Below are 144,179 nucleotides of genomic sequence, written 5' to 3'. Positions count from 1 at the left end.
GTCGTGTGCACAAACCATGGGGTACACACCTGCCATAATGCTGGTGTGAGGAGCACGGCTGCCAGAGGCTTCTGAATCCGCCTGAGATAGACGTCGTGTGCACAAACCATGGGGTACACACCTGCCATAATGCTGGTGTGAGGAGCACGGCTGCCAGAGGCTTCTGAATCCGCCTGAGATAGACGTCGTGTGCACAAACCATGGGGTACACACCTACAATAATCCTGGTGTGAGGAGCACGGCTGCCAGAGGCTTCTGAATCCGCCTGAGATAGACGTCATGTGCACAAACCATGGGGTACACACCTACAATATTGCAGGTGTGAGGAGCACGGCTGTTAGTGGCTTCTGAATTCGCCTGATAAAGACGTCGTGTGCACAAACCATGGGGTACACACCTACAATAATGCTGGTGTGAGGAGCACGGCTGCCAGAGGCTTCTGAATCCGCCTGAGAAAGATGTCGTGTGCACAAACCATGGGATACACACCTGCCATAATGCTGGTGTGAGGAGCACGGCTGCCAGAGGCTTCTGAATCCGCCTGAGAAACACGTTGTGTGCACAAACCATGGGGTACACACCTACAATAATGCAGGTGTGAGGAGCACGGCTGCTAGAGGCTTCTGAATCCGCCTGGGAAAGACGTCGTGTGCACAAACCATGGGGTACACACCTACAATAATGCTTGTGTGAGGAGCACGGCTGCCAGAGGCTTCTGAATCCGCCTGAGAAAGACGTTGTGTGCACAAACCATGGTATACACACCTGCCATAATGCTGGTGTGAGGCGCACGGCTGCCAGAGGCTTCTGAATCCGCCTGAGAAAGACGTCGTGTGCACAAACCATGGGGTACACACCTACAATAATGCTGGTGTGAGGAGCACGGCTGCCAGAGGCTTCTGAATCCACTTGAGAAAGACGTCACGTGCACAAACCATGGGGTACACACCTACAATAATCCTGGTGTGAGGAGCACGGCTGCCAGAGGCTTCTGAATCCACCTGAGAAGGACGTCGTGTGCACAAACCATGGGTTACACACCTACAATAATGCTGGTGTGAGGAGCACGGCTGCCAGAGGCTTCTGAATCTGCCTGAGATAGACGTCGTGTGCACAAACCATGGGGTACACACCTACAATAATGCTGGTGTGAGAAACACGGCTGCCAGAGGCTTCTGAATCCGCCTGAGATAGAGATTGTGCGCACAAACCATGGGGTACACAACTACAATAATGCTGGTGTGAGGAGCACGGCTGCTAGAGGCTTCTGAATCCGCCTGAGAAAGACGTCGTGTGCACAACCCATGGGGCACACACCTGCCATAATGCAGGTGTGAGGAGCACGGCTGCCAGAGGCTTCTGAATCCGCCTGAGATAGACGTCGTGTGCACAAGCCATGGGGCACACACCTACAATAATGCTGGTGTGAGGAGCACGGCTGCCAGAGGCTTCTGAATCCGCCTGAGAAAGATGTCGTGTGCACAAACCATGGGATACACACCTGCCATAATGCTGGTGTGAGGAGCACGGCTGCCAGAGGCTTCTGAATCCGCCTGAGAAACACGTTGTGTGCACAAACCATGGGGTACACACCTACAATAATGCAGGTGTGAGGAGCACGGCTGCTAGAGGCTTCTGAATCCGCCTGGGAAAGACGTCGTGTGCACAAACCATGGGGTACACACCTACAATAATGCTTGTGTGAGGAGCACGGCTGCCAGAGGCTTCTGAATCCGCCTGAGAAAGACGTTGTGTGCACAAACCATGGTATACACACCTGCCATAATGCTGGTGTGAGGCGCACGGCTGCCAGAGGCTTCTGAATCCGCCTGAGAAAGACGTCGTGTGCACAAACCATGGGGTACACACCTGCCATAATGCTGGTGTGAGGAGCACGGCTGCCAGAGGCTTCTGAATCCGCCTGAGATAGACGTCGTGTGCACAAGCCATGGGGCACACACCTACAATAATGCAGGTGTGAGGAGCACGGCTGCCAGAGGCTTCTGAATCCGCCTGAGAAAGACGTTGTGTGCACAAACCATGGGGCACACACCTACAATAATGCTGGTGTGGGGAGCACGGCTGCCAGAGGCTTCTGAATCCGCCTGAAAAAGATGTCGTGTGCACAAACCAAGGGGTACACACCTGCCATAATGCTGGTGTGAGGAGCACGGCTGCCAGAGGCTTCTGAATCCGCCTGAGATAGACGTCGTGTGCACAAACCATGGGGTACACACCTGCCATAATGCTGGTGTGAGGAGCACGGCTGCCAGAGGCTTCTGAATCCGCCTGAGATAGACGTCGTGTGCACAAACCATGGGGTACACACCTACAATAATCCTGGTGTGAGGAGCACGGCTGCCAGAGGCTTCTGAATCCGCCTGAGATAGACGTCATGTGCACAAACCATGGGGAACACACCTGCCATAATGCAGGTGTGAGGAGCACGGCTGTTAGTGGCTTCTGAATTCGCCTGATAAAGACGTCGTGTGCACAAACCATGGGGTACACACCTACAATAATGCTGGTGTGAGGAGCACGGCTGCCAGAGGCTTCTGAATCCGCCTGAGAAAGATGTCGTGTGCACAAACCATGGGATACACACATGCCATAATGCTGGTGTGAGGAGCACGGCTGCCAGAGGCTTCTGAATCCGCCTGAGAAACACGTTGTGTGCACAAACCATGGGGTACACACCTACAATAATGCAGGTGTGAGGAGCACGGCTGCTAGAGGCTTCTGAATCCGCCTGAGAAAGACGTCGTGTTCACAAACCATGGGGTACACACCTACAATAATGCTTGTGTGAGGAGCACGGCTGCCAGAGGCTTCTGAATCCGCCTGAGAAAGACATTGTGTGCACAAACCATGGTATACACACCTGCCATAATGCTGGTGTGAGGCGCACGGCTGCCAGAGGCTTCTGAATCCACCTGAGAAAGACGTCGTGTGCACAAACCATGGGGTACACACATGCCATAATGCTGGTGTGAGGAGTACGGCTGCCAGAGGCTTCTGAATCTGCCTGAGAAAGACATCGTGTGCACAAACCATGGGGTACACACCTACAATAATCCTGGTGTGAGGAGCACGGCTGCCAGAGGCTTCTGAATCCACCTGAGAAAGACGTCGTGTGCACAAACCATGGGGTACACACCTACAATAATGCAGGTGTGAGGAGCACGGCTGCTAGAGGCTTCTCAATCCGCCTGAGAAAGACGTCGTGTGCACAAACCATGGGGTACACACCTACAATAATGCTGGTGTGAGGAGCACGGCTGCCAGAGGCTTCTGAATCCACCTGAGAAAGACGTCGTGTGCACAAACTATGGGGTGCACACCTACAATAATCCTGGTGTGAGGAGCACGGCTGCCAGAGGCTTCTGAATCCGCCTGAGAAAGACGTCGTGTGCACAATCCATGGGTTACACACCTGCCATAATGCTGGTGTGAGGCGCACGGCTGCTAGAGGCTTCTGAATCCGCCTGAGAAAGACGTTGTGTGCACAAACCATGGGTTACACACCTACAATAATGCTGGTGTGAGGAGCACGGCTGCCAGAGGCTTCTGAATCTGCCTGAGATAGACGTCGTGTGCACAAACCATGGGGTACACACCTACAATAATGCTGGTGTGAGAAACACGGCTGCCAGAGGCTTCTGAATCCGCCTGAGATAGACATCGTGCGCACAAACCATGGGGTACACAACTACAATAATGCTGGTGTGAGGAGCACGGCTGCTAGAGGCTTCTGAATCCGCCTGAGAAAGAAGTTGTGTGCACAAGCCATGGGGCACACACCTGCCATAATGCAGGTGTGAGGAGCACGGCTGCCAGAGGCTTCTGAATCCGCCTGAGATAGACGTCGTGTGCACAAGCCATGGGGCACACACCTACAATAATGCAGGTGTGAGGAGCACGGCTGCCAGAGGCTTCTGAATCCGCCTGAGAAAGACGTTGTGTGCACAAACCATGGGGTACACACCTACAATAATGCTGGTGTGGGGAGCACGGCTGCCAGAGGCTTCTGAATCCGCCTGAGAAAGACGTCGTGTGCACAAACCATGGGGTACACACCTGCCATAATGCTGGTGTGAGGAGCACGGCTGCCAGAGGCTTCTGAATCCGCCTGAGATAGACGTCGTGTGCACAAACCATGGGGTACACACCTGCCATAATGCTGGTGTGAGGAGCACGGCTGCCAGAGGCTTCTGAATCCGCCTGAGATAGACGTCGTGTGCACAAACCATGGGGTACACACCTACAATAATCCTGGTGTGAGGAGCACGGCTGCCAGAGGCTTCTGAATCCGCCTGAGATAGACGTCATGTGCACAAACCATGGGGTACACACCTACAATATTGCAGGTGTGAGGAGCACGGCTGTTAGTGGCTTCTGAATTCGCCTGATAAAGACGTCGTGTGCACAAACCATGGGGTACACACCTACAATAATGCTGGTGTGAGGAGCACGGCTGCCAGAGGCTTCTGAATCCGCCTGAGAAAGATGTCGTGTGCACAAACCATGGGATACACACCTGCCATAATGCTGGTGTGAGGAGCACGGCTGCCAGAGGCTTCTGAATCCGCCTGAGAAACACGTTGTGTGCACAAACCATGGGGTACACACCTACAATAATGCAGGTGTGAGGAGCACGGCTGCTAGAGGCTTCTGAATCCGCCTGGGAAAGACGTCGTGTGCACAAACCATGGGGTACACACCTACAATAATGCTTGTGTGAGGAGCACGGCTGCCAGAGGCTTCTGAATCCGCCTGAGAAAGACGTTGTGTGCACAAACCATGGTATACACACCTGCCATAATGCTGGTGTGAGGCGCACGGCTGCCAGAGGCTTCTGAATCCGCCTGAGAAAGACGTCGTGTGCACAAACCATGGGGTACACACCTACAATAATGCTGGTGTGAGGAGCACGGCTGCCAGAGGCTTCTGAATCCACTTGAGAAAGACGTCACGTGCACAAACCATGGGGTACACACCTACAATAATCCTGGTGTGAGGAGCACGGCTGCCAGAGGCTTCTGAATCCACCTGAGAAGGACGTCGTGTGCACAAACCATGGGTTACACACCTACAATAATGCTGGTGTGAGGAGCACGGCTGCCAGAGGCTTCTGAATCTGCCTGAGATAGACGTCGTGTGCACAAACCATGGGGTACACACCTACAATAATGCTGGTGTGAGAAACACGGCTGCCAGAGGCTTCTGAATCCGCCTGAGATAGACATTGTGCGCACAAACCATGGGGTACACAACTACAATAATGCTGGTGTGAGGAGCACGGCTGCTAGAGGCTTCTGAATCCGCCTGAGAAAGAAGTTGTGTGCACAAGCCATGGGGCACACACCTGCCATAATGCAGGTGTGAGGAGCACGGCTGCCAGAGGCTTCTGAATCCGCCTGAGATAGACGTCGTGTGCACAAGCCATGGGGCACACACCTACAATAATGCAGGTGTGAGGAGCACGGCTGCCAGAGGCTTCTGAATCCGCCTGAGAAAGACGTTGTGTGCACAAACCATGGGGTACACACCTACAATAATGCTGGTGTGGGGAGCACGGCTGCCAGAGGCTTCTGAATCCGCCTGAGAAAGACGTCGTGTGCACAAACCAAGGGGTACACACCTGCCATGATGCTGGTGTGAGGAGCACGGCTGCCAGAGGCTTCTGAATCCGCCTGAGATAGACGTCGTGTGCACAAACCATGGGGTACACACCTGCCATAATGCTGGTGTGAGGAGCACGGCTGCCAGAGGCTTCTGAATCCGCCTGAGATAGACGTCGTGTGCACAAACCATGGGGTACACACCTACAATAATCCTGGTGTGAGGAGCACGGCTGCCAGAGGCTTCTGAATCCGCCTGAGATAGACGTCATGTGCACAAACCATGGGGTACACACCTGCCATAATGCAGGTGTGAGGAGCACGGCTGCCAGAGGCTTCTGAATCTGCCTGAGAAAGACGTCGTGTGCACAAACCATGGGGTACACACCTGCCATAATGCTGGTGTGAGGAGCACGGCTGCCAGAGGCTTCTGAATCCGCCTGAGAAAGACGTCGTGTGCACAAACCATGTGGTAGACACCTACAATATTGCAGGTGTGAGGAGCACGGCTGTTAGTGGCTTCTGAATTCGCCTGATAAAGACGTCGTGTGCACAAACCATGGGGTACACACCTACAATAATGCTGGTGTGAGGAGCACGGCTGCCAGAGGCTTCTGAATCCGCCTGAGAAAGATGTCGTGTGCACAAACCATGGGATACACACCTGCCATAATGCTGGTGTGAGGAGCACGGCTGCCAGAGGCTTCTGAATCCGCCTGAGAAACACGTTGTGTGCACAAACCATGGGGTACACACCTACAATAATGCAGGTGTGAGGAGCACGGCTGCTAGAGGCTTCTGAATCCGCCTGGGAAAGACGTCGTGTGCACAAACCATGGGGTACACACCTACAATAATGCTTGTGTGAGGAACACGGCTGCCAGAGGCTTCTGAATCCGCCTGAGAAAGACGTTGTGTGCACAAACCATGGTATACACACCTGCCATAATGCTGGTGTGAGGCGCACGGCTGCCAGAGGCTTCTGAATCCGCCTGAGAAAGACGTCGTGTGCACAAACCATGGGGTACACACCTGCCATAATGCTGGTGTGAGGAGCACGGCTGCCAGAGGCTTCTGAATCCGCCTGAGATAGACGTCGTGTGCACAAGCCATGGGGCACACACCTACAATAATGCAGGTGTGAGGAGCACGGCTGCCAGAGGCTTCTGAATCCGCCTGAGAAAGACGTTGTGTGCACAAACCATGGGGCACACACCTACAATAATGCTGGTGTGGGGAGCACGGCTGAGAGAGGCTTCTGAATCCGCCTGAAAAAGATGTCGTGTGCACAAACCAAGGGGTACACACCTGCCATAATGCTGGTGTGAGGAGCACGGCTGCCAGAGGCTTCTGAATCCGCCTGAGATAGACGTCGTGTGCACAAACCATGGGGTACACACTGTTAAAAATCGTTATTGCGCAAAAATATCTAATCAAGACTTAACCAGGTGCGTTATTCTTAAAAGAAAAATGTCATGATATTCTGACGAAAGTATAGTGGTTTATTGAGTTATCCACCATCGCAGCAAAAGCTGTTGTTCCTCGTGTCTTGTCCCATGTCCATGGAGAATGATGGTGAAGGAAGGGAGGTGACCGTCCCACGTGACAAAAAGCCCCCCACCCCCTCCTAAGAGACGTTTATATATGCTCAACACTGATCACGTGTTCCCTGTATATGGCGTTAACTTATACTCTGAGCTACATACACAGAAATAGCTTTGGATAATGTCAGCAAGAAACCATGTGCTCGGTACAGAATAAAAATAAGAATAATTAATATTTAACAATTCCCCCTTTTGAGGGTGACAGACATTGATTGGAACCCTCAAATTAAAATAATAATAAGATCTTCTTTCTTCTTTGGCAAAATGATGTAATAAATAATATCAATAATAATGTTATATGTTCTCAATAATATAATGATATGTAAATTCATGTTATGGTAATTCATGTTATGGTAATTCATGTTATGGTAAGCCGTGACTAATATTCATATAAAATATATATTATACTTCCCTATATCTACTTAAAGCATCTCAGGTGTGATGTCATCTGATGTCATCTGGTCTTCATCTTGGTTCTTCTTCTTGGTTCTTTCAAACAATCTTTAATATAAGTCTTTTGTAATAGATGATAGCATGTAGATATGTAGAGACCGTGTGTCATGTGTCAATCAAAGTCCATAAATTCAAATGTTGATAAGAAAACAAAGTCCATAGATGAAATGTCGCTTTAATATCTGTGCAGTGTCACTTTTAGAGACCTGGACTTACATTGGCTCGCCTTGGAAATCATCTGGAATCCTTCCATATTGTCCGCACTGGTCTTGGGACAGGTGTGACGTCTTTGGTCAGCACAGCAAGGGTTACATTGACTCTTCCTTGCCAAACATAGCACCATAACCAGTCCTTAGTACACAGGACATATGTCAGGGTTGTAGCGTCCTGACAATTACCTGAGTGTTCACCAGCTTTCATGGAAGTCTTATAGGTGATAGGAAACCACTGGAACGTAATAACACAGTTCATCTTTGATACTGTACTCATAGTCAGTGATGGATGCTGTAGTTGTGAGTGGTGACATGAATTGTATTTGACACAGTCTATTATTTCTCAGAAATCATAGCATTGTTACCTTGTGGAACTTCTGGATAATGGCTTTTCTTCTTGTAACTTTTAAGAATCAATTGAATTTAGAAAAATATAAAATCTTTATTAACATCTTTAGTATCTTGATTGAAGTCTTCATTCCCTATTCTATACCAAATCTGGTAATTTCCCTAACTTATAATATCACAGCGTACCATAGCAATCAATAATATTCATATAATTATTAAATGATATTAAAATGGAGTTTATATTTGGAAAAATAAAATAATAATAATAATAATAAATGATAGTATATTATTAACCATATTCTTCATGTGATTGGACATTTTTATGTCATAGGTGTAATTTCTTTTTGAACCCATAGATGTCAGTGTGTCTTTTATGTAACAAGTGCTGATATTTAGTATTAAAACTTTATTAAATTATGTTCAGTAGACCAATAATATGTAAGCATGTATAGCCATGAACCAAAATAAGTATATATATGAATAAATAAATGAATGAATGAATGAATGAATTGTTGTATTTAACTCAGAATTGAAACATTTCTTATATAATGAAACCATATGATCACTATATTTGATCAAGCAATATTCTTGTATTAGACATTACTTTATGAAATATAGATTTTTTCTTGAGATAAAAAAATAAAAATGAAAAATAGAAAAATAAAAATGAGAATAAAAAATAAAAATAAGAATAAGGCCTTTATATGTTGATGACAAATGCTGAGGTTATGTTTCAGTAACACATTCCCTTAATACTTTCCTCATGTAGATGTTGTCATAACCTTGGATCACCAAAATATTGAAATTATGCAGCTTTGCATATAATACCCTTCATTAGAGGAAAAAATGATATTTATAATATTTATTGTTATTGTACCCAATAATACCTTATTAATATTTCTTCTTTATTAAAATGTGTGAAGAAGAGGTATTGATGAAATGTGATGATGTGATCAGGATCAAAAACACATTTCCCCCTTAATATCAAAAAATATTATTTTATGAAAAAATTAATTTGTAAAAACCCAAGTGAAAAATCATTATTTTTTTTTTTTTTTTTTTAAACACACAGTTGTTGGTTTTTTTTTCTGACATACCATAAATCATGAGGCCTCAGTCAAACTGTGCATCCACATTCCACATTCCACATACCACGCTCTGGTCACTCTTACATCACATCTCATGTCAAATTCACTCAGCAGCTGCTCATATGTTCTCTCACCTGTCACATGTGACTCACATAGACGTTCACAATACATTTCACATACAAAGAATAAAAAACATGTATATTAACCCAAAATATTGTATCCTAATTATCAATCAATGCGCATTGTAATCTATTAAATTTAGTATTCTAATATTCCTTTGAATATTCCCCAAATATTATTTAACAGTATCAGTATGTTTTAAACTATAGAAAGGACTGGACTCATTTACAAGAAACTTGAGTTGAATGTTCTAACGCTATTTTGGTACAAGCCTGTAACTAAGACCCTTTGAATGTAAGGCTGAGGAAAATTCCTAAAATTAAAAAACAAGGCTATATGATATTCCTTAACTCACATATGTCACACCATGCAGTGGGAGGAAAAAAAAACACGTTTTAGATTATTACAGAAAGAAAATTTACATGTAGTACACACATTTTTAGGTTGTTAGATATATTATTTATTTTAAGTGTTAAATATATATATATATCATGCAGTTAATATAGCTTCCTGTGTGAATAAGACATAAATTCATGAAACAGGTATTTTTTGTTCAATCCTCGCTTTGAAAGTAAAATTCTAAGGGAAATGAAAGATAAAGGTTAATTTCATATTTATTTCAAAACAAAATAATTTAAATATCTTATACATATGTATATATTTAATAAATGTATTTAATTGTAATTCTAAATATTTTTTACTGGAGTAAATTTTAATTATTTCACTATATATATAAAAATGCAGTTAATATAATCTCTATTTATACAAATATGCTACAGTATTTACTGTATACTATATTAATATATATAACTGCAGAATTATATTGAATAAAATAATTACATATTAATAAATAATACATTGTATAACTCATCATATAATATAATTACATATTTAGCCAATTCCTATCCCAAAATGTAACTCTCTGTCGATTATCTGAAATGCTGTATTTAGTAAGGTCAGTTTTAACCCTATGGACTCTTTGAAGAGCTGCTGTGATAATGGAGTGTTCAGCTGAGCTCCCCCTGGGATACTCACCTGCTTCCGTCTGTCAGTTTCCGCCATCTTTAGAGACAGATCTGAGCCTTCAGATTTTAAATCTTTCAGAGAAATTTCTTTAATAGACTCCTGAATCTTTTCATACGGTTTGTAACAAATATGTAATTTTCTTCGTACTTCATAGATTTGATTTTGGATCAGATTTGAAGATTTTGATTTTGGCTTTTGATAAGATTGAATTCTGACTGGTTTCAAAAACTTAGTAAAATGTGTTTTCCTTTCAAGATTCTCGTGTTTTCTAGAAAAATCAAGGGATTTTGCGCATTCGTATAAAGAATTTTTCTGTGTAGCAATTATACGAGATACAGGATTTAAGAATTTAAACTTGTTTACAAAACAATTTATCATGGATTGTTGATTCAAATTCGTACAGACCAATTTATAAATCCTTTCAAAAATGGCCATAAAAGTAAACGTACATTCTTCCCGGCCAATCTTCAATTTTAGAAGAATATCAAGATCTGGATAATTTTCTTTTAATCCACAGAAAATCAAAATTCTTAATCTTTCTACATCAGTCATCTTTTCGTGGAACTCATCAGTCTGCATTTTTAGTGAGAGTCTTCTGGAGAAGATTACCGGAAGCCAAATTTTAAACAAATTATTTCTCTGCACATTAGTCAAATCAAACTTATCAGCAAAACTTTCAAATATCTCTGAATTTCTGCACACATGGATTTTGTCATCATATGCAGGAATGATTTTGCATAATTTTAGCAGGATTTTCCTAGATTTAAGTTGGAGTTGGGCCTCTGAGTCGTCTATTTTTAGTGGCCCTTGTACATCTGTCCCTCGTAGATCATCTTTGTCAATTGTCATGTCTCCTTCACTTCCTCCATCTTGTTTTTCATCTTGTGTCACAAAGTCAATGTCACTTTGGGTGGTCATCGTCATTACAGATACGTGCGTCACATCTTTCTCACTCTTCTCATTACAGTCAATCTTGGGAACATCATTCGTTTCCTTAGAGATTCTTTCTACACTGTCTTTTTTGGACTTCTCTGTCACAAACTCGTTAAATACATAAACCATATGTAAAATATTTTTAAGTTGCTCTTTTTCTTTTTTCTTAGACATTAGCTTACAATCTAAATTCAAATTCGCAGTTCTGCATTCTGAAAATAAATTAGACCAAAATATTTCTAAGCTAGATCCGTACAAACTTACAAAGTCTATCTGACTTGATTTAGCATATGAATTTATCAAATCCATTTGTCTTACCTTGAAATCTCAGCTTGTAATCCCTTTGCTTTTACAACGCTGGGCTCCGGACTTCAGCACGGCTATTTTTAGCACGTCCGTTCTTCAGCACTACCAGTGCTTGCTGTCAATCCGTACAACACCTGTTAGTCTCCGTCATTCGTAGGTTCTTGTGAGATCTTTGTGACTTGAAATTTTGAAGTGGAATTCCTGAATACTTGCACAATCTAGCGGAACTCTTCTGTCTTCCCCCGTGTGCAAGAAGAAGGAAATTCACGCAAAAATAGCACAAAAAATCAAAACTGGCTGGCTAGGCCAATGTTAAAAATCGTTATTGCGCAAAAATATCTAATCAAGACTTAACCAGGTGCGTTATTCTTAAAAGAAAAATGTCATGATATTCTGACGAAAGTATAGTGGTTTATTGAGTTATCCACCATCGCAGCAAAAGCTGTTGTTCCTCGTGTCTTGTCCCATGTCCATGGAGAATGATGGTGAAGGAAGGGAGGTGACCGTCCCACGTGACAAAAAGCCCCCCACCCCCTCCTAAGAGACGTTTATATATGCTCAACACTGATCACGTGTTCCCTGTATATGGCGTTAACTTATACTCTGAGCTACATACACAGAAATAGCTTTGGATAATGTCAGCAAGAAACCATGTGCTCGGTACAGAATAAAAATAAGAATAATTAATATTTAACACACACCTGCCATAATGCTGGTGTGAGGAGCACGGCTGCCAGAGGCTTCTGAATCCGCCTGAGATAGACGTCGTGTGCACAAACCATGGGGTACACACCTACAATAATCCTGGTGTGAGGAGCACGGCTGCCAGAGGCTTCTGAATCCGCCTGAGATAGACGTCATGTGCACAAACCATGGGGTACACACCTGCCATAATGCAGGTGTGAGGAGCACGTCTGTTAGTGGCTTCTGAATTCGCCTGATAAAGACGTCGTGTGCACAAACCATGGGGTACACACCTACAATAATGCTGGTGTGAGGAGCACGGCTGCCAGAGGCTTCTGAATCCGCCTGAGAAAGATGTCGTGTGCACAAACCATGGGATACACACATGCCATAATGCTGGTGTGAGGAGCACGGCTGCCAGAGGCTTCTGAATCCGCCTGAGAAACACGTTGTGTGCACAAACCATGGGGTACACACCTACAATAATGCAGGTGTGAGGAGCACGGCTGCTAGAGGCTTCTGAATCCGCCTGAGAAAGACGTCGTGTTCACAAACCATGGGGTACACACCTACAATAATGCTTGTGTGAGGAGCACGGCTGCCAGAGGCTTCTGAATCCGCCTGAGAAAGACGTTGTGTGCACAAACCATGGTATACACACCTGCCATAATGCTGGTGTGAGGCGCACGGCTGCCAGAGGCTTCTGAATCCGCCTGAGAAAGACGTCGTGTGCACAAACCATGGGGTACACACCTGCCATAATGCTGGTGTGAGGAGTACGGCTGCCAGAGGCTTCTGAATCTGCCTGAGAAAGACATCGTGTGCACAAACCATGGGGTACACACCTACAATAATCCTGGTGTGAGGAGCACGGCTGCCAGAGGCTTCTGAATCCACCTGAAAAAGACGTCGTGTGCGCAAACCATGGGGTACACACCTACAATAATGCAGGTGTGAGGAGCACGGCTGCTAGAGGCTTCTCAATCCGCCTGAGAAAGACGTCGTGTGCACAAACCATGGGGTACACACCTACAATAATGCTGGTGTGAGGAGCACGGCTGCCAGAGGCTTCTGAATCCACCTGAGAAAGACGTCGTGTGCACAAACTATGGGGTACACACCTACAATAATCCTGGTGTGAGGAGCACGGCTGCCAGAGGCTTCTGAATCCGCCTGAGAAAGACGTCGTGTGCACAAACCATGGGTTACACACCTGCCATAATGCTGGTGTGAGGACCACGGCTGCCAGAGGCTTCTGAATCTGCATGAAATAGACATCGTGTGCACAAACCATGGGGTACACACCTACAATAATGCTGGTGTGAGAACCACGGCTGCCAGAGGCTTCTGAATCCGCCTGAGATAGACGTCGTGCGCACAAACCATGGGGTACACACCTACAATAATTCTGGTGTGAGGAGCACGGCTGCCAGAGGCTTCTGAATCCGCCTGAGAAAGACGTCGTGTGCACAAACCATGGGGTACACACCTACAATAATGCTGGTGTGAGGAGCACGGCTGGCAGAGGCTTCTGAATCCGCCTGAGAAAGACGTCGTGTGCACAAACCATGGGGTACACACCTACAATAATGCTGGTGTGAGGAGCACGGCTGCCATAGACTTCTGAATCCGCCTGAGAAAGACATTGTGTGCACAAACCATGGGCTACACACCTGCCATAATGCTGGTGTGAGGAGCATGGCTGCCAGAGGCTTCTGAATCCGCCTGAGAAAGATGTCGTGCGCACAGACCATGGCGTACACACCTACAATAATGCTGGTGTGAGGAGCACGGCTGCCAGAGGCTTCTGAATCCGCCTCAGAAAGACGTCGTGTGCACAAACCATGGGGTACACACCTGCCATTATGCTGGTGTGAGGAGCACGGCTGCCAGAGGCTTCTGAATCCGCCTGAGAAAGATGTCGTGTGCACAAACCATGGGATACACACCTGCCATAAAGCTGGTGTGAGGAACACGGCTGCCAGAGGCTTCTGAATCTGCCTGAGAAAAACGTTGTGTGCACAAACCATGGGGTACACACCTGCCATATTGCTGGTGTGAGGAGCACGGCTGCCAGAGGCTTCTGAATCTGCCTGAGAAAGACGTCGTGTGGACAAACCATGGGGTACACACCTGCCATAATGCTGGTGTGAGGAGCACGGCTGCTAGAGGCTTCTGAATCCGCCTGAGAAAGACGTTGTGTGCACAAACCATGGGGTACACACCTACAATAATGCTGGTGTGAGGAGCACGGCTGCCAGAGGCTTCTGAATCCGCCTGAGAAAGACGTCGTGCGCACAGACCATGGAGTACACACCTACAATAATGCTGGTGTGGGGAGCACGGCTGCCAGAGGCTTCTGAATCCGCCTGAGAAAGACGTCGTGTGCACAAACCATGGGGTACACACCTGCCATAATGCTGGTGTGAGGAGCACGGCTGCAAGGGGCTTCTGAATCCGCCTGAAAAAGACGTCATGTGCACAAACCATGGGATACACACCTGCCATAATGCTGGTGTGAGGAGCACGGCTGCCAGAGGATTTTGAATCTGCCTGAGAAAGACGTCGTGTGCACAAACCATGGGGTACACACCTGCCATAATGCTGGTGTGAGGAGCACGGCTGCCAGAGGCTTCTGTATCTGCCTGAGAAGGACGTTATGTGCACAAACCATGGGGTAGACACCTTCCATAATGCTGGTGTGAGGAGCACGGCTGCCAGAGGCTTCTGAATCCGCCTGAGAAAGACGTTGTGTGCACAAACCATGGGGTACACACCTACAATATTGCAGGTGTGAGGAGCACGGCTGTTAGTGACTTCTGAATTCACCTGATAAAGATGTCGTGTGCACAAACCAGGGGGTACACACCTACAATAATGCTGGTGTGAGGAGCACGGCTGCCAGAGGCTTCTGAATCCGCCTGAGAAAGATGTCGTGTGCACAAACCATGGGATACACACCTGCTATAATGCTGGTGTGTGGAGCACGGCTGCCAGAGGCTTCTGAATCCGCCTGAGAAAGACGTTGTGTGCACAAACCATGGGGTACACACCTACAATAATGCAGGTGTGAGGAGCACGGCTGCTAGAGGCTTCTGAATCCGCCTGAGAAAGACGTCGTGTGCACAAACCATGGGGTACACACCTACAATAATGCTGGTGTGAGGAGCACGGCTGCCAGAGGCTTCTGAATCCGCCTGAGAAAGACGTTGTGTGCAGAAACCATGGTATACACACCTGCCATAATGCTGGTGTGAGGAGCACGGCTGCCAGAGGCTTCTGAATCCGCCTGAGAAAGACGTCGTGTGCACAAACCATGGGGTACACACCTGCCATAATGCTGGTGTGAGGAGCACGGCTGCCAGAGGCTTCTGAATCTGCCTGAGAAAGACGTCGTGTGCACAAACCATGGGGTACACACCTACAATAATCCTGGTGTGAGGAGCACGGCTGCCAGAGGCTTCTGAATCCACCTGAGAAAGACGTCGTGTGCACAAACCATGGGGTACACACCTACAATAATGCAGGTGTGAGGAGCACGGCTGCTAGAGGCTTCTCAATCCGCCTGAGAAAGACGTCGTGTGCACAAACCATGGGGTACACACCTACAATAATGCTGGTGTGAGGAGCACGGCTGCCAGAGGCTTCTGAATCCACCTGAGAAAGACGTCGTGTGCACAAACCTTGGGGTACACACCTACAATAATCCTGGTGTGAGGAGCACGGCTGCCAGAGGCTTCTGAATCCGCCTGAGAAAGACGTCGTGTGCACAAACCATGGGTTACACACCTACAATAATGCTGGTGTGAGGAGCACGGCTGCCAGAGGCTTCTGAATCTGCCTGAGATAGACGTCGTGTGAACAAACCATGGGGTACACACCTACAATAATGCTCGTGTGAGAACCACGGCTGCCAGAGGCTTCTGAATCCGCCTGAGATAGACGTCGTGCGCACAAACCATGGGGTACACACCTACAGTAATGCAGGTGTGAGGAGCACGGCTGCTAGAGGCTTCTGAATCCGCCTGAGAAAGAAGTTGTGTGCACTGTTGTGAGTTCTGTTTTTGGGCTCCCTCTGGTGGTTACTGATGGTACTGGGTGACTTGTGTTCTCTGCGGTCTCTGGTGTCCACCTGTTCCATCAGGTTATGGGAGTTTCCTATTTAACCTGGCTTTTTTGTCATTTCCTCGCCGGCTACCAATGTAATCAGCGTGTCTTTTTTCCTCTGCTCCCTGCGTCTGTTATCTTCAGGACAAGCTAAGTTTTGATTTTCCTGTTCCACGTTTTGCTTTATTTTTGTGTTAGTCCAGCTTGCAGATATGTGATTCCTGGCTGCTGGTTGCTCTAGTGGGCTGAAATTACTCCTCATGTTCCATGGGTTGGCACATGAGTTCAAGTAATTTCAGGATGTTTTTTTTGAAGGGTTTTTCGCTGACCGCGCAGTTCACTTTTGTATCCTCTGCTATCTAGCTTTAGAGGGCCTCATTTTTGCTGATTCTATTTTCATAACTACGTATGTGCTTTCCTCTCATTTCACCGTTATTACATGTGGGGGGCTGCTATTTCTGTGGGGTGTTTCTCTGGAGGCAAGTGAGGTCTGTGTTTCTTCTGATAGGGGAAGTTAATCCTTCGGCTGGCGCGAGACGTCTAGGAATCATCGTAGGCACGTTCCCCGGCTACTGCTAGTTGTGTGTTAGGTTCAGGATCGCGGTCAGCTCAGGTTCCATCACCCTAGAGCTTGTTTTGTTTTTGTGTTTGTCCTTTTGTGATCCCCTGCCATTGGGATCATGACAGTATAGCTGGCCTAAAAAAAAAAGATTGGTCATCGTTTTGGCTGAAGTAGGAGGAAAAGTAGTCTGAGGATGTTTTTTTTATTTTTTATTTTTTTCCCCTCCTCAGTGTTTGCTGCCTAGCCTTAATTGCAGCTTGGCTGCTTTTTTTTTTTTTTTTCCTCCTCTTAATCCTTGAATAGCTCTGACCTCAGCTGTTTATCATGGCCGTCCAGAGTTTGGCTTCCAGCCTGAATAATCTTGCTGCTAAGGTTCAAAATATACAAGATTTTGTTGTACATACGCCTATGTCTGAACCTAGAATTCCTATCCCAGAGTTTTTTTCTGGAGATAGATCTAGTTTTCTGAATTTTAGGAACAATTGCAAGTTGTTTCTTTCCTTGAAATCTCGCTCCTCTGGAGACCCTGCTCAGCAGGTCAAGATTGTTATATCTTTCCTGCGGGGTGACCCTCAGAATTGGGCATTTGCATTGGCACCAGGGAATCCTGCGTTGCTCAATGTGGATGCGTTTTTTCTGGCATTGGGTTTGCTCTATGAGGAACCTAACCTAGAGATTCAGGCTGAAAAAGCTTTATTGGCTCTCTCTCAGGGGCAAGATGAAGCAGAAATATATTGTCAGAAATATCGGAAATGGTCGGTGCTTACTCAGTGGAATGAGTGCGCTCTGGCTGCAAAATTCAGAGATGGCCTTTCTGAGGCCATTAAAGATGTTATGGCGGGGTTCCCGGCGCCTACAGGTCTGAATGAGTCCATGACTATGGCTATTCAGATTGATCGGCGTTTACGGAAGCGCAAACCTGTGCACCATTTGGCGGTGTCTTCTGAACAGGCACCTGAGATAATGCAATGTGATAGAATTCAGTCCAGAAGTGAACGGCAAAATTATAGGCGGAAAAATGGATTGTGTTTTTATTGTGGTGATTCAGCTCATGTTATATCAGCATGCTCTAAACGCACAAAAAAGGTTGATAAGTCTGTTGCCATTGGTACTTTACAGTCTAAGTTCATTCTGTCTGTGACGCTGATTTGTTCATTATCATCCATTTCCGTCGATGCCTATGTGGATTCAGGCGCTGCCCTGAGTCTTATGGATTGGTCATTTGCCAATCGCTGTGGGTTTAGTCTGGAACCTCTGGAAGTTCCTATTCCTTTGAAAGGAATTGACTCTACACCTTTGGCTATGAATAAACCTCAGTACTGGACACAAGTGACCATGCGTATGACTCCCGTTCATCAGGAGGTGATTCGCTTCCTGGTACTGTATAATTTACATGATGTCTTAGTGCTTGGTCTGCCATGGTTACAAACTCATAACCCAGTCCTGGACTGGAAAACAATGTCTGTGTTAAGCTGGGGATGTCAGGGGGTTCATGATGATGCATCTCCGATTTCTATCGCTTCATCTATTCCTTCTGAGGTTCCGGTATTTCTGTCTGATTATTGGGAGGTTTTTGAGGAGCCTAAAGCTCAGTTCGCTTCCTCCTCACAGGGATTGCGATTGTGCTATAGATTTGATTCCTGGCAGTAAATTCCCTAAGGGTCGTTTGTTCAATCTGTCAGTGCCAGAGCATACTGCTATGCGGAATCATGTTAAGGAGTCCTTGGAAAAGGGACATATCCGTCCATCTTCGTCCCCTTTGGGAGCAGGCTTTTTTTTTGTGGCCAAAAAAGATGGTTCCTTGAGGCCTTGCATAGATTATCGTCTTTTGAATAAGATTACAGTCAAATATCAGTATCCTTTGCCTTTGTTGACTGATTTGTTCGCTCGCATTAAGGGGGCTAAATGGTTCACTAAGATTGATCTTCGGGGTGCGTATAATCATGTGCGGATAAGGCAGGGTGATGAGTGGAAAACCGCATTTAATACGCCTGAGGGCCATTTCGAGTATTTGGTGATGCCTTTTGGACTTTCTAATGCTCCTTCTGTCTTCCAGTCTTTTATGCACGATATTTTCCGTGAATATCTGGATAAATTTATTATCGTGTATTTGGATGATGTTTTGGTTTTTTCTGATGACTGGGAGTCTCATGTTCAGCAGGTCAGGAAGGTGTTTCAGGTCCTGCGGGCCAATTCTTTGTTTGTAAAAGGTTCTAAATGTCTCTTTGGAGTCCAGAAGATTTCTTTTTTGGGGTATATTTTTTCCCCTTCTACTATTGAGATGGATCCCGTCAAGGTTCAGGCTATTTGTGACTGGACGCAGCCTACATCTCTTAAGAGTCTACAGAAGTTCTTAGGCTTTGCTAATTTTTATCGTCGCTTCATAACTAATTTTTCTAGTGTTGTTAAGCCTTTGACGGATTTGACTAAAAAGGGTGCTGATGTTACTGATTGGTCTCCTGCGGCTGTGGAGGCCTTTCAGGAACTTAAGCGCCGGTTTTCTTCTGCTCCTGTGTTGCGTCAGCCAGATACGTCGCTTCCTTTTCAGGTTGAGGTTGATGCTTCCGAGATCGGAGCGGGGGCGGTTTTGTCACAGAGAAGCTCCGATGGCTCAGTGATGAAGCCATGTGCGTTCTTTTCTAGAAAATTTTCGCCCGCTGAACGGAATTATGATGTTGGTAATCGGGAGCTTTTGGCCATGAAGTGGGCATTTGAGTAGTGGCGTCATTGGCTTGAGGGTGCTAGACATCGTGTGGTGGTCTTGACTGATCACAAAAATCTGATGTACCTTGAGTCTGCCAAGCGTCTGAATCCTAGACAGGCTCGTTGGTCACTGTTTTTCTCCTGTTTCAATTTTGTGGTTTCATACCTGCCAGGTTCAAAGAATGTGAAGGCGGATACTCTTTCTAGGAGTTTTGTGCCTGACTCCCCTGGAAATTCTGAGCCCACTGGTATCCTTAGGGATGGGGTGATTTTGTCGGCTGTCTCCCCAGACTTGCGACGTGCTTTGCAGGAGTTTCAGGCGGATAAACCTGATCGTTGTCCGCCGGAAAGACTGTTTGTTCCGGATAATTGGACCAGTAGAGTCATCTCCGAGGTCCATTCTTCTGTGTTGGCAGGTCATCCTGGAATATTTGGTACTAGAGACTTGGTGGCCAGGTCTTTTTGGTGGCCTTCCTTGTCGAGGGATGTGCGTTCTTTCGTGCAGTCTTGTGGAGTTTGCGCTCGGGCTAAGCCTTGCTGTTCTCGGGCCAGTGGATTGTTGTCACCTTTGCCTATCCCGAAGAGGCCTTGGACGCACATTTCCATGGACTTTATTTCGGATCTCCCTGTCTCTCAAAAAATGTCCGTCATATGGGTTGTGTGTGACCGCTTTTCTAAGATGGTTCATCTGGTGCCCTTGCCTAAATTACCTTCCTCCTCTGAGTTGGTCCCTCTGTTTTTTCAAAACGTGGTCCGTTTGCATGGCATTCTGGAGAACATCGTTTCTGACAGGGGATCCCAGTTTGTGTCTAGATTTTGGCGGACGTTCTGTGCTAAGATGGGCATTGATTTGTCCTTTTCGTCTGCATTCCATCCCCAGACGAATGGCCAGACGGAACGAACTAATCAGACTTTAGAAACTTATTTAAGGTGTTTTGTTTCTGCTGATCAAGATGACTGGGTTTCCTTTTTGCCGCTTGCCGAGTTTGCCCTTAATAATCGGGCTAGTTCTGCTACCTTGGTTTCTCCTTTCTTTTGTAATTCGGGGTTTCATCCTCGTTTTTCCTCTGGTCAGGTGGAGCCTTCTGATTGTCCTGGAGTGAACATGGTGGTGGATAGGTTGCATCGGATTTGGAGTCATGTGGTGGACAATTTGAAGTTGTCCCAGGAGAGGGCTCAGCGGTTTGCTAATCGCCGTCGCCGCGTGGGTCCTCGACTTCTTGTTGGGGACTTGGTGTGGTTGTCTTCTTGTTTTGTTCCTATGAAGGTCTCTTCTCCTAAGTTCAAGCCTCGGTTCATCGGTCCCTATAGGATCTTGGAAATTCTTAACCCTGTGTCGTTTCGTTTGGATCTCCCGGCATCGTTTGCTATTTATAATGTGTTCCATCGGTCGTTGTTGCGGAAGTATGAGGTACCTGTTGTTCCTTCGCTTGAGCCTCCTGCTCCAGTGCTGGTGGAGGGTGAATTGGAGTATGTTGTGGAGAAGATCTTGGATTCTCGTGTTTCCAGACGGAAACTCCAGTATTTGGTCAAGTGGAAGGGTTATGGTCAGGAGGATAATTCTTGGGTGATTGCCTCTGATCTTCATGCTGCCGATTTGGTCCGTGCATTTCATAGGGCTCATCCTGGTCGCCCTGGTGGTTCTCGTGAGGGTTCGGTGACCCCTCCTCAAGGGGGGGTACTGTTGTGAGTTCTGTTTTTGGGCTCCCTCTGGTGGTTACTGATGGTACTGGGTGACTTGTGTTCTCTGCGGTCTCTGGTGTCCACCTGTTCCATCAGGTTATGGGAGTTTCCTATTTAACCTGGCTTTTTTGTCATTTCCTCGCCGGCTACCAATGTAATCAGCGTGTCTTTTTTCCTCTGCTCCCTGCGTCTGTTATCTTCAGGACAAGCTAAGTTTTGATTTTCCTGTTCCACGTTTTGCTTTATTTTTGTCTTAGTCCAGCTTGCAGATATGTGATTCCTGGCTGCTGGTTGCTCTAGTGGGCTGAAATTACTCCTCATGTTCCATGAGTTGGCACATGAGTTCAAGTAATTTCAGGATGGTTTTTTGAAGGGTTTTTCGCTGACCGCGCAGTTCACTTTTGTATCCTCTGCTATCTAGCTTTAGCGGGCCTCATTTTTGCTGATTCTATTTTCATAACTACGTATGTGCTTTCCTCTCATTTCACCGTTATTACATGTGGGGGGCTGCTATTTCTGTGGGGTGTTTCTCTGGAGGCAAGTGAGGTCTGTGTTTCTTCTGATAGGGGAAGTTAATCCTTCGGCTGGCGCGAGACGTCTAGGAATCATCGTAGGCACGTTCCCCGGCTACTGCTAGTTGTGTGTTAGGTTCAGGATCGCGGTCAGCTCAGGTTCCATTACCCTAGAGCTTGTTTTGTTTTTGTGTTTGTCCTTTTGTGATCCCCTGCCATTGGGATCATGACAGTGCACAAACCATGGGGTACACACCTGCCATAATGCAGGTGTGAGGAGCACGGCTGCCAGAGGCTTCTGAATCCGCCTGAGATAGACGTCGTGTGCACAAACCATGGGGCACACACCTACAATAATGCTGGTGTGAGGAGCACGGCTGCTAGAGGCTTCTGAATCCGCCTGAGAAAGACGTTGTGTGCACAAACCATGGGGTACACACCTACAATAATCCGGGTGTGAGGAGCACGGCTGCTAGAGGCTTCTGAATCCGCCTGAGAAAGACGTTGTGTGCACAAACCATGGGGTACACACCTACAATAATGCTGGTGTGAGGAGCACGGCTGCTAGAGGCTTCTGAATCCGCCTGAGAAAGACGTTGTGTGCACAAACCATGGGGTACACACCTACAATAATCCGGGTGTGAGGAGCACGGCTGCTAGAGGCTTCTGAATCCGCCTGAGAAAGACGTTGTGTGCACAAACCATGGGGTACACACCTACAATAATCCGGGTGTGAGGAGCACGGCTGCTAGAGGCTTCTGAATCCGCCTGAGAAAGACGTTGTGTGCACAAACCATGGGGTACACACCTACAATAATGCTGGTGTGAGGAGCACGGCTGCCAGAGGCTTCTGAATCCGCCTCAGAAAGACGTCGTGTGCACAAACCATGGGGTACACACCTGCCATTATGCTGGTGTGAGGAGCACGGCTGCCAGAGGCTTCTGAATCCGCCTGAGAAAGATGTCGTGTGCACAAACCATGGGATACACACCTGCCATAAAGCTGGTGTGAGGAACACGGCTGCCAGAGGCTTCTGAATCTGCCTGAGAAAAACGTTGTGTGCACAAACCATGGGGTACACACCTGCCATATTGCTGGTGTGAGGAGCACGGCTGCCAGAGGCTTCTGAATCTGCCTGAGAAAGACGTCGTGTGGACAAACCATGGGGTACACACCTGCCATAATGCTGGTGTGAGGAGCACGGCTGCTAGAGGCTTCTGAATCCGCCTGAGAAAGACGTTGTGTGCACAAACCATGGGGTACACACCTACAATAATGCTGGTGTGAGGAGCACGGCTGCCAGAGGCTTCTGAATCCGCCTGAGAAAGACGTCGTGCGCACAGACCATGGAGTACACACCTACAATAATGCTGGTGTGGGGAGCACGGCTGCCAGAGGCTTCTGAATCCGCCTGAGAAAGACGTCGTGTGCACAAACCATGGGGTACACACCTGCCATAATGCTGGTGTGAGGAGCACGGCTGCAAGGGGCTTCTGAATCCGCCTGAAAAAGACGTCATGTGCACAAACCATGGGATACACACCTGCCATAATGCTGGTGTGAGGAGCACGGCTGCCAGAGGATTTTGAATCTGCCTGAGAAAGACGTCGTGTGCACAAACCATGGGGTACACACCTGCCATAATGCTGGTGTGAGGAGCACGGCTGCCAGAGGCTTCTGTATCTGCCTGAGAAGGACGTTATGTGCACAAACCATGGGGTAGACACCTTCCATAATGCTGGTGTGAGGAGCACGGCTGCCAGAGGCTTCTGAATCCGCCTGAGAAAGACGTTGTGTGCACAAACCATGGGGTACACACCTACAATATTGCAGGTGTGAGGAGCACGGCTGTTAGTGGCTTCTGAATTCACCTGATAAAGATGTCGTGTGCACAAACCAGGGGGTACACACCTACAATAATGCTGGTGTGAGGAGCACGGCTGCCAGAGGCTTCTGAATCCGCCTGAGAAAGATGTCGTGTGCACAAACCATGGGATACACACCTGCTATAATGCTGGTGTGTGGAGCACGGCTGCCAGAGGCTTCTGAATCCGCCTGAGAAAGACGTTGTGTGCACAAACCATGGGGTACACACCTACAATAATGCAGGTGTGAGGAGCACGGCTGCTAGAGGCTTCTGAATCCGCCTGAGAAAGACGTCGTGTGCACAAACCATGGGGTACACACCTACAATAATGCTGGTGTGAGGAGCACGGCTGCCAGAGGCTTCTGAATCCGCCTGAGAAAGACGTTGTGTGCAGAAACCATGGTATACACACCTGCCATAATGCTGGTGTGAGGAGCACGGCTGCCAGAGGCTTCTGAATCCGCCTGAGAAAGACGTCGTGTGCACAAACCATGGGGTACACACCTGCCATAATGCTGGTGTGAGGAGCACGGCTGCCAGAGGCTTCTGAATCTGCCTGAGAAATACGTCGTGTGCACAAACCATGGGGTACACACCTACAATAATCCTGGTGTGAGGAGCACGGCTGCCAGAGGCTTCTGAATCCACCTGAGAAAGACGTCGTGTGCACAAACCATGGGGTACACACCTACAATAATGCAGGTGTGAGGAGCACGGCTGCTAGAGGCTTCTCAATCCGCCTGAGAAAGACGTCGTGTGCACAAACCATGGGGTACACACCTACAATAATGCTGGTGTGAGGAGCACGGCTGCCAGAGGCTTCTGAATCCACCTGAGAAAGACGTCGTGTGCACAAACCTTGGGGTACACACCTACAATAATCCTGGTGTGAGGAGCACGGCTGCCAGAGGCTTCTGAATCCGCCTGAGAAAGACGTCGTGTGCACAAACCATGGGTTACACACCTACAATAATGCTGGTGTGAGGAGCACGGCTGCCAGAGGCTTCTGAATCTGCCTGAGATAGACGTCGTGTGAACAAACCATGGGGTACACACCTACAATAATGCTCGTGTGAGAACCACGGCTGCCAGAGGCTTCTGAATCCGCCTGAGATAGACGTCGTGCGCACAAACCATGGGGTACACACCTACAGTAATGCAGGTGTGAGGAGCACGGCTGCTAGAGGCTTCTGAATCCGCCTGAGAAAGAAGTTGTGTGCACTGTTGTGAGTTCTGTTTTTGGGCTCCCTCTGGTGGTTACTGATGGTACTGGGTGACTTGTGTTCTCTGCGGTCTCTGGTGTCCACCTGTTCCATCAGGTTATGGGAGTTTCCTATTTAACCTGGCTTTTTTGTCATTTCCTCGCCGGCTACCAATGTAATCAGCGTGTCTTTTTTCCTCTGCTCCCTGCGTCTGTTATCTTCAGGACAAGCTAAGTTTTGATTTTCCTGTTCCACGTTTTGCTTTATTTTTGTGTTAGTCCAGCTTGTAGATATGTGATTCCTGGCTGCTGGTTGCTCTAGTGGGCTGAAATTACTCCTCATGTTCCATGGGTTGGCACATGAGTTCAAGTAATTTCAGGATGTTTTTTTTGAAGGGTTTTTCGCTGACCGCGCAGTTCACTTTTGTATCCTCTGCTATCTAGCTTTAGAGGGCCTCATTTTTGCTGATTCTATTTTCATAACTACGTATGTGCTTTCCTCTCATTTCACCGTTATTACATGTGGGGGGCTGCTATTTCTGTGGGGTGTTTCTCTGGAGGCAAGTGAGGTCTGTGTTTCTTCTGATAGGGGAAGTTAATCCTTCGGCTGGCGCGAGACGTCTAGGAATCATCGTAGGCACGTTCCCCGGCTACTGCTAGTTGTGTGTTAGGTTCAGGATCGCGGTCAGCTCAGGTTCCATCACCCTAGAGCTTGTTTTGTTTTTGTGTTTGTCCTTTTGTGATCCCCTGCCATTGGGATCATGACAGTATAGCTGGCCTAAAAAAAAAAGATTGGTCATCGTTTTGGCTGAAGTAGGAGGAAAAGTAGTCTGAGGATGTTTTTTTTATTTTTTATTTTTTTCCCCTCCTCAGTGTTTGCTGCCTAGCCTTAATTGCAGCTTGGCTGCTTTTTTTTTTTTTTTTCCTCCTCTTAATCCTTGAATAGCTCTGACCTCAGCTGTTTATCATGGCCGTCCAGAGTTTGGCTTCCAGCCTGAATAATCTTGCTGCTAAGGTTCAAAATATACAAGATTTTGTTGTACATACGCCTATGTCTGAACCTAGAATTCCTATCCCAGAGTTTTTTTCTGGAGATAGATCTAGTTTTCTGAATTTTAGGAACAATTGCAAGTTGTTTCTTTCCTTGAAATCTCGCTCCTCTGGAGACCCTGCTCAGCAGGTCAAGATTGTTATATCTTTCCTGCGGGGTGACCCTCAGAATTGGGCATTTGCATTGGCACCAGGGAATCCTGCGTTGCTCAATGTGGATGCGTTTTTTCTGGCATTGGGTTTGCTCTATGAGGAACCTAACCTAGAGATTCAGGCTGAAAAAGCTTTATTGGCTCTCTCTCAGGGGCAAGATGAAGCAGAAATATATTGTCAGAAATATCGGAAATGGTCGGTGCTTACTCAGTGGAATGAGTGCGCTCTGGCTGCAAAATTCAGAGATGGCCTTTCTGAGGCCATTAAAGATGTTATGGCGGGGTTCCCGGCGCCTACAGGTCTGAATGAGTCCATGACTATGGCTATTCAGATTGATCGGCGTTTACGGGAGCGCAAACCTGTGCACCATTTGGCGGTGTCTTCTGAACAGGCACCTGAGATAATGCAATGTGATAGAATTCAGTCCAGAAGTGAACGGCAAAATTATAGGCGGAAAAATGGATTGTGTTTTTATTGTGGTGATTCAGCTCATGTTATATCAGCATGCTCTAAACGCACAAAAAAGGTTGATAAGTCTGTTGCCATTGGTACTTTACAGTCTAAGTTCATTCTGTCTGTGACGCTGATTTGTTCATTATCATCCATTTCCGTCGATGCCTATGTGGATTCAGGCGCTGCCCTGAGTCTTATGGATTGGTCATTTGCCAATCGCTGTGGGTTTAGTCTGGAACCTCTGGAAGTTCCTATTCCTTTGAAAGGAATTGACTCTACACCTTTGGCTATGAATAAACCTCAGTACTGGACACAAGTGACCATGCGTATGACTCCCGTTCATCAGGAGGTGATTCGCTTCCTGGTACTGTATAATTTACATGATGTCTTAGTGCTTGGTCTGCCATGGTTACAAACTCATAACCCAGTCCTGGACTGGAAAACAATGTCTGTGTTAAGCTGGGGATGTCAGGGGGTTCATGATGATGCATCTCCGATTTCTATCGCTTCATCTATTCCTTCTGAGGTTCCGGTATTTCTGTCTGATTATTGGGAGGTTTTTGAGGAGCCTAAAGCTCAGTTCGCTTCCTCCTCACAGGGATTGCGATTGTGCTATAGATTTGATTCCTGGCAGTAAATTCCCTAAGGGTCGTTTGTTCAATCTGTCAGTGCCAGAGCATACTGCTATGCGGAATCATGTTAAGGAGTCCTTGGAAAAGGGACATATCCGTCCATCTTCGTCCCCTTTGGGAGCAGGCTTTTTTTTTGTGGCCAAAAAAGATGGTTCCTTGAGGCCTTGCATAGATTATCGTCTTTTGAATAAGATTACAGTCAAATATCAGTATCCTTTGCCTTTGTTGACTGATTTGTTCGCTCGCATTAAGGGGGCTAAATGGTTCACTAAGATTGATCTTCGGGGTGCGTATAATCATGTGCGGATAAGGCAGGGTGATGAGTGGAAAACCGCATTTAATACGCCTGAGGGCCATTTCGAGTATTTGGTGATGCCTTTTGGACTTTCTAATGCTCCTTCTGTCTTCCAGTCTTTTATGCACGATATTTTCCGTGAATATCTGGATAAATTTATTATCGTGTATTTGGATGATGTTTTGGTTTTTTCTGATGACTGGGAGTCTCATGTTCAGCAGGTCAGGAAGGTGTTTCAGGTCCTGCGGGCCAATTCTTTGTTTGTAAAAGGTTCTAAATGTCTCTTTGGAGTCCAGAAGATTTCTTTTTTGGGGTATATTTTTTCCCCTTCTACTATTGAGATGGATCCCGTCAAGGTTCAGGCTATTTGTGACTGGACGCAGCCTACATCTCTTAAGAGTCTACAGAAGTTCTTAGGCTTTGCTAATTTTTATCGTCGCTTCATAACTAATTTTTCTAGTGTTGTTAAGCCTTTGACGGATTTGACTAAAAAGGGTGCTGATGTTACTGATTGGTCTCCTGCGGCTGTGGAGGCCTTTCAGGAACTTAAGCGCCGGTTTTCTTCTGCTCCTGTGTTGCGTCAGCCAGATACGTCGCTTCCTTTTCAGGTTGAGGTTGATGCTTCCGAGATCGGAGCGGGGGCGGTTTTGTCACAGAGAAGCTCCGATGGCTCAGTGATGAAGCCATGTGCGTTCTTTTCTAGAAAATTTTCGCCCGCTGAACGGAATTATGATGTTGGTAATCGGGAGCTTTTGGCCATGAAGTGGGCATTTGAGTAGTGGCGTCATTGGCTTGAGGGTGCTAGACATCGTGTGGTGGTCTTGACTGATCACAAAAATCTGATGTACCTTGAGTCTGCCAAGCGTCTGAATCCTAGACAGGCTCGTTGGTCACTGTTTTTCTCCTGTTTCAATTTTGTGGTTTCATACCTGCCAGGTTCAAAGAATGTGAAGGCGGATGCTCTTTCTAGGAGTTTTTTGCCTGACTCCCCTGGAAATTCTGAGCCCACTGGTATCCTTAGGGATGGGGTGATTTTGTCGGCTGTCTCCCCAGACTTGCGACGTGCTTTGCAGGAGTTTCAGGCGGATAAACCTGATCGTTGTCCGCCGGAAAGACTGTTTGTTCCGGATAATTGGACCAGTAGAGTCATCTCCGAGGTCCATTCTTCTGTGTTGGCAGGTCATCCTGGAATATTTGGTACTAGAGACTTGGTGGCCAGGTCTTTTTGGTGGCCTTCCTTGTCGAGGGATGTGCGTTCTTTCGTGCAGTCTTGTGGAGTTTGCGCTCGGGCTAAGCCTTGCTGTTCTCGGGCCAGTGGATTGTTGTCACCTTTGCCTATCCCGAAGAGGCCTTGGACGCACATTTCCATGGACTTTATTTCGGATCTCCCTGTCTCTCAAAAAATGTCCGTCATATGGGTTGTGTGTGACCGCTTTTCTAAGATGGTTCATCTGGTGCCCTTGCCTAAATTACCTTCCTCCTCTGAGTTGGTCCCTCTGTTTTTTCAAAACGTGGTCCGTTTGCATGGCATTCTGGAGAACATCGTTTCTGACAGGGGATCCCAGTTTGTGTCTAGATTTTGGCGGACGTTCTGTGCTAAGATGGGCATTGATTTGTCCTTTTCGTCTACATTCCATCCCCAGACGAATGGCCAGACGGAACGAACTAATCAGACTTTAGAAACTTATTTAAGGTGTTTTGTTTCTGCTGATCAAGATGACTGGGTTTCCTTTTTGCCGCTTGCCGAGTTTGCCCTTAATAATCGGGCTAGTTCTGCTACCTTGGTTTCTCCTTTCTTTTGTAATTCGGGGTTTCATCCTCGTTTTTCCTCTGGTCAGGTGGAGCCTTCTGATTGTCCTGGAGTGAACATGGTGGTGGATAGGTTGCATCGGATTTGGAGTCATGTGGTGGACAATTTGAAGTTGTCCCAGGAGAGGGCTCAGCGGTTTGCTAATCACCGTCGCCGCGTGGGTCCTCGACTTCTTGTTGGGGACTTGGTGTGGTTGTCTTCTCGTTTTGTTCCTATGAAGGTCTCTTCTCCTAAGTTCAAGCCTCGGTTCATCGGTCCCTATAGGATCTTGGAAATTCTTAACCCTGTGTCGTTTCGTTTGGATCTCCCGGCATCGTTTGCTATTTATAATGTGTTCCATCGGTCGTTGTTGCGGAAGTATGAGGTACCTGTTGTTCCTTCGCTTGAGCCTCCTGCTCCGGTGCTGGTGGAGGGTGAATTGGAGTATGTTGTGGAGAAGATCTTGGATTCTCGTGTTTCCAGACGGAAACTCCAGTATTTGGTCAAGTGGAAGGGTTATGGTCAGGAGGATAATTCTTGGGTGATTGCCTCTGATCTTCATGCTGCCGATTTGGTCCGTGCATTTCATAGGGCTCATCCTGGTCGCCCTGGTGGTTCTCGTGAGGGTTCGGTGACCCCTCCTCAAGGGGGGGTACTGTTGTGAGTTCTGTTTTTGGGCTCCCTCTGGTGGTTACTGATGGTACTGGGTGACTTGTGTTCTCTGCGGTCTCTGGTGTCCACCTGTTCCATCAGGTTATGGGAGTTTCCTATTTAACCTGGCTTTTTTGTCATTTCCTCGCCGGCTACCAATGTAATCAGCGTGTCTTTTTTCCTCTGCTCCCTGCGTCTGTTATCTTCAGGACAAGCTAAGTTTTGATTTTCCTGTTCCACGTTTTGCTTTATTTTTGTGTTAGTCCAGCTTGCAGATATGTGATTCCTGGCTGCTGGTTGCTCTAGTGGGCTGAAATTACTCCTCATGTTCCATGAGTTGGCACATGAGTTCAAGTAATTTCAGGATGGTTTTTTGAAGGGTTTTTCGCTGACCGCGCAGTTCACTTTTGTATCCTCTGCTATCTAGCTTTAGCGGGCCTCATTTTTGCTGATTCTATTTTCATAACTACGTATGTGCTTTCCTCTCATTTCACCGTTATTACATGTGGGGGGCTGCTATTTCTGTGGGGTGTTTCTCTGGAGGCAAGTGAGGTCTGTGTTTCTTCTGATAGGGGAAGTTAATCCTTCGGCTGGCGCGAGACGTCTAGGAATCATCGTAGGCACGTTCCCCGGCTACTGCTAGTTGTGTGTTAGGTTCAGGATCGCGGTCAGCTCAGGTTCCATTACCCTAGAGCTTGTTTTGTTTTTGTGTTTGTCCTTTTGTGATCCCCTGCCATTGGGATCATGACAGTGCACAAACCATGGGGTACACACCTGCCATAATGCAGGTGTGAGGAGCACGGCTGCCAGAGGCTTCTGAATCCGCCTGAGATAGACGTCGTGTGCACAAACCATGGGGCACACACCTACAATAATGCTGGTGTGAGGAGCACGGCTGCTAGAGGCTTCTGAATCCGCCTGAGAAAGACGTTGTGTGCACAAACCATGGGGTACACACCTACAATAATCCGGGTGTGAGGAGCACGGCTGCTAGAGGCTTCTGAATCCGCCTGAGAAAGACGTTGTGTGCACAAACCATGGGGTACACACCTACAATAATGCTGGTGTGAGGAGCACGGCTGCCAGAGGCTTCTGAATCCGCCTGAGAAAGACGTCGTGTGCACAAACCATGGGGTACACACCTGCCATAATGCAGGTGTGAGGAGCACGGCTGCCAGAGGCTTCTGAATCCGCCTGAGATAGACGTCGTGTGCACAAACCATGGGGCACACACCTACAATAATCCGGGTGTGAGGAGCACGGCTGCCAGAGGCTTCTGAATCCGCCTGAGAAAGACGTTGTGTGCACAAACCATGGGGTACACACCTACAATAATGCTGGTGTGAGGAGCACGGCTGCCAGAGGCTTCTGAATCCGCCTGAGAAAGACGTCGTGTGCACAAACCATGGGGTACACACCTGCCATAATGCTGGTGTGAGGAGCACGGCTGCCAGAGGCTTCTGAATCCGCCTGAGATAGACGTCGTGTGCACAAACCATGGGGTACACACCTGCCATAATGCTGGTGTGAGGAGCACGGCTGCCAGAGGCTTCTGAATCCGCCTGAGATAGACGTCGTGTGCACAAACCATGGGGTACACACCTACAATAATCCTGGTGTGAGGAGCACGGCTGCCAGAGGCTTCTGAATCCGCCTGAGATAGACGTCATGTGCACAAACCATGGGGCACACACCTACAATAATGCTGGTGTGAGGAGCACGGCTGCCAGAGGCTTCTGAATCTGCCTGAGAAGGACGTTATGTGCACAAACCATGGGGTAGACACCTTCCATAATGCTGGTGTGAGAAGCACGGCTGCCAGAGGCTTCTGAATCCGCCTGAGAAAGACGTTGTGTGCACAAACCATGGGGTACACACCTACAATATTGCAGGTGTGAGGAGCACGGTTGTTAGTGGCTTCTGAATTCGCCTGATAAAGACGTCGTGTGCACAAACCATGGGGTACACACCTACAATAATGCTGGTGTGAGGAGCACGGCTGCCAGAGGCTTCTGAATCCGCCTGAGAAAGATGTCGTGTGCACAAACCATGGGGTACACACCTGCCATAATGCAGGTGTGAGGAGCACGGCTGCCAGAGGCTTCTGAATCCGCCTGAGAAAGTAGTTGTGTGCACAAACCATGGGGTACACACCTGCCATAATGCAGGTGTGAGGAGCACGGCTGCCAGAGGCTTCTGAATCCGCCTGAGATAGACGTCGTGTGCACAAACCATGGGGCACACACCTACAATAATGCTGGTATGAGGAGCACGGCTGCTAGAGGCTTCTGAATCCGCCTGAGAAAGACGTTGTGTGCACAAACCATGGGGTACACACCTACAATAATCCTGGTGTGAGGAGCACGGCTGCCAGAGGCTTCTGAATCCGCCTGAAAAAGACGTTGTGTGCACAAACCATGGGGTACACACCTACAATAATGCTGGTGTGAGGAGCACGGCTGCCAGAGGCTTCTGAATCCGCCTGAGAAAGACGTCGTGTGCACAAACCATGGGGTACACACCTGCCATAATGCTGGTGTGAAGAGCACGGCTGCCAGAGGCTTCTGAATCCGCCTGAGATAGACGTCATGTGCACAAACCATGGGGTACACACCTGCCATAATGCTGGTGTGAGGAGCACGGCTGCCAGAGGCTTCTGAATCCGCCTGAGATAGACGTCGTGTGCACAAACCATGGGGTACACACCTACAATAATCCTAGTGTGAGGAGCACGGCTGCCAGAGGCTTCTGAATCCGCTTGAGATAGACGTCATGTGCACAAACCATGGGGTACACACCTGCCATAATGCAGGTGTGAGGAGCACGGCTGCCAGAGGCTTCTGAATCTGCCTGAGAAAGACGTCGTGTGCACAAACCATGGGGTACACACCTGCCATAATGCTGGTGTGAGGAGCACGGCTGCCAGAGGCTTCTGAATCTGCCTGAGAAGGACGTTATGTGCACAAACCATGGAGTAGACACCTTCCATATTGCTGGTGTGAGAAGCACGGCTGCCAGAGGCTTCTGAATCCACCTGAGAAAGACGTTGTGTGCACAAACCATGGGGTACACACCTACAATATTGCAGGTGTGAGGAGCACGGCTGTTAGTGGCTTCTGAATTCGCCTGATAAAGACATCGTGTGCACAAACCATGGGGTACATACCTACAATAATGCTGGTGTGAGGAGCACGGCTGCCAGAGGCTTCTGAATCCGCCTGAGAAAGATGTCGTGTGCACAAACCATGGGGTACACACCTGCCATAATGCTGGTGTGAGGAGCACGGCTGCCAGAGGCTTCTGAATCCGTCTGAGAAAGAAGTTGTGTGCACAAACCATGGGGTACACACCTGCCATAATGCAGGTGTGAGGAGCACGGCTGCCAGAGGCTTCTGAATCCGCCTGAGATAGACGTCGTGTGCACAAACCATGGGGCACACACCTACAATAATGCTGGTGTGAGGAGCACGGCTGCTAGAGGCTTCGGAATCCGCCTGAGAAAGACGTTGTGTGCACAAACCATGGGGTACACACCTACAATAATCCTGGTGTGAGGAGCACGGCTGCCAGAGGCTTCTGAATCCGCCTGAGAAAGACGTTGTGTGCACAAACCATGGGGTACACACCTACAATAATGCTGGTGTGAGGAGCACGGCTGCCAGAGGCTTCTGAATCCACCTGAGAAAGAGGTCGTGTGCCATGGGGTACACACCTGCCATAATGCTGGTGTGAGGAGCACGGCTGCCAGAGGCTTCTGAATCCGCCTGAGATAGACGTCGTGTGCACAATCCATGGGGTACACACCTGCCATAATGCTGGTGTGAGGAGCACGGCTGCCAGAGGCTTCTGAATCCGCCTGAGATAGACATCGTGTGCACAAACCATGGGGTACACACCTACAATAATCCTGGTGTGAGGAGCACGGCTGCCAGAGGCTTCTGAATCCGCCTGAGATAGACGTCATGTGCACAAACTATGGGGTACACACCTGCCATAATGCAGGTGTGAGGAGCACGGCTGCCAGAGGCTTCTGAATCTGCCTGAGAAAGACGTCGTGTGCACAAACCATGGGGTACACACCTGCCATAATGCTGGTGTGAGGAGCACGGCTGCCAGAGGCTTCTGAATCTGCCTGAGAAGGACGTTATGTGCACAAACCATGGGGTAGACACCTTCCATAATGCTGGTGTGAGAAGCACGGCTGCCAGAGGCTTCTGAATCCGCCTGAGAAAGACGTTGTGTGCACAAACCATGGGGTACACACCTACAATATTGCAGGTGTGAGGAGCACGGCTGTTAGTGGCTTCTGAATTCGCCTGATAAAGACGTCGTGTGCACAAACCATGGGGTACACACCTACAATAATGCTGGTGTGAGGAGCACGGCTGCCAGAGGCTTCTGAATCCGCCTGAGAAAGATGTCGTGTGCACAAACCATGGGGTACACACCTGCTATAATGCTGGTGTGAGGAGCACGGCTGCCAGAGGCTTCTGAATCCGCCTGAGAAAGACGTTGTGTGCACAAACCATGGGGTACACACCTACAATAATGCAGGTGTGAGGAGCACGGCTGCTAGAGGCTTCTGAATCCGCCTGAGAAAGACGTCGTGTGCACAAACCATGGGGTACACACCTGCCATAATGCTGGTGTGAGGAGCACGGCTGCCAGAGGCTTCTGAATCCGCCTGAGAAAGACGTTGTGTGCACAAACCATGGTATACACACCTGCCATAATGCTGGTGTGAGGAGCACGGCTGCCAGAGGCTTCTGAATCCGCCTGAGAAAGACGTCGTGTGCACAAACCATGGGGTACACACCTGCCATAATGCTGGTGTGAGGAGCACGGCTGCCAGAGGCTTCTGAATCTGCCTGAGGAAGACGTCGTGTGCACAAACCATGGGGTACACACCTACAATAATCCTGGTGTGAGGAGCACGGCTGCCAGAGGCTTCTGAATCCACCTGAGAAAGACGTCGTGTGCACAAACCATGGGGTACACACCTACAATAATGCAGGTGTGAGGAGCACGGCTGCTAGAGGCTTTTCAATCCGCCTGAGAAAGGCGTCGTGTGCACAAACCATGGGGTACACACCTACAATAATGCTGGTGTGAGGAGCACGGCTGCCAGAGGCTTCTGAATCCACCTGAGAAAGACGTCGTGTGCACAAACGATGGGGTACACACCTACAATAATCCTGCTGTGAGGAGCACGGCTGCCAGAGGCTTCTGAATCCGCCTGAGAAAGACGTCGTGTGCACAAACCATGGGTTACACACCTACAATAATGCTGGTGTGAGGAGCACGGCTGCCAGAGGCTTCTGAATCTGCCTGAGATAGACGTTGTGTGCACAAACCATGGGGTACACACCTACAATAATGCTGGTGTGAGAACCACGGCTGCCAGAGGCTTCTGAATCCGCCTGAGATAGACGTCGTGCGCACAAACCATGGGGTACACACCTACAATAATGCTGGTGTGAGGAGCACGGCTGCTAGAGGCTTCTGAATCCGCCTGAGAAAGAAGTTGTGTGCACAAACCATGGGGTACACACCTGCCATAATGCAGGTGTGAGGAGCACGGCTGCCAGAGGCTTCTGAATCCGCCTGAGATAGACGTAGTGTGCACAAGCCATGGGGCACACACCTACAATAATGATGGTGTGAGGAGCACGGCTGCTACAGGCTTCTGAATCCGCCTGAGAAAGACGTTGTGTGCACAAACCATGGGGTACACACCTACAATAATCCTGCTGTGAGGAGCACGGCTGCCAGAGGCTTCTGAATCCGCCTGAGAAAGACGTTGTGTGCACAAACCATGGGGTACACACCTACAATAATGCTGGTGTGAGGAGCACGGCTGCCAGAGGCTTCTGAATCCGCCTGAGAAAGACGTCGTGTGCACAAACCATGGGGTACACACCTGCCATAATGCTGGTGTGAGGAGCACAGCTGCCAGAGGCTTCTGAATCCGCCTGAGATAGACGTCGTGTGCACAAACCATGGGGTACACACCTGCCATAATGCTGGTGTGAGGAGCACGGCTGCCAGAGGCTTCTGAATCCGCCTGAGATAGACGTCGTGTGCACAAACCATGGGGTACACACCTACAATAATCCTGGTGTGAGGAGCACGGCTGCCAGAGGCTTCTGAATCCGCCTGAGATAGACGTCGTGTGCACAAACCATGGGGTACACACCTGCCATAATGCAGGTGTGAGGAGCACGGCTGCCAGAGGCTTCTGAATCTACCTGAGAAAGACGTTGTGTGCACAAACCATGGGGTACACACCTGCCATAATGCTGGTGTGAGGAGCACGGCTGCCAGAGGCTTCTGAATCCGCCTGAGAAAGACGTTGTGTGCACAAACCATGGGGTACACACCTAAAATATTGCAGGTGTGAGGAGCACGGCTGTTAGTGGCTTCTGAATTCGCCTGATAAAGACGTCGTGTGCACAAACCATGGGGTACACACCTACAATAATGCTGGTGTGAGGAGCACGGCTGCCAGAGGCTTCTGAATCCGCCTGAGAAAGATGTCGTGTGCACAAACCATGGGATACACACCTACAATAATGCTGGTGTGAGGAGCACGGCTGCCAGAGGCTTCTGAATCCGCCTGAGAAAGACGTTGTGTGCACAAACCATGGGGTACACACCTACAATAATGCAGGTGTGAGGAGCACGGCTGCTAGAGTCTTCTGAATCCGCCTGAGAAAGACGTCGTGTGCACAAACCATGGGGTACACACCTACAATAATGCTGGTGTGAGGAGCACGGCTGCCAGAGGCTTCTGAATCCGCCTGAGAAAGACGTTGTGTGCACAAACCATGGTATACACACCTGCCATAATGCTGGTGTGAGGAGCACTGCTGCCAGAGGCTTCTGAATCCGCCTGAGAAAGACGTCGTGTTCACAAACCATGGGGTACACACCTGCCATAATGCTGGTGTGAGGAGCACGGCTGCCAGAGGCTTCTGAATCTGCCTGAGAAAGACGTTGTGTGCACAAACCATGGGGTACACACCTACAATAATCCTGGTGTGAGGAGCACGGCTGCCAGAGGCTTCTGAATCCACCTGAGAAAGACGTCGTGTGCACAGACCATGGGGCACACACCTACAATAATGCAGGTGTGAGGAGCACGGCTGCTAGAGGCTTCTCAATCCGCCTGAGAAAGACGTCGTGTGCACAAACCATGGGGTACACACCTACAATAATCCTGGTGTGAGGAGCACGGCTGCCAGAGGCTTCTGAATCCGCCTGAGATAGACGTCATGTGCACAAGCCATGGGGTACACACCTGCCATAATGCAGGTGTGAGGAGCACGGCTGCCAGAGGCTTCTGAATCTGCCTGAGAAAGACGTCGTGTGCACAAACCATGGGGTACACACCTGCCATAATGCTGGTGTGAGGAGCACGGCTGCCAGAGGCTTCTGAATCCGCCTGAGAAAGACGTTGTGTGCACAAACCATGGGGTACACACCTACAATATTGCAGGTGTGAGGAGCACAGCTGTTAGTGGCTTCTGAATTCGCCTGATAAAGACGTCGTGTGCACAAACCATGGGGTACACACCTACAATAATGCTGGTGTGAGGAGCACGGCTGCCAGAGGCTTCTGAATCCCCCTGAGAAAGATGTCGTGTGCACAAACCATGGGATACACACCTGCCATAATGCTGGTGTGAGGAGCACGGCTGCCAGAGGCTTCTGAATCCGCCTGAGAAAGACGTTGTGTGCACAAACCATGGGGTACACACCTACAATAATGCAGGTGTGAGGAGCACGGCTGCTAGAGGCTTCTGAATCCGCCTGAGAAAGACGTCGTGTGCACAAACCATGGGGTACACACCTACAATAATGCTGGTGTGAGGAGCACGGCTGCCAGAGGCTTCTGAATCCGCCTGAGAAAGACGTTGTGTGCACAAACCATGGTGTACACACCTGCCATAATGCTGGTGTGAGGAGCACGGCTGCCAGAGGCTTCTGAATCCGCCTGAGAAAGACGTCGTGTGCACAAACCATGGGGTACACACCTGCCATGATGCTGGTGTGAGGAGCACGGCTGCCAGAGGCTTCTGAATCTGCCTGAGAAAGACGTCGTGTGCACAAACCATGGGGTACACACCTACAATAATCCTGGTGTGAGGAGCACGGCTGCCAGAGGCTTCTGAATCCACCTGAGAAAGACGACGTGTGCACAAACCATGGGGTACACACCTACAATAATGCAGGTGTGAGGAGCACGGCTGCTAGAGGCTTCTCAATTCGCCTGAGAAAGACGTCGTGTGCACAAACCATGGGGTACACACGTACAATAATGCTGGTGTGAGGAGCACGGCTGCCAGAGGCTTCTGAATCCACCTGAGAAAGACGTCGTGTGCACAAACCATGGGGTACACACCTACAATAATCCTGGTGTGAGGAGCACGGCTGCCAGAGGCTTCTGAATCCGCCTGAGAAAGACGTCGTGTGCACAAACCATGGGGTACACACCTACAATAATGCTGGTGTGAGAACCACGGCTGCCAGAGGCTTCTGAATCCGCCTGAGATAGACGTCGTGCGCACAAACCATGGGGTACACACCTACAATAATGCTGGTGTGAGGAGCACGGCTGCCAGAGGCTTCTGAATCCGCCTGAGAAAGACGTCGTGTGCACAAACCATGGGGTACACACCTGCCATAATGCAGGTTTGATGAGCACGGCTGCTAGAGGCTTCTGAATCCGCCTGAGAAAGAAGTTGTGTGCACAAACCATGGGGTACACACCTGCCATAATGCAGGTGTGAGGAGCACGGCTGCCAGAGGCTTCTGAATCTGCCTGAGATAGACGTTGTTTGCACAAACCATGGGGCACACACCTACAATAATGCTGGTGTGAGGAGCACGGCTGCTAGAGGCTTCTGAATCCGCCTGAGAAAGATGTTGTGTGCACAAACCATGGGGTACACACCTACAATAATCCTGGTGTGAGGAGCACGGCTGCCAGAGGCTTCAGAATCCGCCTGAGAAAGACGTTGTGTGCACAAACCATGGGGTACACACCTACAATAATGCTGGTGTGAGGAGCACGGCTGCCAGAGGCTTCTGAATCCGCCTGAGAAAGACGTCGTGTGCACAAACCATGGGGTACACACCTACAATAATGCAGGTGTGAGGAGCACGGCTGTTAGAGGCTTCTGAATCCGCCTGAGAAAGATGTCGTGTGCACAAACCATGGGGTACACACCTGCCATAATGCTGGTGTGAGGAGCACGGCTGCCAGAGGCTTCTGAATCCGCCTGAGAAAGACGTTGTGTGCACAAACCATGGGGTACACACCTACAATAATGCTGGTGTGAGGAGCACGGCTGCCAGAGGCTTCTGAATCCGCCTGAGAAAGACATCGTGTGCACAAACCATGGGGTACACACCTGCCATAATGCAGGTTTGATGAGCACGGCTGCTAGAGGCTTCTGAATCCGCCTGAGAAAGAAGTTGTGTGCACAAACTATGGGGTACACACCTGCCATAATGCAGGTGTGAGGAGTACGGCTGCCAGAGGCTTCTGAATCCGCCTGAGATAGACGTTGTGTGCACAAACCATGGGGCACACACCTACAATAATGCTGGTGTGAGGAGCACGGCTGCTAGAGGCTTCTGAATCCGCCTGAGAAAGATGTTGTGTGCACAAACCATGGGGCACACACCTACAATATTCCTGGTGTGAGGAGCACGGCTGCGAGAGGCTTCTGAATCCGCCTGAGAAAGACGTTGTGTGCACAAACCATGGGGTACACACCTACAATAATGCTGGTGTGAGGAGCACGGCTGCCAGAGGCTTCTGAATCCGCCTGAGAAAGACGTCGTGTGCACAAACCATGGGGTACACACCTGCCATAATGCTGGTGTGAAGAGCACGGCTGCCAGAGGCTTCTGAATCCGCCTGAGATAGACGTCATGTGCACAAACCATGGGGTACACACCTGCCATAATGCTGGTGTGAGGAGCACGGCTGCCAGAGGCTTCTGAATCCGCCTGAGATAGACGTCGTGTGCACAAACCATGGGGTACACACCTACAATAATCCTGGTGTGAGGAGCACGGCTGCCATAGGCTTCTGAATCCGCTTGAGATAGACGTCATGTGCACAAACCATGGGGTACACACCTGCCATAATGCAGGTGTGAGGAGCACGGCTGCCAGAGGCTTCTGAATCTGCCTGAGAAAGACGTCGTGTGCACAAACCATGGGGTACACACCTGCCATAATGCTGGTGTGAGGAGCACGGCTGCCAGAGGCTTCTGAATCTGCCTGAGAAGGACGTTATGTGCACAAACCATGGAGTAGACACCTTCCATATTGCTGGTGTGAGAAGCACGGCTGCCAGAGGCTTCTGAATCCACCTGAGAAAGACGTTGTGTGCACAAACCATGGGGTACACACCTACAATATTGCAGGTGTGAGGAGCACGGCTGTTAGTGGCTTCTGAATTCGCCTGATAAAGACATCGTGTGCACAAACCATGGGGTACACACCTACAATAATGCTGGTGTGAGGAGCACGGCTGCCAGAGGCTTCTGAATCCGCCTGAGAAAGATGTCGTGTGCACAAACCATGGGGTACACACCTGCCATAATGCTGGTGTGAAGAGCACGGCTGCCAGAGGCTTCTGAATCCGCCTGAGAAAGAAGTTGTGTGCACAGACCATGGGGTACACACCTGCCATAATGCAGGTGTGAGGAGCACGGCTGCCAGAGGCTTCTGAATCCGCCTGAGATAGACGTCGTGTGCACAAACCATGGGGCACACACTTACAATAATGCTGGTGTGAGGAGCACGGCTGCCAGAGGCTTCTGAATCCGCCTGAGAAAGACGTTGTGTGCACAAACCATGGGGTACACACCTACAATAATGCTGGTGTGAGGAGCACGGCTGCCAGAGGCTTCTGAATCCGCCTGAGAAAGAGGTCGTGTGCCATGGGGTACACACCTGCCATAATGCTGGTGTGAGGAGCACGGCTGCCAGAGGCTTCTGAATCCGCCTGAGATAGACGTCGTGTGCACAATCCATGGGGTACACACCTGCCATAATGCTGGTGTGAGGAGCACGGCTGCCAGAGGCTTCTGAATCCGCCTGAGATAGACATCGTGTGCACAAACCATGGGGTACACACCTACAATAATCCTGGTGTGAGGAGCACGGCTGCCAGAGGCTTCTGAATCCGCCTGAGATAGACGTCATGTGCACAAACTATGGGGTACACACCTGCCATAATGCAGGTGTGAGGAGCACGGCTGCCAGAGGCTTCTGAATCTGCCTGAGAAAGACGTCGTGTGCACAAACCATGGGGTACACACCTGCCATAATGCTGGTGTGAGGAGCACGGCTGCCAGAGGCTTCTGAATCTGCCTGAGAAGGACGTTATGTGCACAAACCATGGGGTAGACACCTTCCATAATGCTGGTGTGAGAAGCACGGCTGCCAGAGGCTTCTGAATCCGCCTGAGAAAGACGTTGTGTGCACAAACCATGGGGTACACACCTACAATATTGCAGGTGTGAGGAGCACGGCTGTTAGTGGCTTCTGAATTCGCCTGATAAAGACGTCGTGTGCACAAACCATGGGGTACACACCTACAATAATGCTGGTGTGAGGAGCACGGCTGCCAGAGGCTTCTGAATCCGCCTGAGAAAGATGTCGTGTGCACAAACCATGGGGTACACACCTGCCATAATGCTGGTGTGAGGAGCACGGCTGCCAGAGGCTTCTGAATCCGCCTGAGAAAGACGTTGTGTGCACAAACCATGGGGTACACACCTACAATAATGCAGGTGTGAGGAGCACGGCTGCTAGAGGCTTCTGAATCCGCCTGAGAAAGACGTCGTGTGCACAAACCATGGGGTACACACCTGCCATAATGCTGGTGTGAGGAGCACGGCTGCCAGAGGCTTCTGAATCCGCCTGAGAAAGACGTTGTGTGCACAAACCATGGTATACACACCTGCCATAATGCTGGTGTGAGGAGCACGGCTGCCAGAGGCTTCTGAATCCGCCTGAGAAAGACGTCGTGTGCACAAACCATGGGGTACACACCTGCCATAATGCTGGTGTGAGGAGCACGGCTGCCAGAGGCTTCTGAATCTGCCTGAGGAAGACGTCGTGTGCACAAACCATGGGGTACACACCTACAATAATCCTGGTGTGAGGAGCACGGCTGCCAGAGGCTTCTGAATCCACCTGAGAAAGACGTCGTGTGCACAAACCATGGGGTACACACCTACAATAATGCAGGTGTGAGGAGCACGGCTGCTAGAGGCTTTTCAATCCGCCTGAAAAAGGCGTCGTGTGCACAAACCATGGGGTACACACCTACAATAATGCTGGTGTGAGGAGCACGGCTGCCAGAGGCTTCTGAATCCACCTGAGAAAGACGTCGTGTGCACAAACGATGGGGTACACACCTACAATAATCCTGCTGTGAGGAGCACGGCTGCCAGAGGCTTCTGAATCCGCCTGAGAAAGACGTCGTGTGCACAAACCATGGGTTACACACCTACAATAATGCTGGTGTGAGGAGCACGGCTGCCAGAGGCTTCTGAATCTGCCTGAGATAGACGTTGTGTGCACAAACCATGGGGTACACACCTACAATAATGCTGGTGTGAGAACCACGGCTGCCAGAGGCTTCTGAATCCGCCTGAGATAGACGTCGTGCGCACAAACCATGGGGTACACACCTACAATAATGCTGGTGTGAGGAGCACGGCTGCTAGAGGCTTCTGAATTCGCCTGAGAAAGAAGTTGTGTGCACAAACCATGGGGTACACACCTGCCATAATGCAGGTGTGAGGAGCACGGCTGCCAGAGGCTTCTGAATCCGCCTGAGATAGACGTAGTGTGCACAAACCATGGGGTACACACCTACAATAATCCTGCTGTGAGGAGCACGGCTGCCAGAGGCTTCTGAATCCGCCTGAGAAAGACGTTGTGTGCACAAACCATGGGGCACACACCTACAATAATGCTGGTGTGAGGAGCACGGCTGCTACAGGCTTCTGAATCCGCCTGAGAAAGACGTTGTGTGCACAAACCATGGGGTACACACCTACAATAATCCTGCTGTGAGGAGCACGGCTGCCAGAGGCTTCTGAATCCGCCTGAGAAAAACGTTGTGTGCACAAACCATGGGGTACACACCTACAATAATGCTGGTGTGAGGAGCACGGCTGCCAGAGGCTTCTGAATCCGCCTGAGAAAGACGTCGTGTGCACAAACCATGGGGTACACACCTGCCATAATGCTGGTGTGAGGAGCACAGCTGCCAGAGGCTTCTGAATCCGCCTGAGATAGACGTCGTGTGCACAAACCATGGGGTACACACCTGCCATAATGCTGGTGTGAGGAGCACGGCTGCCAGAGGCTTCTGAATCCGCCTGAGATAGACGTCGTGTGCACAAACCATGGGGTACACACCTACAATAATCCTGGTGTGAGGAGCACGGCTGCCAGAAGCTTCTGAATCCGCCTGAGATAGACGTCGTGTGCACAAACCATGGGGTACACACCTGCCATAATGCAGGTGTGAGGAGCACGGCTGCCAGAGGCTTCTGAATCTACCTGAGAAAGACGTCGTGTGCACAAACCATGGGGTACACACCTGCCATAATGCTGGTGTGAGGAGCACGGCTGCCAGAGGCTTCTGAATCTGCCTGAGAAAGACGTTGTGTGCACAAACCATGGGGTACACACCTACAATAATCCTGGTGTGAGGAGCACGGCTGCCAGAGGCTTCTGAATCCACCTGAGAAAGACGTCGTGTGCACAGACCATGGGGCACACACCTACAATAATGCAGGTGTGAGGAGCACGGCTGCTAGAGGCTTCTCAATCCGCCTGAGAAAGACGTCGTGTGCACAAACCATGGGGTACACACCTACAATAATCCTGGTGTGAGGAGCACGGCTGCCAGAGGCTTCTGAATCCGCCTGAGATAGACGTCATGTGCACAAGCCATGGGGTACACACCTGCCATAATGCAGGTGTGAGGAGCACGGCTGCCAGAGGCTTCTGAATCTGCCTGAGAAAGACGTCGTGTGCACAAACCATGGGGTACACACCTGCCATAATGCTGGTGTGAGGAGCACGGCTGCCAGAGGCTTCTGAATCCGCCTGAGAAAGACGTTGTGTGCACAAACCATGGGGTACACACCTACAATATTGCAGGTGTGAGGAGCACAGCTGTTAGTGGCTTCTGAATTCGCCTGATAAAGACGTCGTGTGCACAAACCATGGGGTACACACCTACAATAATGCTGGTGTGAGGAGCACGGCTGCCAGAGGCTTCTAAATCCGCCTGAGAAAGATGTCGTGTGCACAAACCATGGGATACACACCTGCCATAATGCTGGTGTGAGGAGCACGGCTGCCAGAGGCTTCTGAATCCGCCTGAGAAAGACGTTGTGTGCACAAACCATGGGGTACACACCTACAATAATGCAGGTGTGAGGAGCACGGCTGCTAGAGGCTTCTGAATCCGCCTGAGAAAGACGTCGTGTGCACAAACCATGGGGTACACACCTACAATAATGCTGGTGTGAGGAGCACGGCTGCCAGAGGCTTCTGAATCCGCCTGAGAAAGACGTTGTGTGCACAAACCATGGTGTACACACCTGCCATAATGCTGGTGTGAGGAGCACGGCTGCCAGAGGCTTCTGAATCCGCCTGAGAAAGACGTCGTGTGCACAAACCATGGGGTACACACCTGCCATGATGCTGGTGTGAGGAGCACGGCTGCCAGAGGCTTCTGAATCTGCCTGAGAAAGACGTCGTGTGCACAAACCATGGGGTACACACCTACAATAATCCTGGTGTGAGGAACACGGCTGCCAGAGGCTTCTGAATCCACCTGAGAAAGACGTCGTGTGCACAAACCATGGGGTACACACCTACAATAATGCAGGTGTGAGGAGCACGGCTGCTAGAGGCTTCTCAATTCGCCTGAGAAAGACGTCGTGTGCACAAACCATGGGGTACACACGTACAATAATGCTGGTGTGAGGAGCACGGCTGCCAGAGGCTTCTGAATCCACCTGAGAAAGACGTCGTGTGCACAAACCATGGGGTACACACCTACAATAATCCTGGTGTGAGGAGCACGGCTGCCAGAGGCTTCTGAATCCGCCTGAGAAAGACGTCGTGTGCACAAACCATGGGGTACACACCTACAATAATGCTGGTGTGAGGAGCACGGCTGCCAGAGGCTTCTGAATCCGCCTGAGAAAGACGTCGTGTGCACAAACCATGGGGTACACCCCTGCCATAATGCAGGTTTGATGAGCACCGCTGCTAGAGGCTTCTGAATCCGCCTGAGAAAGAAGTTGTGTGCACAAACCATGGGGTACACACCTGCCATAATGCAGGTGTGAGGAGCACGGCTGCCAGAGGCTTCTGAATCCGCCTGAGATAGACGTTGTGTGCACAAACCATGGGGCACACACCTACAATAATGCTGGTGTGAGGAGCACGGCTGCTAGAGGCTTCTGAATCCGCCTGAGAAAGATGTTGTGTTCACAAACCATGGGGTACACACCTACAATAATCCTGGTGTGAGGAGCACGGCTGCCAGAGGCTTCTGAATCCGCCTGAGAAAGACGTTGTGTGCACAAACCATGGGGTACACACCTACAATAATGCTGGTGTGAGGAGCACGGCTGCCAGAGGCTTCTGAATCCGCCTGAGAAAGACGTCGTGTGCACAAACCATGGGGTACACACCTACAATAATGCAGGTGTGAGGAGCACGGCTGTTAGAGGCTTCTGAATCCGCCTGAGAAAGATGTCGTGTGCACAAACCATGGGGTACACACCTGCCATAATGCTGGTGTGAGGAGCACGGCTGCCGGAGGCTTCTGAATCCGCCTGAGAAAGACGTTGTGTGCACAAACCATGGGGTACACACCTACAATAATGCTGGTGTGAGGAGCACGGCTGCCAGAGGCTTCTGAATCCGCCTGAGAAAGACGTCGTGTGCACAAACCATGGGGTACACACCTGCCATAATGCAGGTTTGATGAGCACGGCTGCTAGAGGCTTCTGAATCCGCCTGAGAAAGAAGTTGTGTGCACAAACCATGGGGTACACACCTGCCATAATGCAGGTGTGAGGAGTACGGCTGCCAGAGGCTTCTGAATCCGCCTGAGATAGACGTTGTGTGCACAAACCATGGGGCACACACCTACAATAATGCTGGTGTGAGGAGCACGGCTGCTAGAGGCTTCTGAATCCGCCTGAGAAAGATGTTGTGTGCACAAACCATGGGGCACACACCTACAATAATCCTGGTGTGAGGAGCACGGCTGCCAGAGGCTTCTGAATCCGCCTGAGAAAGACGTTGTGTGCACAAACCATGGGGTACACACCTACAATAATGCTGGTGTGAGGAGCACGGCTGCCAGAGGCTTCTGAATCCGCCTGAGAAAGACGTCGTGTGCACAAACCATGGGGTACACACCTGCCATAATGCAGGTTTGATGAGCACGGCTGCTAGAGGCTTCTGAATCCGCCTGAGAAAGAAGTTGTGTGCACAAACCATGGGGTACACACCTGCCATAATGCAGGTGTGAGGAGCACGGCTGCCAGAGGCTTCTGAATCCGCCTGAGATAGACGTTGTGTGCACAAACCATGGGGCACACACCTACAATAATGCTGGTGTGAGGAGCACGGCTGCTAGAGGCTTCTGAATCCGCCTGAGAAAGATGTTGTGTGCACAAACCATGGGGTACACACCTACAATAATCCTGGTGTGAGGAGCACAGCTGCCAGAGGCTTCTGAATCCGCCTGAGAAAGACGTTGTGTGCACAAACCATGGGGTACACACCTACAATAATGCTGGTGTGAGGAGCACGGCTGCCAGAGGCTTCTGAATCCGCCTGAGAAAGACGTCGTGTGCACAAACCATGGGGTACACACCTACAATAATGCAGGTGTGAGGAGCACGGCTGTTAGAGGCTTCTGAATCCATCTGAGAAAGATGTCATGTGCACAAACCATGGCGTACACACCTGCCATAATGCTGGTGTAAGGAGCACGGCTGCCAGAGGCTTCTGAATCCGCCTGAGAAAGACGTTGTGTGCACAAACCATGGGGTACACACCTACAATAATCCTGGTGTGAGGAGCACGGCTGCCAGAGGCTTCTGAATCCGCCTGAGATAGACGTTGTGTGCACAAACCATGGGGTACACACCTACAATAATGCTGGTGTGAGGAGCACGGCTGCCAGAGGCTTCTGAATCCGCCTGAGAAAGACGTTGTGTGCACAAACCATGGGGTACACACCTGCCATAATGCAGGTTTGATGAGCACGGCTGCTAGAGGCTTCTGAATCCGCCTGAGAAAGAAGTTGTGTGCACAAACCATGGGGTACACACCTGCCATTATGCAGGTGTGAGGAGCACGGCTGCCAGAGGCTTCTGAATCCGCCTGAGATAGACGTTGTGTGCACAAACCATGGGGCACACACCTACAATAATGCTGGTGTGAGGAGCACGGCTGCTAGAGGCTTCTGAATCCGCCTGAGAAAGATGTTGTGTGCACAAACCATGGGGTACACACCTACAATAATCCTGGTGTGAGGAGCATGGCTGCCAGAGGCTTCTGAATCCGCCTGAGAAAGACGTTGTGTGCACAAACCATGGGGTACACACCTACAATAATGCTGGTGTGAGGAGCACGGCTGCCAGAGGCTTCTGAATCCGCCTGAGAAAGACGTCGTGTGCACAAACCATGGGGTACACACCTACAATAATGCAGGTGTGAGGAGCACGGCTGTTAGAGGCTTCTGAATCCGCCTGAGAAAGATGTTGTGTGCACAAACCATGGGGTACACACCTGCCATAATGCTGGTGTGAGGAGCACGGCTGCCAGAGGCTTCTGAATCCGCCTGAGAAAGACGTTGTGTGCACAAACCATGGGGTACACACCTACAATAATGCTGGTGTGAGGAGCACGGCTGCCAGAGGCTTCTGAATCCGCCTGAGATAGACGTTGTGTGCACAAACCATGGGGCACACACCTACAATAATGCTGGTGTGAGGAGCACGGCTGCTAGAGGCTTCTGAATCCGCCTGAGAAAGATGTTGTGTGCACAAACCATGGGGTACACACCTACAATAATCCTGGTGTGAGGAGCATGGCTGCCAGAGGCTTCTGAATCCGCCTGAGAAAGACGTTGTGTGCACAAACCATGGGGTACACACCTACAATAATGCTGGTGTGAGGAGCACGGCTGCCAGAGGCTTCTGAATCCGCCTGAGAAAGACGTCGTGTGCACAAACCATGGGGTACACACCTACAATAATGCAGGTGTGAGGAGCACGGCTGTTAGAGGCTTCTGAATCCGCCTGAGAAAGATGTCGTGTGCACAAACCATGGGGTACACACCTGCCATAATGCTGGTGTGAGGAGCACGGCTGCCAGAGGCTTCTGAATCCGCCTGAGAAAGACGTTGTGTGCACAAACCATGGGGTACACACCTACAATAATGCTGGTGTGAGGAGCACGGCTGCCAGAGGCTTCTGAATCCGCCTGAGAAAGACGTTGTGTGCACAAACCATGGGGTACACACCTACAATAATGCTGGTGTGAGGAGCACGGCTGCCAGAGGCTTCTGAATCCGCCTGAGAAAGACGTTGTGTGCACAAACCATGGGGTACACACCTACAATAATGCTGGTGTGAGGAGCACGGCTGCCAGAGGCTTCTGAATCCGCCTGAGAAAGACGTTGTGTGCACAAACCATGGGGTACACACCTACAATAATCCTGGTGTGAGGAGCACGGCTGCCAGAGGCTTCTGAATCCGCCTGAGATAGACGTTGTGTGCACAAACCATGGGGTACACACCTACAATAATGCTGGTGTGAGGAGCACGGCTGCCAGAGGCTTCTGAATCCGCCTGAGAAAGACGTCGTGTGCACAAACCATGGGGTACACACCTGCCATAATGCAGGTTTGATGAGCACGGCTGCTAGAGGCTTCTGAATCCGCCTGAGAAAGAAGTTGTGTGCACAAACCATGGGGTACACACCTGCCATAATGCAGGTGTGAGGAGCACGGCTGCCAGAGGCTTCTGAATCCGCCTGAGATAGACGTTGTGTGCACAAACCATGGGGCACACACCTACAATAATGCTGGTGTGAGGAGCACGGCTGCTAGAGGCTTCTGAATCCGCCTGAGAAAGATGTTGTGTGCACAAACCATGGGGTACACACCTACAATAATCCTGGTGTGAGGAGCATGGCTGCCAGAGGCTTCTGAATCCGCCTGAGAAAGACGTTGTGTGCACAAACCATGGGGTACACACCTACAATAATGCTGGTGTGAGGAGCACGGCTGCCAGAGGCTTCTGAATCCGCCTGAGAAAGACGTCGTGTGCACAAACCATGGGGTACACACCTACAATAATGCAGGTGTGAGGAGCACGGCTGTTAGAGGCTTCTGAATCCGCCTGAGAAAGATGTTGTGTGCACAAACCATGGGGTACACACCTGCCATAATGCTGGTGTGAGGAGCACGGCTGCCAGAGGCTTCTGAATCCGCCTGAGAAAGACGTTGTGTGCACAAACCATGGGGTACACACCTACAATAATGCTGGTGTGAGGAGCACGGCTGCCAGAGGCTTCTGAATCCGCCTGAGATAGACGTTGTGTGCACAAACCATGGGGCACACTCCTACAATAATGCTCGTGTGAGGAGCACGGCTGCTAGAGGCTTCTGAATCCGCCTGAGAAAGATGTTGTGTGCACAAACCATGGGGTACACACCTACAATAATCCTGGTGTGAGGAGCATGGCTGCCAGAGGCTTCTGAATCCGCCTGAGAAAGACGTTGTGTGCACAAACCATGGGGTACACACCTACAATAATGCTGGTGTGAGGAGCACGGCTGCCAGAGGCTTCTGAATCCGCCTGAGAAAGACGTCGTGTGCACAAACCATGGGGTACACACCTACAATAATGCTGGTGTGAGGAGCACGGCTGCCAGAGGCTTCTGAATCCGCCTGAGAAAGACGTCGTGTGCACAAACCATGGTATACACACCTGCCATAATGCTGGTGTGAGGAGCACGGCTGCCAGAGGCTTCTGAATCCGCCTGAGATAGACGTCGTGTGCACAAACCATGGGGTACACACCTACAATAATCCTAGTGTGAGGAGCACGGCTGCCAGAGGCTTCTGAATCCGCTTGAGATAGACGTCATGTGCACAAACAATGGGGTACACACCTGCCATAATGCAGGTGTGAGGAGCACGGCTGCCAGAGGCTTCTGAATCTGCCTGAGAAAGACGTCGTGTGCACAAACCATGGGGTACACACCTGCCATAATGCTGGTGTGAGGAGCACGGCTGCCAGAGGCTTCTGAATCTGCCTGAGAAGGACGTTATGTGCACAAACCATGGAGTAGACACCTTCCATATTGCTGGTGTGAGAAGCACGGCTGCCAGAGGCTTCTGAATCCACCTGAGAAAGACGTTGTGTGCACAAACCATGGGGTACACACCTACAATATTGCAGGTGTGAGGAGCACGGCTGTTAGTGGCTTCTGAATTCGCCTGATAAAGACATCGTGTGCACAAACCATGGGGTACATACCTACAATAATGCTGGTGTGAGGAGCACGGCTGCCAGAGGCTTCTGAATCCGCCTGAGAAAGATGTCGTGTGCACAAACCATGGGGTACACACCTGCCATAATGCTGGTGTGAGGAGCACGGCTGCCAGAGGCTTCTGAATCCGCCTGAGAAAGAAGTTGTGTGCACAAACCATGGGGTACACACCTGCCATAATGCAGGTGTGAGGAGCACGGCTGCCAGAGGCTTCTGAATCCGCCTGAGATAGACGTCGTGTGCACAAACCATGGGGCACACACCTACAATAATGCTGGTGTGAGGAGCACGGCTGCTAGAGGCTTCGGAATCCGCCTGAGAAAGACGTTGTGTGCACAAACCATGGGGTACACACCTACAATAATCCTGGTGTGAGGAGCACGGCTGCCAGAGGCTTCTGAATCCGCCTGAGAAAGACGTTGTGTGCACAAACCATGGGGTACACACCTACAATAATGCTGGTGTGAGGAGCACGGCTGCCAGAGGCTTCTGAATCCGCCTGAGAAAGAGGTCGTGTGCCATGGGGTACACACCTGCCATAATGCTGGTGTGAGGAGCACGGCTGCCAGAGGCTTCTGAATCCGCCTGAGATAGACGTCGTGTGCACAATCCATGGGGTACACACCTGCCATAATGCTGGTGTGAGGAGCACGGCTGCTAGAGGCTTCTGAATCCGCCTGAGATAGACATCGTGTGCACAAACCATGGGGTACACACCTACAATAATCCTGGTGTGAGGAGCACGGCTGCCAGAGGCTTCTGAATCCGCCTGAGATAGACGTCATGTGCACAAACTATGGGGTACACACCTGCCATAATGCAGGTGTGAGGAGCACGGCTGCCAGAGGCTTCTGAATCTGCCTGAGAAAGACGTCGTGTGCACAAACCATGGGGTACACACCTGCCATAATGCTGGTGTGAGGAGCACGGCTGCCAGAGGCTTCTGAATCTGCCTGAGAAGGACGTTATATGCACAAACCATGGGGTAGATACCTTCCATAATGCTGGTGTGAGAAGCACGGCTGCCAGAGGCTTCTGAATCCGCCTGAGAAAGACGTTGTGTGCACAAACCATGGGGTACACACCTACAATATTGCAGGTGTGAGGAGCACGGCTGTTAGTGGCTTCTGAATTCGCCTGATAAAGACGTCGTGTGCACAAACCATGGGGTACACACCTACAATAATGCTGGTGTGAGGAGCACGGCTGCCAGAGGCTTCTGAATCCGCCTGAGAAAGATGTCGTGTGCACAAACCATGGGGTACACACCTGCCATAATGCTGGTGTGAGGAGCACGGCTGCCAGAGGCTTCTGAATCCGCCTGAGAAAGACGTTGTGTGCACAAACCATGGGGTACACACCTACAATAATGCAGGTGTGAGGAGCACGGCTGCTAGAGGCTTCTGAATCCGCCTGAGAAAGACGTCGTGTGCACAAACCATGGGGTACACACCTGCCATAATGCTGGTGTGAGGAGCACGGCTGCCAGAGGCTTCTGAATCCGCCTGAGAAAGACGTTGTGTGCACAAACCATGGTATACACACCTGCCATAATGCTGGTGTGAGGAGCACGGCTGCCAGAGGCTTCTGAATCCGCCTGAGAAAGACGTCGTGTGCACAAACCATGGGGTACACACCTGCCATAATGCTGGTGTGAGGAGCACGGCTGCCAGAGGCTTCTGAATCTGCCTGAGGAAGACGTCGTGTGCACAAACCATGGGGTACACACCTACAATAATCCTGGTGTGAGGAGCACGGCTGCCAGAGGCTTCTGAATCCACCTGAGAAAGACGTCGTGTGCACAAACCATGGGGTACACACCTACAATAATGCAGGTGTGAGGAGCACGGCTGCTAGAGGCTTTTCAATCCGCCTGAGAAAGGCGTCGTGTGCACAAACCATGGGGTACACACCTACAATAATGCTGGTGTGAGGAGCACGGCTGCCAGAGGCTTCTGAATCCACCTGAGAAAGACGTCGTGTACACAAACGATGGGGTACACACCTACAATAATCCTGCTGTGAGGAGCACGGCTGCCAGAGGCTTCTGAATCCGCCTGAGAAAGACGTCGTGTGCACAAACCATGGGTTACACACCTACAATAATGCTGGTGTGAGGAGCACGGCTGCCAGAGGCTTCTGAATCTGCCTGAGATAGACGTTGTGTGCACAAACCATGGGGTACACACCTACAATAATGCTGGTGTGAGAACCACGGCTGCCAGAGGCTTCTGAATCCACCTGAGATAGACGTCGTGCGCACAAACCATGGGGTACACACCTACAATAATGCTGGTGTGAGGAGCACGGCTGCTAGAGGCTTCTGAATCCGCCTGAGAAAGAAGTTGTGTGCACAAACCATGGGGTACACACCTGCCATAATGCAGGTGTGAGGAGCACGGCTGCCAGAGGCTTCTGAATCCGCCTGAGATAGACGTAGTGTGCACAAGCCATGGGGCACACACCTACAATAATGATGGTGTGAGGAGCACGGCTGCTACAGGCTTCTGAATCCGCCTGAGAAAGACGTTGTGTGCACAAACCATGGGGTACACACCTACAATAATCCTGCTGTGAGGAGCACGGCTGCCAGAGGCTTCTGAATCCGCCTGAGAAAGACGTTGTGTGCACAAACCATGGGGTACACACCTACAATAATGCTGGTGTGAGGAGCACGGCTGCCAGAGGCTTCTGAATCCGCCTGAGAAAGACGTCGTGTGCACAAACCATGGGGTACACACCTGCCATAATGCTGGTGTGAGGAGCACAGCTGCCAGAGGCTTCTGAATCCGCCTGAGATAGACGTCGTGTGCACAAACCATGGGGTACACACCTGCCATAATGCTGGTGTGAGGAGCACGGCTGCCAGAGGCTTCTGAATCCGCCTGAGATAGACGTCGTGTGCACAAACCATGGGGTACACACCTACAATAATCCTGGTGTGAGGAGCACGGCTGCCAGAGGCTTCTGAATCCGCCTGAGATAGACGTCGTGTGCACAAACCATGGGGTACACACCTGCCATAATGCAGGTGTGAGGAGCACGGCTGCCAGAGGCTTCTGAATCTACCTGAGAAAGACGTCGTGTGCACAAACCATGGGGTACACACCTGCCATAATGCTGGTGTGAGGAGCACGGCTGCCAGAGGCTTCTGAATCCGCCTGAGAAACATGTTGTGTGCACAAACCATGGGGTACACACCTACAATATTGCAGGTGTGAGGAGCACGGCTGTTAGTGGCTTCTGAATTCGCCTGATAAAGACGTCGTGTGCACAAACCATGGGGTACACACCTACAATAATGCTGGTGTGAGGAGCACGGCTGCCAGAGGCTTCTGAATCCGCCTGAGAAAGATGTCGTGTGCACAAACCATGGGATACACACCTACAATAATGCTGGTGTGAGGAGCACGGCTGCCAGAGGCTTCTGAATCCGCCTGAGAAAGACGTTGTGTGCACAAACCATGGGGTACACACCTACAATAATGCAGGTGTGAGGAGCACGGCTGCTAGAGTCTTCTGAATCCGCCTGAGAAAGACGTCGTGTGCACAAACCATGGGGTACACACCTACAATAATGCTGGTGTGAGGAGCACGGCTGCCAGAGGCTTCTGAATCCGCCTGAGAAAGACGTTGTGTGCACAAACCATGGTATACACACCTGCCATAATGCTGGTGTGAGGAGCACTGCTGCCAGAGGCTTCTGAATCCGCCTGAGAAAGACGTCGTGTTCACAAACCATGGGGTACACACCTGCCATAATGCTGGTGTGAGGAGCACGGCTGCCAGAGGCTTCTGAATCTGCCTGAGAAAGACGTTGTGTGCACAAACCATGGGGTACACACCTACAATAATCCTGGTGTGAGGAGCACGGCTGCCAGAGGCTTCTGAATCCACCTGAGAAAGACGTCGTGTGCACAGACCATGGGGCACACACCTACAATAATGCAGGTGTGAGGAGCACGGCTGCTAGAGGCTTCTCAATCCGCCTGAGAAAGACGTCGTGTGCACAAACCATGGGGTACACACCTACAATAATCCTGGTGTGAGGAGCATGGCTGCCAGAGGCTTCTGAATCCGCCTGAGATAGACGTCATGTGCACAAGCCATGGGGTACACAACTGCCATAATGCAGGTGTGAGGAGCACGGCTGCCAGAGGCTTCTGAATCTGCCTGAGAAAGACGTCGTGTGCACAAACCATGGGGTACACACCTGCCATAATGCTGGTGTGAGGAGCACGGCTGCCAGAGGCTTCTGAATCCGCCTGAGAAAGACGTTGTGTGCACAAACCATGGGGTACACACCTACAATATTGCAGGTGTGAGGAGCACAGCTGTTAGTGGCTTCTGAATTCGCCTGATAAAGACGTCGTGTGCACAAACCATGGGGTACACACCTACAATAATGCTGGTGTGAGGAGCACGGCTGCCAGAGGCTTCTGAATCCCCCTGAGAAAGATGTCGTGTGCACAAACCATGGGATACACACCTGCCATAATGCTGGTGTGAGGAGCACGGCTGCCAGAGGCTTCTGAATCCGCCTGAGAAAGACGTTGTGTGCACAAACCATGGGGTACACACCTACAATAATGCAGGTGTGAGGAGCACGGCTGCTAGAGGCTTCTGAATCCGCCTGAGAAAGACGTCGTGTGCACAAACCATGGGGTACACACCTACAATAATGCTGGTGTGAGGAGCACGGCTGCCAGAGGCTTCTGAATCCGCCTGAGAAAGACGTTGTGTGCACAAACCATGGTGTACACACCTGCCATAATGCTGGTGTGAGGAGCACGGCTGCCAGAGGCTTCTGAATCCGCCTGAGAAAGACGTCGTGTGCACAAACCATGGGGTACACACCTGCCATGATGCTGGTGTGAGGAGCACGGCTGCCAGAGGCTTCTGAATCTGCCTGAGAAAGACGTCGTGTGCACAAACCATGGGGTACACACCTACAATAATCCTGGTGTGAGGAGCACGGCTGCCAGAGGCTTCTGAATCCACCTGAGAAAGACGTCGTGTGCACAAACCATGGGGTACACACCTACAATAATGCAGGTGTGAGGAGCACGGCCGCTAGAGGCTTCTCAATTCGCCTGAGAAAGACGTCGTGTGCACAAACCATGGGGTACACACGTACAATAATGCTGGTGTGAGGAGCACGGCTGCCAGAGGCTTCTGAATCCACCTGAGAAAGACGTTGTGTGCACAATCCATGGGGTACACACCTACAATAATCCTGGTGTGAGGAGCACGGCTGCCAGAGGCTTCTGAATCCGCCTGAGAAAGACGTCGTGTGCACAAACCATGGGGTACACACCTACAATAATGCTGGTGTGAGAACCACGGCTGCCAGAGGCTTCTGAATCCGCCTGAGATAGACGTCGTGCGCACAAACCATGGGGTACACACCTACAATAATGCTGGTGTGAGGAGCACGGCTGCCAGAGGCTTCTGAATCCGCCTGAGAAAGACGTCGTGTGCACAAACCATGGGGTACACACCTGCCATAATGCAGGTTTGATGAGCACGGCTGCTAGAGGCTTCTGAATCCGCCTGAGAAAGAAGTTGTGTGCACAAACCATGGGGTACACACCTGCCATAATGCAGGTGTGAGGAGCACGGCTGCCAGAGGCTTCTGAATCTGCCTGAGATAGACGTTGTGTGCACAAACCATGGGGCACACACCTACAATAATGCTGGTGTGAGGAGCACGGCTGCTAGAGGCTTCTGAATCCGCCTGAGAAAGATGTTGTGTGCACAAACCATGGGGTACACACCTACAATAATCCTGGTGTGAGGAGCACGGCTGCCAGAGGCTTCTGAATCCGCCTGAGAAAGACGTTGTGTGCACAAACCATGGGGTACACACCTACAATAATGCTGGTGTGAGGAGCACGGCTGCCAGAGGCTTCTGAATCCGCTTGAGAAAGACGTCGTGTGCACAAACCATGGGGTACACACCTACAATAATGCAGGTGTGAGGAGCACGGCTGTTAGAGGCTTCTGAATCCGCCTGAGAAAGATGTCGTGTGCACAAACCATGGGGTACACACCTGCCATAATGCTGGTGTGAGGAGCACGGCTGCCAGAGGCTTCTGAATCCGCCTGAGAAAGACGTTGTGTGCACAAACCATGGGGTACACACCTACAATAATGCTGGTGTGAGGAGCACGGCTGCCAGAGGCTTCTGAATCCGCCTGAGAAAGACGTCGTGTGCACAAACCATGGGGTACACACCTGCCATAATGCAGGTTTGATGAGCACGGCTGCTAGAGGCTTCTGAATCCGCCTGAGAAAGAAGTTGTGTGCACAAACCATGGGGTACACACCTGCCATAATGCAGGTGTGAGGAGTACGGCTGCCAGAGGCTTCTGAATCCGCCTGAGATAGACGTTGTGTGCACAAACCATGGGGCACACACCTACAATAATGCTGGTGTGAGGAGCACGGCTGCTAGAGGCTTCTGAATCCGCCTGAGAAAGATGTTGTGTGCACAAACCATGGGGCACACACCTACAATAATCCTGTTGTGAGGAGCACGGCTGCGAGAGGCTTCTGAATCCGCCTGAGAAAGACGTTGTGTGCACAAACCATGGGGTACACACCTACAATAATGCTGGTGTGAGGAGCACGGCTGCCAGAGGCTTCTGAATCCGCCTGAGAAAGAGGTCGTGTGCCATGGGGTACACACCTGCCATAATGCTGGTGTGAGGAGCACGGCTGCCAGAGGCTTCTGAATCCGCCTGAGATAGACGTCGTGTGCACAATCCATGGGGTACACACCTGCCATAATGCTGGTGTGAGGAGCACGGCTGCCAGAGGCTTCTGAATCCGCCTGAGATAGACATCGTGTGCACAAACCATGGGGTACACACCTACAATAATCCTGGTGTGAGGAGCACGGCTGCCAGAGGCTTCTGAATCCGCCTGAGATAGACGTCATGTGCACAAACTATGGGGTACACACCTGCCATAATGCAGGTGTGAGGAGCACGGCTGCCAGAGGCTTCTGAATCTGCCTGAGAAAGACGTCGTGTGCACAAACCATGGGGTACACACCTGCCATAATGCTGGTGTGAGGAGCACGGCTGCCAGAGGCTTCTGAATCTGCCTGAGAAGGACGTTATGTGCACAAACCATGGGGTAGACACCTTCCATAATGCTGGTGTGAGAAGCACGGCTGCCAGAGGCTTCTGAATCCGCCTGAGAAAGACGTTGTGTGCACAAACCATGGGGTACACACCTACAATATTGCAGGTGTGAGGAGCACAGCTGTTAGTGGCTTCTGAATTCGCCTGATAAAGACGTCGTGTGCACAAACCATGGGGTACACACCTACAATAATGCTGGTGTGAGGAGCACGGCTGCCAGAGGCTTCTGAATCCCCCTGAGAAAGATGTCGTGTGCACAAACCATGGGATACACACCTGCCATAATGCTGGTGTGAGGAGCACGGCTGCCAGAGGCTTCTGAATCCGCCTGAGAAAGACGTTGTGTGCACAAACCATGGGGTACACACCTACAATAATGCAGGTGTGAGGAGCACGGCTGCTAGAGGCTTCTGAATCCGCCTGAGAAAGACGTCGTGTGCACAAACCATGGGGTACACACCTACAATAATGCTGGTGTGAGGAGCACGGCTGCCAGAGGCTTCTGAATCCGCCTGAGAAAGACGTTGTGTGCACAAACCATGGTGTACACACCTGCCATAATGCTGGTGTGAGGAGCACGGCTGCCAGAGGCTTCTGAATCTGCCTGAGAAAGACGTCGTGTGCACAAACCATGGGGTACACACCTACAATAATCCTGGTGTGAGGAGCACGGCTGCCAGAGGCTTCTGAATCCACCTGAGAAAGACGTCGTGTGCACAAACCATGGGGTACACACCTACAATAATGCAGGTGTGAGGAGCACGGCCGCTAGAGGCTTCTCAATTCGCCTGAGAAAGACGTCGTGTGCACAAACCATGGGGTACACACGTACAATAATGCTGGTGTGAGGAGCACGGCTGCCAGAGGCTTCTGAATCCACCTGAGAAAGACGTTGTGTGCACAATCCATGGGGTACACACCTACAATAATCCTGGTGTGAGGAGCACGGCTGCCAGAGGCTTCTGAATCCGCCTGAGAAAGACGTCGTGTGCACAAACCATGGGGTACACACCTACAATAATGCTGGTGTGAGAACCACGGCTGCCAGAGGCTTCTGAATCCGCCTGAGATAGACGTCGTGCGCACAAACCATGGGGTACACACCTACAATAATGCTGGTGTGAGGAGCACGGCTGCCAGAGGCTTCTGAATCCGCCTGAGAAAGACGTCGTGTGCACAAACCATGGGGTACACACCTGCCATAATGCAGGTTTGATGAGCACGGCTGCTAGAGGCTTCTGAATCCGCCTGAGAAAGAAGTTGTGTGCACAAACCATGGGGTACACACCTGCCATAATGCAGGTGTGAGGAGCACGGCTGCCAGAGGCTTCTGAATCCGCCTGAGATAGACGTTGTGTGCACAAACCATGGGGCACACACCTACAATAATGCTGGTGTGAGGAGCACGGCTGCTAGAGGCTTCTGAATCCGCCTGAGAAAGATGTTGTGTGCACAAACCATGGGGTACACACCTACAATAATCCTGGTGTGAGGAGCACGGCTGCCAGAGGCTTCTGAATCCGCCTGAGAAAGACGTTGTGTGCACAAACCATGGGGTACACACCTACAATAATGCTGGTGTGAGGAGCACGGCTGCCAGAGGCTTCTGAATCCGCTTGAGAAAGACGTCGTGTGCACAAACCATGGGGTACACACCTACAATAATGCAGGTGTGAGGAGCACGGCTGTTAGAGGCTTCTGAATCCGCCTGAGAAAGATGTCGTGTGCACAAACCATGGGGTACACACCTGCCATAATGCTGGTGTGAGGAGCACGGCTGCCAGAGGCTTCTGAATCCGCCTGAGAAAGACGTTGTGTGCACAAACCATGGGGTACACACCTACAATAATGCTGGTGTGAGGAGCACGGCTGCCAGAGGCTTCTGAATCCGCCTGAGAAAGACGTCGTGTGCACAAACCATGGGGTACACACCTGCCATAATGCAGGTTTGATGAGCACGGCTGCTAGAGGCTTCTGAATCCGCCTGAGAAAGAAGTTGTGTGCACAAACCATGGGGTACACACCTGCCATAATGCAGGTGTGAGGAGTACGGCTGCCAGAGGCTTCTGAATCCGCCTGAGATAGACGTTGTGTGCACAAACCATGGGGCACACACCTACAATAATGCTGGTGTGAGGAGCACGGCTGCTAGAGGCTTCTGAATCCGCCTGAGAAAGATGTTGTGTGCACAAACCATGGGGCACACACCTACAATAATCCTGTTGTGAGGAGCACGGCTGCGAGAGGCTTCTGAATCCGCCTGAGAAAGACGTTGTGTGCACAAACCATGGGGTACACACCTACAATAATGCTGGTGTGAGGAGCACGGCTGCCAGAGGCTTCTGAATCCGCCTGAGAAAGAGGTCGTGTGCCATGGGGTACACACCTGCCATAATGCTGGTGTGAGGAGCACGGCTGCCAGAGGCTTCTGAATCCGCCTGAGATAGACGTCGTGTGCACAATCCATGGGGTACACACCTGCCATAATGCTGGTGTGAGGAGCACGGCTGCCAGAGGCTTCTGAATCCGCCTGAGATAGACATCGTGTGCACAAACCATGGGGTACACACCTACAATAATCCTGGTGTGAGGAGCACGGCTGCCAGAGGCTTCTGAATCCGCCTGAGATAGACGTCATGTGCACAAACTATGGGGTACACACCTGCCATAATGCAGGTGTGAGGAGCACGGCTGCCAGAGGCTTCTGAATCTGCCTGAGAAAGACGTCGTGTGCACAAACCATGGGGTACACACCTGCCATAATGCTGGTGTGAGGAGCACGGCTGCCAGAGGCTTCTGAATCTGCCTGAGAAGGACGTTATGTGCACAAACCATGGGGTAGACACCTTCCATAATGCTGGTGTGAGAAGCACGGCTGCCAGAGGCTTCTGAATCCGCCTGAGAAAGACGTTGTGTGCACAAACCATGGGGTACACACCTACAATATTGCAGGTGTGAGGAGCACGGCTGTTAGTGGCTTCTGAATTCGCCTGATAAAGACGTCGTGTGCACAAACCATGGGGTACACACCTACAATAATGCTGGTGTGAGGAGCACGGCTGCCAGAGGCTTCTGAATCCGCCTGAGAAAGATGTCGTGTGCACAAACCATGGGGTACACACCTGCCATAATGCTGGTGTGAGGAGCACGGCTGCCAGAGGCTTCTGAATCCGCCTGAGGAAGACGTTGTGTGCACAAACCATGGGGTACACACCTACAATAATGCAGGTGTGAGGAGCACGGCTGCTAGAGGCTTCTGAATCCGCCTGAGAAAGAAGTCGTGTGCACAAACCATAGGGTACACACCTGCCATAATGCTGGTGTGAGGAGCACGGCTGCCAGAGGCTTCTGAATCCGCCTGAGAAAGACGTTGTGTGCACAAACCATGGTATACACACCTGCCATAATGCTGGTGTGAGGAGCACGGCTGCCAGAGGCTTCTGAATCCGCCTGAGAAAGACGTCGTGTGCACAAACCATGGGGTACACACCTGCCATAATGCTGGTGTGAGGAGCACGGCTGCCAGAGGCTTCTGAATCTGCCTGAGGAAGACGTCGTGTGCACAAACCATGGGGTACACACCTACAATAATCCTGGTGTGAGGAGCACGGCTGCCAGAGGCTTCTGAATCCACCTGAGAAAGACGTGTGCACAAACCATGGGGTACACACCTACAATAATGCAGGTGTGAGGAGCACGGCTGCTAGAGGCTTTTCAATCCGCCTGAAAAAGGCGTCGTGTGCACAAACCATGGGGTACACACCTACAATAATGCTGGTGTGAGGAGCACGGCTGCCAGAGGCTTCTGAATCCACCTGAGAAAGACGTCGTGTGCACAAACGATGGGGTACACACCTACAATAATCCTGCTGTGAGGAGCACGGCTGCCAGAGGCTTCTGAATCCGCCTGAGAAAGACGTCGTGTGCACAAACCATGGGTTACACACCTACAATAATGCTGGTGTGAGGAGCACGGCTGCCAGAGGCTTCTGAATCTGCCTGAGATAGACGTTGTGTGCACAAACCATGGGGTACACACCTACAATAATGCTGGTGTGAGAACCACGGCTGCCAGAGGCTTCTGAATCCGCCTGAGATAGACGTCGTGCGCACAAACCATGGGGTACACACCTACAATAATGCAGGTGTGAGGAGCACGGCTGCTAGAGGCTTCTGAATCCGCCTGAGAAAGACGTCGTGTGCACAAACCATGGGTTACACACCTACAATAATGCTGGTGTGAGGAGCACGGCTGCCAGAGGCTTCTGAATCTGCCTGAGAAAGACGTTGTGTGCACAAACCATGGGGTACACACCTACAATAATCCTGGTGTGAGGAGCACGGCTGCCAGAGGCTTCTGAATCCACCTGAGAAAGACGTCGTGTGCACAGACCATGGGGCACACACCTACAATAATGCAGGTGTGAGGAGCACGGCTGCTAGAGGCTTCTCAATCCGCCTGAGAAAGACGTCGTGTGCACAAACCATGGGGTACACACCTACAATAATCCTGGTGTGAGGAGCACGGCTGCCAGAGGCTTCTGAATCCGCCTGAGATAGACGTCATGTGCACAAGCCATGGGGTACACACCTGCCATAATGCAGGTGTGAGGAGCACGGCTGCCAGAGGCTTCTGAATCTGCCTGAGAAAGACGTCGTGTGCACAAACCATGGGGTACACACCTGCCATAATGCTGGTGTGAGGAGCACGGCTGCCAGAGGCTTCTGAATCCGCCTGAGAAAGACGTTGTGTGCACAAACCATGGGGTACACACCTACAATATTGCAGGTGTGAGGAGCACAGCTGTTAGTGGCTTCTGAATTCGCCTGATAAAGACGTCGTGTGCACAAACCATGGGGTACACACCTACAATAATGCTGGTGTGAGGAGCACGGCTGCCAGAGGCTTCTGAATCCCCCTGAGAAAGATGTCGTGTGCACAAACCATGGGATACACACCTGTCATAATGCTGGTGTGAGGAGCACGGCTGCCAGAGGCTTCTGAATCCGCCTGAGAAAGACGTTGTGTGCACAAACCATGGGGTACACACCTACAATAATGCAGGTGTGAGGAGCACGGCTGCTAGAGGCTTCTGAATCCGCCTGAGAAAGACGTCGTGTGCACAAACCATGGGGTACACACCTACAATAATGCTGGTGTGAGGAGCACGGCTGCCAGAGGCTTCTGAATCCGCCTGAGAAAGACGTTGTGTGCACAAACCATGGTGTACACACCTGCCATAATGCTGGTGTGAGGAGCACGGCTGCCAGAGGCTTCTGAATCCGCCTGAGAAAGACGTCGTGTGCACAAACCATGGGGTACACACCTGCCATGATGCTGGTGTGAGGAGCACGGCTGCCAGAGGCTTCTGAATCTGCCTGAGAAAGACGTTGTGTGCACAAACCATGGGGTACACACCTACAATAATCCTGGTGTGAGGAGCACGGCTGCCAGAGGCTTCTGAATCCACCTGAGAAAGACGTCGTGTGCACAAACCATGGGGTACACACCTACAATAATGCAGGTGTGAGGAGCACGGCTGCTAGAGGCTTCTCAATTCGCCTGAGAAAGACGTCGTGTGCACAAACCATGGGGTACACACGTACAATAATGCTGGTGTGAGGAGCACGGCTGCCAGAGGCTTCTGAATCCACCTGAGAAAGACGTTGTGTGCACAATCCATGGGGTACACACCTACAATAATCCTGGTGTGAGGAGCACGGCTGCCAGAGGCTTCTGAATCCGCCTGAGAAAGACGTCGTGTGCACAAACCATGGGGTACACACCTACAATAATGCTGGTGTGAGAACCACGGCTGCCAGAGGCTTCTGAATCCGCCTGAGATAGACGTCGTGCGCACAAACCATGGGGTACACACCTACAATAATGCTGGTGTGAGGAGCACGGCTGCCAGAGGCTTCTGAATCCGCCTGAGAAAGACGTCGTGTGCACAAACCATGGGGTACACACCTGCCATAATGCAGGTTTGATGAGCACGGCTGCTAGAGGCTTCTGAATCCGCCTGAGAAAGAAGTTGTGTGCACAAACCATGGGGTACACACCTGCCATAATGCAGGTGTGAGGAGCACGGCTGCCAGAGGCATCTGAATCCGCCTGAGATAGACGTTGTGTGCACAAACCATGGGGCACACACCTACAATAATGCTGGTGTGAGGAGCACGGCTGCTAGAGGCTTCTGAATCCGCCTGAGAAAGATGTTGTGTGCACAAACCATGGGGTACACACCTACAATAATCCTGGTGTGAGGAGCACGGCTGCCAGAGGCTTCTGAATCCGCCTGAGAAAGACGTTGTGTGCACAAACCATGGGGTACACACCTACAATAATGCTGGTGTGAGGAGCACGGCTGCCAGAGGCTTCTGAATCCGCTTGAGAAAGACGTCGTGTGCACAAACCATGGGGTACACACCTACAATAATGCAGGTGTGAGGAGCACGGCTGTTAGAGGCTTCTGAATCCGCCTGAGAAAGATGTCGTGTGCACAAACCATGGGGTACACACCTGCCATAATGCTGGTGTGAGGAGCACGGCTGCCAGAGGCTTCTGAATCCGCCTGAGAAAGACGTTGTGTGCACAAACCATGGGGTACACACCTACAATAACGCTGGTGTGAGGAGCACGGCTGCCAGAGGCTTCTGAATCCGCCTGAGAAAGACGTCGTGTGCACAAACCATGGGGTACACACCTGCCATAATGCAGGTTTGATGAGCACGGCTGCTAGAGGCTTCTGAATCCGCCTGAGAAAGAAGTTGTGTGCACAAACCATGGGGTACACACCTGCCATAATGCAGGTGTGAGGAGTACGGCTGCCAGAGGCTTCTGAATCCGCCTGAGATAGACGTTGTGTGCACAAACCATGGGGCACACACCTACAATAATGCTGGTGTGAGGAGCACGGCTGCTAGAGGCTTCTGAATCCGCCTGAGAAAGATGTTGTGTGCACAAACCATGGGGCACACACCTACAATAATCCTGTTGTGAGGAGCACGGCTGCGAGAGGCTTCTGAATCCGCCTGAGAAAGACGTTGTGTGCACAAACCATGGGGTACACACCTACAATAATGCTGGTGTGAGGAGCACGGCTGCCAGAGGCTTCTGAATCCGCCTGAGAAAGACGTCGTGTGCACAAACCATGGGGTACACACCTGCCATAATGCTGGTGTGAAGAGCACGGCTGCCAGAGGCTTCTGAATCCGCCTGAGATAGACGTCATGTGCACAAACCATGGGGTACACACCTGCCATAATGCTGGTGTGAGGAGCACGGCTGCCAGAGGCTTCTGAATCCGCCTGAGATAGACGTCGTGTGCACAAACCATGGGGTACACACCTACAATAATCCTGGTGTGAGGAGCACGGCTGCCAGAGGCTTCTGAATCCGCTTGAGATAGACGTCATGTGCACAAACCATGGGGTACACACCTGCCATAATGCAGGTGTGAGGAGCACGGCTGCCAGAGGCTTCTGAATCTGCCTGAGAAAGACGTCGTGTGCACAAACCATGGGGTACACACCTGCCATAATGCTGGTGTGAGGAGCACGGCTGCCAGAGGCTTCTGAATCTGCCTGAGAAGGACGTTATGTGCACAAACCATGGAGTAGACAACTTCCATATTGCTGGTGTGAGAAGCACGGCTGCCAGAGGCTTCTGAATCCACCTGAGAAAGACGTTGTGTGCACTAACCATGGGGTACACACCTACAATATTGCAGGTGTGAGGAGCACGGCTGTTAGTGGCTTCTGAATTCGCCTGATAAAGACATCGTGTGCACAAACCATGGGGTACACACCTACAATAATGCTGGTGTGAGGAGCACGGCTGCCAGAGGCTTCTGAATCCGCCTGAGAAAGATGTCGTGTGCACAAACCATGGGGTACACACCTGCCATAATGCTGGTGTGAGGAGCACGGCTGCCAGAGGCTTCTGAATCCGCCTGAGAAAGAAGTTGTGTGCACAGACCATGGGGTACACACCTGCCATAATGCTGGTGTGAGGAGCACGGCTGCCAGAGGCTTCTGAATCCGCCTGAGATAGACGTCGTGTGCACAAACCATGGGGCACACACCTACAATAATGCTGGTGTGAGGAGCACGGCTGCTAGAGGCTTCGGAATCCGCCTGAGAAAGACGTTGTGTGCACAAACCATGGGGTACACACCTACAATAATCCTGGTGTGAGGAGCACGGCTGCCAGAGGCTTCTGAATCCGCCTGAGAAAGACGTTGTGTGCACAAACCATGGGGTACACACCTACAATAATGCTGGTGTGAGGAGCACGGCTGCCAGAGGCTTCTGAATCCGCCTGAGAAAGAGGTCGTGTGCCATGGGGTACACACCTGCCATAATGCTGGTGTGAGGAGCACGGCTGCCAGAGGCTTCTGAATCCGCCTGAGATAGACGTCGTGTGCACAATCCATGGGGTACACACCTGCCATAATGCTGGTGTGAGGAGCACGGCTGCCAGAGGCTTCTGAATCCGCCTGAGATAGACATCGTGTGCACAAACCATGGGGTACACACCTACAATAATCCTGGTGTGAGGAGCACGGCTGCCAGAGGCTTCTGAATCCGCCTGAGATAGACGTCATGTGCACAAACTATGGGGTACACACCTGCCATAATGCAGGTGTGAGGAGCACGGCTGCCAGAGGCTTCTGAATCTGCCTGAGAAAGACGTCGTGTGCACAAACCATGGGGTACACACCTGCCATAATGCTGGTGTGAGGAGCACGGCTGCCAGAGGCTTCTGAATCTGCCTGAGAAGGACGTTATGTGCACAAACCATGGGGTAGACACCTTCCATAATGCTGGTGTGAGAAGCACGGCTGCCAGAGGCTTCTGAATCCGCCTGAGAAAGACGTTGTGTGCACAAACCATGGGGTACACACCTACAATATTGCAGGTGTGAGGAGCACGGCTGTTAGTGGCTTCTGAATTCGCCTGATAAAGACGTCGTGTGCACAAACCATGGGGTACACACCTACAATAATGCTGGTGTGAGGAGCACGGCTGCCAGAGGCTTCTGAATCCGCCTGAGAAAGATGTCGTGTGCACAAACCATGGGGTACACACCTGCCATAATGCTGGTGTGAGGAGCACGGCTGCCAGAGGCTTCTGAATCCGCCTGAGGAAGACGTTGTGTGCACAAACCATGGGGTACACACCTACAATAATGCAGGTGTGAGGAGCACGGCTGCTAGAGGCTTCTGAATCCGCCTGAGAAAGAAGTCGTGTGCACAAACCATAGGGTACACACCTGCCATAATGCTGGTGTGAGGAGCACGGCTGCCAGAGGCTTCTGAATCCGCCTGAGAAAGACGTTGTGTGCACAAACCATGGTATACACACCTGCCATAATGCTGGTGTGAGGAGCACGGCTGCCAGAGGCTTCTGAATCCGCCTGAGAAAGACGTCGTGTGCACAAACCATGGGGTACACACCTGCCATACTGCTGGTGTGAGGAGCACGGCTGCCAGAGGCTTCTGAATCTGCCTGAGGAAGACGTCGTGTGCACAAACCATGGGGTACACACCTACAATAATCCTGGTGTGAGGAGCACGGCTGCCAGAGGCTTCTGAATCCACCTGAGAAAGACGTGTGCACAAACCATGGGGTACACACCTACAATAATGCAGGTGTGAGGAGCACGGCTGCTAGAGGCTTTTCAATCCGCCTGAAAAAGGCGTCGTGTGCACAAACCATGGGGTACACACCTACAATAATGCTGGTGTGAGGAGCACGGCTGCCAGAGGCTTCTGAATCCACCTGAGAAAGACGTCGTGTGCACAAACGATGGGGTACACACCTACAATAATCCTGCTGTGAGGAGCACGGCTGCCAGAGGCTTCTGAATCCGCCTGAGAAAGACGTCGTGTGCACAAACCATGGGTTACACACCTACAATAATGCTGGTGTGAGGAGCACGGCTGCCAGAGGCTTCTGAATCTGCCTGAGATAGACGTTGTGTGCACAAACCATGGGGTACACACCTACAATAATGCTGGTGTGAGAACCACGGCTGCCAGAGGCTTCTGAATCCGCCTGAGATAGACGTCGTGCGCACAAACCATGGGGTACACACCTACAATAATGCTGGTGTGAGGAGCACGGCTGCTAGAGGCTTCTGAATCCGCCTGAGAAAGAAGTTGTGTGCACAAACCATGGGGTACACACCTGCCATAATGCAGGTGTGAGGAGCACGGCTGCCAGAGGCTTCTGAATCCGCCTGAGATAGACGTAGTGTGCACAAACCATGGGGTACACACCTACAATAATCCTGCTGTGAGGAGCACGGCTGCCAGAGGCTTCTGAATCCGCCTGAGAAAGACGTTGTGTGCACAAACCATGGGGCACACACCTACAATAATGCTGGTGTGAGGAGCACGGCTGCTACAGGCTTCTGAATCCGCCTGAGAAAGACGTCGTGTGCACAAACCATGGGGTACACACCTACAATAATCCTGCTGTGAGGAGCACGGCTGCCAGAGGCTTCTGAATCCGCCTGAGAAAGACGTTGTGTGCACAAACCATGGGGTACACACCTACAATAATGCTGGTGTGAGGAGCACGGCTGCCAGAGGCTTCTGAATCCGCCTGAGAAAGACGTCGTGTGCACAAACCATGGGGTACACACCTACAATAATGCAGGTGTGAGGAGCACGGCTGTTAGAGGCTTCTGAATCCGCCTGAGAAAGATGTTGTGTGCACAAACCATGGGGTACACACCTGCCATAATGCTGGTGTGAGGAGCACGGCTGCCAGAGGCTTCTGAATCCGCCTGAGAAAGACGTTGTGTGCACAAACCATGGGGTACACACCTACAATAATGCTGGTGTGAGGAGCACGGCTGCCAGAGGCTTCTGAATCCGCCTGAGATAGACGTTGTGTGCACAAACCATGGGGCACACACCTACAATAATGCTGGTGTGAGGAGCACGGCTGCTAGAGGCTTCTGAATCCGCCTGAGAAAGATGTTGTGTGCACAAACCATGGGGTACACACCTACAATAATCCTGGTGTGAGGAGCATGGCTGCCAGAGGCTTCTGAATCCGCCTGAGAAAGACGTTGTGTGCACAAACCATGGGGTACACACCTACAATAATGCTGGTGTGAGGAGCACGGCTGCCAGAGGCTTCTGAATCCGCCTGAGAAAGACGTCGTGTGCACAAACCATGGGGTACACACCTACAATAATGCAGGTGTGAGGAGCACGGCTGCTAGAGGCTTCTGAATCCCCCTGAGAAAGATGTTGTGTGCACAAACCATGGGGTACACACCTACAATAATCCTGGTGTGAGGAGCATGGCTGCCAGAGGCTTCTGAATCCGCCTGAGAAAGACGTTGTGTGCACAAACCATGGGGTACACACCTACAATAATGCTGGTGTGAGGAGCACGGCTGCCAGAGGCTTCTGAATCCGCCTGAGAAAGACGTTGTGTGCACAAACCATGGGGTACACACCTACAATAATGCTGGTGTGAGGAGCACGGCTGCCAGAGGCTTCTGAATCCGCCTGAGAAAGACGTTGTGTGCACAAACCATGGGGTACACACCTACAATAATGCTGGTGTGAGGAGCACGGCTGCCAGAGGCTTCTGAATCCGCCTGAGAAAGAGGTCGTGTGCCATGGGGTACACACCTGCCATAATGCTGGTGTGAGGAGCACGGCTGCCAGAGGCTTCTGAATCCGCCTGAGATAGACGTCGTGTGCACAATCCATGGGGTACACACCTGCCATAATGCTGGTGTGAGGAGCACGGCTGCCAGAGGCTTCTGAATCCGCCTGAGATAGACATCGTGTGCACAAACCATGGGGTACACACCTACAATAATCCTGGTGTGAGGAGCACGGCTGCCAGAGGCTTCTGAATCCGCCTGAGATAGACGTCATGTGCACAAACTATGGGGTACACACCTGCCATAATGCAGGTGTGAGGAGCACGGCTGCCAGAGGCTTCTGAATCTGCCTGAGAAAGACGTCGTGTGCACAAACCATGGGGTACACACCTGCCATAATGCTGGTGTGAGGAGCACGGCTGCCAGAGGCTTCTGAATCTGCCTGAGAAGGACGTTATGTGCACAAACCATGGGGTAGACACCTTCCATAATGCTGGTGTGAGAAGCACGGCTGCCAGAGGCTTCTGAATCCGCCTGAGAAAGACGTTGTGTGCACAAACCATGGGGTACACACCTACAATATTGCAGGTGTGAGGAGCACGGCTGTTAGTGGCTTCTGAATTCGCCTGATAAAGACGTCGTGTGCACAAACCATGGGGTACACACCTACAATAATGCTGGTGTGAGGAGCACGGCTGCCAGAGGCTTCTGAATCCGCCTGAGAAAGATGTCGTGTGCACAAACCATGGGGTACACACCTGCCATAATGCTGGTGTGAGGAGCACGGCTGCCAGAGGCTTCTGAATCCGCCTGAGGAAGACGTTGTGTGCACAAACCATGGGGTACACACCTACAATAATGCTGGTGTGAGGAGCACGGCTGCCAGAGGCTTCTGAATCCGCCTGAGATAGACGTTGTGTGCACAAACCATGGGGCACACACCTACAATAATGCTGGTGTGAGGAGCACGGCTGCTAGAGGCTTCTGAATCCGCCTGAGAAAGATGTTGTGTGCACAAACCATGGGGTACACACCTACAATAATCCTGGTGTGAGGAGCATGGCTGCCAGAGGCTTCTGAATCCGCCTGAGAAAGACGTTGTGTGCACAAACCATGGGGTACACACCTACAATAATGCTGGTGTGAGGAGCACGGCTGCCAGAGGCTTCTGAATCCGCCTGAGAAAGACGTCGTGTGCACAAACCATGGGGTACACACCTACAATAATGCAGGTGTGAGGAGCACGGCTGCTAGAGGCTTCTGAATCCGCCTGAGAAAGATGTTGTGTGCACAAACCATGGGGTACACACCTACAATAATCCTGGTGTGAGGAGCATGGCTGCCAGAGGCTTCTGAATCCGCCTGAGAAAGACGTTGTGTGCACAAACCATGGGGTACACACCTACAATAATGCTGGTGTGAGGAGCACGGCTGCCAGAGGCTTCTGAATCCGCCTGAGAAAGACGTTGTGTGCACAAACCATGGGGTACACACCTGCCATAATGCTGGTGTGAGGAGCACGGCTGCCAGAGGCTTCTGAATCCGCCTGAGAAAGACGTTGTGTGCACAAACCATGGGGTACACACCTACAATAATGCTGGTGTGAGGAGCACGGCTGCCAGAGGCTTCTGAATCCGCCTGAGATAGACGTCATGTGCACAAACCATGGGGTACACACCTGCCATAATGCTGGTGTGAGGAGCACGGCTGCCAGAGGCTTCTGAATCCGCCTGAGAAAGACGTTGTGTGCACAAACCATGGGGTACACACCTACAATAATGCTGGTGTGAGGAGCACGGCTGCCAGAGGCTTCTGAATCCGCCTGAGAAAGACGTTGTGTGCACAAACCATGGGGTACACACCTACAATAATGCTGGTGTGAGGAGCACGGCTGCCAGAGGCTTCTGAATCCGCCTGAGATAGACGTCATGTGCACAAACCATGGGGTACACACCTGCCATAATGCTGGTGTGAGGAGCACGGCTTCCAGAGGCTTCGGAGGAGAGTCTGGAGCAAAGACTGACAGGAATCTCCAGGTGGTTGTGAGCTGTGAGGTTTTTTGGAGGAGATAGTTTCCGCTCAGTTTCTGCTGCAGAAACCCCTAATAAATCTTGTGTGTGCACAAAGTCCTCAGTAGATTTCCCATAGAAATTAACTGGAAGGGTTTCCAAGAATTTTTGAACAGTTTGAAGTTTTTTCTATTGGGTAAAAAAACAAAATCTCAAAAATGATGAATGGGTGCCGTGGGAAAGGGTTAATAGGGTAACTTGCAGGGTTTTTTTAAATTATTTTTTCATATTATTAGAGGCAATGTTTTTCTTCTGGTATATAACTTTCATGTCTTGTTCAAGATTACTGTACTTGTCTTTATATATCGTATATTGTCTTATCACATGTAAAGCGCCATGGAATAAATAGCGCTATAATAGTAAATAATAATAATAATGTAGCGTTATAGCTCTGTGCTTTGTGCTGACTCTTCACACCATGGCTGAACAGACTCACTAGTTTCACCAGACATACTATCATACTATCACTGCATTATTGCCCCATAACAGCAGCCACAATAAAATGAACAAAAACTAATAAAGTTTTGCGGGGAAAAATAACGGAGAAAATAACATATACTAATTTTTCCGAGGATTTTGGGAATTGTAGTTTTTATGTAATTTACTTCACACAGCTGAGAAGAGCAGAAAAACTTCAATTCCCATGATTCAACGAGAGCGGCTCTGTGAAGCGCGTCAGCCAATCAGAGTATAGAAATGTAAAAAGAGCCTTTGTCCGGCGAACGATAGACTCCACGCATGCGTAGAGTGAACCGTGGCAGGTAAGCTGCAGCGCAGAGCTGGGGAGCTGTCAGTGTGTGCAGCATGGGGTTGTGGAAGGTGGTGGCTGTGCAGAGAGCTGCGTGATCCGGTGTCAGTGTGCTGGAGTCGGTGCATAGGGTTGTATGATGGTGTGGTACTACAAGTCCCACACTGCAGGGTCTGCTTTGTGCATAGCTCTAGTGCAGAGTTGCTCTTAGTCCCTGATCACAGGTCACATTAGTTGTTTGCACTTTGCATCATCATCACAAAAAATGGCGCTAACATATGTCAATGTATCCGACGTGTTTTGGATTTTAACCTCTTTGGACCCGGCTGTTTTTGGCCATCCCCCTGGAAAACGTAGCAAAAGTTACTCTGTTTTCCCTTCGGAAAGGTGCCCTGGTACGGACCAGCATCGTCTTCCTCCCGACCCCACAGACCCTACGTGGTGCCGGGGCCCTCAGCTTCTTGGGATTTTTGCTTTCTTGATCCCCCTCAAAAGATGTAAATAAATCTGAAACGATGACCTGTGTAAGACTTTGTGCACACTGAGTCTTTTTGCGGAGTTTTTCCAGCGAAAAGTCAATAAATTCTCCAGGAAAAAACAAAACTCCTAAAAACTTGGGCATTTTTGCTCAGTTTCTGTTCCAAAAACTAAAAAAAAACCTGTCTGGGAAACTCTTCAAATACATTTCTATTGCAGTTTGTCAAAGCTCCCGAAAACAACCCCCTGAAATAGGAGCGTTTCACCATAATTATATTGTCAAGGACCATAGTTACAAGTCGCTGACCATGGCAACACAAAGGAAACGGTCACACTAAATTCCAAAAATGTCTCTGATGCATTGGACACAATAAACTGTATATGGCTATCACACTGAGCGAACAGCCCCCAAATGCTCCTTAACCCCTTTACCCCCAAGGGTGGTTTGCACGTTAATGACCAGGCCAATTTTTACAATTCTGACCACTGTCCCTTTATGAGGCTATAACTCTGGAACGCTTCAATGGATCCCAGTGATTTCTCGTGACATATTGTACTTCATGATAATGGTAAAATTTCTTTGACTTTACCTGCATTTATTTGTGAAAAAAACGGAAATTTGGTGAAAATTTTGAAATTTGAATTTTTATGCCCTTAAATCACAGAGATATGTCACACAAAATACTTAATAATAACATTTCCCACATGTCTACTTTACATCAGCACAATTTTGGAACCAACATTTTTTTTTTGTTAGGGAGTTATAAGGGTTAAAAGTTGACCAGCAATTTCTCATTTTTACAACACCAATATTTTTTAGGGACTACATGACATTTGAAGTCATTTTGAGGGGTCTATATGATAGAAGATAACCAAGTGTGACACCATTCTAAAAACTGCACCCCTCAAGGTGCTCAAAACCACATTCAAGAAGTTTATTAACCCTTCTGGTGCTTCGCAGGAATTTTTGGAATGTTTTTAAAAAAAAATGAACATTTAACTTTTTTTCACAATACATTTACTTCAGCTCCAATTTCTTTTATTTTACCAAGGGTAACAGGAGAAAATGGACTCCAAAAGTTGTTGTACAATTTGTCCTGGGTACGCCGATATCCCATACGTGGGGGTAAACCACTGTTTGGGCGCATGGCAGAGCTTGGAAAGGAAGGAGCGCCATTTGACTTTTCAATGCAAAATTGACAGGAATTGAGATGGGACGCCATGTTGCGTTTGGAGAGCCACTGATGTGCCTAAACATTGAAACCCCCCACAATTGACACCATTTTGGAAAGTAGACCCCCTAAGGAATTTATCTGGATGTGTGGTGAGCACTTTGACCCACCAAGGGCTTCACGGAAGTTTATAATGCAGAGCCGTAAAAATAAAACAAAATTTTTTTCCCACAAAAATTATTTTTTAGCCCCCAGTTTTGTATTTTTCCAAGGGTAACAGGAGAAATTGAACCCTAAATGTTGTTGTCCAATTTTTCCTGGGAACGCTGATACCCGATATGTGGGGGGAACCACCGTTTGAGTGCATGGCAGAGCTAGGAAGGGAAGGAGCATCATTTGGAATGCAGACTTAGATGGATTGGTCTGCAGGCGTCGCATTGCGTTTACAGAGCCCCTAATGTACCTAAACAGTAGAAACCCCCTCAAGTGACCCCATATTGGAAACTAGACCCCCCCAAGGAATTTATCTAGATGTGTTGTGAGAACTTTGAACCCTCAAGTGTTTCACTACAGTTTATAACGCAGAGCCGTGAAAATAAAACTCTTTTTTCCCACAAAAATAATTTTTTAGCCCCCAGTTTTGTATTTTCCCAAGGGTAACAGGAGGAATTGGACCCCAAACGTTGTTGTCCAATTTGTCCTGAGTACGCTGATACCCCATATGTTGGGGTAAACCCCTGTTTGGGCACACGGGAGACCTCGGAAGGGAAGGAGGACTGTTTTACTTTCTCAACGCAGAATTGGCTGGAATTGAGATCGGACTCCATGTTGCGTTTGGAGAGCCCCTGATGTGCCTAAACAGTGGAAACCCCCCAATTATAACTGAAACCCTAATGCAAACACACCCCTAACCCTAATCCCAACGGTAACCCTAACCACACCTCTAACCCTGACACACCCCTAACCCTAATCCCAACCCTATTCCCAACCATAAATGTAATCCAAACCCTAACTTTAGCCCCAACCCTAACTGTAGCCTTAACCCTAGCCCTAACTCTAACCCTAGCCCTAATGGGAAAATGGAAATAAATACATTTTTTTAATTTTTCCCTAACTAAGGGGGTGATGAAGGGGGGTTTGATTTACTTTTATAGCGGGTTATGTAGCGGATTTTTATGATTGGCAGCCGTCACACACTGGAAGACGCTTTTTATTGCAAAAAATATTTTTTGCGTTCCCACATTTTGAAAGCTATAATTTTTCCATATTTGAGTCCACAGAGTCATGTGAGGTCTTGTTTTTTGCGGGACGAGTTGACGTTTTTAATGGTAACATTTTCGGACACGTGACATTTTTTGATCGTTTTTTATTCCGTTTTTTGTGAGGCAGAATGACCAAAAACTAGCTATTCATGAATTTCTTTTGGGGGAGGCGTTTATACCGTTCCACGTTTGGTAAAATTGATAAAGCAGTTTTATTCTTCGGGTCAGTATGATTACAGCGATACCTCATTTATATAATTTTTTTAATGTTTTGGCGCTTTTATACGATAAAAACTATTTTATAGAAAAAAATAATTATTTTTGCATCGCTTTATTCTGAGGACTATAACTTTTATTTTTTCGCTGATGATGCTGTGTGGTGGCTCGTTTTTTGCGGGACAAGATGACGTTTTCAGCGGTACCATGGTTATTTATATCCGTCTTTTTGATCGCGTGTTATTCCACTTTTTGTTTGGCGGTATGAGAATAAAGCGTTGTTTTTTGCCTCGTTTTTTTTTTACGGTGTTCACTGAAGGGGTTAACTAGTGATAGTTTTATAGGTTGGGTCGTTACGAACGCGGCGATACTAAATATGTGTACTTTTATTGTTTTTTTTTTATTTAGATGTATTTATAGGAACAATATTTTTTTTTTTGGGGGGGGGGGGATTTAAAAAAAAATTTTTTTACACATGTGAATTTTTTTTTTTTTTTACACTATAACATTGCCCCAGGGGGGGGCATCATGTTATAGTGTAAGATCGCTGATCTGACACTTTGCTGTGCACTGTGTCAGATCAGCGATCTGACGTGCACTTTTCCTATGCTTCCCGGCGCCTGCTCTGAGCAGGCGCAGTGAAGCCACCTCCCTGCAGGACCCGGATGCCGCGGCCATCTTGGATCCGGGCCTGCAAGGAGGAGGTAAGAGACCCTCGCAGCAACGCGATCACATTGTGTTGCTGCGGGGGTCTCAGGGAAGCCCGCAGGGAGCCCCCTCCCTGCGCGATGCTTCCCTATACCGCTGGCACACCGCGATCATGTTTGATCGAGGTGTGCCGGGGGTTAATGTGCCAGGGGCGGTCCGTGACCGCTCCTGGCACATAGTGCCGGATGTCAGCTGCGATAGGCAGCTGACACCCGGCCGCACTCCCCCCGTGAGCGCGGCCGATCGCTATGACGTACTATCCCGTCGAGGGTCAGATAGGCCCAGGTTACCTCGACGGGATAGTACGTCTAAGGTCAGAAAGGGGTTAAAAACATTCACCAGAACACCTCGGTGCATGGGAAACATTTCTTATTCATTTCTGTTACTGTTTTTCAAAATTTCCTCAATAGCGAATAAAAACTCCTTGAAAAAACAGGTCTGTGGAGTCTGTAAGCCAAATCTCCGACTTCTCAATTTCCCCCACTCCAGCATCGGTCACTACTGACCATGTACATAAAGTGCAGCACAGATTCATCTCATCTATGACTCCACAGCATCGGTCACTACTGAGCGTGTACATAAAGGGCAGCACAGATTCATCTCATCTATTACTCCACAGCATCGGTCACTACTGAGCATGTGAATAAAGCGCAGCACAGATTCATCTCATCTACTACTCCACAACACTGCCTCTCTACTAAGCATGTACATAAGGGCAGTCCCACACGTCCAGATAATTCCGGTACCGGAAAAATCGGTTCCGGAATTATCCGTGTCCGTGTGCCCGTGCGTTTCTGTGGCACATCAGTGTGGCACACGTGTGCCGACTGGGTACCACACGCACCGTACAGGAGACAGCGCTAGAGATAAGCACTGTCCCCCCGCTTGGTGCTGAAGCCGCGATTCATATCTTCTCTGCAGCAGCGTTTGCTGTAGAGAAGATGTGAATAATCCTTTTTTTTTTTGTTGTTTCTCGTGTTTAACATAAAGATCCCTCCCATAGGGGTGGAGCCGCATATTCATTACTGTAAATGAGCGGCCCCACGTGACCGCTCATACAGTAGAAGGTGCGGCCAGTACAGGAAGCAGCGCCAGCGAGGGAGCCGGGTGAGTATCTTAATAACAGCGGGCAGGCGCACAGGGGGTTTGACAGGGATCTTTATTTTAAACACAAGAAACAACAAAAAAAAAGGATTATTCATATCTTCTCTACAACAAACGCTGCTGCAGAGAAGATATGAATCGCGGCTTCAGCACCACGTAGGGGGATAGCGCTTATCTCTAGCGCTGTCTCCTGCACAGCACACGGACTGCACACGGACAACGTCCGTGTGTGGTACGTGTTTTACACGAACCCATTGACTTTAATGGGTCCGTGTAATCCGTGCGCTCCCACGAACACTGACATGTCTCCGTGTTTGGCACACGGAGACACGGTCCGCAAAAAATCAATGACATCTGCACAGATGCATTGATTTCCATGTGTCTACGTGTGTCAGTGGCTCCGGTACGTGAGGAAACTGTCACCTCACGTACCGGAGCCACTGACGTGTGAAACCGGCCTAAAGTGCAGCACAGATTCATCTCATCTACGACTCCACAGCACTGATCACTACTGAGTATGTGAATAAAGTGCAGCACAGATTCATCTCATCTACTACTCCACAACCCTGCCTCACTACTGAGCGTGTACATAAAGTGCAGCACAGATTCATCTCATCTATGACTCCACAGCATCGGTCACTACTGAGCATGTACATAAAGTGCAGCACAGATTCATCTCATCTCCGTCTCCACAGCATCGGTCACTACTGAGCATGTACATAAAGTGCAGCACAGATTCATCTCATCTACTACTCCACAACACTGGTCACTACTGAGCATGTACATAAAGTGCAGCACAGATTCATCTCATCTACCACTCCACAACCCTGCCTCACTACTGAGCATGTACATAAAGTGCAGCACAGATTCATCTCATCTATGACTCCACAGCATCGGTCACTACTGAGTATGTACATAAAGGGCAGCACAGATTCATCTCATCTACAACTCCAGAGCACTGATCACTACTGAGCATGTACATAAAGTGCAACACAGATTCATCTCATCTACCACTCCACAACCCTGCCTCACTACTGAGCATGTACATAAAGTGCAGCACAGATTCATCTCTATCTCCACAGCCCTGCCTCTCTACTGAACATGTACATAAAGTGCAGCACAGATCCATCTCATTTATGACTCCACAACCCTGCCTCACTACTGAGCATGTACATAACGTGCAGCACAGATCCATCTCATCTACTACTCCACACCCCTGCCTCACTACTGAGAATGTACATAAAGTGCAGCAGAGATTCATCTCATTTGCTACTCCACAACCCTGGTCACTACTGAGCATGTACATAAAGTGCAGCACAGATCTTCAACCCCACAGCATCGGTCACTACTGAGCATGTACATAAAGGGCAGCACAGATTCATCTCCACAGCCCTGCCTCACTACTGAACATGTACATAAAGTGCAGCACAGATTCATCTCATCTATTACTTCACAGCCCTGCCTCATTACTGAGCATGTGCATGAAGTGCAGCACAGATCCATCTCATCTACTACTTCACAGTCCTGCCTCACTACTGAGCATGTGCATAAAGTGCAGCACAGATTCATCTCATCTACTACTCCACAACCCTGCCTCACTACTGAGCATGTACATAAAGTGCAGCAGAGATTCATCTCATTTACTACTCCACAGCCCTGGTCACTTCTGAGCATGTACATAAAGTGCAGCACAGATTCATCTCATCTATGACTCCACAGCATCGGTCACTACTGAGTATGTACATAAAGTGCAGCACAGATTCATCTTATTTCTGTCTCCACAGCATCGGTCACTACTGAGCATGTACATAAAGTGCAGCAGAGATTCATCTCATATACTACTCCACATCCCTGGTCACTACTGAGCATGTACATAAAGTGCAGCACAGATTCATCTCATCTATGACTCCACAGCATCGGTCACTACTGAGTATGTACATAAAGTGCAGCACAGATTCATCTTATTTCTGTCTCCACAGCATCGGTCACTACTGAGCATGTACATAAAGTGCAGCAGAGATTCATCTCATTTGCTACTCCACAGCCCTGGTCACTACTGAGCATGTACATAAAGTGCAGCACAGATCTACAACCCCACAGCCCTGGCCACTACTGAGCATGTACATAAAGTGCAGCACAGATTCATCTCATCTCCTACTCCCCAGCATCGGTCACTACCGAGCATGTACATAAAGTGCAGCACAGATTCATCTTATCTATGACTCCACAGCATCGGTCACTACTGGGTATGTACATAAAGTGCAGCACAGATTCATCTTATTTCTGTCTCCACAGCATCAGTCACTACTGAGCATGTACATAAAGTGCAGCAGAGATTCATCTCATTTACTACTCCACAGCCCTGGTCACTACTGAGCATGTACATAAAGTGCAGCACAGATCTACAACCCCACAGCCCTGGTCACTACTGAGCATGTACATAAAGTGCAGCACAGATTCATCTCATCTCCTACTCCCCAGCATCGGTCACTACCGAGCATGTACATAAAGTGCAGCACATATTCATCTCATCTATGACTCCACAGCATCGGTCACTACTGGGTATGTACATAAAGAGCAGCAGAGATTCATCTTATTTCTGTCTCCACAGCATCGGTCACTACTGAGCATGTGCATAAAGTGCAGCACAGATCTACAACCCCACAGCCCTGGTCACTACTGAGCATGTACATAAAGTGCAGCACAGATTCATCTCATCTCCTACTCCCCAGCATCGGTCACTACCGAGCATGTACATAAAGTGCAGCACAGATCTACAACCCCACAGCACTGGTCACTACTGAGTATGTACATAAAGGGCAGCACAGATTCATCTCATCTCTGTCTCCACAGCATCGGTCACTACTGAGCATGTACATAAAGGGCAGCACATATTCATCTCATCTCCGTCTCCACAGCATCGGTCACTACTGAGCATGTACATAAAGGGCAGCACATATTCATCTCATCTCCGTCTCCACAGCATCGGTCACTACTGAGCATGTGAATAAAGTGCAGCACAGATTCATCTCAACTACAAGCAGAGATCCTTAGATCAGGACCAGAACAGACATTTATAGAACATTTCATAACCTTCCCAAATTCCTATGAAAACATTTACACGACATCCTGCATTGCACTACTGCACCCAATAGATTATATATTTTAGAGTCGATTGATTTTACTCCGACTCCACAGCCTTGCCAAAAACAACCTCCAACAAAAGGAATGTTTCGCCATATACGTGTTGTCAAGGGAATGCAGTTCCATACATCGCCTTCCGACATTTGGAGTAAACTCAGCAGGCAACGTGATACCTGAAAAATACTCATCTGATAAGTGCCATCGCTATTGTTTCAGCGATGATGTTGAAGATTTTTATATTCTCTTTTGTGATGAAGATGGCACAAGATAAAATGGGTGTCTACAGCTTGGGACACAATCGCGCAGGTCCATAAAGGGAAAAATAAAGTCATGGATTACTGAAAATGGCAGCGCACAGAAAACTTTCTTTTTTCATACTAAGTTCCCAAAATGTTCTGAAACGATATACCATATAAGACTGTGTGCACACTGAGTCTTTTGGCCAAGTTTTTTTTTGTTAGCAGAAACTAAGAGAAAAGTCTCCAAAGCCTCAGGAAAAAAACTGCTCCCAATACTGTGTCCTTCAAAACCAAGCCCCATAAAAAGAGTGTTTCGCCGTATTTGTGTTGTCAAGGGAGCGCAGTTCTATATGTCACCAGTCCTTCTACCCTGTGATAACAATTACTTATCTGATTAATGTCTCCTCATTTCAGTGTTGATGTTCAGAGGTTTTTCTTTTATGTGGTGATGATGGCCCAGTTCACCTGGGACAAGCCGCATGCTCGTGTCTTCAACTATGCAGAATGCACCCTTGATAAAGGCTAATTAAGCCGAAACGTTGGGATGTTCGTTTCTGCTTAAACATTCTCTTCTGTTTATCCTTGGCTGTGAAACCCTGGATTTGAATTTGATGAAATAAACCTTTTTTCAATTGCAACCTGACTTCTCTACTTAATGTGTGCCCGAGGTTACTATATGAACTTGTTGCATCAGCCACGATCATTGTTGGCACTGTCCAAATCTGTTTAACCCCTTAGATGTTGTCAATAGTGACCACATCATCTAAATGGTTAACAGAGTGTGGGGGGCTTTCTGTTTATCCCAATTGGTGCCCTCAGATCATGATTTTGTGGTCCTGATGTTTGCCATGGCACGACTAAATAGCGGCCTTAGAGTCTGACAGCTGTTGTAACCTGTTCAGAAGTTAGAGACATTTAGGTGGTAAAAATGCACGTTTTCATGTCTGTCATGTCACTTTGCATTAATTCCTGAAAAGCAACTGAAGGGTTAATAAACTACCTGACAGCAGTTTTCAGTATGTCAGGGGGTGCTGTTTTTAAAATGGTCTCACTTTTGGAGGTTTTACAATATATAGGACCCTCAAAGTCACTTCAAACCTGGGTAGGTCCCTTAAAAAATAAGATTTGTAAATTTCCTTGAAAAAATGAAAAATTACTGCTACATTTTTAACCCCTTAATGACCGCCAATACGTCTTTTAACTGACCTTAGATATAAGAGAATAGTATCCCCATACAGATGACAATCCATCATCTGTCGGCTGTACACTATAGCTGACAACTTGCTGTACCAGCCACGATCAGTATTTGCACCTTCTAAATCTGTTTAACCCCTTAGATGCTGCTGTCAATAGTGACTACATCATTATAAATGGTTAACAGAGTGTGGGGGCTTCCTCTTTATCCCAATTGGTGCCCTCAGATCATGATTGTGTGGTCCTGATGTTTGCGATGGCAATTCATGACCAAATAGCGGCCTTAGAGTCTGACGGCTGTAGTAATCTGTTTAGAAGTTAGCAACATTTAGGTGGTAAAAATACACATTTTCATTTCTGTCATACCACTTTGCATTAATTCCTGTAAAGCACCTGAAGGGTTAATAAACTACCTGACAGCAGTTTTCAATATGTTTAGGGGTGCTGTTTTTAAAATGGTATCACGTTTGGGGGTTTCCCAATATATGGGACCCCTAAAGTCACTTCAAACATGGATAAGTCCCTAAAGAAATAAATTTTGTAAATTTCTTGGAAAAAATGAAAAATTGCTGCTACATTTTTAAACCTCCTAAAATGCTAACAAAATAAAATAACATTTTACAAATGGTCCTGATGTAAAGCAGACATGTGGGAAATGTTATTTATTAATGGTTTGCTGTTGTATGACTATCTGGATTAAAGGGATAATCATTCAAATTTAGAAAATTGCTAATTTTTTAACATTTTTCTCAAATTTTTGATTTTTTTTATAAATAAACACAAAAAATGTTGAACTAAATTTACCATTATCATAAAGTAGAATGTGTCACGAAAAAACAATCTCAAAATCACTGGGATTTGTTAAAGCGTTGCAGAGTTATTACCACATAAAGTGACAGTGGTCAGATTTCAAAAATTTGGCTCGGTCACTAAGGGGTTAAACCTACAATGCTAACAAAATAAAATAACGTTTTACAAATTGTGCTGATGTAAAGCTGACATGTGGGAAATGTTATTTATTAATGTTTTTCTATGGTATGATTCTCTGGATTAAAGGGATAATCATTCAAAGTTTGAACATTGCTATTTTTTTTTACATATTTGTCAAATCTCTGATTTTTTTTTTGTTATAAATAAACACAAAACATATCGACCTAAATTTACCATTATAAATTATACTGTGCCATGAAAAAACAGCCTCAAACTCACTGGGATATAGTTATTACCAAATAAAGTGACACTGGTCAGATTTAAAAAATTTGGCTCCGTCACTAATCCTGAATTGAAGGAGCCTAGCTGTATATTGAGCTTAGGCCGGCGTCACACACAACGTCTAAAAAATCGGTCCGTTTTATACGGACGAGAATCGCACAAATGTTTCCTAAACACTGATCCGTCTGTAATCCGATTGTAATGCGAGGATGCGATTTCCTCGCATGTGAGCGTCCGTTCGAAATCCGTTTGACATCCGTCTGGCGATATTTTGTTGGCGGCTAGCAAAATGGACAAATAACGGTTTTTAGGCCTGTAATAAATTAAAAACAGCAGCCAGACACCTATTTATTGTGAGGCTACCAACTTTACCCAACATTTGTTGCTTGTTTTGTGTTAGTTGTGCTTTGTGACAAACATGACAGATAGACTGGCATTGAACCACCACTGAGCGTGTGCTTTTCAATTGTGTTTTCTTCCGACGTTTTTGAGAGGCATATCCTGTGATTGTGGATCCGCGAAGGAGGGGCAAGAATGTTGGTCCATCCACTTTTGAGGCAAAGGCTAACTAAAAGGACATTTCCCCCATCTCGAATCATGTCTGCGTAGCCATCCTGACAATTATTTGCCATATTCTTGGATGGGCCTTGTTTTTTTATTGTTTTTGGTGATATTGGGCACCCTGAGGTCACGTTTCCGGACACCAGAATGCACAAACCTATTTCTTGAGAGGAGCGGCTTATCATTACGTTATTGTATGTCTAAACAATGATATGTTGCTGTTCCTAGAATCAGCATAGTTACTTCCCTGCCCTAGGACCCTCCCTCCCCATCGTCCCCTTGATGACTTAAAGTACGTGATGATTTACCAACTTATTTAGTGTCACCTCAGGGTGCTACTCCCTGTCAAGAGGATGCATTATCTTTGTATTGTTGTTAGATTTTCCTAGCATAAACTCTCTTCATTTCCCGATTTTGGGTATGTTCTTTTGCTATTGTTTTCCTGTTATATTTAGCTAACAAATTACGTAACATGTCCTAACATTAACAAGGAGTCATTCTGCTTAAGCATGGAACTTTTTATTTTTTGGTTTGTATGAAAATGAGAAAACCATATTTCAAACATATGGTATAATGTTATCCTCACATATCAATGTCCAAATATAAAACCAAACATAAAAATTTTTAATAAAAAAATAGAAGGCACTCACTGTGTCACAAAATCAAAACTACAAATGATGGTAGGTCGGGGGTGGAGAAGGCGGTGGTCCAGATTGGGTTGCTTGCCTAGGTTGCTGGCCAACCTCAGTGTCAGCATGTGTGGTGGCAGACAGACCTGGATTCTGTTGGAACCTTCCAGGATCCAGTTGAGGGTTTTGGTATTGTAAATTTTGTAAATGTTGAGGGTTGTCCTGAGTGTAGGGCTGACCAAAATGACTATATTCCCCAATATGGCCATGTCGCCCATACCCATGTTGTGGCCAGCCAACAACATTGGGTATGTTCAAGTGGCCATATTGGGCATGTGCACTATCGCCCATATATTGGCCTTGATGAGGCACATTTGTGAGTGATGCTAGCTGTGGCGGAGGTGTAGGCATCCGTGCTTGAGTAGGAGGAGGAGCTTGTGGAGGATGAGAGGCTGATTCACCTTGCACTTGATGGCTTACATGTGACTCTATTGGATTATCATTTGTAAGCTGCCACCTTTCTAAAAAAGCAAAAACAGGCCTGGGATTATTGGGTGGGGTACTGGCATCTAGGACTATTTGTATAGCCCCTCTTGTACGCAACCGGAACTCACGGGGAATAGCCCTGAGATACTGTGCCAGACTGCGTCCATATGCCTCCTCCCCATCATCACGAGTCACTGATGACAAGTAATCCAAAACACCTCTATCCACCTGAGTCCTTGTGACAGACCCTGCTCCTTCTCTTCTTCGCCGGGCTCGCCGTGGGATGCCAGAAGCCTGGGGAGAGGCAGCCAGAGGCATGGTGGGGCTGCTACTGATGGCCTGTTCATCGGGATGTGCAGCCTGGCTTTCTGATTCCGGTGGTGGTGGTGGTGCTGATTGGGTGCTTCTGGAAAGTGATGCGGAAGGACCAGCCTGTTCATCATCATCACCCACTGGATCAATCTGCACCTCTGATTCGGTACCCGTCTCCCTCTCTGTCAGGTTTGACTCAGTGCTATATTTAGAAATTAAATCATATAAATTAAATAAATTCATTCACCAATATAAAACTAAAACAGAATAATAAAATTCACTTACGGTCTCAGATCCATCACCGGAGCTAGGAAATTCAGCCTGTCAAAGTAGAGGTATTTCCTCTTGGTGGTTCCATCCGCACCACTCCGGCTCCGCAGCTGTCTCTCCCTCCTATATGAATCCCTACAGCTACGCCAACGCCTTGTCACATCATTCACTGAAATGTAACACAAAACACAAGTTTTTAAAACACAAATATGGTATGTTCAGACCATAAAAAAATTGACTTTGCAAAAAAAATAAATTAATTGATTAAACCACCAAAAAAAAAAAGGTGGAAAAGGACCTTCATCAGAACATACTTGAAAAGGAAAGTAACTACAATGATGATGTTTTTATTCACCTATATACTGGCTAACATAGGGGCAAAACATCAACAAGAAATGTTACAATTTTTGAGTGAAAAATGTGGTAATTAATGCATTGCAAAGGAATGGGTACAACATACATTGCGGCCCAAAATTTAGGGGGGAAACATTCACACATAACAATGTGCCGTAATACTTAGAAAAAGCTGGTTATCTGACAAGGAGGACACTTTTGCTAAATTCCCCCCCCCCTCAAACTACATAAATGCACATTTTACTGTGTTGACAAAACCACAAAAAAAATACATTAGTGTACTTACTAATTCTCTCCTGGTCCTCCCGAGATCTGTCTGCATAATCTGGGAACATTTGGCAACATATTCTTCTCCACGCTGCCTCCTTGCATGCCCGGTCGGCATAGTGGGCATCTCTCTGGTCCCATAGTTCTGGTCTCTCTTGGATCAGAACTATGAGCATCTCGACGTTAATTAGCGTCGACATGCTTGTAGGAATCCGTGGAGGCGTTGTTCCTGGTTTTTTTAACTCTCCCAGTGTAATTAGCATGCCAAAGCTTCCTGGCAATGCCTGATGCAATTTCCTGTCACCTATTTAATCGCAAGTCACACTTGTGGTCCGTTTGTAATCCGATTTTTCCTCGCATCCATAGACTTGCATTGGCGAGTCCGATCCGATAATCGGTGACAATCGCAGCATGCTGCGATTGTCTCGGACCGAGGAAAACGGCCGACAAAAAGTCGGCTGCTGGGAGCGGGCCCATATGTTAACATTGGTCCGAGTGCAATGCGATGTTTTATCGCATTGCACTCGGACATTTTAAACGCCAGTGTGACGCCGGCCTTAGAAGCAAACCAGTAATTGCAGTATTCACATCGGGCACTAGATGGCAGCAACTTGACAAAAAAAAACAAAACTATACATTAGAAGCTCAGCCCTGCCCCAGCTCAGCCTGGGGAGAAGGTGTTTCCTGATGTTATCATGGAGAAAGCCTCCATCATGTCAGTGGCCGGGGTTCCCCATTGTAGTGCGACTTACATATTGATGGTCATTTCCCACCGAAGCAGATTTTAGCTGATCAGAAGGGGTGCCAGCACCAATCTTATTTTGGTAACATCCTAAAGAGGTTGTCCAGGTATAGCACAAAAGTCTGCAGTCACAGTGCGCACTGTGTACAATGTGTGGATTCACAAGTCTGCTGTCAAATAGAGCGACTGCACAATCTTGTGGACAACCCCTTTTAAAAGGGATTGTCCTATCAGGATGTCATTGGGCTACATCCTCCTTTCAGAAGCCATGGAGGAAACCTCATACTCAGGAGTAACTCTCTCGGGTTGTCTACATTTTACATGGATGACCATTGTTCTCAGCTACCCCCGTGTAATCCTATATGCCTATAGCTACCGGCAATATAGGGACACCGGTAGCTATAGGAAGCTACCAGTTTGGGGGGGTTTGATGTACCCCAACCAGAACTTGCCGAAATTTCCCAGGACTGTTTGTGAAAATGTGAAGCCGTCCTGCAAATAGCTTCAGGTAAGTTGGCACTAAGGTGGGATTTTCTAGACCAATCAGCCATGTGCCATTGGTTCCTTCTACATGAAAGCGGTTGTTTGATGTCTCATAAAGGGTCTAGTTTTCACACTGGACCACACACCTTTTTTTGCTGGATAGGCTGCAAGAATTTAAAGGGGTTATTCCCATCTTTACATGTGGGTATTGTCGAATAGTACATGTATAAACAAGCACTTTTGCAATTTACTGCTTTTTAAAATGTAGACCCATTCATGAGATATTAACAGGTTTCTGTTGTTTACAGCTCGTTGCCTAGGAGACCGACCATTGTTGCTGTTTATCTTCTAAGCACATTACCGAAGCTGGCTGAGATTAGGAGGTGACAGCGCACAGCAGAAATCTCATCCAGATTCAGACCAATACTTACAAGGTCCATGGAAAAAATCTTTTAACCAAAACACATTTAGTCAGTGATGGTAGAGAACGGTGATGGTCGGTCTCCAAGGAAACAAGCTGTAAACTAAAAGAAAAGAATAAATATCTGAAAAACTGCTGAAAATGTTATGAAACAGTAAATTGCAAAAGTGTTTCATTTTTCCAGCACTATCCAACAATACCCATTTATGAAGATGGAAAAATCCCTCTAAATAAGGTACCAGGATTCTATCTCTAGGCCGTTGCCCTAGCTCTGAGTTCTACACTTCTCTGGATTTTTCTGCTCTTTTGCAGAGACCTAATCATGGACCAGGATGTGACGCCTAAAAGTGACTCTGATGATAAAGCAAGCACAAGCGTGCTCGAGGATGAGGCTGAGCCTGACCACGTCACAAGTGAGTGAGTAACTTCCAGACCATTGTTCCGAGCTTTCAATATTGCCCTCTCTGCCCTTTTCTTTGTTGCCAAATGGGCAGGGCTGTCAGCAACTCATCCATGTGGGTATTTTCTTTATGAACATGCCCATTTGGATAAAACTAGATTTACAGTTAGGGCCAGAAATATTTGGACAGTGACACAATTTTCGCGAGTTGGGCTCTGCATGCCACCACGTTGGATTTGAAATGAAACCTCTACAACAGAATTCAAGTGCAGATTGTAACGTTTAATTTGAAGGGTTGAACAAAAATATCTGATAGAAAATGTAGGAATTGTACACATTTCTTTACAAACACTCCACATTTTAGGAGGTCAAAAGTAATTGGACAAATAAACATAACCCAAACAAAATATTTTTATTTTCAATATTTTGTTGCAAATCCTTTGGAGGCAATCACTGCCTTAAGTCTGGAACCCATGGACATCACCAAACGCTGGGTTTCCTCCTTCTTAATGCTTTGCCAGGCCTTTACAGCCGCAGCCTTCAGGTCTTGCTTGTTTGTGGGTCTTTCCGTCTTAAGTCTGGATTTCAGCAAGTGAAATGCATGCTCAATTGGGTTTAGATCTGGAGATTGACTTGGCCATTGCAGAATGTTCCACTTTTTGGCACTCATGAACTCCTGGGTAGCTTTGGCTGTATGCTTAGGGGTCATTGTCCATCTGTACTATGAAGCGCCGTCCAATCAACTTTGCAGCATTTGGCTGAATCTGGGCTGAAAGTATATCCCGGTACACTTCAGAATTCATCCGGCTACTCTTGTCTGCTCTTATGTCATCAATAAACACAAGTGACCCAGTGCCATTGAAAGCCATGCATGCCCATGCCATCACGTTGCCTCCACCATGTTTTACAGAGGATGTGGTGTGCCTTGGATCATGTGCCGTTCCCTTTCTTCTCCAAACTTTTTTCTTCCCATCATTCTGGTACAGGTTGATCTTTGTCTCATCTGTCCATAGAATACTTTTCCAGATCTGAGCTGGCTTCTTGAGGTGTTTTTCTGCAAATTTAACTCTGGCCTGTCTATTTTTGTTATTGATGAATGGTTTGCATCTAGATGTGAACCCTTTGTATTTACTGTCATGGAGTCTTCTCTTTACTGTTGACTTAGAGACAGATACACCTACTTCACTGAGAGTGTTCTGGACTTCAGTTGATGTTGTGAACGGGTTCTTCTTCACCAAATTAAGTATGCGGCGATCATCCACCACTGTTGTCATCCGTGGACGCCCAGGCCTTTTTGAGTTCCCAAGCTCACCAGTCAATTCCTTTTTTCTCAGAATGTACCCAACTGTTGATTTTGCTACTCCAAGCATGTCTGCTATCTTTCTGATGGATTTTTTCTTTTTTTTCAGCCTCAGGATGTTCTGCTTCACCTCAATTGAGAGTTCCTTTGACCGCATGTTGTCTGCTCACAGCAACAGCTTCCAAATGCAAAACCACACACCTGGAATCCACCCCTGACCTTTTAACTACTTCATTGATTACAGGTTAACGAGGGAGACGCTTTCAGAGTTAATTGCAGCCCTTAGAGTCCATTGTCCAATTACTTTTGGTCCCTTGAAAAAGAGGACGCTATGCATTACAGAGCTATGATTCCTAAACCCTTTCTCCGATTTGGATGTGGAAACTATCATATTGCAGCTGGGAGTGTGCACTTTCAGCCCATATTACATATATAATTTTATTTCTGAACATGTTTTTGTAAACAGCTAAAATAACAAAACTTGTGTCACTGTCCAAATATTTCTGGCCCTAACTGTATATAGACGAGGCCTAGTTGATGAGGCGTTCTTCACTGGGGGGCAGGGGGCGCCCAGATAAACATGCCCCTAGGATCTTAGCTGCCTCTGTCAGACATTGGCAATACCATTTAAAGAGGATCTATTGCCAGGTCAAAAGTAGGTAATTTTCTCTCTTATTCATTCCGCTGCTCCCTTGAATATTCTGTTGTTAACTTTTGTTAAAGCCTCCAAATTCCCTCAGTGCATTGTCTTTTAATTTAGTGCAAATTTTTATGGTCTTCACCAAGGGGGCGGTGCTCACAGAGTAGTAATAAATAAGGAGACGCCCCGACGTTCCTGTGAGCTATGCACTTTTGCTACATAATATGAAAATGATCACTGAGGCCCATATCTCTGTAACCGTATGGTGGATTTAAAAAATTAAACAACGGATTACTTTGGAGAGATGTGAGATTAAAATCAAAACAAAATTGGCCACTTTTGACCTGATAACAGGCCTCTTTTAATGGGAAAAGTCATCGATCTAAGCTAGCAACCAGTCTTAGCTGTATAACACTCCCCAGCGCCTACCCTCTGTGGATAAATCGTGGCACTTGAAGTAGGACAGTACTATTACGTCCTATGTTAGAAAAGCGTCAAGTCCATGGATGTATTTTCTTCATATTGAATATCCAGTAGAGCTATGTATACACCGCGTTACAAAGACTATAAAGCAAAGTATTTGCTAAGTACCTGCTCCAGCACCGCATCTTGATTTAGAGCAGAAGCTCTGATACAATTGTGAATGAATCCTTAAAGAGTAACTACACTCTTTATTATTAAACTAGATGGTGGCCCGATTCTAGCGCATCGGGAATTCTAGAATATGCATGTCCACGTAGTATATTGCCCAGTGACGTAGTATATTGCACAGCGACGTAGTATATTGCCCAGTGACGTAGTATATTGCCCAGCCACGTAGTATATTGCCCAGCCACGTAGTATATTGCCCAGCCACGTAGTATATTGCCCAGCCACGTAGTATATTGCCCAGTGACGTAGTATATTGCACAGTGACAGAGCCACGTAGTATATTGCACAGCCACGTAGTATATTGTGCAGCCACGTAGTATATTGCCCAGTGACATAGTATATTGCCCAGCCACGTGGTATATTGCCCAGTGACGTAGTATATTGCACAGTGACAGAGCCACGTAGTATATTGCACAGCCACGTAGTATATTGCGCAGCCACGTAGTATATTGCCCAGTGACGTAGTATATTGCACAGCCACATAGTATATTGCACAGCCATGTAGTATATGGCCCAGCCATGTAGTATATTGCCCAGCCACGTAGTATATTGGCCAGCCACGTAATATATTGGCCAGCCACGTAGTATATTGCTCAGTCATGTAGTATATTGCCCAGCCACGTAGTATATTGCCCAGCCACGTAGTATATTGCCCAGCCACGTAGTATATTGCCCAGCCACAAAATGTATTGCCCAGCCACGTAGTATATTGTCCAGCCACGTAGTATATTGCCCAGTGACATAGTATATTGCCCAGTCACGTAGTATATTGCCCAGCCACGTAGTATATTGCCCAGCCACGTAGTATATTGCCCAGCCACGTAGTATATTGCCCAGCCACGTATGTCACAGGTTAAAAAAATAAACATACTCACCTTCGGATCCGAGGGCATATTGTAGTTGTAACATACTCACCTTCAGATCTGGCGCAGGCAATGAGCGCGCGGCTGCCGCCATCTTCCGTTCCCAGGATGCATTGCGAAATTACCCAGATGACTTAGCGGTCTCGCGAGGCCGCTAAGTCTTCTGGGTAATTTCGCAATGCATCGTCGGGAATGGAAGATGGCGGCCGTCGCGAGCGGCTCGGCGGACAACGGACGGTGAGTATAGCAGGTTTTTTGTTTTTTTATTATTTTTAACATTACATTTTTTACTATTGATGCCCATAGGCAGCATCAATAGTAAAAAGTTGAGGACACACAGGGTTAATAGCGGCGGTAATGGAGTGCGTTACCCGTGGCATAACGCGGTCCGTTACCGCCGGCTTTAACCCTGTGTTAGCGGTGGCTGGAGGGGAGTATGCGGGCGCCGGGCAGTGACTGCGGGGAGTAAGGAGCGGCCATTTTCTTCCGGACTGTGCCCGTCACTGATTGGTCGTGGCTTTTTTTCCGCGACTAATCAGTGACTTGGATTTCCTTGACAGACAGAGGCAGCGACCAATGAATATCTGTGACAGACAGACAGAAGAACAGAAAGACGGAAGTGACCCTTAGACAATTATATAGTAGATTGTTGATCATCCTCCTGAATCTTTATAATATACTGTATTCTGTTACCTTATTTTGCTCCTTCCCCTTTTATACACCATGCTGAAAGTGCTGGCTTAACTGCCTAGTTCATGCTCTTTTAGAAGCTGCTTTGAACTGCTGCTCTAGGAAGACGCCTTAGTCAAATATTATTTACAAATCTTTCCATGTTTTCCTGTTTAAGCATCAGGGAGAGGAGCAGAGAAGCTCAGGCATGGTGGTAAAGAGTGAGAAGTACAGATTCTTGCTAGAGCAGCAGTTCAAAGCAGCTTCTAAGGGAGCATGAACTAGGCAGTAAAACATCATTTTCATTATGGTTTGTGGGAGAGCATGAAGCAAAAAAAAAAGTTACTTTGGAATTTTCCTATTTCAAAGTAAAATAAGTAAAATAATCAACTTTTAGACACAAATCGCCCAAAATTGCAGGAGCCTATGATATCTTTTTTGTTCTTTTTCCAGTGTTGGGTTTTCAAGCACAAAATTTACATTTCTGAAGTTTCATTCAGTTTTTCTTTGCTGTCTTTCATGTACACTTGTAAATATATTACTATATAGTATTGATAATAATGCAGAGTACTGGAGAGGAGATTTTTCCTGGCCATTCAGATGAGGGAATTCATACAGGACGGGGAGAGAGTTATTCTAGTCAGGAAGAGCCACTAGATTCTACTATCAAGAAAACAGTGTCCTCATCCCAAAGGTGGTGGAGCACTATCACCAGATAATCGCCTGCAAAAGTACCAAAGTCGAAGAAGGCGGCTCTGTGGCTTAGTATTACCAATGCAGTGAATGCCGTGGGCCCGCACGTGGGCAGTGTAGATGTCTGCAAGAAGAGATATCGCGATATTAAGAGACATGTGAGAAAAAAATTGTGGGAAGCCGAAAAAATATAGGAAGCTGAATGGAAAAGAACCAACAGGTGACGTGGAAGTTACAGACTATGAGAAAACACTGAGAAAAATTGTAAACTCTGAAATGACACAGTGTCAAGATCAAGGGATGCATAGATACCGGCCTTTCTTCAGGTAGTACATCATTTTATTTTTTGTACCCCCTTTAAGTGGGTGTTCCCATCTTGTTAAGTAACACCTAATCTCTAGGACCCCCTCTAAGATCTTAACGGGTATATAGTCAGTTTATAAGCAGGAATACCCCTTTGATTTCACTTTCTACGAAAAATTAGTTGAAAGTATTTAAAGATAAAGCTATGTTGATGATGTCCTCCATAGATTTCCTGTCCTATTGAAGCTCTTGTCAGTGCGTTTATCCCAGTCTTACTTTTTGTTATTGTCTTCATTAGTGATGAGCGAGTGTACTTGTTGCTCGGGTGATCTCCGAGTATTTGTTAGTGTTCGGAGATTTAGTTTTCATCACGGCAGTTGAATGATTTACAGCTATTGGCCAGGCTGAGTACATGTGGGGGTTGCCTTGTTGCTAGGGAATCCCCACAGGTAATCAAGCTGGCTAATAGCTGTAAATCATGCTGCTGAGGTGATGAAAACTTTAATCTCCGAGCAGTCATATATACCCGGAGACCACACGATCGTGCTCGAGAAAACCCAAGCAACAAGTACACTCGCTCATCACTAGTCCTCATTCTTCTAAAATTAAAAATTGATTAGCTTTATAAGAAAAAAATAATTAAACTTTGTGTGCGTGCAGCTCCAGCTGTAGCGATGTGTTTCCATGGTAACAGACTTCAAACAGAAGTTTTTGTAGTCTGAGTTTTAGCCATACTAACTTTTTTTTGTCATGCTTTTATTTTTTTCAAATTTTTTTCCAAACCTACTGTAAGTACATTAGTAAAAGCAGGAGATAGCATATGTGACCACAGACGGTCATACTACGCCGGAGACATAGACCTGCATAGAAGCTGTAAAAACAAATGTACTGGGCAAAAAAATGTATTATCAAAAATATCTAAAATAAAAATTGTCTTTAATCTCTTGTTGTCATGTATGTCACAATTTCGGTGCAGATGTGCTGTATAGAGCCGCCATCTTTGTGCTCCAGTCGCCTGCTGTTGATTTCTTAATGTGTTATGATCCTCTGGGAAGACTAAAAAATACATGGAAAAATAAATACATTTTAAGCTTAAATCATATTTTTTTTCCTATTCCATAAATACAACATAAGCGTACTTGGTGTCGATTCATTTGAAAAAGTCTGATTTATCAATATATAACATTTTAAATGCATACTATAAACATTATAAAGAATAATGTTACTGCAAAAAGCTCCATCAGTGGAGAGATAAAAAAAAAATTGCGGGTCTCAGAAAATGGCGATACAAAACATTTTTTTTTTTTCATAAGTCAATAGTACACATGAAAAAAAAAATTGTAATATATGTTATCAGAGAAATTTGCTTTTTTCCTCCTCGATTGATAATTCTCAAAATTCCCAATTCACTGCTAAAATCAGTGAACACATACATACATACATACATACATACATCTTATTGCTGAGATAGAAGATGACAGTTACTTCTGTTGTTTCAGGAGAACTTGCAGCAGTCTCTCTTGCTTCTCCCCCTCCTTCTTCATAGAATTCTCCAGCTCCCACAATCCCTCTCCCCTGTCCCTGTACTAGGGGCCTATAAATTTAGAAACATTCTAAGGGGTGCACGCATGTGTGGGGTCACACGCATTCAGCAAAGCATCGCATTAGCTAAGCATCAATTAAAAGGCAGTTACTCCATGGCAGTTAGTCAGGGCAGGAATTGGGTAACCCATACTCTGCACTCCCTTTTATCCATGTGCTTTATTGCTATCCTCCTGTGTTCCCTTACCATACACATTCATCGCACCATCACCCCTCCATCACGACTCATATACATCAGCCCCTCTATACTTCCCTCTCCCATGTACAGCTCCCATGCACTCCTCACCTTCCTGAAAAACCTCAGCCCATCTTGCCCAAACACATTGCACAAAAAAGCTTCTTACAATTCCAATAACTACTTGCTCGTTATCTTCCTACTCCTACTGATTTCGGGGGATATCTCCCCCAACCCTGGTCCACCATCCCCCAACCTCAATCCCTACCCTACATCATATCGAAACCATACTAATCTTATTAATATTTCTTGCACTCCTTGATCTCCTTATTTTAATTGTGCCCTCTGGAATCCACGGTCTGTATGTAACAAACTTCCTTTCCTGCACAATTACTTTCTGAACAACTCTCTGAATCTGTTGGCCCTCACTGAAACCTGGATCCAGGATTCTGACACGGTCTCCCCTGCCTGCCATTTCCCATGGTAGCTTACAATTCTCCCATTCCCTGAGACCCACAAACAGACTTGGTGGTCGGCATACTCCTGTCCCCACAAGCACTTTCCTTGTCATCCCCCCCCGTTCCATCACTCTCATTCCCTTCTTTTGAGGTTCACACCATCAGGTCTCTCATCCCCTCTCCCTCAGAGTAGCAGTCATATACTGGCCCCCAGGCTCACCCACCCACTTCCTTGACCACTTCTCAGCCTGGCTGCCGCACTTCATGTCCTCAGAACTACCAACCCTTATCTTGGGAGACTTCTGCATCCCCATTAAAAGCCCCACTTCCACATCTGCCTCCCAGCTTCTATCACTGACCACTTCTCTAGGCCTCACACAACTTTCAAAATCGGAAACACATAAAGACTGTAACACCCTTGACCTGGTCTTTGCCTGGCTCTGTTCAATCTCTTACCTAGATAACTCACCGCTTCCCCTCTCTGACCACAACATTCTCTCCTTCATTATCACAAATCCTCACACACCCCAGCACACTCCTACCTACCGCACATTCAGAAATCTACAAGTCATAAACCCTCAGACACTTTCAGACTCCCTACACTCATCATTGTCCCCAATCTCTTTTTCCTGTCCTGATCTGGCTGTACACCACTACAATGACACTCTTAGAAGCACCCTTGACCAAGTAGCACCCATCACCCTCAGAACCTCCAAGCACCAAGTAAAACAGTCCTGGCTCACATCGCAAACTCAACTTCTCCAGCGATGCTCTAGGAGTGCTGAACGCTTGTGGAGGAAAACTCGCACACTAGAAGACTTAATCCACTTCAAATTAATGTTAAGAACCTATAACCTCGCCAAACAGACCTACTGTCATGCCATTCTGTCTGTTTCTGGTTTTTGGCATGACAGTGCATATGTTTGCTTTAACCCTTTTACTCTTTTCCCCCTAATTTGAGCTGGGATACTGCTGGCTGTTACCTTAATGGAGCCTTCTCAGTTCCCTGCTCTGCTGTGCAGTCATACATGGGCATTTAGGTATTTGCCATGCTGCTTACCTTCCTCATGTGCGGTCCCTGGTTGCTGCTGTGAAGCTGTCCACGGGTTGTGATGTCATTTGCGGCTGGTGCATGACTTTCCACGTGGCTCAGTGCATGCAGTCTCAGCCAGGTGCCCTGAGCCTCAGATCCTGCACTGTGTGTGCTGTAATGGTTTCTGTGTGTGCTTAGGGTGTGCGCGGCCACACCTCCCCTGCTTTTATCAGGGTTAGGGTGTGTACTTCAAATGCTGTCCCCAGCCAATTGCTGAGGGGCAGCTCCTATATAAAGTTCCCCTGCCCTATGGGCGGGGCCTGAGCTACACTCACAAAGCTCTTGAACTTTGCTATGTGTGTTTGTGTTCCTGCACCTCTCCTGTCTATGTTTTGATACCAAAGTCCTTGCCTTGATTCCTATTTTGTCCTGTTCTGGCGCCTGTCCTGGAGGCAGTATATCCAGGCCTGAATCCTTGATCCTGTACCTGAACCTGTCTGAACTGTGTCTGCTGTGATTATGTTCCTGGAATCCCTCTGCATCTGGGGCCTCACTACCAGTAACTTTGAGTCTCTTGAAACCGATGTTTCTGCTGAGCATCTATTACTCTGTGCTTTGACTACCATGCGGTGTTAACCCCGTCTGGCTCATGTCCAGTACGGCGGTGTCTGCACCATCACGCTTGAGTTCCTTCCTAGATCCTATGCCCGGAGCCTGATGACCGCAGTCTGGAACCTGATGACCGCTGTCTGGAGCTTGGAGCCTGATGTTTCTGGTGGTGCCTGTAGGTCGTGTCGGATGTCCGGATACGAACGACTCCTGTCTGATGTCTGCCGGTGACCCTGGGTCCAGATGTCCTGATGTCCTATCTGTACCCTGATGCCCTGCCTGTGTCCTGATGTCCTGAGGTCTTTCCTGAGTCCTGATGTCCTGTTTGTATCCTGATTTCTTGCCTGTACCATGATGTCCTGCTGCCCTGCCTGTGTCCTGAGGTCTTTCCTGAGTCCTAATGCCCTGTTTGTATCCTGATGTCTTGCCTGCACCCTGATGTCCTCGTGTACCCTGATGTCCTGCCTGGGTCCTGATGTCCTGCCTATCTGTGCCTCGGTGATCCATTGGAGCCTTGGGGTCTACCGGGTGGTACCCTTCTGAGGTGTGGAATCTGGAGCCTGACATCGTCATGTTTTGTTTATGTACTGTGTGACTTTACTTTAGTAAACTTTACTTTCTCTATACCTGAAGTATCGGTAATCATGTCCTACGTGTCTCTTCCTTGACCACATGCTCAGCTGCCACAGAACCCCGGTCGCTGTCCTCCCATAGTTCGGGTAAGCCCGTGTCCCCCTCTGTGGTTTAAAGGGTCCGTACTTCGTCCCCGGGGGATGCACGCCCCACGCCTTCTGAGGTTGGTCGGCTTGGGGGCGTCTATGGGCTGGGCCGCATCTGCGGCCGCAGCTGACCGTGACACCTATTTCACCACCCTGATCTCTTCACTAGCCAACAACCCCAAGAAACTTTTTGACATCTTTTACTCCCTCCTTAGGCCAAAAGCCCAAGCCCCTATCACAGACATTTGTGCTGATGACCTGATCTCCCACTTTATAGAGAAAATAGATAACATCCATCAGAAAATCCGCTCCCAACCGCCAAGTGCTGTGACTCCCATCCCTCCCTGCATTTCCCCTGGCTCACTTTTCACATTTGATCCCATCACAGAAGAAGTCTCCAGACTCCTCTCTTCTTCTCGTCCGACTACATGCACTACCGACCCCATTCCCTCACATCTCCTCCAGTCTCTCTCTCCTGTTGTCACAACTTAACCTAACTACAATCTTTAATCTCTCCCCTGCATTTTCCCATACTCTATTGTTACTCTATTAACAAAACCCGCTCTCGACCCATCCTGCACAAATAACTACAGACCAGTCTCCAATCTCCCCTTCATCTCTGGACTCTTGGAGCACTTGGTATACTCCCATCTTATCCGTTACCTCTCCACTCACTCCCTCCTAGACCCGTCACACTCTGGCTTCCGCCCCTTACATTCGACAGAAACTGCTCTTATCAAAGTTACCAATGACCTTCTGACAGCAAAATGTAACGGTGACCACTCTGCTTATTCTTCTCGACCTTTCTGCAGATTTTGACACTGTTGACCACCCTCTCCTACTCTCTAGGCTCCAGTCACTAGGCATTAAGGACACTGCTCTCTCTGATTCTCTTCCTTTCTCTCTCTGTCTGCTCTTTCAGTGTTTTCTTTGCTGGCTCCACGTCATCTCCTCTTCCTCTCACTGTAGAGGTACCTCAGGGCTCAGTCCTTGGCCCCCTTCTCTTCTCCCTCTACACGGCCCCAATTGGACAGACCATCACCAGATTTGGCTTTCAGTACCATCTTTATGCTGATGACACACAACTATACACGTCATCCCCCTAGCTTACCCCGCTGTACTACAGAACGACAGTTACTGCCTATCCGCAGTCTCCAACATCATGTCCGCTCTCTATCTTAAACTCAACCTCTCAAAAACTGAACTTCTTCTCCTCCCACCATCTACTAACCCCCATAAATTTCACATTTCTCTCTATGGGTGGCACCATAATAACACACCGGCAGCCGGTGCACTCTCTGGGTGTTATGTTTGAAACCAATCTCCTTCAGATCCCATATACAATCTCATGCACGCTCTTGACGCTTGCACCTAAAGAACATCTCTAGAATCGGCCCTCTTCTCAGCATGGAAACCACAAAAACCCTCACTGTCACATTGATCCACTTTCACCTGGACTACTGTAACGCTCTATTATTTTGCCTCCCCCTTACTCGACTTTCCCCCTCACCAGTCTATCCTTAATGAAGCAGCCAGGGTTGTCTATCTAGCGCTAATCGTTACTCGAACTCATCCGCACTTCACCAGTCCTTACATTGGCTGCCCTTTCACTACAGAATCCAATTCAAAGTTCTTGTTCTCACCCACAAAGCTTTCCACAGTGCAGCACCCCTCTACATCTCTTCCCTCATTTCTGCCTATCGGCCTAACAGACCACTGCACTCTGCAAATGACTTTCGACTAACCTCTGCACTAATCCGTACCTCCCACTCCCGACTCCAAGTCTTCTCCCGTGCTGCGCCAATCCTCTAGAGCAGGGGTGTCAAACTGCATTCCTCGAGGGCCACAAACCATGCGTGTTTTCAAGATTTCCTTAGCTTTGCACAAGGTGCTGTAATCATGTGTGTAGGTGATTAAATTATCACCTGTGCAGTACAAGGAAATCCTGAAAACATGACCTGTTTGCAGCCCTTGAGGATTGCAGTTTGACACCTCTGCTCTAAAATGCTCTACACCAAGAAATTAGGACTATCCACAATTTGCATAGTTTTAGGCGCTACCTTGATGGCTCTACCATCATTGTATATATACATCTGTACCTTGTATCTCCCCCACAGCATTGTAGATTGTAAGCTCTCACGAGCAGGGTTGCCTTATTTTGCTTTAATTTTTGTATTGTTAATGTTGTTACTTATGACTTGTGTTTTGAAACTGTTAAACTGTAAAGCGCTGTGGAATATGTTGGCGCTATATACCGTAAATAAAGATTAATAATTCTAAGATCACCAACTGTCATCTCCTATCTCAGTAATGGGAAGGTCTGTGTTCAATGAATACAGATTTTACCAATGAATGAAAAAAGTCAAATGTTAGTTCAGGAACAGAAAGAACCAGATTTATCTGATAAGTTATATTACACAGTTTCTTATTTTCTTGTCTACTGTTGGTTTTTGAAAGAATAATCAAAACCGACAATCTTTAAGATTGCATAGACATCTGATGCATTGGTGGAAATATGATCTGAAGAAATAATTAAGCATGGTTCTCATATAGAAAAACTGTCAACCTTATATCAACCAGAGTTCAGTTCAGTTGAAAGACTGGAGATCCGGGTGTTGCGGTTGTATTACAGCTGTACTGTGGTCGTCTGAAAGCCATAGTCTCCCAATCCATATTTTCTACTCTGAGAAATAAAGAGATATCCTTTACTTATACTTTAATCCTTCCGCTGCACTAGTGTGATCGCTCCAGTTGGCATCACCCTTCCTGACATCCTTTTGTTTGTGCTCTCAGTTGGTGCATGGCGTCATTGGACAATTTTTCTGGAAAACTACTTTACCAAAGAAATAGCCCCTACTTATTCTTAGAAGCCCATGCTTCTCTAGCATCATCACTCCAATGGGCATCACCCGTCCTCGTTTCCCTTTTTGTGCTCTCCCTTGGCATATGAAGTAGTTAGACAAGTTTTCTGGAAAACTGCCAAAGAAATAACCATTAAATATACATTTAACCCCCTGCTGCTCTAGTTGCATGCTCCAGTGTGCATTGCCCTATTTGACATCACTTTTTGCTCTCTCTTGACTTATAAAGTAGGACACCAATAATAGCATAAATCCTAGGAGTATTTGGTGTAGAATTGAGTTTTTACTTTTGCTCTTTCTTTTAGAAATGTTTTATGACCTGAGGGGCTTCTGGGCATCTCCTGAGCACACAGCCGACAGTGACTTTGGCTCTACATCTTCTGGTAATTACAGTTCTTGGGTTCTCCTTTAGGAGTTACTCATGGAGTCATCAATACTAAGTTCTCGTTTTCTCAAATTCCTAGATGAGAATCAAGAAATCATTGTTACCAAAGTGGATCTCAAGATGTTGAAGAAATCTCTGTGATGGAGAACGTTTACCAACAGGGAATGTTACAGGATAAATGTGATTTGGACAATGTAGACTGTGAAGCTTCGTCCGATTTAAAACCTGAAGAGCGTTCACATTGTCAAGGGAAAGCACTGCAAGAACTGGGCAGTGGTATACAACACTTACATGCAGAGGTGGTGGCCATGAATCACAGGGTTCACATAGCTACCAACCAAGAGAAAGCACTGGAAGAAACTGCATGCCATCAAGAAGAGACTACCTGTTATCGGGCTAACAAGCTCAAATTTCTCATGGAAGCCAATGAAATTGCAGACGAAAGGCTTCCAGTGGAATCTTCCTTGGAGACAAACTCTCACCGTCATAATCCAACTGTTCAGACAGCAAAAAAGGGAGCTGAGTAACTTACGAAAGAGTACCTTCTGTACAAGAGGTAGATCTTCTGCTTCACATACTCGGAAAGGGAGAAAATGATAAGGATCGGACTTTTTCATTATTGGGGGCATTATGAGTTGTCACATATTGACTTATTATTAGTATTACATGTTTTCCTGACTGAATCGTATATATGTCCTTTTAACTGAATGGCCAGTATTTTACTCTAAATCTGTCCAAAATATATCTGTTGCGGTTGCTTTGTTTTCTATCAGTATTATTTTATCATTCCTACTGTGTCCCACATATTCATCATTATCAGTCCGTATTTGCGTTGTCATCTGATTCAATGGCATCTCTTGGCAAAGATCTGAAAAATGTCATGGCTTCCCTTATAGCAGAACTTAGCCCTTTTATAAGTTACACCAGGTTCTGAGCATCTAACTCTTTGCATCTAACTCTCTCTTCGACAACCTACAATCTGGCTTCCGTCCCCACCATTCCACTGAGACTGCCCTGACCAAAATTACTAATGACTTACTTACAGCCAAAGCTAACAGACAATTCTCTGTACTCCTCCTCCTAGACCTGTCCTCTGCCTTCGACACAGTTGACCACTGCCTCCTACTACAGATCCTCTCTTCCTTTGAGGTCAAAGACCTTGCCCTCTCTTGGATCTCCTCATACCTTTCCAACCGCACATTTAGCGTTTCCTACTCCCATACTACCTCTTCATCTCGCCCCCTCTCTTTTGGAGTACCCCAAGGCTCTGTCCTAGGACCCTAACTCTTCTCAATCTATACACTCGGCCTGGGACAACTCATAAGGTCCTATGGCTTCCAGTACCATCTATATGCCGATGACACTCAGATCTACCTCTCTGGCCCAGATGTCACTTCTCTGCTCTCCAGAATCCCAGAGTGTCTATCAGCCATATCTTCCTTTTTCTCCCCTCGCTTCCTCAAGCTCAATGTGGACAAATCTGAACTCATTATCTTTCCTCCATCTCGCATATCTTCCCTACCTGATCTATCTATCAAAATAAATGAAATTACACTTTCCCCTGTCCCCAAAATCCGCTGCCTCGGAGTAACCCTTGACTCTGCCCTGTATTCAAACCGCACATCCAAGCTCTCGCCACCAGAATCCGTCCTTTCCTCAACCCACACTCTACCAAAATGATCGTGCATGCCCTAATCATCTCCCACCTGGACTACTGCAACATACTCCTCTGTGGCCTACCTTCTAACACTGTCGCACCCCTCCAGTCCATCCCTAACTCTGCTGCCCAACTAATTAATCTCTCTCCTCGCTACACTCCTGCTTCCCCTCTTTTCAAATCCCTTCACTGGCTCCCAATTTCCCAGCGTATCCAGTTTAAATTACTAACACTGATCTACAAAACCATCCATAATCTTTCTCCTCCGTATATTTCCACACTAATCTCTCAATATCTTCCCTCACGTAATCTCCGGTCCTCCCAAGACCTCCTCCTCTCCTCTACGCTTACTCGCTCCTCACCCAATCGCCTCCAAGACTTCTCCTGAATATCACCCATCCTCTTGAATTCAGTGCCCCAACACATCCGGTTATCCACTACTTTTGGATCCTTCAAAAGAAACCTGAAAACCCACCTTTTCAAGGAAGATTACAGCCTGTAAAGACCACACGGCCACCTCAACACCATCGGAGCTACTGCAACCCTCGACCTACTGTCTCCTTCCCCATAATCCTGTAGAATGTAAGCCCGCAAGGGCAGGGTCCTCTTCCCTCTGTATCAGTCTGTCATTGTTAGTTTTGTTTACTGTAAGTGATATCTGTATTTTGTATGTAGCCCCTTCTCATGTACAGCACCATGGAATTAATGGTGCTATATAATAATAATAATAATAATCTATTCCGATTATCAACAGGGTAAAGTTGTGAGCAGGTCTAGTATTCCTACAGGGCCAAGTGTCTGTTGGATGGGTGCTAAGTTGCTGATCCCTTGGTGATCCAATAAATGAGACCCCCACAGATCTTGAGAAACTGGCTCAGTGGAGTCCTATCTTAAAGGAGGTTGGGAATGTTCACCTCTTCTCCATTCTTGATGTATCAGACTGCTAGAGATGCCCAAGAAAAGCAGAGGTGCCCATGCTCCCCTCCGTTCAGATGGGACTCTAGCGAAAAGCCTAAAAAAGAGTGATCTTAAAACTAAACAGCATTAAGACTACTTTTTTCAAGGAAAATGTCACAAGAAAATAACCTATTGTCCTCTGGATAGGTAATAACTTGCTGCTCGGTGGATGTCCAACTGCTGCTGATTGCTAGGAGTCCAACGATCGGCAAGACATTTATTTCCAACTAGATGGTGGCCCAATTCTAACGCATGGGGTATTCTAGAATATGCATGTCCATGTAGTATATTGGCCAGCCAGGTAGTATATTGCCCAGCCACGTAGTATATTGCCCAGCCACGTAGTATATTGCCCAGCCACGTAGTATACAGCACAGACACATCGTATACTGCCCAGTCACATAGTATACTGCCCAGTCACATAGTATATTGCCCAGCCACGTAGTATATTGCCCAGCCACGTAGTATATTGCCCAGTCACATAGTATATTGGCCAGACACGTAGTATGCACCATATCCCTGTTAAAAAAAAGAATTAAAATAAAAAATAGTTACATACTCACCTTCCGGAGCCTCCCGATCGAAGCGGTCGGTTACGAGGGGCCGACGGACGATGAGTATTTAACGATTTTTTATTTTTTATTATTATTTTTAACAGCACGGTGGCGCAGTGGTTAGCACAGCAGCCTTGCAGCGCTGGGGTCCTGGGTTCTAATCCCACCCAGGACAACATCTGCAAAGAGTTTGTATGTTCTCTCCGTGTTTGCGTGGGTTTCCTCCGGGCACTCCGGTTTCCTCCCACATTCCAAAGACATACTGATAGGGATTCTAGATTGTGAGCCCCATCGGGGACAGTGATGATAATGTGTGCAAAACTGTAAAGCGCTGCGGAATATGTTAGCGCTATATAAAAAAAATAAAGAAGAAGAAGAACATTAGATCTTTTTACTATTCATGCTGCATAGGCCGCATGAATAGTAAAAAGTTGGTCACACAGGGTTAATAGCAGCGTTAACCGAGTGCGTTAACACCGCGGTCAACGCTGCCATTAACCATGTGTGAGCGCTGACCGGAGGGGAGTACGGAGCGGGCACTGACTGCGGGAAGGAAGGAGCGGACATTTTCTGCTGTAATTAAAACACCTGTGGCTAGGAGGCGGAGTGCACGATCAGAAGGCTAAAGAATACATTTCAAAAACCTGACCGGCACATCCAAACATAGACTAAGTGTAAACAGGTGCTGAACCTAGAGTCGCCAACTCGTATATAGCTAAGTAAGTAAGGCAGCACACTGCAGCACTCCGCCTCCTAGCCACAGGTGTTTTAATTACAGCAGGTCCAATACCCCTCCACAGAGAGAGAGAATTTTAGTCTAGGAAGAGGTTTCACATGTACCCATTCAGTTGGAGACGTTTATTCTTAGCGAGGTAAGGCAAGTGTTAGGACCTGGTATAAGAGAGATGCCGTAAAGGGGCTACCAGGTACACATAAAATTGGCCATTTTTATGCGCTAAACGCTCTCATTTTTCATATTTGTAGTGCAGTAATGCAGTTCAAATTTCGTGTTTCAAGTTTGCATGTTTCAGCGCTGCAGTGTGCTGCCTTTTTTACTTAACTATATACGAGTTGGCGACTCTAGGTTCAGCACCTGTTTACACTTAGTCTATGTTTGGATGTGCCGGTCAGGTTTTTGCAATGAATATCTGTGACAGACAGACAGACGGAAGTGACCCTTAGACAATTATATAGTAGATGGGAAACTTTTATCCCGTTGCAAAGTGAAGCAGCCGTACAGATGTCCATTCATTTTATATGGGGCTGCCTGAAAAAACTGCAGTTCTGATAGCGATATAGAGAATAGAGTGCTCATCGAGTATGCGCCTCGCCGCTCCATTCTGGCTCATTCTGCCTATCAGTGTAAATCCCAGCAGTTGAACCCTCACTGATCAAGAAATTACCTTATTTTCACCAGAAAACTCCTTTAAATCAAGTTTTTATCGTATTTTTAGAATATTTGTTTTTTTAAATATCTTAAATTCTTGCAGTTTTCACTCTGGTAAATACATGTATTTTGTGTCCTCTAGATTTCCTTATTATGAATTACCACTAACCTAATGGAATGGATTGTAGAGCAAAGTAGACTAACGTGATGTATTGTCACTGGTCCAGATGATCCCATGAGAAGATACACACACAAGATTCACAAGAGAGCCTTTTTGTGCCGTGATGACCCCTTACTTAGATCACCGAAGCAGCAGCTTGGCCATCTTGCTGACCATGTTTGTGCCTTCACTTGAACTAGATTGAATTGTAGTACCATTAACAGACAGACTGGTTCTCAGTGCCTATGAGAAGGATAAAGAGGAGGCAAGGATGAAGGCAGAGGTCCTGGGGGTCATATTGAGCAAAAACTAATGGTCTATGTTACGGCCAGGCCATCAATGTTTACATTCTGCAATAACCTTAGTCATGGGTCTTACTGGAAAACAGCAATCTGTCACAAGATTAAAAGTGGAAATATTGCTCTTATTTTATTTTGTCTACTGCCATGAGTATTTTGTTTTTTTAATTCACTATTTTGTTCCTGAGATATGATCCTTTTTATTTACTGCTAGTTTTTATGGTCTTTACTAAAGGTACCGTCACACTGAACGATATTGTTAACAATATTGTTGCTTTTTGTGACGTAGCAACGATATCGTTAACTAAATCGTTATGTGTGACAGCGACCAACGATCAGGCCCCTGCTGGGAGATCGTTGGTCGCTGGGGAAAGTCCAGCACTTTATTTTGTCGCTGGATCTCCCGCTGACATCGCTGAATCGGCGTGTGTGACGCCGATCCAGCGATGTGTTCACTGGCAACCAGGGTAAACATCGGGTTACTAAGTGCAGGGCCGCGCTTAGTAACCCGATGTTTACCCTGGTTACCGTTGTAAATGTAAAAAAACAAACACTACATACTTACATTCCCTGTGTCTGGTCATGTCCCTGCGCTTAGTAACCCGATGTTTACCCTGGTTATCTGGGGACTTCAGGATCGTTGGTCGCTGGGGAGCTGTCTGTGTGACAACTCTCCAGCGACCAAACAGCGACGCTGCAGCGATCGACATCGTTGTCGGTATCGCTTCAGCATCACTTAGTGTGACGGTACCTTAAGGGGAATGTGATTATAGGAATCTTGTATTTAGGCTGCCGTCTATCATCACCCTGTAAGCCAAGTCCCTTTGGTAAAGAGTCACACTAAAAATTAGTACTAAATAAAAAGGCCCAAATCTCTGGAACCATATGGCAGATTTTAAAGAAAGAAGAAAAATATGGGATTGGGGCAGCAGATGGGATAAAATAAAAGCAAAAACTAGACACTTCTGACCTGTGGGCTAGATAACCTTGAAGAGAATTGTATGTACTCTCAGTGTCTGTAGATTATTGTGGGAGGATAAAAGTTTTCCTGCACAATGCATGGAGTAGGGACAAGGATCTAATGCGCCATATAATTCAGCACGTTATTGAACCTGTAGCACGGTCTTCGGATGATGGCAACCAAGAACATTGGAACATTTATCTATTATGGTAAACCCAAGGTAACACAAATAAGTAAGATCCAGTAAATGCCAGAACAAGATAAGGAAGGGCAGATGAAAACACAAAACAATAATATTTAATCACTTCATGTTTATAGATTGGAAGTGACAGATCATTATTACCCGCTTCAGAACTCTTTTTTTTGTTTTTCTCTTCCATTTTTTCCTTGCCTTCATCCACAATTTTTTTTTACTATTTTCTCATCAACATGGGATTATGATGTCTTGTTTGGTTAAGTTAGTAAACTTGCAACTTTCACACTGGCAATTTGGGCTTTTTCAGACTCATTCTTCCTTTTCTTTTCAGCAGGCTCATTATCGTCAGAGGCAGGATTATAATGACTGCTAACACCTCTATACCCACAGCTGATAACACAATATCCACCAATCACAATTGGCATTGTCACAGCTGACCCTGCTCCTCTCCGTTCCCCATGTACTTTGCACACTATCATTAGATGCTTCACTACAAAGATAGGGTCGGGATCTGACCTTTGTGGCTAATGTACAAGTGTTATTTCCTGAAACAGCAGGAAGTAAAAGTCTAAAAAAACAGTGATCGTTAGGAAAATTGCAAGATTTATTTTTTTTATTTTTAATATAGATTGTTTTATGTAAAAAAAAAAGCCAAAATAAAAAAAATTTATACAAGTATCTCAAAAACGTGATGTAAGCAATAGGTCATTTTCTAATAACAGCTTCCCCTAAAGCAAATAGTGAGATAGAAGATAGAACCAGCATTCTTGATTTTGCTTATAACGTGGTTAATTCCATACAATCCATCATTGCTATAATGTTTTAGTCCAATAGATGGATGTCATGTGTGCGCATAAATAACATATTTGGTCATTAGTCAGTGCAATAATGACATTTATTGTATTGAATGTCAATAGTCAATGTTCTCAATTTGTAATCTTTGCACTTTCATCCTAACAGAAGCCATGGCACCCAATGGACGAGAGTCACCATCTGATGAAGGCAGAAAAGATAAACATAGTCGTACTCCTCACCAGTTAAGGTGCCGCAAGTCGAGCAAACAAAAAAACCTGGAGATAAATTTGACTAAAGAATCTGCTTGCTGTAAGAAAACAGATGATGTCTTGGAGAACACAAGTTCTTCAGAAAATGAAGAAGAAAGTCAACCCGAAGACAATGAAGAAAGGAACAGCGGCAAACCACATCTACGTAGCTCGACTATCAAGTCGAAATATAAGAGTGAAAATAGGAACAAAAATTCTCTGGAGATCTCGAAATGTACTATCCCTTACACTCCCTACAAGGTGCAGAAAACCTTCATCTGCACCGAATGTGGGAGAAGCTGCATCTCAAGCTCTCACCTAGTTATACATCAGAGGTCCCACACCGGAGAACGACCTTACTCCTGTAACGACTGTGGAAAAAGTTTTGCCCGAAAGTCTTCTCTGGTCATCCACGAAAGGATTCACACGGGAGAACGTCCATACACTTGCACACATTGTGGGAAGAGTTTCACTAGCAGCGCCACACTGTCCACTCACATAAGGATCCACACCGGAGAGAGACCTTACGTCTGTTGGGAGTGCGGGAAAAGTTTTACCAGTAACTCTTCTCTGTTTATACATAACAGGACACACACGGGAGAGAAGCCATATATTTGCGTGGAATGTGGAAAGACATTTTCATGCACATCCGCTCTCGTCATACACAAGAGGTCTCACACGGGAGAGAAGCCATTCACCTGCGAAGACTGCGGAAAAAGTTTTGCTGATAACTCTCGACTTGTAAAACATAAAGCCGCTCATACAGGAGATTGGGCATTTGTCTGTACAGTGTGCGGGAAAGGATTTACTTGCTACTCCAACCTCAATGTCCATCAGAGGTCACATACAGGAGAGAGGCCATATGCCTGTAACAAGTGTGATAAAAGGTTTGCTCTCAATAGAGATCTTGTCCGCCATCAGACAACCCACACTGGTGAAAGACCCTATGCTTGTTCTGAATGTGGCAAGTGTTTCACTCGTAAGGCTCACCTAACCACCCACGTCAAAATCCACTTACGTGTAAAAGCAGTAAAGGTGACTGAATGAGCAGTGTTATTCAACAAAATGTAGTAAGCCTGCATGTGAAGCCATGATTCCAACTGACTTTCGAAGCATAACCATATAGGTCAGAAGTACAATGGTACATAGTTATGAACATCACACATCCTTTACAAGTACTGCATGACCTAATACGATACGATACGATACACTTTATTGATCCCGTGGGAAATTATGGTATCACAGCAGCACAACTTAAATCATAAAGGAATTACATAGTTGACATGACAGTTTGTTGACAGAAGAACATTATACATTATACATTAGAATAGGACATACACAACGAGTGAACTGAAATGTAGAGAAATAAGTAGACTTTCACCTTGGTGGTTTAACCCTAATGTTATTATTGTACATTCCCATGGCAGTTGGCACAAACGATTTCCTATATTTTTCCTTCTTACACCTCAGAAGTATTAGCCTATTACTGAAGGTGCTCTTCTGTCTCATGAATAGCTCATATAATGGATGTGCATTATTGTTCATAATTGCCATACACTTTTTCAGAGTTCTTCTCTCCACTACCTCCCCAAAAGAGTCCAGATTGCAGCCCACAGCAGAACTTGCCTTCTTGATAATCTTATTCAGCTTATTAGCATCAGAGGCCCGCACACTACTACCCCAGCACGTGATTGCAAAAAAGATGGCACTTGCCACTACAGACTGGTAGAACATTTCTAACATTTTGCTGCACACATTAAAAGACCTCAGTTTCCTTAGGAAATACAATCTGCTCATCCCCTTCTTGTAGACAAACTCTGAGTGGCATCTCCAGTCCAGTTTGCTATCCAAATGGACCCCCAAATATTTGTAACTCTCCACCTGCTCGACCTCCTGACCAGCAATAGTGATCGGTAAGCATTCCAACTTAATCCTGCTATAGTTGGCCACCAACTCCTTAGTTTTCTTAACATTTAGTTGTAGATAGTTACCATTGCACCAATCCACGAAATTCGACACCACCCTTCTATATTCCTCATCCCCCTGATCTCCCCTAATGCATCCCACAACCACGGAGTCATCCGAAAATTTTTGAAGGTGGCAAAGTTCAGATTTAAACTGAAAGTCTGAAGTATACAGTGTGAATAGAAAGGGCGCAAGCACCGTTCCCTGGGGGCACCTACACTGCTCAATAATCTGCTTGACACCACTGCTCCCATCTGTACAAACTGTGGCCGATCTGATAGGTAGTCAGTTATCCAATTTCTCATCCCCTCCTCAACCTTCATATCAGTCATCTTTTTGTGTAGTAAAAGTGGCTGCAGGGAGTTAAATGCACTCGAGAAATCGAAGAACATCGCTCTCACCGTGGTTCCGTCAATCTCCAGAAATGAATGTACCCTATGTAACAGAGAAAGAATAGCATCATCCACCCCCAATCTATGTCGGTAGGCAAACTGAAGGGGATCGATAAAAGCATTGACCCTTGGTCTTAAGTGAGCAAGCACTAATCTTTCCAAGGCCTTCATAGCGTGAGATGTTAAGGCTACAGGACGATAGTCATTTAGGGTTGCAGGAGAAGAAGTCTTGGGTACCGGCACCAGACAGGAAGTTTTCCATAACACTGGTACCCTCTGTGTTTGTATACTTCCATTAAATAGGCGTGTAAAGACAGTACACAGCTGGTCTGCACAAACTTTAAGGACACGTGAGCTGAGTCCATCAGGTCCTGCAGCTTTACCAATGTTAAGTGACTTAAACTGCCTCCTCACATCATTTTTGGATACTCTAAAATTAGTCTGCTCATCCTCCAATATCGATGTTGCAGAATTTGCACCCAGGTCCCCTCCACTATCAGTTGACACATGTACACATGTACTGCTGAACCTGTTGAAATACTCGTTCATCTCATTAGCCTTGTCTAGATTTCCACCATGATTTTCAGGCCTCAGCCTAAGCCCAGTCAGTAATTTCATTCCTGACCAAACCTCTCTGGTATTATTGTGGGACAGTTTCTTTTCAAGTTTAATTCTGAAGGCTTCCTGGGCCTCCTTTATTTTATGCTTCAATTCATGCTGTATCATTTTAATTTTCTCTTTGTCACCTACTTTAAATGCCTTTTTTTTCCTGTTGAGCAAATGCTTCAATTCCTTTGTTATCCATGGCTTGTTGTTTGCAAAACACCTAATCTTTTTAGTGGGCACCAGCATATCAGTGCAGAAGTTAATGTAGTCAGTCACTCTACCAACCACTTCATTAACATTTGTATACTCGTCCATTGTCCCAAGCAGCACATCCCAGTCTGTAAGATGAAAGCAATCCTGCAAAGCCTGTTCATTTGTTGGACACCACATTCTAACTGATTTAAAGGTAGCCAGCTGTTTTCTAACAACAGGTTGGTAGACTGGTGACAATAGTACAAGATTGCGATCAGACTTCCCCAAGGGCAGCAGAGTAGACGATGAATAATCATTCTTGACATTCGCATAGAGTAAGTCTAAAGTAATATTGTCACGTGTTGTACATTTCACAAATTGATAGAATTTAGGTAAGGCAGTAGAAATTTTAGCCTGGTTAAAATCCCCAGAGATTACAGTAAGCGAGTTGGGGTGTTTCAGCTGGAGCCGAGCAATGACTCCTGACAGCACTTCACCTGCAACCTCATGGTTTGCAGTTTGTGGTATGTACAACACTATTGCAGTAACAAGCGAGAATTCTCTAGGAATATAGTAAGGTCTGAGGCCAACAGCTAGCAATTCAATGTTCGGACAACAATGGCGCTCCCTTACTGTCACATGCCCCTGATTGCACCAACCATTGTTTATGTAGAGTATAACTCCACCGCCCTTTTTTTTGCCGCTCTTCATAGTGTCTCTATCCGCCCGGACCATGTGAAATCCTGGTACTGAGACACTTGAGTCTGGAATCTCGCCACGTAACCATGTTTCAGTAAAACACATCAAACTGCATTCCTTGTATTCCCTCTGGGTCCGTATTAATGCCAGCAGTTCATCCGACTTATTACCCAGTGATTGAACATTCCCCATGAAGATGGACGGAACTACAGGTTTAAACCGTCTTCCCCTTGCCTTAAGTTTTTTGCCCGCTCTGCAGCCTCTGTAGGGTCGCCTTACCTCACACGGGACATGTGGTCTGCCCACTGCAGGAGAAGACATTAGCCTGCGCAGCTCCAGAAGTCGGCCCCTTGAGTAAGCAACACGTTTATGAACAGACTTAGGGACATCAATCAAAACCTTGCCCATGTTAGTCGCACTAAGCCTGTCCGTGTAGGGAGGCATACAGTGCACACCTCCAGACATAACTGTACCAATTCCCAGACAGGTAGTGGCCGCCTGGCAGTAGGTGCGTATAATACCAGTCCTAGGTTGCAAGGAGATCACAAATGCACTGTAAATCCAGATAGCTGCGGGTAGCAGCAAACATCCAAGGGAAACCTTCCAGGGGAGCCAAGGATCAGAAGCATACATCCAGAAAGCTGTGGGTAGCAGTATGCATCCAGGGGAAACAAATCAGAGGATCCCAGAAGCAACCAGCCAAGGGGAAATCCAAGGGTTCAGCATAAATCCAAGGGTTCAGCATAAATCCAAGGGAAGCATTCCAGCGGATCCAAGTTCAGAAGGAGAAGGTACTGGGGAAAAGAAATTCCTTAGGAGTACCAAAAAAGCTGAGGTTCAGAAAGAAAAAGGTTCACACATAACAAAAATAATTCCAAAATAAAATAAAGTAAAATAAAACAAAACTATTGCTGCTGCAATGGGCTGCCACTAGCACGGCGCCTTATTGTCCTCATCCAGCAGAGAGCAGACAGACACGTCTGCTCTCCTTGGTGTCCTTGGAGATAATAAGATGTATCACAGTACATAAGACATAAAAAATGCACCCTTGAAATTGTTACAAAAAAATGAAGCATTTCTCCTAGAAAATTATTGCAATTACACATTTTTGTTATACACATGTTAATTTCTTTTGTGTATATTGGAACAACACAAAAAAAACAGAAAAAAAGGCAAATGAGACATAATTTCACACAAATCTCCCAAAATAGGGCAGATAAAATTGTTGGTACCTTTCCCAAATTGTGGGTAAATATCTTTGTTTCAAGAATGCGATGCTTGATCACACTCACCTGTGTCAAGTAACAGGTGTGGGCAATATGAAAATCCCACCTGAAACCATGTAAATAGGGGTGAAGGTGAGAACAGAAAGAGGAGGAAAGAACTGTCTGAGGTCTTTAGAACCAAAATTGTTGAACAATATCACCAATCTGCAGCTTAGAAGTCCATCTCCAGAGATCTTGATGTTTTTTTGTCTGCAGTGCGCAACATAACCAAGAGGTTTACAACCCATGGCAATGTACCTAATGAGTCCAGATCTAAATCCCATTCAACACCTGTGGAGAGACCTAAAAATTTCTGTTGGGAGGAGCCTTCAAATATGAGAGACCGCAAGCAATTTGCAAAAGAAGAGTGGTGCAGAATCCCAGCTGAGAGATGTAAGAAGCTTGTGGATGGTCATAGGAAGTGATTGCAGTTATTTATTCCAAAGGGTGTTAAACCAAATATTAAGGAGAGGGAACCAACAATTTTTTTCTGGCCCATATTTCTGGTTTTGTCTGAAATTATGTTCAATTTGCCTTTTTTTTTCTCTATCTTTTTGTCCTGTTCCAATACACTCAAAATAAATAAATGTATAAGAAAACTTATAATTGCAGTAATTTTCTGGGAGAAATACTTAATTTTCTGGAATAATTTAAAGGGTGCCAACACTTTTGGCCATGACTTTATATGTTTCATAAACTTTTCAACTATTTTGTCACTTCAGTTTTCATTAAGTTGTTTTCCTCCATGATACTGTGCAATATGATCATTAGATGTAAATTCTATGTCTCCAAGTTGGGCATCTTGAGGCTTATTTTTAGATTTGTTCTTGATGCTTAAAGGGAATCTGTCACCAGTTATGGCCAACATGAAGTAAGGCCACCACCTTTGAGGGCTGATATACAGCATTCTGTAATGCTGTTTATAAGAATCCAACCTGACCTGTAAGAGAAGAAATATAACTTTTATTATACTCACCTGCAGGGCGGTCCGGTCTGAGAGGTGTTGTTAGTCTTGTTCCGGCGCCTCCCATCTTCTTACAATCACCGTCCTCCTGCTTGCTTCATGTGGATGACACATCCCTACATCATCCACACAATCTCCTCGGCATCGTACTCCTGTGCAGGCGTACTTCCCTGACCTGTTGAGGGCATAGCAAATTGCTGCAGTGCGCAGGTGTACTTCTCTGACCTATGCTGGGGCTCCCTGACCTTTCCCAGCCCCTGCGCACTGCAGTAATTTACTCTGCCGTTAACATGTCAGAGAAGTAAACCTGCGCAGGAGCGCCGTGCCGAGGAAACTATGTGGATGACGTACGGACGTGTCATCCACATGAAGCAAGCAGGAGGTCTGTGATTGTAAGAAGATGGGAGGGGCCGGACCGAGACCTGCGACCGCCCTGCAGATGTCTATAATAAAAGTTATTTTTCTTCTCTTACAGGACAGGTTGGGAGCAGATATACAGCATTATAGAATACTGTATATGAGTCTTGAAAGGTGGTGGCCTTCACATTGGCCAAAACTGGTGACAGGTTCGCTTTAAAAGCATGAACTTATCACATGGACCATCGCATATCAGTTGTAGCCAAGGTAACTGCAATGGGGCCCAAGGACTGAGGAGGACCCTTTCAGATGCCCCAATTTTGCTCCTTTCAGTGGTGTATTTTGTGCTATTCAGAGCTCTTTTTTGGATTCTGATTTCTTCACAAAATCAGTAAACAACATCCTTTGATGGCTGCTTTATTGGGAACTCATTCCTCACATGGGCCTTTACAGTTGTGGCCAAAAGTATTGACACCCCTCCAATTCTGTCAGATAATACTCAGTTTCTTCCTGAAAATAATTGCAAACACAAATTCTTTGTTATTATTATCTTCATTTAATTTGTCTTAAATGAAAAAACACAAAAAGAATTGTCCTAAATCCAAAATGGATATAATTCCACACCAAACATAAAAACAAGGGTGGACAAAAGTATTGGCACTGTTCGAAAAATCATGTGATGCTTCTCTAATTTGTCTAATTAACAGCACTTGTAACTTACCTGTGGCACCTAACAGGTGTTGGCAATAACTAAATCACACTGGCAGCCAGTTGACATGGATTAAAGTTGACTCAACCTCTGTCCTGTGTCCTTGTGTGTACCACATTGAGCATGGAGAAAAGAAAGAAGACCAAAGAACTGTCTGAGGACTTGAGAAACCAAATTGTGAGGAAGCATGAGCAATCTCAAGGCTACAAGTCCATCTCCAAAGACCTGAATGTTCCTGTGTCTACCGTGCGCAGTGTCATCAAGAAGTTTAAAGCCCATGGCACTGTGGCTACCCTCCCTAGATGTGGACGGAAAAGAAAAATTGACAAGAGATTTCAACGCAAGATTGTCCGGATGTTGGATAAAGAACCTCGACTAACATCCAAACAAATTCAAGCTGCCCTGCAGTCCGAGGGTACAACAGTGTCAACCCGTACTGTCCATCGGCGTCTGAATGAAAAGGGACTGAAGACCCCACTTCTTACCCCGAGACATAAAAAAGCCAGGCTGGAGTTTGCCAAAGCTTACCTGAAAAAGCCTAAAACGTTTCGGAAGAATGATCTCTGGTCAGATGAGACAAAAGTAGAGCTTTTGGGGCAAAGGCATCAACATAGAGTTTACAGGAGAAAAAAAGAGGCATTCAAAGAAAAGAACACGGTCCCTACAGTCAAACATGGCGGAGGTTCCCTGATGTTTTGAGGTTGCTTTGCTGCCTCTGGCACTGGACTGCTTGACCGTGTGCATGGCATTATGAAGTCTGAAGACTACCAACAAATTTTGCAGCATAATGAAGGGCCCAGTGTGAGAAAGCTGGGTCTCCCTCAGAGGTCATGGGTCTTCCAGCAGGACAATTACCCAAAACACACTTCAAAAAGCACTAGAAAATGGTTTGAGAGAAAGCACTGGAGACTTCTAAGGTGGCCAGCAATGAGTCCAGACCTGAATCCCATAGAAGACCTGTGGAGAGATCTAAAAATGGCAGTTTGGAGAAGGCACCCTTAAAATATCAGGGACCTGGAGCAGTTTGCCAAAGAACAATGGTCTAAAATTCCAGCAGAGCATTGTAAGAAACTTATTGATGGTTAGCGGAAGCGGTTGGTCGCAGTTATTTTGGCTAAAGGTTGTGCAACCATTAGGCTGAGGGTGCCAATACTTCTGTCTGGCCCATTTTTGGAGTTTTGTGTGAAATGATCAATGTTTTGCTTTTTGCTTCATTCTCTTTTGTGTTTTTTTCATTTAAGACAAATGAAGATAATAATACCAAAGAATTTGTGATTGCATTGCAATCATTTTCAGGAAGAAACTGAGTATCATCTGACGGAATTGCAGGGGTGTCAATACTTTTGGCCACAACTGTATGAATTCTAGTTACGTTCTTCTTTACAGTTGAGCTGTTTAGAAAAGCCACAATGAATGCATTAGGTTAACATTGATGTCCCCTTTATCTACTGTAAGATGGCCATCGGACGAGTCCTGGAGCGGAGATATGTGTCATTGCAGCTATTAGCTGCGGTGATGTGAGCTCGGAAGTATGCTGTCACTAACCAGCAAAAAGAGGACTTGAAAATCCTCCAAAAAATTGAAAAAACAGCAGAAGCATTCTCCAGCACATATTGTGCTGAGAGAGTTATTTGGCTGTTCCAGGGCCGGGTTTTACAAGCGGTCATAAGAGATGGGTGGAGCTGAGGAACACACACACCGTGCAGGAGAGACAGCGCTGTCCCCTGTATGTGGTGCTGAAGGCGGCATTCATCTCTTCTCCCCTGCAGCGCTCGCTGGAGAGAAGTGATGAAAAATCAAGTTTTTTTTTGTTAAAAATAAAGTTTGGGGTCATCTCTCGCCTCCCACCCTTCCCCACCCCTCGCGCGCCTGCCCGCTTGCAGAGAAATACTCACGCAGCTCCTGCGATGCCTACCCTCAGCGCTGGCAGCTTGTCCTTTGTGAGTGGTCACGTGGTACCGCTCATTACAGTGATGAATATGTGGCTCCACCCCTATGGAGGTGGAGCCGCATATTCATTACTGCAATGAACGGTACCACGTGACCGCTCATGCAGGACAAGCTGCCGGCGCTGAGAGGAGGCTTCCAGGAGATGGGTGAGTATTTCTCTGCAAGCGGGTGGGCGCGCGGGGGTGGGGAGGGGTGGGAGGCGGGAGATGGCCCCAAACTTTATTTTTAACAAAAAAAACTTGATTTTTCATCACTTCTCTCCAGTTATGCCAGCTGTTCCCCTGCTGTGTGTGCGGCAAGTTCTCCTGCCAGTTTCTTGTACTGACCCCAGGCTCCAACACCGCCAGTTGTTGCTCGGAAGTGCTGTCCGCACAGTCAACAGTTGCTCCTCTATTATTGGGGTTCATTAACGCCAGCTGCTCCCCTGCTGTGTGTGTGCGGCAAGTTTTCCTGCCAGTTTCTTGCATTGACCCTGGGCTCCAACACCGCCAGTTGTTGCTCGGAAGTGCTGTCTGCACAGTCAACATTTGCTCCTCTGTTATTGGGGTTCAGTAACGCCAGCTACTCCCCTGCTGTGTGTGTGCGGCAAGTTCTGCCAGTTTCTTGCATTGACCCTGGGATCCAACACCACCAGTTGTTGCTCGGAAGTGCTGTCTGCACAGTCAACAGTTGCTCCTCTGTTATTGGGGTTCAGTAACGCCAGCTGCTCCCCTGCTGTGTGTGCGGCAAGTTCTCCTGCTCCCTCCACACTAAGACTACATCAGATATTAAACTCGCTCCAATTAGGCCTCGGCCTACACCCTGATTGACCATGGGCTCCAACACCGCCAGTTGCTGCCTGGAAGTGCAGTTTGCACAGTCAACACTTGCTGTCGTGTTATTGGTGTTCAGTAACGTCAGCTGTTCCCATGCTGTAAATCCGGCAATGTGTCCTGCTACCTCCACGCTAACACTATAACAGAAAGGGAACCTGCCCCTCCCCAGGCGTTTGTAACTGAAAGCCACCTTGTGCAGCACTAATGCTGCATTTGGACAAAATGCCTCTTTTAGTTATTCTCCTTGCACACGCTGAACTAAACACTTAGAAAATGTGTCCCCTCATCCCTTCAAACCGTCATTCATACCCCCTTGGCGCCGGGCGCAGCCTCCTGAGCGTTGTTTGTTTCTGTCCCGTAGCCTGCACTGTTAGGTTATCCCTTGGGCATGCGCAGTTAGCGCTGCCCGTCTTCTGGCATCAATTGATGTCAGGCTGACTGCGCCTCTGCGGTCGCGCTGCCTGAGAACCCGCCCCGCAGTGTCTTCTGATTTATGCACACTGCGGGGCTGGGATTCATGGGGATGCACAGTGCATATCTTTGCCTCTCACTCATCTCCTTCCGCCTTCTTCACACTGTGCGGCGTAACGGCTGTGGCATGTGATTAGGGATCAGCTGACGCCGCACAGTCTGAAGAAGGCGGAAGGAGATGAGTGAAAGGCAAAGTTATGCACTGCGCAAGGCCATGCATCCAAGCCCCGCAGTGTGAATAAATCAGAAGACACTGCGGGGCTGGGATTCATGGGCATGCGCAGTGCATATCTTCGCCTCTCACTCATCTCCTTCCACCTTCTTCAGACTGCGGCGTCACTGCCGTGGCATGTGATTAGGGATCAGCTGACGCTGCACAGTCTGAAGAAGGCGGAAGGAGATGAGTGAGAGGCGAAGATATGCACTGCGCATGCCCATGAATCCTGGCCTCGCAGTATGAATAAATCAGAAGACACTGCGGGGCGGGATCTCGGGCAGCGCGACTGCACATGCGCAGTCAGCCTGTCATCAAATGATGTCAGAAGATGGGCAGCGCTAACTGCGCATGGCCAAGGGATAACATAACAGCTCAGGCTCCGGGACAGAGAGAAACAAAGCTCAAGAGGCTGCGCCCGGCGTCAAGGGGGTATGAATGACGGCTGTGGTGCGTCTCGTTAAGAAGGAAAGTCCCGCCTCACGGTATGAGGGGCCACATTTTATAAGTGTTTTGTTCAGCGTGTGCAAGTAGCATAATTAAAAGCCACCTTTTCCTTGTGCAGCATTATTGCTGCACAAGGTGGCTCTTCTAGTTGAAAAGGCCTGGGGGGGGTTAAAGGTTCCCTTTCAACTTGCTCCAATTAGGCCTCAGCCTACACTCTGCTTCTCCTGTAATCCCTGGGTTCCAACACCGCCAGTTCCAGCACGCCAGCTGTTTCCGGGTAGTGTCAAGGTCACTTTGCCTTCAATACATTGTCCTATCGTGTTGCGGTCGTGTTAGCTGACTCTACGGTGCCTGCAGTTTAGGTGTTTCCTATGTGGGCTGCGGGTACTGGTAATCAAGGCTGGTTCTGTGGTGCCAATAGGACAAGCCCCCTCTGTAGGAGTGTGGGTTTTCGGTAACTACGGCCGGCTCACGGCCTAGCAATTTTTTTCCCTGTAGACCTTCTGCTGCCTATCTGAGTTCCAGCAACATTAGCTGGTTCTTAGGAAGACAATATTGAATAGGTCCCCCTGGTTCCAGTACTGTCAGCTGGTTCCGGGCAGAGCCTTTGGCTTAGGTTCCTCCTGGGTATCCGAGTTCCACCTACGTCAGGTGGTCCTTGGTAGTGCTTTCTGGCATGGGTACCTCCTGCTTAGTAACCGGGTTCCAGTACCGTCCGCTGGTCCTTGGTAGTTCCATTGGCTCTTGTACCTTCCGCTATCCATCCGGGTTCCAGTACCATCAGCTGGTTTTCGGCAGTGTCTTTGGCTCTTGTACCTTCTGCTCCCCATCCTGGATTCAGTACCATCAGCTGGTTCTGGGCAGAGCCTTTGGCTTAGGTGACTCCTTCTGGGTATCCATTTTCCACCAACGTCAGGTGGTCCTTGGTAGTGCTTTCTGGCAGGGTAACTCCTGCTTAGTAACCGGGTTCCAGTACCGTCAGCTGGTCCTCGGTAGTTCCATTGGCTCCTGTAACTTTGGCAACACTTCCGGGTTCCAGTACGTCAGCTGGTTCTCGGCAGTGTCTTTGGCACGGGTACTCCCACCTGCCCAGCCTGGTTCCAGCACGCCAGCTGTTTCCGGGTAGTGTCAAGGTCACTTTGCCTTTTGCGGTCGGGTTAGCCGACTCTATGGTGCCTGCAGTTTAGGTGCTTTCTATGTGGGCTGCGGGAACTGTTATGGACCTGGTGGTTAGGAGCACCCGAAACGACCTGATGGTTAAAATAACAAAGGACAAACTCTGGGAAGTGGGAGCTCTGCTGACCGCAACCCTTAATCCTATCACACACACTAGAAATAGCCGTGGAGCGTACCTTACTAGGCCTAGACGCCTCTTCACAGCCTAAGAGCTAACTAGCCCTAGAGATAGAAAATAAAGCCTACCTTGCCTCAGAGAAATTCCCCAAAGAAAAAGGCAGCCCCCACATATATTGACTGTGAGTTAAGATGAAAGTCACAAACACAGAAATGAAACAGGTTTCAGCAAAGGGAGGCCAGACTTACTAAACAGACTGAGGATAGAAAAGGTAACTTTGCGGTCAGCACAAAAAACTACAAAAAGACCACGCAGAGTGTGCAAAAAGACCTCCCCACCGACTCACGGTGCGGAGGTGCCACTCTGCCTCCCAGAGCTTCCAGCTAGCAAGGCAAAATAATGATAGCAAGCTGGACAAGAAAACAATGAACAAATAATAAGCTAGCAGGGACTTAGCTTCTGCTGGAGTAGACAGGTCACCAGAAAGATCCAAGAGCGAACTGAACAAGTACAAGAACATTGACAGCTGGCATGGAGTAACGATCTGAGTGGAGTTAAATAGAGCAGCCAGCCAAAGAATAAACTACGTTACCTGTGGAAGGAACCTCAGAAGCAGCAGCTCCACTCACAGCCACCAGAGGGAGTCCATGGACAGAACTCACCGAAGTACCATTCATGACTACAGGAGGGAGTTCGATAACAGAATTCACAACAGGAGGGGTCACCGAACCCTCACCAGAACCCCCAGGCCGATTAGGACGAGCCAAATGAAAGGCACGAACTAGATTGGCAGCGTGAACATTAAGGCAAAAACCCAGGAATTATCTTCCTGACCATAACCCTTCCACTTGACCAGGTACTGGAGTTTCCGTCCATACGAGAATCCAAAATCTTTTCCACCACATACTCCAACTCCCCCTCGACCAACACCGGGGCAGGAGGATCAACGGAGGGAACCATAGGCGCCACGTATCTCCGCAATAACGACCTATGGAACACATTATGGATGGCAAAAGAAGCTGGAAGGGCCAAACGAAATGACACAGGATTGAGAACTTCAGAAATCTTATACGGACCAATGAAACGAGGATTAAACTTAGGAGAGGAAACCTTCATAGGAACATAACGAGACGACAACCAAACCAAATCCCCAACACGAAGTCGGGGACCAACACAGCGCCGGCGGTTAGCGAAACGTTGAGCCTTCTCCTGGGACAATGTCAAATTGTCCACCACATGAGTCCAAATCTGCTGCAACCTTTTTGGAAGTGCATTAAAACAGCAAGGTGGATTGCTGTTGAGGGGAACTAGAGAAAAAAAAATCTATAAATCTTCAGCATAGCGAGTGTGAGCGAGCTGAGTGTGACCAGAGCGTAAGTGTGGACGGCGGTAAGTGTGACTTGTGATTCAGTGAAGAGGTATTTGGAAAGCCTTTAACAAATATCTGTGTGAATTGGTGTGAGTTGCTGAATTGGGAGTAGCTATATTCATAAGCGGTTAACTTAGGGTGGGGGCTCATAGTTAAGGGTTTATAAGGGGCAGCTGTTTGGGGCTCAAGTCCTTTTTGGAAGTGCATTAAAACAGCAAGGTGGATTGCTGTTGAGGGGAACTAGAGAAAAAAAAAATCTATAAATCTTCAGCATAGCGAGTGTGAGCGAGCTGAGTGTGACCAGAGCGTAAGTGTGGACGGCGGTAAGTGTGACTTGTGATTTAGTGACTTTGGAGTCAGGGAGTTTCCAAGGGAGGAATTACTGAATTGCTGTCTGTTTTGTATTAATACTTTGTATTTATTTTTTTATTATTTAACTTTTCTGTCTGGTGCAATCCCCATTAGGAAATGTGCTCCACTCTTGTTAATGCCATCCAGTGCACATCTTGCCACATGTATGCAATCCTTGAGCAGCCGATCGAGGGTGCATACTGCTGTGCGAGATGTGAGCACGTTGTGTATTTGGAAACCCAGATTCTGACTCTAAATGTGCAGCTGGCAACACTGAGATCCATTGACAATATGGAGAGGAGTCTTCTGCTCACGGAGCAGACACTAAATGGGACAGATGAGGGGGGGGGGATGGTAGGATGGAGCTGCAGGATGGTGAAGTAGCAAGCTGGGTGACAGTTAGGAAGCGGGGTAGAGGGAAGAGTGCCAGGGAGGCTAGTCCTGATCTAGAACACCCCAATAAGTTTGCTAAGTTGGCAGATGAGGGGGGTGCCAGTACAGGGGTAGCACTGCTGCAGCCAGGCATGTCCTCTGAAAGCCGGGGGAGTGACTGCTCCAGTAAGGAGGGAAATAGGAGAGCAGGGCAGGCCAGACAGGTGCTGGTAGTGGGGGACTCAATTATTAGGGGAACAGATAGGGCAATCTGTCACAAAGACAGGGATCGTCGAACAGTGTGCTGCCTACCTGGCTCTCGAGTCCGACACATCGCTGATCGGGTGGACAGATTACTGGGAGGGGCTGGTGAGGACCCAGCGGTCATGGTGCACATAGGCACAAATGACAAAGTTAGAGGTAGGTGGAAGGTCCTTAAAGATGATTTCAGGGAATTAGGCTGCAAGCTGAAAGCAAGGACCTCCAACATGGTATTCTTCGAAATACTGCCTGTACCACGTGCCACGCCAGAGAGGCAACGGGAGATTAGGGAGGTTAATAAGTGGCTCAAGAATTGGTGTAGGAAGGAGGGGTTTGGGTTCCTGCAGAACTGGGCCGACTTCTCAGTTGGCTACAGGCTCTACGCTAGGGATGGACTGCACCTCAATGGGGAGGGTGCAGCTGTGCTGGGGGAGAAAATGGCTAGAAGGTTGGAGGATTGTTTAAACTAGGGATTGGGGGGGAGGGTATTCATTTTATAGGAGGGAAAGATAGTGCAGATAGAGACCTGGGCACAAATAAGGAAGTTGGGGGTGGCGGTGGCATGGGGGGTGGGGTTAGAACAGTTAATAATTTAAGAAAGAGTAGAGGTACAGAGAGGAACATCAATTGCATGTATACTAATGCCAGAAGCCTCGCCAACAAAATGGACGAATTAGAACTAATGTTGTTGGAGCTTAATTATGACATCGTGGGGATATCTGCAATGTGGCTGGATGAGAGCCATGACTGGGCTGTTAACTTGCAGGGCTATAGTCTGTTCAGAAATGACCGTACAGATAAGCGAGGGGGTGGGGTGTGTCTATATGTAAAATCGTCCTTAAAACCTATCCGGCGTGATAATATAGGTGAATTTAATGAAAATGTAGAATCCCTGTGGGTGGAGATAAGGGGAGGGGGAAAAATAATAAATTACTGATAGGGGTTTGTTATAAATCTCCAAAAATAATGGAAGCAATGGAGAATATCCTCGTAAAGCAAATAGATGAAGCTGCGACTCAAGGAGAAGTCATTATTATGGGGGACTTCAACTACCCTGAAATAGATTGGGGAACAGAAACCTGCAGTTCCAGCAAAGGTAATCGGTTTTTGACAACTATGAGAGACAATTACCTTTCACAACTGGTTCAGGACCCAACAAGAAGGGGGGCACTGCTAGACCTAATATTAACCAACAGGCCAGACCGCATATCAAATATAAGGGTTGGGGGTTACTTGGGAAATAGCGATCACAAAATAATAAGTTTTCATGTATCCTTTAAAAAGATGTGTAATAGAGGGGTTACAAGGACACTAAACTTCAAGAGGGCAAATTTCCAACGGATGAGAGAGGATCTTGGTGCAATTAAATGGGACGATATCCTGAGACACAAAAATACACAAAGAAAATGGAAGACATTTATTGGCATCCTGGATAGGACCTGTGCACAGTATATACCGTATGGGAATAAACATACTAGGAATAGGAGGAAACCAATATGGCTAAATAGAGCTGTAAGGGGCGCAACAAGTGACAAAAATAAAGCATTTAGAGAATTAAAAGTAGGTAGTGAGGAGGCATTAAATAAATACAAAAAATTAAATAAATTCTGTAAAAAGCAAATCAAGGCAGCAAAGATTGAGACAGAGAGACTCATTGCCAGAGAGAGTAAAAATAATCCCAAAATATTCTTTAACTACATAAATAGTAAGAAACTAAAAAATGATAGTGTTGGCCCCCTTAAAAATAGTCTGGGTGAAATGGTGGATGAGGATGAGGAAAAAGCCAATATGATAAATGACTTTTTTTCATCAGTATTTACACAAGAAAATCCCATGGCAGACAAAATGACTAGTGATAAAAATTCCCCATTAAATGTCACCTGCTTAACCCAGCAGGAAGTGCGGCGGCGTCTAAAAATCACTAAAATTGACAAATCTCCGGGCCCGGATGGGATACACCCTCGAGTACTGCAGGAATTAAGTACAGTCATTGATAGACCATTATTTTTAATCTTTAAAGACTCCATAATAACAGGGTCTGTACCACAGGACTGGCGTATAGCAAATGTGGTGCCAATATTCAAAAAGGGAACAAAAACTGAACTCGGAAATTATAGGCCAGTAAGCCTAACCTCTACTGTGGGTAAAATTCTGGAGGGAATTCTAAGGGATGCTATACTGGAGTATCTGAAGAGGAATAACCTCATGACCCAGTATCAGCACGGGTTTACTAGGGACCGTTCATGTCAGACTAATATGATCAGTTTCTATGAAGAGGTAAGTTCCGGACTGGACCAAAGGAACCCAGTAGATGTAGTGTATATTGACTTTTCAAAAGCTTTTGATACGGTGCCACACAAAAGGTTGATACATAAAATGAGAATAATGGGGATAGGGGAAAATATGTGTAAGTGGGTTGAGAGCTGGCTCAGGGATAGGAAACAAAGGGTGGTTATTAATGGAACACACTCGGACTGGGTAGCGGTTAGCAGTGGGTTACCACAGGGGTCAGTATTGGGCCCTCTTCTTTTTAACATGTTTATTAATGACCTTGTAGGGGGCATTCAGAGTAGAATTTCAATATTTGCAGATGACACTAAACTCTGCAGGGTAATCAATACAGAGGAGGACAATTTTATATTACAGGATGATTTATGTAAACTAGAAGCTTGGGCTGATAAATGGCAAATGAGCTTTAATGGGGATAAATGTAAGGTCATGCACTTGGGTAGAAGTAATAAGATGTATAATTATGTGCTTAATTCTAAATCTCTGGGCAAAACCGTCAATGAAAAAGACCTGGGTGTATGGGTGGATGACAAACTCATATTCAGTGGCCAGTGTCAGGCAGCTGCTACAAAGGCAAATAAAATAATGGGATGCATTAGAAGAGGCATAGATGCTCATGAGGAGAACATAATTTTACCTCTATACAAGTCACTTGTTCGACCACACTTAGAATACTGTGCACAGTTCTGGTCTCTGGTGTATAAGAAAGACATAGATGAACTAGAGCGGGTGCAAAGAAGAGCGACCAAGGTTATTAGAGGACTGGGGGGTCTGCAATACCAAGATAGGTTATTACACTTGGGGCTATTTAGTTTGGAAAAACGAAGACTAAGGGGTGATCTTATGTTAATGTATAAATATATGAGGGGACAGTACAAAGACCTTTCTGATGATCTTTTTAATCATAGACCTGAAACAGGGACAAGGGGGCATCCTCTATGTTTGGAGGAAAAAAGGTTTAAGCATAATAACAGATGCGGATTCTTTACTGTAAGAGCAGTGAGACTATGGAACTCTCTGCCGTATGATGTTGTAATGAGTGATTCATTACTTAAATTTAAGAGGGGACTGGATACATTTCTGGAAAAGTACAGTATAATGTTGCAGGGTATATACACTAGATTCCTTGATAGGGCGTTGATCCAGGGAACTAGTCTGATTGCCGTATGTGGAGTCGGGAAGGAATTTTTTCCCCAAGGTGGAGCTTACTCTTTGCCACATGGGTTTTTTTTTGCCTTCCTCTGGATCAACATGTTAGGGCAAGTTAGGTTAGGCTATGGGTTAAACTAGATGGACTTAAAGTCTTCCTTCAACCTTAGTAACTATGTAACTATGTAACCTGTCCACCACAGTATCCACACCAGGACAGTCCGAAGGCTCAACCTGCCCTGAAGAGAAACGAGGATGAAAACCAGAATTACAGAAAAATGGCAAAACCAAAGTAGCCGAGCTGGCCCGATTATTAAGGGCGAACTCAGCCAAAGGCAAGAAGGACACCCAATCTGTTGTGAATTCTGTTGTCAAGCTCCCTCCTGTGATCATGAATGGTACTTCGGCTGGTTCTGTCCATGGACTCCCTCTGGTGGCTGTGAGTGGAGCTGCTGCTTCTGAGGTTCCTTCCACAGGTGATGTAGGTTATTCTTTGGCTGGCTGCTCTATTTAACTCCACTTAGATCATTGCTCCATGCCACCTGTCAATGTTCCAGTATTGGTCTAGTTCACTCCTGGATCGTTCTTGTGACCTGTCTTCCCAGCAGAAGCTAAGTTCCTGCTTGTTTTTCTTTAGTTTGCTATTTTTTTCTGTCCAGCTTGCTATTTTGATTTTTGTCTTGCTTGCTGGAAGCTCTGGGACGCAGAGGGAGCGCCTCCGCACCGTGAGTCGGTGCGGAGGGTCTTTTGCGCCCTCTGCGTGGTCTTTTTGTAGTTTTTTGTGCTGACCGCAAAGTTACCTTTCCTATCCTCAGTCTGTTCAGTAAGTCGGGCCTCACTTTGCTAAATTTATTTCATCTCTGTGTTTGTATTTTCATCTTTACTCACAGTCATTATATGTGGGGGCTGCCTTTTCCTTTGGGGAATTTCTCTGAGGCAAGGTAGGCTTATTTTTCTTTCTTCAGAACTAGCTAGATCCTTAGGCTGTGTCGAGTTGCATAGGGAGCATTAGGAGCAATCCACGGCTATTTCTAGTGTGTGTGATAGGATTAGGGATTGCGGTCAGCAGAGTTCCCACTCAGAGCTCGTCCTATATTATTTGTAACTATCAGGTCATTCCGTGTGCTCTTAACCACCAGGTCTATTATTGTCCTTACCACCAGGTCATAACACCAATCATCCTGATCAGCAAAAACAAAGCATCTCAGATATGTCTCCAAAGTCTGATTAGTTCATTCGGTTTGGCCATTAGTCTGAGGATGTAAAGCCGAAGAAAAAGACAAATCAATGCCCATCTTAGCACAAAAGGACCCCCAAAACCTCGAAACAAACTGGGAACCTCTGTCCGAGACTATGTTCTCCGGAATGCCATGCAAACGAACCACATGCTGGAAAAACAATGGCACCAAATCAGAGGAGGAAGGCAATTTAGACAAGGGTACCAAATGGACCATTTTAGAGAAGCGATCACAAACCACCCAAATGACCAACATCCTTTGAGAGACAGGGAGATCTGAAATAAAATCCATGGATATATGCGTCCAGGGCCTCTTCGGGACTGGCAAGGGCAAAAGCAACCCACTGGCACGAGAACAGCAGGGCTTAGCCCGAGCACAAGTCCCACAGGACTGCGCAAAAGAACGCACATCCCGTGACAAAGAAGGCCACCAAAAGGATCTAGCCACCAAATCTCTGGTACCAAAGATTCCAGGATGACCAGCCAACACCGAACAATGAACCTCAGAGATAACTCTACTAGTCCATCTATCAGGGACAAACAGTTTCTCCGCTGGACAACGGTCAGGTCTATCAGCCTGAAACTTCTGCAGCACGCGCCGCAAATCAGGAGAGATGGCAGACAAAATTACCCCCTCTTTGAGAATACCCGCCGGCTCAGGAACACCCGGAGAATCAGGCACAAAACTCCTTGACAGGGCATCAGCCTTCACATTCTTAGCGCCCGGAAGGTATGAAACCACATAATCAAAACGGGAGAAAAATAGCGACCATCGAGCCTGTCTAGGATTCAACCGTTTGGCAGACTCGAGATAAGTCAAATTCTTGTGATTCGTCAAGACCACAACGCGATGCTTGGCTCCTTCAAGCCAATGTCGCCACTCCTCGAATGCCCACTTCATGGCCAACAACTTTCGATTGCCAACATCATAATTACGCTCAGCAGGCGAGAACTTTCTAGAAAAGAAGGCACATGGTTTCATCACCGAGCCATCAGAACTTCTTTGCGACAAAACAGCCCCTGCTCCAATCTCAGAAGCATCAACCTCGACCTGAAACGGGAGCAAAACATCTGGCTGGCACAACACAGGGGCAGAAGAAAAACGACGCTTCAACTCCTGAAAAGCCTCTACAGCCGCAGAGGACCAATTGACCACATCAGCACCTTTCTTGGTCAAATCAGTCAACAGTTTAGCAACACTAGAAAAATTAGCGATGAAGCAACGGTAAAAATTAGCAAAGCCCAGGAACTTCTGCAGGCTCTTCACAGACGTTGGCTGAGTCCAATCATAAATGGCCTGAACTTTAACAGGGTCCATCTCGATAGTAGAAGGAGAAAAAATGAAACCCAAAAATGAAACCTTCTGAACTCCAAAGAGACATTTTGACCCCTTCACAAACAAGGAATTCGCGCAAAGGACCTGGAACACCATTCTGACCTGCTTCACATGAGACTCCCAATCATACGAAAAGACCAAAATATCATCCAAATATACAATCATGAATCTATCCAGGTACTCTCGGAAGATGTCATGCATAAAGGACTGAAACACAGATGGAGCATTAGAAAGCCCGAATGGCATAACCAGGTTCTCAAAATGGCCCTCGGGCGTATTAAATGCTGTTTTCCATTCATCGCCCTGTTTAATACTCACAAGATTATACACCCCTCGAAGATCTATCTTGGTGAACCAACTAGCCCCCTTAATCCGAGCAAACAAATCAGACAACAGCGGCAAAGGGTACTGAAATTTGACCGTGATCTTATTAAGAAGGCGGTAATCAATACAAGGTCTCAAAGAGCCATCCTTCTTGGCCACAAAAAAGAACCCTGCTCCCAACGGTGATGACGACGGGCGAATATGACCTTTCTCCAAGGATTCCTTTATATAACTCCGCATAGCGGCGTGCTCTGGCACAGATAAATTGAACAGTCGGCCCTTAGGAAACTTACTACCAGGAATCAAATTAATGGCACAATCGCAATCCCTATGAGGAGGTAGGGAACTGGATTTGGGCTCATCAAATACATCCTGGTAATCCGACAAAAACTCAGGGACTGCAGAAGGAGTGGAAGGCGAAATTGACAGCAATGGATCATCACCATGTACCCCTTGACAACCCCAGCTGGACACAGACATAGATTTCCAATCCAATACTGGATTATGGACCTGTAGCCATGGCAACCCCAAAACGACCACATCATGCAGATTATGCAACACCAAAAAGCGAATATCCTCCTGATGTGCAGGAGCCATGCACATGGTAAATTGAGTCCAATACTGAGGTTTATTCTTGGCCAAAGGCGTAGCATCAATTCCTCTCAATGGAATAGGATACTGCAAGGGCTCCAAGAAAAAACCACAGCGCCTGGCAAACTCCAAGTCCATAAATTCAGGGCAGCGCCTGAATCCACAAATGCCATAACAGAATAGGACGACAGAGAGCAAATCAGAGTAACGGACAAAAGAAATTCAGACTGTACCATACCAATAGTGGCAGATCTAGCGAACCGCTTAGTGCGCTTAGGACAATCAGAGATAGCATGAGTGGAATCACCACAGTAAAAACACAGCCCATTCTGACGTCTGTGTTCTTGCCGTTCAGCTCTGGTCAAAGTCCTATCACATTGCATAGGCTCAGGCCTATGCTCAGAGAATTCCTGCGAAATGGTGCACAGCGCCGATCGATCTGAATGGCCAAGGACATTGACTCACTCAGACCAGCAGGCGTGGGAAATCCCACCATGACATCCTTAAGGGCTTCAGAAAGACCCTTTCTGAAAATTGCCACCAGGGCACACTCATTCCACTGAGTAAGCACAGACCACTTTCTAAACTTCTGACAATATACCTCCGCTTCATCCTGACCCTGACACAAAGCCAGCAAGATTTTCTCTGCCTGATCCACTGAATTTGGTTCATCATAAAGCAATCCAAGCGCCAGAAAAAGCGCATCTACATCACGCAATGCAGGATCTCCTGGCGCAAGGGAAAATGCCCAGTCTTGAGGGTCGCCACGCAACAAAGAAGTAATGATTTTTACTTGTTGAACGGGGTCACCAGAGGAGCGGGGTCTCAAAGCAAGAAACAGTTTACAATTATTTTTGAAATTCAGGAACTTAGATCTATCCCCAGAAAACAAATCAGGAATTGGAATTCTAGGCTCTAACATAGGATTCTGAACCACAAAATCTTGAATGTTTTGTACCCTTGCAGTGAGATGATCCACACCAGAGGACAGACCTTGAATGTCCATAGCTACACCTGTGTCCTGAACCACCCAGAGGTTTAGGGGAAAAGAAAGACAAAACACACTGCAGAGAAAAAAAAATGGTCTCAGAACTTCTCTTATCCCTCTATTGAGATGCATTAACACTTTGGGCCAGCTGTACTGTTATGGACCTGGTGGTTAGGAGCACCCGAAACGACCTGATGGTTAAAATAACAAAGGACAAACTCTGGGAAGTGGGAGCTCTGCTGACCGCAACCCCTAATCCTATCACACACACTAGAATTAGCCGTGGAGCGTACCTAACTAGGCCTAGACGCCTCTTCACAGCCTAAGGCTGGGTTCACATTGCGCTAGGTGTGTCCGTCTAACGGACTTGTTTTTAAGTAGTAAAAACGCAATGTAACGCACATACTAACGCGCCCATAGACTTGCATTGTCTGACGCATCGTGACGCATCCCTAAATTGGTATGCGTTTGTCACATAACGTTTTTTTTCTGACAGACCTTCAACGTGGCTTGCAGCGTTTTCGGGTCCGGCCAAGCTAACGCACTACTAACGGAAGCGTTCATTCTGCCATAGAAGGCTATGGCAAACGCAGTCAGACGCAAATCATGAAAAATTTCCAAATAGGACCACACGTTTTAATAGCGTTTGAGGGTGGTCACATGTGGTCATGTGACAGGAAATGTGATTTCGGCCATTAAAGGAGGAATATCCCACCCACACATTTCTCCTGAGGTCTACTGCACGTGACAGAGTGTTGCAAGAGATCACCGGAAATGTAAGTACATTTCTATATATATATATCTGTATACATCATGGGAGTCTATAATGTCCTTCGGATGTGTGTGTACTAAACATGTATTGCTTTGTTGCACACAGATGTCGGATACAGATGTCAGCAGCAGCAGCAGCGTGTCTGCGATTTTTTCTTCTGAGTCGGTAGGTTTGCACTTTAAAAAACCACAATATTTGTTGTGTGAAACGCCATTGTATTGAGCTAGGCACGTAATAAAAATCCTGTTTATTGTTTTATTGTGAATAGGAGTCTTCTGAGCCCGAGGCTGCTAGACCTCCCCCCAAAAAACAGGCAAAAACCACAAAGGTACATAGCACACATGTTGAATTTTTCAGGCATAAATTTATTGATCCAATGAATGTTAACATTATTTAATGTTAAAATAATTGTTTTTACATTTTACATACACAATAGGTTGTGGCACACGGAGGACACAAAAGAAAGAAGGTCCCTAGCCGTCTGTCGTCGCCACAACTGGCAGTGGTAAATATAAAACTAGAAATATTCTATCCAATATTTATCAACAATCTATCTATTCACTTTCTATCTACTATATCTATGAACTATCTATCAACTATCTATCGCTCCATCTATTTGTCTATCTATCTATATCTATGTATCTATCTATATCTATGCATCTATCTATCTATAGCTATGTATCTATCTATCTATATCTATGTATCTATCTATATCTATATATCTATCTATATCTATGTATCTTTACATAGTTACATAGTTATTAAGGTTGAAGGAAGACAATATGTCCATCTAGTTCAACCCATAGCCTAACCTAACATGCCCTAACATGTTGATCCAGAGGAAGGCAAAAAAGAAACCCATGTGGCAAAGAGTAAGCTCCACATTGGGGAAAAAAATTCCTTCCCGACTCCACATACGGCAATCAGACTAGTTCCCTGGATCAACGCCCTATCAAGGAATCTAGTGTATATACCCTGTAACATTATACTTTTCCAGAAAGGTATCCAGTCCCCTCTTAAATTTAAGTAATGAATCACTCATTACAACATCATACGGCAGAGAGTTCCATAGTCTCACTGCTCTTACAGTAAAGAATCCGCGTCTGTTATTATGCTTAAACCTTTTTTCCTCCAAACGCAGAGGATGCCCCCTTGTCCTTGTTTCAGGTCTATAGTTACATAGTTATTAAGGTTGAAGGAAGACTATATGTCCATCTAGTTCAACCCATAGCCTAACCTAACATGCCCTAACATGTTGATCCAGAGGAAGGCAAAAAAAACCCATGTGGCAAAGAGTAAGCTCCACATTGGGGAAAAAAATTCCTTCCCGACTCCACATACGGCAATCAGACTAGTTCCCTGGATCAACGCCCTATCAAGGAATCTAGTGTATATACCCTGTAACATTATACTTTTCCAGAAAGGTATCCAGTCCCCTCTTAAATTTAAGTAATGAATCACTCATTACAACATCATACGGCAGAGAGTTCCATAGTCTCACTGCTCTTACAGTAAAGAATCCGCGTCTGTTATTATGCTTAAACCTTTTTTCCTCCAACCGCAGAGGATGCCCCCTTGTCCCTGTTTCACGTCTATGATTAAAAAGATCATCAGAAAGGTCTTTGTACTGTCCCCTCATATATTTATACATTAAAATAAGATCACCCCTTAGTCTTCGTTTTTCCAAATTAAATAGCCCCAAGTGTAGTAACCTATCTTGGTATTGCAGACCCCCCAGTCCTCTAATAACCTTGGTCGCTCTTCTCTGCACCCGCTCCAGTTCAGCTATGTCTTTCTTAAACACCGGAGACCAGAACTGTGCACAGTATTCTAAGTGTGGTCGAACTAGTGACTTGTATAGAGGTAAAATTATATTCTCCTCATGAGCATCTATGCCTCTTTTAATGCATCCCATTATTTTATTTGCCTTTGTAGCCGCTGCCTGACACTGGCCACTGAATTTAAGTTTGTCATCCACCCATACACCCAGGTCTTTTTCATTGACGGTTTTGCCCAGAGTTTTAGAATTAAGCACATAATTATACATCTTATTACTTCTACCCAAGTGCATGACCTTACATTTATCCCCATTAAAGCTCATTTGCCATTTATCAGCCCAAGCTTCTAGTTTACATAAATCATCCTGTAATATAAAATTGTCCTCCTCTGTATGGATTACCCTGCAGAGTTTAGTGTCATCTGCAAATATTGAAATTCTACTCTGAATGCCCCCTACAAGGTCATTAATAAATATGTTAAAAAGTAGAGGGCCCAATACTGACCCCTGTGGTACCCCACTGTTAACCGCTACCCAGTCCGAGTGTGCTCCATTAATAACCACCCTTTGTTTCCTATCCCTGAGCCAGCTCTCAACCCACTTGCACATATTTTCTCCTATCCCCATTATTCTCATTTTATGTATCAACCTTTTGTGTGGCACCGTATCAAAAGCTTTTGAAAAGTCCATATACACTACATCCACTGGGTTCCCTTGGTCCAATCCGGAACTTACCTCTTCATAGAAACTGATCAAATTAGTCTGACATGAACGGTCCCTAGTAAACCCGTGCTGATACTGGGTCATGAGGTTATTCCTCTTCAGATACTCCAGTATAGCGTCCCTTAGAATGCCCTCCAGGATCTTACCCACAGTAGAGGTTAAGCTTACTGGCCTATAATTTCCGAGTTCAGTTTTTGTTCCCTTTTTGAATATTGGCACCACATTTGCTATACGCCAGTCCTGCGGCACAGACCCTGTTATTATGGAGTCTTTAAAGATTAAAAATAATGGTCTATCAATGACTGTACTTAATTCCTGCAGTACTCGAGGGTGTATCCCATCCGGGCCCGGAGATTTGTCAATTTTAGTGATGTTTAGACGCCTCCGCACTTCCTGCTGGGTTAAGCAGGTGACATTTAATTGGGAATTTTTATCACTAGACATTTTGTCTGCCATGGGATTTTCTTGTGTAAATACTGATGAAACAAAGTCATTTAGCATATTGGCTTTTTCTTCATCCTCATCCACCATCTCACCCAGACTATTTTTAAGGGGGCCAACACTATCATTTTTCAGTTTCTTACTATTTATGTAGTTAAAGAATATTTTAGAATTATTTTTACTCTCTCTGGCAATGAGTCTCTCTGTCTCAATCTTTGCTGCCTTGATTTGCTTTTTACAGAATTTATTTAATTTTCTGTATTTATTTAATGCCTCCTCACTACCTACTTCCTTTAATTCTCTAAATGCTTTCTTTTTGTCACTTATTGCGCCCCTTACAACTCTATTTAGCCATATTGGTTTCCTCCTATTTCTAGTATGTTTATTCCCATACGGTATATACTGTGCACAGGTCCTATCCAGGATGCTAATAAACGTCTCCCATTTTCTTTGTGTATTTTTGTGTCTCAGGATATCGTCCCAGTTAATTGCACCAAGATCCTCTCTCATCCGTTGGAAATTTGCCCTCCTGAAGTTTAGTGTCCTTGTAACCCCTCTACTACACATCTTTTTAAAGGATACATGAAAACTTATTATTTTGTGATCGCTATTTCCCAAGTGACCCCCAACCCTTATATTTGATATGCGGTCTGGCCTGTTGGTTAATATTAGGTCTAGCAGTGCCCCCCTTCTTGTTGGGTCCTGAACCAGTTGTGAAAGGTAATTGTCTCTCATAATTGTCAAAAACCGATTACCTTTGCTGGAACTGCAGGTTTCTGTTCCCCAATCTATTTCAGGGTAGTTGAAGTCCCCCATAATAATGACTTCTCCTTGAGTCGCAGCTTCATCTATTTGCTTTACGAGGATATTCTCCATTGCTTCCATTATTTTTGGAGATTTATAACAAACCCCTATCAGTAATTTATTATTTTTTCCCCCTCCCCTTATCTCCACCCACAGGGATTCTACATTTTCATTAAATTCACCTATATTATCGCGCAGGATGGGTTTTAAGGATGATTTTACATATAGACACACCCCTCCCCCTCGCTTATCTGTACGGTCATTTCTGAACAGGCTATAGCCCTGCAAGTTAATAGCCCAGTCATGGCTCTCATCCAGCCACGTTTCAGATATCCCCACCATGTCATAATTATGCTCCAACAACATTAGTTCTAATTCGTCCATTTTGTTGGCGAGGCTTCTGGCATTAGTATACATGCACTTTATGTTCCTCTCTGTACTTCTATTTCTTAAATTATTAACTGTTCTGACCCCACCCCCCATGCCACCGCCACCCCCAACTTCCTTATTTGTGCCCAGGTCTCTGTCTGCACTATCTTCCCCTCCTATAAAATGAATACCCTCCCCCCCAATTCCTAGTTTAAACACTCCTCCAACCTTCTAGCCATTCTCTCCCCCAGCACAGCTGCACCCTCCCCATTGAGGTGCAGCCCGTCCCTAGCGTAGAGCCTGTAGCCAACTGAGAAGTCGGCCCAGTTCTGCAGGAACCCAAACCCCTCTTTCCTACACCAATTCTTGAGCCACTTAATAACCTCCCTAATCTCCCGTTGCCTCTCTGGCGTGGCACGTGGTACCGGCAGTATTTCGGAAAATACCACGTTGGAGGTCCTTGCTTTCAGCTTGCAGCCTAATTCCCTGAAATCATCTTTAAGGACCTTCCACCTACCTCTAACTTTGTCATTAGTGCCAATGTGCACCATGACCGCTGGGTCCTCACCAGCCCCTCCCAATAATCTGTCCACCCGATCAGCGATGTGTCGGACTCGAGCGCCAGGTAGGCAGCACACCGTTCGACGATCCCTGTCTTTGTGACAGATTGCCCTATCTGTTCACCTAATAATTGAGTCGCCCACTACCAGCACCTGTCTAGCCTGCCCTGCTCTCCTATTTCCCTCCTTACTGGAGCAGTCACTCCTCCGGCTTTCAGAGGACATGCCTGGCTGCAGCAGTGCTACCCCTGTACTGGCACCCCCCTCATCTGCCAACTTAGCAAACTTATTGGGGTGTTCCAGATCAGGACTAGCCTCCCTGGCACTCTTCCCTCTACCCCGCTTCCTAACTGTCACCCAGCTTGCTACTTCATTGTCCTGCAGCTCCATCCCACCATCCCCCCCCTCATCTGTCCCATTGAGCGTCTGCTCCGTGAGCAGAAGACTCCTCTCCATATTGTCTATGGATCTCAGTGTTGCCAGCTGCACATTTAGAGTCAGAATCTGGGTTTCCAAATGCACAACGTGCTCACATCTCGCACAGCAGTATGCACCCTCGATCGGCTGCTCAAGGACTGCATACATGTGGCAAGATGTGCACTGGATGGCATTAACAATCGTGGAGCACATTTCCTAATGGGGATTGCACCAGACAGAACAGTTAAAAAAAAAATAAAAATAAATACAAAGTATTAATAAAAATCAGACAGCAATTCAGTAATTCCTCCCTTGGAAACTCCCTGATACCTCTTAACTGAATCACAAGTCACACTTACCGCCGTCCACACTTACGCTCAGCTCACACTCAGCTCGCTCACACTCGCTCTGCTGAAGATTTATAGATTTTTTTTTTTTGTCTAGTTCCCCTCAACAGCAATCAACCTTGCTGTTCAAATGCACTTCCAAAAAAAATCTATCTATCTATATCTATGTGTCTATCTACCTATATCTATGTATCTATCTATCTATCTATCTATATCTATGTATCTATCTATCTATATCTATGTATCTATCTATCGCTATATCTATGTATCTATCTATCTCTGTATATATGAATATGGCCATCCAGTGAAATTGACACTATCAACATAACGTTTTGTGTTTACATAGTCCAAGTCAGCGACCAAAAAAAAAAGGATTGTCGTTGACGAAGAGCCATTGACTATCCACAACGAGACACTAATCAACCTTGTGGAAGCCAACCCCTCCATATGGGACCAGAGCGACAGCTCCCACCATGACATCGTGAAGAACCGCAAGTTGTGGGATCAAATTATCTGTCACTTTGATCCCCGATACATGGAGAAGTCGACAACCTCAAAGAAGAAAATTGGTAAATATTGGTGACGTAACATCGAAAAATGTTAAAAAAAAAAAAAATTTCTATCCTATCAACCTATCCACTTGTTGTCTGCTATCTATCTCTCAATTATCAACTATCTGTACACTATATATCTATCTATCTATACACTATTTCTAAACTATTTCTTATCTAACAACTATCTATCCACTATTTATATATCAACTATCGTAACAAACTATGAACAATTTTTCTTATATCTTAAAACTATCTATCTACTATTTTTATATCTTTTTTTTTTTTTAATTTAAAGCCGATGCTGTCCATACCCGTTGGAAGTCCATCCGCGATCGCTTTGTCCGTGACTACCGGAACAGTCAGAATGCACCAAGCGGATCAAGTGGCAAACGGGTGACCCCATATGTGCATTACGACCAATTGCTCTTACTTCAAAAAACATTGTCTCAGCGCTCGTAAGTACAAATAGGTCTGTGTGCGAGACAAAATTGTTGAAAGGAAAGTAATTAATTTTTTTTGGGGGTTACAGCACGATATGCAGTACCGCTGGGCCAAGACCGACAGAGGAACTGGAGCCTTCTCCATTGGAACCAACCCAACCTGAAGATGTGTCTGGCATCAGCGAGCCACGATCTTTGGATAGAAGCACTGTTGCTGCAGGTGTGAGTGCCCGGTTGCAATCACAGCGTGGACGCAAGCGAGCATCACAAAAAGATGAAGCTGATGCAATTATCGTGGATGGACTCCAACGGGTAGAGGACATGTGTCGCAGTGAGCTCAAAGACCTGAGGCGGGAAATTACCGAGCTGCAAGCCCGCGAGTCTGTATACTCTGCTAATGAGTGGAAGCTACTTTTCTTATCCTATGTGCCTGTAGCACAAAATATCCCGGCACATAGAAACCTTATGTTTAGACAAAGACTGAACGACATTCTTGAGGAATTTGTGGGCCCCCAGGAACCCGCTCCATCGGGAACAAGAAGAATGGACATGCCGGCCTACAACCCTCAATATAGAGGCCGGGGTGAAACGAGCGTGGAACCTCATAGACAATGTAGCAGTCCATGATACAGTTGGGCAGACAATACGCCCGTGCAGTACCAAAGTCTTTAGTACCGTTCACTGTCCCCAGCCAGGTGCAATTACCGCGTTGCAAGTTTTGTTTTTTTTGTTGTAAATTTCTATTTTCCTTTTTTTACATCCCTATGGGATATCATATGTTAAACCTGTGTACCAACAGTTTGTTGGAAAAATCCATAAACATTTAGTAAACTGTTTCAAATTTAAGATTCTTGTATGACTTTAACTTTTAACACAACATAACTTTTTACACGACATAAGGTAACTTTTTACACGACATAAGGTTAAACAACTTTTTACACGACATAAGGAACTTTTTACATGACATCAGGTTAAACAACATAACTTTTTACACGACATCAGGAAGACTTTACAATATTTTCACACGTATCTGTCTTGCCATGGAACATGGCCTTCATGTGTGCTGTAGACCGAACTGCATTCGATTCAATGCTACTGAGGTTCGACTCACAATCATCGGGGTCTACCACCTGGGGTTCATGTCTCGCCACAAAATTATGCAGACAGATGCACGCCTTAACAACACGGTCCACATTTTCTGGTTGCAGTTGCATGCAGGTTAGTAAAATCCGGCATTTTAATGTCAAAATCCCAAAGGCACACTCCACATAACGTCTAGCCCGGCTCAAGCGATAATTAAAAATGCGCCTGCTGGAGTCTAGACTACGGCTTGAGTACGGCTTGAGGAGATTTTGTCCTAGTTGGAAGGCCTCATCACCAACTAAAACATAGGGCAAACTTGGGCCTTCGGTCCCCGGAAGAGGTCGTGATGAGGGTATGTTTAAACTTTGGCTGTACAAACATCAGCCCATGTTGGAGTCTCTGAAGACTCTGGAATCGTTAGTCTGGCCATAACCACAGATATCCACAGCAACAAATCGGTACCTGGCATCCGCAATCGCCATCAATACTATAGAAAAGTATTTCTTATAGTTATAGTAAAGGGAACCACTATGCGCAGGTTTCTGAATCCGAATGTGCTTTCCGTCCACGGCACCAATACAATTGGGGAAATTAGCCACATCTTCAAACTGTTGGGAAATCGCTAGCCACATTTCTGATGTTGGTGTTGGTAGCACAAGTGGTTGCAAGTTGTTCCAAATGGCATCACAAGTTTCCCGAACCAGTTGACAAATTGATGACTTCCCAATTCTAAACTGATAATGCAGTGACGCAAAAGTTTCTCCGGTAGCCAGATATCTGTCGACATTCAAAAACAAAAACAAAAAAAATTAGGATTTTAATGATCATCTAAAGGCTAGTTACAGTAGAATATACAATTGCTAAATGAACATTAGGCCACACGATACCGAGATCTAGTCTTTGTCAATAGAATGATAAAAAAATGTATAATTACCTCACAGTCACTACTAAACGTTGCTCCGCACAGATGCTTTCACGAAAAGTGCTGCGATGATGTATCTCATCCTTCACATGTGAGAGCAGAACATCAAAGGTCTCAATGGACATCCGTAGATAGCGTTGGAATTTGAAGGGATGATCCCGAAGCTGCACATACAGGGTGTGAAAGGCACCATATGTACTCCGCAAGAAATTCACTTCGTGGATCCAATATCTCCTTTGCGAACTACGCTTTCTCTGCCGAAGTCGCAACCGCATCAAGCGAAATCTGACGAGCTCAGACACAAACATCTTGCTAGCAGAAGTTCACTCAATGCTTTCAAAATGGAGAATGAGTCTGTGCCCACACCCGACAATGACAAAAGGGAAAAAAAAAAAAAAGAACAACTTTATTGACAGTGACAAACGCAGCCAAATGGATACTTCGTAAACGGACATCAAAATGAAAAAACGCGATCACATGCGTTAACGCTAGCGTAACCGTGACGACGAATTTCACATATTTTGGCTCCGTTTCTGTACATGCGTTTAACGAATCCGTTTAACTCCATGTACTTGACGCAATGTGAACCTAGCCTAAGAGCTAACTAGCCCTAGAGATAGAAAATAAAGCCTACCTTGCCTCAGAGAAATTCCCCAAAGAAAAAGGCAGCCCCCACATATATTGACTGTGAGTTAAGATGAAAGTCACAAACACAGAAATGAAACAGGTTTCAGCAAAGGGAGGCCAGACTTACTAAACAGACTGAGGATAGAAAAGGTAACTTTGCGGTCAGCACAAAATACTACAAAAAGACCACGCAGAGTGTGCAAAAAGACCTCCCCACCGACTCACGGTGCGGAGGTGCCACTCTGCCTCCCAGAGCTTCCAGCTAGCAAGGCAAAATAATGATAGCAAGCTGGACAAGAAAACAATGAACAAGTAATAAGCTAGCAGGGACTTAGCTTCTGCTGGAGTAGACAGGTCACCAGAAAGATCCAAGAGCGAACTGAACCAGTACAAGAACATTGACAGCTGGCATGGAGTAACGATCTGAGTGGAGTTAAATAGAGCAGCCAGCCAAAGAATAAACTACGTCACCTGTGGAAGGAACCTCAAAAGCAGCAGCTCCACTCACAGCCACCAGAGGGAGTCCATGGACAGAACTCGCCGAAGTACCATTCATGACCACAGGAGGGAGTTCGATAACAGAATTCACAACAGGGAACTGGCAATCAAGGCTGGTTCCGTAGTGCCAATAGGACAAGCTCCCCCTGTAGGACTGTGGGTTTTTGGTAACTACGGCCGGCTCGCAGCCTAGCCATTTTCTTTTCCCTGTGGACCTTCTGCTGCCTATCTGAGTTCCAGCATCATTAACTGGTTCTTACGAAGACAATATTGAATAGGTCCCCCTGGTTCCAGTACCGTCAGCTGGTTCCGGGCAGAGCCTTTGGCTTAGGTGCCTCCTTCTAGGTATCTGAGTTCCACCAACGTCAGGTGGTCCTTGGTAGTGCTTTCTGACACGAGTACCTCCTGCTTAGTAACCGGGTTCCAGTACCGTCAGCTAGTCCTCGGTAGTTCCATTGGCTCTTGTACCTTCGGCTATCCATCCGGGTTCCAGTACCGTCAGCTGGTTCTCGGCAGTGTCTTTGGCTCTTGTACCTTCTGCTCCCCATCCTGGTTCCAGTACCGTCAGCTGGTTCCGGGCAGAACCTTTGGCTTAGGTGCCTCCTTCTGGGTATCCGAGTTCCACCAACGTCAGGTGGTCCTTGGTAGTGCTTTCTGGCACGGGTACCTCCTGCTTAGTTACCCGGGTTCCAGTAACATCAGCTAGTCCTCGGTAGTTCCATTGGCTCTTGGACCTTCGGGTAGCCATCCGGGTTCCAGTACCATTAGCTGGTTCTCGGCAGTTCCTCAGCCTTCTTGTACCTTCTGCTACATTTCCAAGTTCAAGACCCTAAAGACGACGACCCTGAAGACCACCCCAAAGAAGACGATGACTCCGCAGACGACGACTCCGGAGACGACGACCCTGGAGACGATAATGCCGGAGACCACCCCGAAGAAGACGAAGACCCTGGAGACGACGACCCTGAAGACCAAGAAGCAGAAGAACAAGAAGCTGCAGCACAAAGAGCAGAAGAACATTAAGCATAAGACTAAAAATCAGAGCAGAAGAAGACTAAGCAGTGTATGGGGGTGAGTCCATTCCTCCTCGTGGTGCCCCTGGGAAAAGCCTGCTACAGCAGGCCAACCTGAACGCTGACAAATCCTGTTGTAACTCTTTTGTGACAGGCAGAACGGTAGGTGTAATCTTCAAATTTTATAGATAACAACTACAGGAATGCCTGTCACAAATAATAATATGATAAAGAAGAAGAAAATGAAGAAGATGAAGAAGTAGAATATGAAGAAGAATAATAGTTGAATAAAAAGAATAAGAAGAATGTAAAAAAAAAGAATAGGAAAAAGGTGAAGAAGAAATTGAATAAGGTGAAGAAGAACTTGATGAAAAAGATGCTGCTGCTGAGGATGATGAAGAAGAAAGTGTGGGAGAAGTAAAAAAGAAGGTGAAGAGCATGGAATTAGTGAATCATAAATATCTGACAAAATATAACAATTCTTAACATAGTCAATATCTTTGTAACTCCTAACGTCTTAAAAAAAAAAATAATTCCTGCCATTCCATTTGATTGGGCTAAACCTCTATGCATTTAATGCCTCCTCCACCTCCCCCAATACATCCTACATTATTGTTAGTTGTTTTCCATCATGTAGAATTAACCTACAAGGAAAGAAAGGGTTGTGCCATTATGGCCTCCTGAATGTATATAGAGTATAGAAAGACCACATTAAATGCGAACTGTACCTGGAGCATTATCAGAATCACTCCCTTGGTGCCAGGAAAGGCAAGCGCAGGTAAGTTTTGGAGAAGTTATAAAACGCTTTATTTTGGGAATAAATGCACCAAAAACTAAAAGAGCCACCTTGTTAGAATGCTGCATTACTGCTGCACAAAGTGGCTCTTTTAGTTTATAACGGCTGGAGGGGGTGACAGTGGCCCTTTAAATAGTGCAATGCCTTGGACAAGGTATGAAAAAATTAGATACTTCACAAAAACTTTGATCATCATACTGTGAAGAGATTTGTGACAAACAGAGCACAGACAGAGCATGCAGATAAAGGCATAATGAGGAAGGTTTCTGCCAGACAAATTCATTGGATTAAGATTGCAGCTGCCAAAATACCATTACAAAGCAGCAAACAGTTATTTGAAGCTGCTGGTGCCTCTGGAGTCCCTCGAACTTCAAGGTGTATGATCCTTCAAAGGCTTGCTGTGGTGCATAAACCTACTATTTGGCCGCCCCTAAACAGTGTTCATGAGCAGAATCGGTTACAATGGGCCCAGACATACATGAAGACTAATTTTCAAACAGTCTTGTTTACTGATCAGTGTCGAGCAACCCTGGATGGTCCAGATGGATGGAGTAGTGGATGGTTGGTGGATGGCCATGTCGCAACAAGGCTGCGACGTCAGCAAGGAGGTGGAGAAATCATGTTTTGGGCTGGAATCATGGGCAAACAGCTGGTGGGGCCCTTTAAGGTTCCTGAAGATGTGAAAATGACCTCTGTAAAGTAAATAGCGTTTCTGACTGACAACTTTCTTCCATGGTCTAAAAGCAGAAACGTGCCTTCAGGAGCAAAATCATCTTCATGCATGACAATGCCCCATCTCATGCTGCAAATAATACCTCTAAGTCATTGGCTGCTATGGGCATAAAAGGAGATAAACTCATGGTGTGGCCACCATCTTCCCCTGACCTCAACCCTATAGAAAACCTTTGGAGAATCATCCAGCACAAGATCTATGAGGGTGCGAGGCAGTTCACATCAAAACAGCAGCTCTGGGAAGCTATTCTAACTTCATGCAAAGACGTACAAGCAGAACCTCTCCAAAAACTCAAGAATGCAAGAATTGTGAAGGTGATATCAAAGGAGGGGTCCTATGTTAACATGTAACTTGGCCTATTGGGATGTTTTGGAGTTATGCCAGTAACGAAGGCGGAAGGAGATGAGTGTCAGGCAAACATATGCACTGTGCATGGCCATGAATCCCAGCCCCGCAGTGTGAATAAATCAGAAGACACTGCGAGGCGGGATCTCGGGCAGCGCGACCGCACAGGCGCAGTCAGCCTGACAACAAATGATGTCAGAAGACGGGCAGCGCTAA

General features: G+C 47.3%; 1 protein-coding gene across 3 annotated transcripts; it reads left to right on the top strand.

The window, feature by feature from the left end:
* Nucleotides 1-72,261: 72,261 nt before the first annotated feature.
* LOC138637783 (zinc finger protein 660-like) lies at nt 72,262-112,941 on the top strand. Of its 3 annotated transcripts, XM_069726702.1 has the most exons (5): nt 72,296-72,320; nt 87,873-87,973; nt 100,842-100,919; nt 101,001-101,477; nt 108,053-111,334. In XM_069726702.1, the coding sequence occupies exons 4-5, from the start codon at nt 101,348-101,350 to the stop codon at nt 109,180-109,182; spliced, it is 1,260 nt and encodes a 419-aa protein (XP_069582803.1). In that variant the 5' UTR covers nt 72,296-72,320; nt 87,873-87,973; nt 100,842-100,919; nt 101,001-101,347; the 3' UTR covers nt 109,183-111,334. The 3 variants fall into 3 exon arrangements, with proteins under 3 accessions (XP_069582812.1, XP_069582816.1, XP_069582803.1); XM_069726711.1 differs by lacking the exons at nt 100,842-100,919; nt 101,001-101,477 and having other exon boundaries at nt 72,262-72,320; nt 108,053-112,941; XM_069726715.1 differs by lacking the exons at nt 100,842-100,919; nt 101,001-101,477 and having other exon boundaries at nt 72,273-72,320; nt 87,873-87,977.
* The last annotated feature ends 31,238 nt before the right edge of the window (nt 112,942-144,179 follow it).

Source organism: Ranitomeya imitator, chromosome 1 (genome assembly GCF_032444005.1).
Source record: "Ranitomeya imitator isolate aRanImi1 chromosome 1, aRanImi1.pri, whole genome shotgun sequence".
Taxonomy (NCBI): domain Eukaryota; kingdom Metazoa; phylum Chordata; class Amphibia; order Anura; family Dendrobatidae; genus Ranitomeya; species Ranitomeya imitator.
The sequence above is the reverse complement of the archived record's forward strand: the minus strand, read 5'-3'. Positions and strand labels throughout refer to the sequence as shown.

Coding starts and splice junctions, on each gene's coding strand:
- LOC138637783 (XM_069726702.1), top strand. CDS start 101,348: ATGAAATTGCAGACGAAAGGCTTCCAGTGGAATCTTCCTTGGAGACAA. Junction 101,478..108,052: donor GAGTACCTTCTGTACAAGAG/GTAGATCTTCTG, acceptor TCATCCTAACAG/AAGCCATGGCACCCAATGGA.